This window comes from Ranitomeya imitator, chromosome 2 (genome assembly GCF_032444005.1).
Source record: "Ranitomeya imitator isolate aRanImi1 chromosome 2, aRanImi1.pri, whole genome shotgun sequence".
NCBI lineage: Eukaryota > Metazoa > Chordata > Amphibia > Anura > Dendrobatidae > Ranitomeya > Ranitomeya imitator.
The window spans coordinates 354341765-354447634 of NC_091283.1; the positions used below are offsets into that span (position 1 = coordinate 354341765).

General features: G+C 45.2%; 2 protein-coding genes and 1 long non-coding RNA gene across 3 annotated transcripts in view; all 3 read left to right on the forward strand.

Moving 5' to 3' along the window:
* Window positions 1-21033, forward strand: part of LOC138663775 (zinc finger protein 84-like) — a 78081-nt gene extending 57048 nt beyond the window's left edge. The window contains exon 3 of the mRNA XM_069750111.1: window positions 18894-21033. Within this exon, the coding sequence (XP_069606212.1) occupies window positions 18894-20407 (1514 nt within the window). The 3' untranslated portion in view covers window positions 20408-21033. The remainder of the gene's footprint in view (window positions 1-18893) is intronic.
* A 15159-nt stretch (window positions 21034-36192) lies between these two features.
* On the forward strand, window positions 36193-40742 carry LOC138663776 (uncharacterized). Its single transcript, XR_011318237.1, has 2 exons — window positions 36193-36297; window positions 39564-40742. It is a non-coding gene; the product is annotated as an uncharacterized lncRNA (long non-coding RNA).
* Window positions 40743-50902: 10160 nt separating this feature from the next.
* LOC138666561 (zinc finger protein 182-like) lies at window positions 50903-89774 on the forward strand. The gene is made up of 9 exons (XM_069754766.1): window positions 50903-50960; window positions 62794-62943; window positions 63073-63252; window positions 63336-63459; window positions 63543-63640; window positions 63839-63929; window positions 67999-68946; window positions 89063-89389; window positions 89443-89774. Exons 2-9 carry the CDS (start codon window positions 62866-62868, stop codon window positions 89772-89774), a joined length of 2178 nt encoding a protein of 725 aa, XP_069610867.1. The 5' UTR covers window positions 50903-50960; window positions 62794-62865.
* Window positions 89775-105870: the final 16096 nt, after the last annotated feature.

Here is a 105870-nt window from a genome sequence, read left to right on the forward strand (position 1 = left end):
AAAATAACGCCTTGGTGCTTGGAGCAGCTTCCTGAGCGTTGTTATTTGCTGTACAGGAGTCTGCGCTCTTGTGTTATCCCTTGGCAATGCCCTGTTAGCGCTGCCCATCTTATGACATCATTTCATGTTGGCCGGTGCGGTTAACGATGGCCATAAATCCCAGACCCACAGTGTCTTTTCATAAAGCCACACTGCGGTGCTGGGATTCGTGGCCTTGAGCAGTAAATATTTTGGCCGCTCACACACGTCCTTACACCTGCTTCAGACTGGGCGGCCTCTGCTGATCCCTTCTCGCATGCCGCGGCCATGAGGCTGCACAGTCTGAAGAAGGCTGAAGGAGATGAGTTAAGACAGGCGAAGATATGCACTGCTCGTGCCCATCAATCACACCCTCGCAGTCAAAATAATTAAGACAACGAGGAGCATTTTATTCAGGCAGGGCGGACGAACAGGCGCAAGTAGCCAACCAATGATGTCAGAAGACGGGAAGCGCTACCAAGGGGGGTGCTGCGTATCATTAGAAAGGAAAGTCACACCTCAGGGACAGTGGAATGGTCTCAAAGAGACACATTTTGTACGTGTTGAGTTCCACGTGGGCAAGGAGAAAACATCAGCCACCTTGTACAAATGCAGCAGTACTGCTGTACAAGGTGGCTGTTATACATAGAAACACCTGGGGGTGGGGGCCAGGCTCCCTTCAATTTCAGTTCATGTGCCTGCGTGGCGTTTGCAGGTCACGCATGCACAGCAGGGGAACAGCTGGCGGTGCTGAACCCCACTAACACATTGGCTGGTGTTTTTCTCTGTGCAGCTAGCATTTCCGGGCAAAAACTAGCGGTGTTTGAGCCCAGGGTCAGCAGGAGGAGGAGGAGAGGAGCAAAGTGTAGGCCGAAGCCTGCACTGGTGGCAGCTTTTGGTCGGTTGTGCCAGCGTGGCTTGTGCTGGACACGATGCCGGCTACACAGCGGGGGAACAGCTGGCGTTGCTGAACCCCACTAACACATTGGCTGGTGTTTTTCTCTGTGCAGCTAGCATTTCCGGGCAAAAACTAGCGTTGTTAGAGCCCAGGGGTCAGCAGGAGGTGGAGAGGAAGCAGAGTGTAGGCCGAAGCCTAGTTGAAACCAATTTCAAAGGTTACCTTTAACCCACCCTCAGGTGTTACAAAGAACAAGAGCCACTCCTTCTGCAGCATTAATGCTGCACAAGTAAAAGGTTGCTCTATTAAATTTGTCTACTTGCACAAGCTGAATGCAACACGTAGACTATTTAGCCCAGTTATACTGTTTAACAGTAGTGGAGGCGTGACTTGTCTTTTTAAAGAAAAGCAGCACAAGGTGTCGAAAACAACACCTTTTTGCATGGGCGCAGCTTCCTGAGCGTTGTTAGTTGCTTGTACAGGAGTCTGCGCTCTTGTGATCCTTTGGCCATGCGCTGTGAGCGCTTCCTGTCTTATGACCTCATTTCATGTTGGCCGTTGCGGTTAGCGATGGACATGAATCCCAGACCCACAGTGTGTTTTTAAAAAATCACACTGCGGTGCTGGGATTCGTGCCCTGGTGCAGTAAATATGTTTGCCGCTCACACATGTCCTTACACCTGCTTCAGACTGGACGGCCTCATCTGATCCCTTATCGCCTGCCGAGGCCATGAGGACACCCAGTCTGAAGAAGGCGGAAGGAGATGAGTGAACACAGGCAAACATATGCACTGCACATGCCCATCAATCACACCCTCGCTGTCCAAAAAAATAAGACACCGAGGGCCGTTGTTTCGAGCAGGGGAGATGCACAGGCGCAGCCAGCTAACCAATGATGTCAAAAGACGGGCAGCGCTAACAAGGGTGGTGCTGCGTGTCATTACAAAGGAAAGTCACACCTCAGGGACATTGTAATGGTCTCTAATGAGACACATTTTGTACGTGTTGAGTTCCACGTGGGCAAGGAGAAAAAGTCAGCCACCTCGTACAAATGCAGCAGTACTGCTGTACAAGGTGGCTGTTATACATAGAAACACCTGTGGGTGGGGGGCAGGCTCCCTTCAATTTCAGTTCATGTGCCTGCGTGGCGTTTGCAGGTCACGTTGCAAGCTACACAGCAGGGGAACAGCTGGCGTTGCTGAACCCCACTGACACATTGACTGGTGTTTTTCTCTGTGCAGATTGCATGTCCGGGCAAAAACTAGCGGTGTTAGAGCCCAGGGTCAGCAGGAGGAGGAGGAGAGGAGCAAAGTGTAGGCCGAAGCCTGCACTGGTGGCAGCTTTTGGTCGGTTGTGCCAGCGTGGCTTGTGCTGGACACGATGCCGGCTACACAGCGGGGGAACAGCTGGCGGTGCTGAACCCCACTAACACATTGGCTGGTGTTTTTCTCTGTGCAGCTAGCATTTCCGGGCAAAAACTAGCGTTGTTTGAGCCCAGGGTCAGCAGGAGGAGTAGAGGAGCAGAGTGTAGGCCGAAGCCTAGTTGAACCAATTTCAAAGGTTACCTTTAACCCCCCCCCTCAGGTGTTGCAAGGTACAAGAGCCACACCTTGAACAGCATTAATGATGCACAAGTCAAAGGTTGCTCTATTTAATTTTGCTCCTTGCACACGCTGAATTAAACACGTACACTATTTAGCCCATTATACTGTCAAACAGTTGTGGAGGCGTGACTTGTCTTTTTAACGAGACGCAGCACAGGTGTCAAAATTTGCACCTAGGTACTGGGCGCAGATTCCTGAGCGTTGTTATTTGCTGTACAGGAGTCTGCGCTATTGTGTTATCCCTTGGCAATACCCTGTTAGTGCAGGCCGTCTCATGACCTCATTTCATGTTGGCCGGTGCGGTTAACGATGGCCATAAATCCCAGACCCATAGTGGCTTTTCCTAAAGTCACACTGCGGTGCTGGGATTCGTGGCCTTGTGCAGTAAATATGTTCGCCGCTCACACATGTCCTTACACCTGCTTCAGACTGGGCGGCCTCAGCTGATCCCTTATCGCATGCCGCGGCCATGAGGCCGCACAGTCAGAAGAAGGCGGAAGGAGGGGAGTGAAAACAGGGGAACATATGCACTGCTCGTGCCCATCAATCACACCCTCGCAGTCAAAATATATGAGACAACGGGGGGCGTTGTGTCGGACAGGGGGGACGCACAGGCACAGCCAGCCAACCAATGATGTCAGGAGACGGGCAGCGCTAACAATGGGGGTGCTGCGTGTCATTAAAAAGGAAAGTCACACCTCAGGGACATTGTAATGGTCTGTAATGAGACACATTTTGTACTTGTTGAGTTCCACGTGTGCAAGGAGAAAAAGTCAGCCACCTTGTACAAATGCAGCAGTACTGCTGTACAAGGTGGCTGTTATACATAGAAACACCTGTGGGTGGGGGGCAGGCTCCCTTCAATTTCAGTTCATGTGCCTGCGTGGCGTTTGCAGGTCACGTTGCAAGCTACACAGCAGGGGAACAGCTGGCGTTGCTGAACCCCACTGACACATTGACTGGTGTTTTTCTCTGTGCACATTGCATGTCCGGGCAAAAACTAGCGGTGTTAGAGCCCAGGGTCAGCAGGAGGAGGAGGAGAGGAGCAAAGTGTAGGCCGCAGCCTGCACTGGTGGCAGCTTTTGTTCTGTTGTGCCAGCGTGGCTTGTGCTGGACACGTTGCCGACTACACAGCAGGGGAACAGCTGGCGGTGCTGAACCCCACTAACACATTGGCTGGTGTTTTTCTCTGTGCAGCTAGCATTTCCGGGCAGAAACTGGCGTTGTTTGAGCCCAGGGTCAGCAGGAGGAGTAGAGGAGCAGAGTGTAGGCCGAAGCCTAGTTGAACCAATTTCAAAGGTTACCTTTAACCCCCCCCTCAGGTGTTGCAAGGTACAAGAGCCACACCTTGAACAGCATTAATGATGCACAAGTCAAAGGTTGCTCTATTTAATTTTGCTCCTTGCACACGCTGAATTAAACACGTACACTATTTAGCCCATTATACTGTCAAACAGTTGTGGAGGCGTGACTTGTCTTTTTAACGAGACGCAGCACAGGTGTCAAAATTTGCACCTAGGTACTGGGCGCAGATTCCTGAGCGTTGTTATTTGCTGTACAGGAGTCTGCGCTCTTGTGTTATCCCTTGGCAATACCCTGTTAGTGCAGGCCGTCTCATGACCTCATTTCATGTTGGCCGGTGCGGTTAACGATGGCCATAAATCCCAGACCCACAGTGGCTTTTCCTAAAGTCACACTGCGGTGCTGGGATTCGTGGCCTTGTGCAGTAAATATGATCGCCGCTCACACATGTCCTTACACCTGCTTCAGACTGGGCGGCCTCAGCTGATCCCTTATCGCATGCCGCGGCCATGAGGCCGCACAGTCAGAAGAAGGCGGAAGGAGGGGAGTGAAAACAGGGGAACATATGCACTGCTCGTGCCCATCAATCACACCCTCGCAGTCAAAATATATGAGACAACGGGGGGCGTTGTGTCGGGCAGGGGGGACGCACAGGCACAGCCAGCCAACCAATGATGTCAGGAGACGGGCAGCGCTAACAATGGGGGTGCTGCGTGTCATTACAAAGGAAAGTCACACCTCAGGGACATTGTAATGGTCTCTAATGAGACACATTTTGTACGTGTTGAGTTCCACGTGGGCAAGGAGAAAAAGTCAGCCACCTCGTACAAATGCAGCAGTACTGCTGTACAAGGTGGCTGATATACATAGAAACACCTGTGGGTGGGGGGCAGGCTCCCTTCAATTTCAGTTCATGTGCCTGCGTGGCGTTTGCAGGTCACGTTGCAAGCTACACAGCAGGGGAACAGCTGGCGTTGCTGAACCCCACTAACACATTGGCTGGTGTTTTTCTCTGTGCAGCTAGCATGTCCGGGCAGAAACTGGCGTTGTTTGAGCCCAGGGTCAGCAGGAGGAGGAGAGGAGCAAAGTGTAGGCCGAAGCCTGCACTGGTGGCAGCTTTTGGTCGGTTGTGCCAGCGTGGCTTGTGCTGGACACGTTGCCGACTACACAGCAGGGGAACAGCTGGCGGTGCTGAACCCCACTAACACATTGGCTGGTGTTTTTCTCTGTGCAGCTAGCATTTCCGGGCAAAAACTAGCGGTGTTTGAGCCCAGGGTCAGCAGGAGGAGTAGAGGAGCAGAGTGTAGGCCGAAGCCTAGTTGAACCAATTTCAAAGGTTACCTTTAACCCCCCCCTCAGGTGTTGCAAGGTACAAGAGCCACACCTTGTGCAGCATTAATGCTGCACAAGTAAAAGGTTGCTCTATTTGTTTTGCTCCTTGCACACGCTGACTAAAACACGTACACTATTTAGCCCATTATACTGTCAAACAGTTGTGGAGGCGTGACTTGTCTTTTTAACGAGACGGAGCACAGGTGTCAAAATTTGCACCTAGGTACTGGGCGCAGATTCCTGAGCGTTCTTATTTGCTGTACAGGAGTCTGCGCTATTGTGATCCCTTGGCCATGCGCTGTGAGCGCTTCCTGTCTTCTGACCTCATTTCATGTCGGCCGTTGCGGTTAGCGATGGACATGAATCCCAGACCCACAGTGTGTTTTTAAAAAATCACACTGCGGTGCTGGGATTCGTGCCCTGGTGCACTAAATATGTTTGCCGCTCACACATGTCCTTACACCTGCTTCAGACTGGGCGGCCTCATCTGATCCCTTATCGCCTGCCGCGGCCATGAGGACACCCAGTCTGAAGAAGGCGGAAGGAGATGAGTGAACACAGGCAAACATATGCACTGCACATGCCCATCAATCACACCCTCGCTGTCCAAAAAAATAAGACACCGAGGGCCGTTGTTTCGAGCAGGGGAGATGCACAGGCGCAGCCAGCTAACCAATGATGTCAAAAGACGGGCAGCGCTAACAAGGGTGGTGCTGCGTGTCATTACAAAGGAAAGTCACACCTCAGGGACATTGTAATGGTCTCTAATGAGACACATTTTGTACGTGTTGAGTTCCACGTGGGCAAGGAGAAACAGTCAGCCACCTCGTACAAATGCAGCAGTACTGCTGTACAAGGTGGCTGATATACATAGAAACACCTGTGGGTGGGGGGCAGGCTCCCTTCAATTTCAGTTCATGTGCCTGCGTGGCGTTTGCAGGTCACGTTGCAAGCTACACAGCAGGGGAACAGCTGGCGTTGCTGAACCCCACTGACACATTGACTGGTGTTTTTCTCTGTGCAGATTGCATGTCCGGGCAAAAACTAGCGGTGTTAGAGCCCAGGGTCAGCAGGAGGAGGAGGAGAGGAGCAAAGTGTAGGCCGAAGCCTGCACTGGTGGCAGCTTTTGGTCGGTTGTGCCAGCGTGGCTTGTGCTGGACACGATGCCGGCTACACAGCGGGGGAACAGCAGGCGGTGCTGAACCCCACTAACACATTGGCTGGTGTTTTTCTCTGTGCAGCTAGCATGTCCGGGCAGAAACTGGCGTTGTTTGAGCCCAGGGTCAGCAGGAGGAGGAGAGGAGCAAAGTGTAGGCCGAAGCCTGCACTGGTGGCAGCTTTTGGTCGGTTGTGCCAGCGTGGCTTGTGCTGGACACGTTGCCGACTACACAGCAGGGGAACAGCTGGCGGTGCTGAACCCCACTAACACATTGGCTGGTGTTTTTCTCTGTGCAGCTAGCATTTCCGGGCAAAAACTAGCGGTGTTTGAGCCCAGGGTCAGCAGGAGGAGTAGAGAAGCAGAGTGTAGGCCGAAGCCTAGTTGAACCAATTTCAAAGGTTACCTTTAACCCCCCCCTCAGGTGTTGCAAGGTACAAGAGCCACACCTTGTGCAGCATTAATGCTGCACAAGTAAAAGGTTGCTCTATTTGTTTTGCTCCTTGCACACGCTGACTAAAACACGTACACTATTTAGCCCATTATACTGTCAAACAGTTGTGGAGGCGTGACTTGTCTTTTTAACGAGACGCAGCACAGGTGTAAAAATTTGCACCTAGGTACTGGGCGCAGATTCCTGAGCGTTGTTATTTGCTGTACAGGAGTCTGCGCTATTGTGATCCCTTGGCCATGCGCTGTGAGCGCTTCCTGTCTTCTGACCTCATTTCATGTCGGCCGTTGCGGTTAGCGATGGACATGAATCCCAGACCCACAGTGTGTTTTCAAAAAATCACACTGCGTGGCTGGGATTCGTGGCCTTGTGCAGTAAATAGGTTGGCCGCTTACACATGTCCTTACACCTGCTCCAGACTGGGCGGCCTCAGCTGATCCCTTATCGCCTACCACGGCCAGGAGGCCGCACAGTCTGAAGAAGGCGGAAGGAGATGAGTTAAGACAGGCGAACATATGCACTGCTCGTGCCCATAAACCACACCCTCGCTGACAAAATAAATATGACAACGAGGGGCGTTGTTTCTAGCAGGGCGGATGCACAGGCGCAGCCAGCTAACCATGATGACAAAAGACGGGAAACGCTACCAAGGGGGGTGCTGCGTATCATTACAAAGGAAAGTCACACCTCAGGGACAGTGGAATGGTCTCAATGAGACACATTTTGTACGTGTTGAGTTCCACGTGGGCAAGGAGAAAAAGTCAGCCACCTTGTACAAATGCAGCAGTACTGCTGTACTAGGTGGCTGTTATACATAGAAACACCTGGGGGGGTGGGGCCAGGTTCCCTTTTAATTTCAGTTCCTGTGCCTGCATGGCGTTTGCAGGTCACGTTGCCGGCTACACAGCAGGGGAACAGCTGGCGTTGCTGAACCCCACTAACACATTGGCTGGTGTTTTTCTCTGTGCAGCTAGCACTTCCGGGCAAAAACTAGCGGTGTTTGAGCCCAGGGTCAGCAGGAGGAGGAGAGGAGCAGAGTGTAGGCCGAAGCCTGCACTGGTGGCAGCTTTTGTTCTGTTGTGCCAGCGTGGCTTGTGCTGGACACGTTGCCGACTACACAGCAGGGGAACAGCTGGCGGTGCTGAACCCCACTGACACATCACCTAGTGTTTTTTTCTGTGTAGACAACACTTCCAGGTGGCAACTGACAGTGTTGAAACCCAGGGAATCAAAGAGGAGCAGAGTGTAGGCCGAAGCCTGCAGTGGAGCAAGTTGAAAGGGAACCTTTAACCCCCCCCCCCAGGCATTTGTTGCTGAAAGAGCCATCTTGTACAGCAGTAATACTGCACATGGAAAATGGTGGCTCCGAAAATTATGCTCCTTGCAAACGCTGAAGTACACACTCATATAATGTGTCCCCTCACACCGTCAAACCATCCCGGAAGTGGGACTTTCCTTTGTAATGTGACACAGCACAGCCGTCATTCCAACCCCCTTGGTGCCGGGCACCACCTCCTCAACGTTGTTTGGTTCTGTCACGGAGCCCGCACTGTAATGTTATCCCTTGGCCATGCACAGTTAGCGGTGCCCGTCTTCTGACATCATGTAGGTGTCAGGCTGGCAGTGCCTGTGCGTCCAAGCTGCCCGAGATCCAACCTTGCAGTGTCATCTAATGTAGTCCCACTGCGGGCCAGGGATCCATGGGCATGCGCAGTGCATATCATCGCCTCTCACTCACCTCCTTCCTGCTTCTTCAGACTGTGCGGCGTCACGGCCGTGGCATGCTATTAGGGATCAGCTGACGCCGCCTAGTCTGAAGAAGCGTGAAGAAGGGGAGTGAGAGGCTAGTATATGCACTGCGCATGGCCATGGATACCAGGCCCACTGTGGGATCACATTAGACGACACTGCGAGGTGTGATTTCGGGCAGCGTGGACGCACAGGCGCAGCCAGGACGACAACAAATGATGTCAGAGGACGGGCAGCGCAAACTGTGCATGGCCAAGGGATAACATAACAGCGCAGGGTCCATGACGGAATCAAACAACGCTAAGGAGGCAGCGCACGGTGCCAAGGGGGTAGCAATGACGGCTGTGCTGTGTCACATTACAAAGGAAAGTCCCACCTCCGGGACGGTTGGACGGTGTGAGGGGACACATTACATGAGTGTGTAGTTCAGCGTTTGCAAGGAGCATAATTTCAAGAGCGACCTTTCCCTTGTGCAGTATTAGTGCTGCACATGGTGGCTCTTTCAGTAACAAACGCCTAGGGGGGGGGGGGGGACAGGTCCCCTTACATTTTAGTTGTGCCAGCGTGGCGGTCGCATGACACGTTGCCGGATACACAGCTGGGGATCAGCTGACGTTACTGAACCCCAATAACAGAGGAGCGACTGTTGACTGTGCACACAGCACTTCCAGGCACCAACTGGCGGTGTTAGAGCCCAGGGACAGCAGGAGGAGCAGATTGGAGGTATTGCCGCACACACAGCTGGGGATCAGCTGACGTTACTGAACCCCAATAACAGAGGAGCGACTGTTGACTGTGCACACAGCACTTCCAGGCACCAACTGGCGGTGTTAGAGCCCAGGGACAGCAGGAGGAGCAGAGGAACAGAGTGTAGGCCGAAGCCTGATTGGAGCAAGTTGAAAGGAAACCTTTAACCCCCCCCCCCAAGACGTTTGTAGCTGAAAGAGCCATGTTGTGCAGCACTAAGGATGCAAAAGGAAAAGGTTGCTCTTTTAATTATGCTCCTTGCAAACACCGAAGTAAACACTAAAAATGTGTCCCTTTATACCGTTAAACCGTTCCGGAGGTGCGAATTTCCTTCGTAATGGGACACAGCACAGCTGTCATTCCTATCCCCTTGATGCCGTGCGCTGCCTCCTCAGCGTTGTTTTAAGCTGCCACGGAGCCTGCGCTGTTCTGTTAGCCCTTGGCCATGCCCAATTAGCGCTGCCTGTCTTCTGACATAATTTGGTGTCAGGCTGTCAGTGCCTGTGCGTCCACGCTGCTCCAGATCCCACCTCGCAGTCTCATCTAACGTAATCCCACTGCGGGCCTTGGAACCATGGGCATGCACAGTGCATAACCTCGACTCTCACTCCCCTCCTTCCCTCTTCTTCAGACTGTGCGGTGTCACGGCCGTGGCATGCTAGGGATCAGCTGACGGCGCACAGTCTAAAGAAGGCGGAGGGAAATGAGCGAGAGCCCGAGGGGAAGATATGCACTGCGCATGCCCATGGATCCCAGGCCCGCAGTGTGACTCAATCAGAAGACACTGCGAGGCGGGATCTCGGGCAGCGCGGCCGCACAGGCGCAGCCAGCCTGACACCAAATTATGTCAGAAGACAGGCAGCGCAAATAGGGCATGCCCAAGGGATAACAGAACAGCGCAGGCTCCGTGACAGCTTAAAACAACGCTGAGGAGGCAGCGCATGGCACCAAGGGGGTAGGAATGACGGCTGTGCTGCGTCACATTACGAAGGAAAGTCCCAGCTCCGGGACGGTATAACGGTATCAGTGAACACATTTTATAAGTGTTAAGTTCTGCGTGTGCAAAGAGCTAAAAAAAAAGAGCTACCTTTTCCTTGTGCAGCATTACTGCTGCACAAGATGGCTCTTTCAGTAACAAACGACGGGGGGGGGGGGGACAGGTTCCCTTACATTTAGGTTGTTGTGCCAGCGTGGCGGTCGCAGGACACATTGCCGGCTACACAGCTGGGGATCAGCTGACGTTACTGAAACCCAATAACACTGGGTCGTATGTTTTTACTGTGCAGCCTGCACTTCTGAGCCGCAACTGGCGGTGTTGGAGCCCAGGAATAGCAGTTCAGGTGGTAGAAAGATGAACACAGCAGGAGACCTGGATGACACCCAATTACTTAATCAGGCAGAGGAGTGGCAAATTCCTGCGAGATCCAGGCCTGGTTCATTTTCAGGAAAGTAAGCCGGTCAACGTTATCGGAGGATAGTCGCATGCGACGGTCTGTTAGTACACCACCTGCGGCACTAAAGACACGTTCCGATAAGACACTAGCCGCAGGGCAAGCCAGCACCTCCAATGCATACTGGCTTAGCTCTGGCCATGTATCCAGCTTAGAGACCCAAAACTTGAACGGGGAAGAGCCGTCTGGGAGTACAGTAAGAGGGCAAGCCATGTAGTCTGTCACCATCTGACGGAACCGTTGCCTCCTGCTGACTGGAGCCGCCGGTGATGGTGTAGACATTTGGGGCGGGCACACAAAAGTGTGCCAGAGTTGTGCCATACTGGGCTTGCCTTGGGCAGAGGCACTGCTTCTGCTCCCTCTTTGGGCAGAGCCTCCCCCACTGCCTCGACGCACTGAGCTGCTTTGTAAAGCACTAGCAGCACTCCTCTCAGTTGGACAGGAGAAGATGATGGAATTCACCAGTGTGTCGTGGTACTCCCGCAATTTACGCTCCCGGGTCAACGCAGGGATGAGGTTTTGGACGTTGTCCCGGTAGCGAGGATCGAGGAGGGTGAACACCCAATAATCAGGCATGTTGAGAATGTGGTCGATGCGGCGGTCGTTTCTCAGGCACTGCAGCATGAAATCCACCATGTGCTGCAGAGTGCCAACCGGCCCAGAAACGCTGTCCCCTGCTTGAGACATGATCTCTGCCCGCTCGTCATCACCCCACCCTCGCTGTACACACTGACCACTGGACAATTGTGTCGCTCCCTCCTCTGGACGGAGCTCTTCCTCCTCCATTGACTCCTCCTCATCCTCCTCACAAATTGGCCCCTGCGTACCCCTTTGTGAGGAACCACGTGGCGCTGACTCTCCAGAAGCTGATGGAAAAGGTGACTCCTCATCCTCCACCTCTTCCACCACATCATCCCTTAACCCTTGCAAAGTTTGCTGAAGCAGGCAGATAAGGGGGACAGTCATGCTGACTAGTGCATCATCTGCACTTGCCATCCGCGTGGAATAATCAAAAGGACGCAAAACCTGGCAGACGTCCTTCATAGTGGCCCACTCTGTGGTTGTGAAGTCTGATCGGCGCTGACTGCGACTTCTTTGCGCCTGATGCAGCTGGTACTCCATAACTGCTTGCTGCTGCTCACACAACCGCTCCAACATATGTAACGTGGAATTCCACCGGGTAGGTAGGTCACATATGATGCGGTGTTCCGGAAGGCGGAATCGGCGCTGCAGAGCAGCAATGCGGGATCTGGCCAAGCTGGAACGCCGCAAGTGAGCACACTCTAGGCGGACCTTGTGCAGCAGGGCATCAAGATCCGGATAGTCCCTCAGAAAACTCTGCACAACCAAATTGAGCACATGTGCCAGACATGGGATGTGAGTGAGGTTGCCAAGGGCCAAAGCTGCCACCAGATTTCGGCCATTGTCACACACTACCATGCCTGGCTGGAGATTCGCTGGCAGTAACCACACATCGCTCTCCTGCTTTATGGCATTCCAGAGCTCCTGCGCTGTGTGGCTTCGATGCCCCAATGAAACTAGTTTCAAGACGGCCTGCTGACGTTTGGCCACGGCTGTGCTCATGTCGGTCATAGGTAAACGTTCACGGGTCCATGTGGGGGTGGACTGTGACGGATCCTGCAGAGAGGAATCAGAGGAACTGGTGTAAGAGGAGGAGTCGATGCGTACAGACTGGATTCCTGCAATCCTTGGAGTGGGCAGGACACGTCCTGCGCCACTCGCACGATCTGTACCTGGCTCAACAACATTAACCCAATGGGCAGTGAGGGAAACATATCGCCCCTGTCCATGCTGACTGGTCCACGCATCGGTGGTGAGGTGGACCTTGCTACTGACGGCGTTCAGTAGCGCATGTTTTATGTTTGCCTCAACATGCCTGTGCAGGGCAGGGACAGCCTGCCTGCTGAAGTAAAAGCGGCTGGGCACCTTGTACTGTGGGACTGCCAATGCCATCAAGTCACGGAAGCTGTCAGTCTCCACCAGCCTGAACGAGAGCATTTCCAGGGACAACAGTTTGGCAATGCCTGCATTCAGAGCCTGTGCTCGGGGGTGGTTGGCCGAGAATGCCCGCCTTTTCTCCCATGCCTGTACTACCGATGGCTGTAGAGTAGACTGGGAGTGTGAGGATGACTGGGAAGGTGGTGCTGTGGGTGGAATTACACAAGGTCTCTGGGAGGAAGCCAAACCAGCTGTGCGTGAGCTGGAGGAAGAGGCAACACGAGCTGAAGAGGTGGTAGCTGCCGCTGTTGGTTGGCCTACATCTTCAGTGTGTTTCTGTAACTCCACCGCGTGCCTGGTCCGCACATGTTTCCACATATTTGTGGTATTGAGGTTGCTGACATTTTTCCCTCTTTTTACTTTATGATGACACAGCTTGCATTTGACAAAACAAATGTCATCTGCAACTGTGTCAAAAAAGGACCAGGCACTGCAAGTCTTGGGAGCGCCCTTTTTGGCTTTGGAAAGAGACAGGCTCCTAACGGGTGCCAAAGTGGAGGCTACAGGCTCCGCAGTCTTCCCCCTCCCTCTCCCTCTTTGGCCCGTAAGAGGAAGCTCTTCCTCTGAGCTGCTCCCACCACCTTCCTGTTCCTCACGCCACGATGGGTCAAGGACCTCATCATCTCCACTACCCTCTGCCACCAACTGCTCCTCCTGGGTAGTCTCAGCAGCACAGTACGCACGAGAAAGCGGCACCTGAGTTTCATCATCAGATGCGTACTGCGCTGTGGTCACCGGAGGCACTGGCCCACCTGCCTCTTCAGAGTCAGAGAGATAAAGCTTTTGGGCATCACTGCACACTGCCTCTTCTTCCATTTCTCCAATGCTGCTTGGCTGGCCCCCTGTTTCCAAGCCAAGAGATTCAGAGAACAGAAGTAGAGACGGCTCCTGTCCTGGGCTCTCTGACTGCCTGGCCAATTTGGCAGGTGGTGAAGAGACAGATGGCTGCTCTCCAGTGCTCTGTGCCTGAGAGGATGTGGCACTAACTGAAGTCGATGCCGAGGCGTTAGCTGCCATCCACCCGACAACGGCTTCAATTTGGTCTTCACGCAGCAGCGGTGCACGGCGCTCTCCGACAAAGCTGCGCATGAAGGACTGTTCCCTGCTGAAACTGAGTGACGACGAGTCACCGGCGCCCGCAGCAGGCACAGAATCACCACGTCCTCTCCCTGCTCCTCTCCCTGCTCCGCGCCCACGCCCACGTGCCTTACTCCCTGCCCTCTTCATCTTGGTTGACAGATAAAGATAAGCAGAAAAGTACTAAGGCCTTAGTGTGCTTATTCCTGTAATGCTCCTCCTAACAGGTGTAAGAAACACTAATGTTGTAAATTGTGGACTAAACTTTATTATTTTTCAAATGTGGCCTACACAAGTGTAAGTTGTGTTTGGTGAACTTAACCTTTTTTTTGGTGCAGATCGGGCTACAGAGCTAGTTTAAATCACACGGAGACCGTGCAGACAGCCGTAAACGGCGCTGCAAGGCCAAGAAACCCTCCTCTAGGTTATCCTATATAGTGTTTTTCCACTATTTAGCTGGATACAAGTGGAAAGACACTAATAGGAATTTTTTTTTTCAAATTTTAAACTGGCTGCACTATTTGAAAAAAAGGAAATTGTTTTTCAAGGTATGAGGCAGTAACGCACCCTGAGCTGAATCCAACCGGCTATGGCTGCACACAGACTACAGGGCGAGCTGGGCTCACACGGAGACCGTGCAGACAGCCGTAAACGGCGCTGCAAGGCCAAAAAACCCTCCTCTAGGTTATCCTATATAGTGTTTTTCCACTATTTAGCTGGATACGAGTGGAAAGACACTAATAGGAATTTTTTTTTTCAAATTTTAAACAGGCTGCACTATTTGAAAAAAAGGAAAATTTTTCTCAAGGTATGAGCCAGTAACGAACCCTGAGCTGAATCCAACCGGCTATGGCTGCACACAGACTACAGGGCGAGCTGGGCTCACACGGAGACCGTGCAGACAGCCGTAAACGGCGCTGCAAGGCCAAAAAACCCTCCTCTAGGTTATCCTATATAGTGTTTTTCCACTATTTAGCTGGATACGAGTGGAAAGACACTAATAGGAATTTTTTTTTTCAAATTTTAAACAGGCTGCACTATTTGAAAAAAAGGAAAATTTTTCTCAAGGTATGAGCCAGTAACGAACCCTGAGCTGAATCCAACCGGCTATGGCTGCACACAGACTACAGGGCGAGCTGGGCTCACACGGAGACCGTGCAGACAGCCGTAAACGGCGCTGCAAGGCCAAAAAACCCTCCTCTAGGTTATCCTATATAGTGTTTTTCCACTATTTAGCTGGATACGAGTGGAAAGACACTAATAGGAATTTTTTTTTTCAAATTTTAAACAGGCTGCACTATTTGAAAAAAAGGAAAATTTTTCTCAAGGTATGAGCCAGTAACGAACCCTGAGCTGAATCCAACCGGCTATGGCTGCACACAGACTACAGGGCGAGCTGGGCTCACACGGAGACCGTGCAGACAGCCGTAAACGGCGCTGCAAGGCCCAAAAACCCCCCTCTAGGTTATCCTATGTAGTGTTTTTCCACAATAGAGCTGGAGACTGGTGGAAAAACACTAATAGGAAATTTGAGAAAAAATGTGCAGCAGGCTGCACTAAGAGCAAAAAAGAACAACTGTGTGAGGCAGTGTGAACCCCCCCTGAGCTGAATACAACCGGGTATATGGCTGCACACAGACTACAGAGTGAGCTGCACACACACACACACACAGAGACCTTGCAGAACGCTGTTAAAACAGCGCTGCAAGGCAAGAGCAAGGTGAACAGTGAAGAACACACAGCGTTTTGCTAAATTAGCCTTTGGAAAGGAAAATAAAGCAATTAGCTAGCTCAACTGGCCCTCAGTTAGAACACAGCGTCCTGTCCCTAACTGAAATCACAGCAGAGTGAGCGCAAAATGGCGGCAGCGCTTTTTTATAGTGCAGAGTGACATCATTTCAGCAGCCAATCCAAGCCTTGCCAGTACTTACATGCCCACCATGCTAAACAGGATGTGCCCACACTTTCATTCATTCCTCATTGGCTGCTGCGTTCAATTTGAATTCTGGGAACTTCCGATTCCGGTATCCGATACGCGGGAAGTATCGGAATTCGGTATCGGAATTCCGATACCGCAAATATCGGCCGATACCCGATACTTGCGGTATCGGAATGCTCAACACTAGTCATGGCTCATGTCCGAGAACAAGATTTCTTAATCATCCCTTATCTGGACAATTTCTAGGTGGTAGGAAATTTGGCCCACCAATGTAATAGACACCTAGAGGAAATAATGGTCACCTTAAGATGTCTGGGCTGGTTGTTGAATACTGAAAGAAATAGAGAAATCCAGATTAGTGCACTGAAAAACTCAGCAGTTTCTCTCGGGATTATGCTGGACTCGGTTTCACGGGTATCATCTCCCACTATCTAAAATAGAGAAAATCCAGTGCCTGGTGAAAAAAGCTATTAGTCCCCTCCATGTCTCTTAGGGATGCAATGTCTCTCCTGGGTACTTTGACATCATGCTTCCCATTGGTTTTATGGGCTCAATTCTATTCAAGTGTGCTGCAGTGCAATGTGGTACGTAACAAGTTTTTCCTTTTTAGAGGGCACTTAGAGGGAAAAGTGACAGTACAGTCAAACATGTCCAGGAGGTTCCCTGGACTGATAATATCACTCAGATAGTCACCACGGATGCAAGTCCCCCAGGTTGTGAAGCTCATCTGATCGGGAGGTGGTCTATGGAATCTGGACTGAGAGTGAGAAATGCTTCTCTTCCAATGTTAAAGAGTTACTAGCTATAGAACGGGCTGTAAGCAGGTTCCTTTTATCCCTACATGGCCAGAGTGTCAAGATTCTCTTCGACAATCGAGTATCTGTGGCCTACATAAACCACCAGGGGGAACTCGGTCAAAAACATTGATGAGAATGACAGATTGACTATTTCAGAAAGAGAAGCATCTCCTTTACCTGACGGCACTACATATGAGGGGGAAGGAAAATACCAAGGTGGATTTTCTAAGCCTCAATCCTCTGAGACAAGGGGAATGGGTTCAGGATCAAGATTTTTTTTGCAAAGATAGTTTTTTATGTGGGGCCTCCTGGTGATAGATCTGTTTGCCATAAAACTAAACCTGAAGGTGAGGGAGTTCTGTTCCCTGAGCCCCAGGGAAGATCCCTTAGCTGTAGATGCTTCCCTGATTCTCTGGGATTACAGCCTGGCGTGTACGCCTTCTCTCCAGTTTCACTGATTCTCCTGGTTGTAAGAAAAATCAGGGAAGACAGGGTGAGTATTTTCTTGATTTGCCCCTTCTGACCTAAGAGACCTTGGTTCTCATGTCTGAGAATGATGTCCATGTCAGATCCGTGGGTTTTACCGGAAATCCCGAACCTCCTTGTCCAAAGGCCGATGTTCCATCCGCAACTAACCGGCCTCCAACTGATGGAGTGGAACTTGAAAGGACACTGTTAGAAAAGAAAGGTTTTTCTGCCAATGTCATATGTACTTTGTTTCAGAGTAGGAAACCAGACACGACTCGGATATACACAAGAACTTGGAAAAAGTTTTTATCCTTCTAAAATTCTAGAGTGGAGAAGGTGGCACCAAAAGGAAAGATCTGGACGTTTTTACAGAGGGGCCTTGAATTAGGGTTCTCCACCAGCACCCTAAAGGTGCAGGTGTCAGCTCTCGGAGCCCTGTATAGTTGTGACTTGGCAGGTAACTATTTGGTATCACGATTCATTAATGCATCTTTAAGATCTAGATCCATTTCAAAAGTAAATTTGGCACCATTGGATTTAATTTTGGTCATGACTGCGTTAACTGATACACCGTTTGAACCCATAAAGTCAGCAACCCTTAGGGTTCTTTTTTTCAAATCAGCCCTGCTAATAGCATTAACTTCAGCCCTGGAGAGTTAGTGATATTCAGGACCTTTTCTTAAGCCCCACCATTTACCCAGATTCTAGATGATAGAGTGATTTTTAAACCAGATCCGGCCTACGTTCCTAAGGTGACGAGTCGGTTCCATAGACTACAGGAAGTCGTTCTTCCCTCCTTTTGTCTCAGTCCGAAGAACCAGAGGGAGGAGAGATTGCATACTTTAGATGTTAGGGGATGTGTAGTCAGGTAACTTTAAGCTACTAAGGAATGTAGAAAGGATAGGTCTTTTTTTGTCCTTCCAGGGCTCTAGAATGGGGTGTAGAGCCTCAAAACCTACTTCTGCTAGATGGATTAGGGAAGCCATTTCAGTAGCCTACTCATCAAGTGGCAAAAGTGCTGGAAGGCTTAAAGGCTGATTCCTCTCAGGCTGTGGCAACCTCCTGGGCAGAAAAAGCAGATGTCTCTATAGAAAAGATTTGTAAGGCTGCTACCTTGTCCTCTACGTCTACATTCTATAGACAGTATAGAATAGATATGGGTGCTTCTGCCGATCTCGCCTTTTTTAGAAGAGTGCTACAGGCTGTGTTCCCTCCCTAGATTATTTTTTGATCTCTGTAATCCTTTCATGCTGCTGTCATGAGTGATCGAATAAAGTCTTAGTTATTTAACGGTTATGGGATTTTTCAGAACTCATGACAGCACCCTTTTATTCCTTCTCGTCTCGTGTGGGTGTGCACTGCTTTTTTACAAAAATTCTTAAGATTCCACACTTATGGGTGTTATGTGGTGTCGGTTATGTTCTTGTTGCAACAGCTATTGGAGGTCCTCTCACGCTCTGTAATCCAACTGATGCTGGAGAGGTGCCGCCCTTTTTAGTCTGTAGGTTTCGGGTTCTCGGTAGGCAGATCCCCTCTCTCGTGGTGCAGTGATGGGTTCCCATTAGCAGTAAGTAACTAAGACTTTTCCATTGACAGATGACGGACCTGAGTGGGGCCTTTTTTTCTGGATGAGAAGTTTTTATTGGAATCATTTTAGCCTACATAACATTGTTGTTGGTTTATTATTCCACTATTTGACACTATGCTCTACTGGTTCATGCTCTGAGGTCTTCTATTAGATTGTGAACTGTTTTTCTTTTACTAGATCATTGAATTTTGCCAAATAACTTGCTATTTCTATGGACATTTTATCTAGAAATATTTTAAATTATTATTATTAAGGCTATTCTATTTAAAAATAATAATTTAGTTTTATTTTTGGCAGATGACGGTGACAGGAGATCAGAGGAACAACTGACATCTTCAGTATCTAAATCAGATGATCTTGATATCATACAGAATATCATTGAAGTGAATGTCATTACTCCAGATATACCATCAACCCTTCACAGCAAAAAACTTTCATCTGATCCATTGAAACAGGTCCTATCTTCTAATTCATCACACACGATTATGGACAATAAAAGTAACAAAAAGGACATTAAAAATCAGCATGCTCCAACAGAAAAAAAGCAACTTGCATGTTCAAAATATGAAAAAAGTTATTCCCCCCCAAAATATTTTGTTACACAACAAAATATTCAAACAGAAGATAAAATATTTTCTTGTTCTAAGTGTGGGAAATATTTTAACCAAAAAGCAGATCTTTTTAGGCATGAGTGCATTCACAAAGAGGAGAAGCCGTATTCATGTTCACAATGTGGGAAATGTTTTGCATATAAATCATATCTTCTAAGACATCAAAGAACTCACACAGAAGAGAAGCTATATTCATGTTCAGAATGTGGGAGACATTTTAATCAGAAATCACATCTTCTTAGACATCAAAGAAGTCACACAGGGGAGAAGCCATATTCATGTTCTGAATGCGGGAAATGTTTTGCAGATAAAGCAAATCTTTTTACGCATCAAAGATCTCATGCAGGAGTGAAGCCATATTCATGTTTAGAATGTGGGAAATGTTTTACAGGACCATCAGGTCTTGCTAGACACCGGGGAATTCACACAGCTGAGAAGCCATATTCATGTTCAGAATGTGGGAAATGTTTTTCACAGAAATCAAGTATTGTTGAACATCAAAAAACTCACACAAGCGAGAAGCCATATTCATGTTCAGAATGTGGAAAGTATTTTGGAAAGAAATCGTATCTGTATAAACACCAGAGCATTCACAGAGGGAAGAAACGGCAGAAGACTATTTCATGTTCAGAATGTGGAAAATGTTTCGTAGATAAAGCACATCTAGTTACACATCAGAGAACTCACACAGGGGAAAAGCCATATTTATGTTTAGAGTGTGGAAAATGTTTTGCAGAGAAAGCAAGTCTTCTTAAACACCAAATAATTCACACAGGAGAAAAGCCATATTCATGTTCAGAATGTGGGAAATATTTTGCAAGGAAATCAAATTTTGTTAATCACCAGAAATTTCACCTAGAGGAGAAGCCTTTTTCATGTTTAGAATGTGGGAAGTATTTTGCCATTAAATCACATTTTGATAGACATCAGAGAACTCACACAGGGGAGAAGTTATTTTCATGTTCAGAATGTGGGAAATGTTTTGCAGATAAATCGTATCTTGTTACACATCAGAGAATTCACAAAGGGGTGAAGCCACATTCATGTTCGGAATGTGGAAAATATTTTAACCAGAAATCGCATCTTGTTATACATCACAGAGCTCACACAGGGGAGAAGCCTTTTTCATGTTCAGAATGTGAGAAATGTTTTGCAGATAAATCAAATCTCATGAGACACCAGAGAATTCACACAGGGTAGAGATTTTTCTTTTGTGCAGAATGTGGGAAATTTTATGTAGATAAATCAAGTTGTGTTAAAAGGAATCTGCCAGTAGGATCAAACCTCCTACATTGTCTATATGGGTATGCAGGTTATAGAAAATTGAATAAAATGATACCTTGATATCTGCTATCCAATGTCTTGTTGCAGATAAACCCAGATTTTACTTATACACAAATGAGCTGTTAAGATCTATGGTCCAGACACAGATGTTCCTTAGAATCTGGCTCCAGAACTTATTTAAAAAAAGGAGAGTTGCCACTATGAGACTTGTAACTGACACTTTTCATTCATGATTACACACAACTCTGCAGTGAGATCAGAATTAGCATAGTACAGGAGAGCTGAAACACTACAGCATAAGCTTTGTCTTAATACAAACATTTTCAGAGGCACTGGTCCTCTCATAGTGTTGGCATTGCTGCAGCAGAGTTGTGCTTATGTGATTACACAGTGCAGCAGAGTTAAACCTTGTCTCATTACAAACAAAACAATCAGATTCTATGTCCCCTTCTGAAAGAACTGTAATGTCTTGATGTACTGCCATTCCTGCTGCAAATGTTTGTAATGTAGGAGGAATGTGGAGACCACAAGGAAAACGACCAAACGGAAAAAACTATAAGCAATAAAACAACTCTTTATTAAATACAAATATTAAAATGTACAGGTACACAAAAGAACAGGGATGGTGAAAATGGCACAGGCCACAGGACGAATGCTACCATGTGAAAAAGACGTGCAGGCCACACATAATCTCTCTAAATATAAAAGATGGAAGTATGGGGGATGGACACCATTTACAGCAGAATGGCTATGGTAGGTGTATTAGTGTGACATAAAATCGTACACCCCCTGGACACCTCATACAAAGACATATATCCCTCATATATAACAAGCAGCCGTGTGCATAAGTGTGTGGGATTCTACCAAAGTCATAATAGGGATGTCCGGGGTAAACTCCTGATGTCAAATATCCAGAACCGCCACTACTGCATGTATGTGACAACCCACCAAGGGGAACCAGGAAGGTATGAATGTGGTAAGAGCCGCAAAAACAGCACCCAGCTGTATATTTTACCTGGTCTGAGGTGGTACATGCACCAGTGTCCGATCTGCAGGCCCGCACGTCCAGACCCGACGCTTCGTCCTGACGAAGGAGCCCCTGCTCCGAAACGTGCGTCGGGTCTGGACGTGCGGGCCTGCAGATCGGACACTGGTGCATGTACCACCTCGGACCAGGTAAAATATACAGCTGGGTGCTGTTTTGCGGCTCTTACCACATTCATACCTTCCTGGTTCCCCTTGGTGGGTTGTCACATACATGCAGTAGTGGCGGTTCTGGATATTTGACATCAGGAGTTTACCCCGGACATCCTTATTATGACTTTGGTAGAATCCCACACACTTATGCACACGGCTGCTTGTTATATATGAGGGATATATGTCTTTGTATGAGGTGTCCAGGGGGTGTACGATTTTATGTCACACTAATACGCCTACCATAGCCATTCTGCTGTAAATGGTGTCCATCCCCCATACTTCCATCTTTTATATTTAGGGAGATTGTGTGGCCTGCACGTCTTTTTCACATGGTAGCATTCGTCCTGTGGCCTGTGCCATTTTCACCATCCCTGTTCTTTTGTGTACCTGTACATTTTAATATTTGTATTTAATAAAGAGTTGTTTTATTGCTTATAGTTTTTTCCGTTTGGTCGTTTTCCTTGTGGTCTCCACATTCCTCCTATATTATCTCCATACGACTGGTGTGGTTATAGTCCGGCAAGTGAATAGTAGTAAGTGTTTGCACTATCCATATTCACGGTATGCTGTTTCGTAGTTCCGCCATCTTGAAATGTTTGTAATGAGACAAAGTTCACTTCTGCTGTACTGTTAGCTCTGATCTCACTGCAGAGCTGTGTGTGATTATGACGGTCAGTCATTACTTGGTTCTCACTGTTACTGCCCACCTTTAAAATAAGCTGTTTATGCAGATTATCAGGGAGATCTGTGTTCAGCCCACAGATCTTAACTCATTTACATATTAAGAAAAATGTACATTATCCTGGAATAAGACCTTGAATCGCATATATTATATCAAGGTATAATTTTATTCAACTTTCTATGACCTACATGCCGATAAAAACAGCTTTAAAGGGACACTGTCAACTGAATTTGGAGGGAACAATCTTCAACCATGGAGGCAGGGTTTTGGGGTGTTTGATTCACCCTTTCCTTACCCGCTGGCTGCATGCTGGCTGCAATATTGGATTGAAGTTCATTCTCTGTCCTCCATAGTACACGCCTGCGCAAGGCAAGATTGCCTTGTGCAGGCATGTACTACAGAGGACAGAGAATAAACTTCAATCCAATATTGCAGCCAGCGGGTAAGGAAAGGGTGAATCAAACACCCAAAAACCCCGCCTCCATGGCTGAAGATTGTTCCCTCCAAATTCAGGTGACAGTGTCCCTTTAAGAGGGTTGTTCAAAATTTGTGAAATATTTAATCCACAAATGTCATTTTTTTCCAACATCAAAAATCTCACACAGGAAGAAGCCATTATCATATCTAGAAGGTGAGAAATGTTTTATTGGATAATCATATTTTGTAGATTATTGGGAAAAACTCACAAGGAGAGAAGCTGTTATTGAAAAAAATGCATGACAGTCAAAGTAAAGAAAAATAAGAATGTGAAAAGAAAAAGAATTTAGAACTTACATCGGAATAAAAAATATAAGTAGCTACTAATTTAGGTTTAAAAAAGTAAATAAAAAGCAATATTCTACGTGCATTGAATATTTTGTATTGTTATATTTTTATATACACACTGTATGGACAAAAGATTCCCACACTTGCCCACCCCACCTAAAAAAAAAAAATCTTTGTGAAAAAGTCACTGGTAAAGTGCTGAAGGTGAGATATGTTTCACTACATTTAATGGCGTCAGTGATATAAAACCCAGAGATTTTCCTCCAGCACACTAAGTACAGTGAGGGGTTACAGCTATCTTGTATAATGGTCTGAGTTTTATGTGGACATCCATAGAGTGGGTGGGAGGATGTCCACCTTGTATCCACCACAGGATGTAGTCTGGGGCTAAAGTAGCTGGCCTTCAAAGGCAGCTGGCCTTCCAGGGTTTAGTGTCTGGAGAGGAAACACTCCAGAGAAGTGATTGCGCTTGAATCAACCTGAATCGTGTGTTTTTTTCAGACAAGATTGGGTGCAGAGTGTACATTAATGAGAAAAAAAATAACTTTTTTTAATGTACCAAATGGCTGCAATGAAAAAAAGAGTGAAAAATTTAAAGGGGGTATGAATATGTTAGGTTGAACAATTTAATAAAATGTTCACTTAAGTTGCCTACTCCTGGCCTAATGGATATTGATCAGGTGCGCACCAAAGAAATAAACATATAACAACACACAGTCATATGTAAACTCTCCATGATCAATCTATGGCCCAGCTGCAAGGGAAAAGAGACTTTATTCAGTCAGAACACATGGTTACATATCCCCTGTAAGGGAGCTCGGTTAGCTCTAAAATGGGAGTGATCGGATGCATTCCATTGGTTAGTGGGTTGGGCAATGAGCAAGTCCATGGGTGGATCCATGAGGTCATCAGGGTGGGTTGGTCCATGAGGTCATCAAGGTGGGCGTCACTGTGGGTGGATCCATGAGGTCATCAGGGTGGGCGTCATCTTGGATACCAGCCAGGCAGCCACATGGCTCTCTGATACAGGAAATGGCAGCCATCTTTAGTGTCTTACTTTCATCTAAAAAACTTATGTAAGATCAAACAATACACGTTATGGGTCATTTCTCTCAATCTCTTATGGCTTGGGGTTAATTAAGTATTTGATCTTATGGCTCTCCTCAACAGTCCCCCCTAAATACTTTATTAACCTTTTTTTTACCTTGATCCCACCGTGGTTCCCTAACCCACCAGTGTTAAGTGTCACTATGACATCAGAGGCTTCATGACAATACAGATGCTATAGACACCAGAGAATATGTGACCAATCATGGATATATCAGGAGGTATCTCGGAGCGCGCTACCAGCGTCCTCGGGACTTTTCTACCTGCTGGATCTATTACTCTCCAATCTCCATGGTTACATACAATACATATGTCACTCACCCTGATGTAACACATCCTATATCTGACCGTCTCGCCCGGGAGGGGGGAATTGGAGTTTTCACCAGTTTGAGACAAGTTTTCCCTTGTGGAAAACCTCCCTTTGTAGCTGGACTTTGACAAGCAGGTCAGATCCTACTCTGTCCCTAACTGTCTAACAAGTTTATAATGTGAGAGATGGATTAAATGGCGCTATAACAATTAATAATAATAATAATAATATGAATCCAGAAGACGCTCAGCAATCCTGACTGAAGTAGGAGTAGTCAGGAGCACTTGGTAGGAACCCTCAAATCTCGACTCCAGGGATGTCTTTCTGATGAACTTCTTTACCAGCATGTAGTCACCAGGTTGGAAATCATGGGTACCTTCACTGGAATCTGGATCTGGAATGGATGATAAAACTTGTACATGTGTTACTGACAGTTCTTTTAGTAAGGACAATTACATAATTTACAAGAGTATCACTTCCTAAAGCTAGTTGTTGTGGAAAATATTGACCCAACCTTGGAGGCTCCCCCAAAAAGAATCTCGTGTGGTGTGAGTTTGGTGGGACCCCTTGGGAGTGTTTCTGACTGAGTATAAGGCAATGGGCAAAATGTCTGTCCAAGTCTGACCTCCTAACTGGCTTTCAGTATTTTATTTTTCAAGGTGCCATTCAGTGTTTCTACTTTCGCACTGCTCTGTGGGTGATATGGAGTATGTAAACCCAAATCAGCTCCCACCAATGTCCATAGTTCCTTAGTCAGTGCTGCAGTGAACGCAGGTCCTTGGTCACTCTCAATTACCTCTGGGACCCCATATCTGCATACTACTTCAGTCATCAGTCTCTTAACAGCCACTCTGGCAGTCATGTTTATTACTGGATAGGCTTCGGGCCATCCTAAGAACATGTCAGTCACTACCAGTACATACTCGTACTTCCCTACTTTTGGCATTTGATTGTGATCAATCTGAATCCTCCGAAAGGGATAGAGTGGTTTAGCCAATGTTTCTGAGTAACTTTCTGGGGCGGTGCTGGATTGCATGTTGCACACACAAGGCAGGAATTGCAGTATTTTTGGGTGACAGTAGAGATCCCAAGTGCCATGTAAGTCTTCCAAATCAGGTCAATCATCTGATTCCGGCCTCTGGGCGATACCGTGTGCCCATTCTGTCTCTGAGGAATACAGATTACGGGGTAGACAGAACTTTTTGTTCACCCTCCAGACTCCATCTTCATCCTTTTTTAGCTCCTCCTTCTTGTCATGGCTTCTTTTCATCATCCAATGTCTTGATGTAGATGGATAATCCTCATAAGAGAGCCTTTAGTCCCTTCTTCAGTGTTTTGTGACACGTACACCGCTGCTTTCTCTTTCCCAAATGGATCAGCAGCATAGGTTTTTACTGTTTTGTCAGCAAAGAAGTTCCTCCTTGCTTCTGGAGAATCCAATCTTCCGTGAGCTTTGATCTTGATCACTGCAACCTCCGAACGTAGATCAAGAGCGGCCACAAGTTAGTTAGGTATCCTCTGGCTGCCCAGATACTGCCGAAGTCATGAGCCACTCCGAAAGCATATCTTGAATCCGTGTAGAGGTTGACCACCTTCTCCGTTGCTTCCTGACAAGCCAACGTCAAAGCTTTAAGTTCCGCTTCTTGTGCAGACATGTGCGGTGGTAGTGATCCAGCTGAGATGACCTGGTCATGTGTAACCACGGCATATCCCGTATGGAACCTTCCCGTTTCATCTGCAAATCTGGAACCATCAGTGAGGAACGTCAGGTCAGCATGTGGGAATGGGTCTTCAGACACGTTTTTCTTGGAGGCTACTTCTTTCTGCATTTGTTCAAGATAGTCATGATCCTCCTTTGAGTGTGTAGAGGCATCTTCTCCGAGAGCATGAGCATCATCATCCACATCCCCCCTGGAAAGAGGAAGCAGCATGGACAGTTTGAAGATGCTGCAGCGGACAAGAGTGACATTATCCGGAACCAACAGCGAATATTGTAGTCTCATATGACGCTGCACCAACAGATGTTTAGGGTTGCAGGAATAGCAATTATGTCGTGTGGAGCCATTAAGAGAACTGGATGTCCTCAGATGATATCAGAATTTGGGATTCCAAAAGCTGGTGCAGACTGTATGGCCTGTTTAAGAGCGTAGAAAGCTTCCACGGATTTGGTACATAGTGGAAACGCTGATGTCTTGAGGTCTTCGTACAATGGCTGCATCAGCTTTGAGGCATCTGGAATCCTTTGGCGACAATAAGTGATAGGTCAGCCAGCTCATCCGAGGCCCATGTCTTGGGTTCTTGGCAGAACTCAACACCAGAGTCCCATGTCTTGTCACTGGCAAGTGAGTCATCATTGAACACGATATCCATAACAGGCCAATATGCATCGACTGCTTTAAGATTTGCCAGGGAAATTAGATCTTGCCACGTAGCTGGGTAAGTACTTTGGATTTGAAGCATGCTTCTGTAGAAAGGCATCGGCTGTTTTTCTGGATCTGGAGCTTGGTACAACAGAGTAGCAGCTTGCTGGGGTGTAAACTTGACGTAGAGGGTGGGCTCCTCAGACATGAGCATTGGCACTGTTGGTGGTGACACCTGAGGCGGGAGTAGAGATGGCACCGGAATTGTCAAGGTCTCAATTTGCTCACTAATATTCGCATACTCTAAAATGCGAGTTATTGCTGCATGAAGTTGTTGAGCACTAACGTCTGGATGAATAGGGTCAAAAGTAGGGGTCACAGCGTGTATGATCATTCTACATGGAAGATTGCCAGCTTTAGTCACCACTATGTCCCCAACAGCTATCTGACCATGTGACTCAACAATGATTTGACTGTCAGCTTGAATAGTCGCCCCTCCTGCTTACACTATAGCTCTAGCTACACCTCCATTATGCTCTAACCGAGAATTGGCAGCTTTAACAATAGCGTCTGTTTCCATTGTCGTTATGTCACCCTTTCCCACCACTAACAAGGGTCCCTCAGGAAGTTCTTTTTGAAAACAGGTTGTCAACATTCCCTCCTCTTTGTGCTTCCTGTGCTATTGACATCCCCCTCCCAGATTGAGCCCCCCCCCTTGATACAGTTGCCACCGTCCCATACAGGTGTGCACTTGGCTGCAAGAGAGCCTGTGAGGTACCGGGTATAGGGTTAGGTAGACTGTGTGAGAGTGCTATTGTAGTGGAAGCGTTGGGAGGAGAGGCCATTGCTTGGAGCATCTTGTGTGGGTTGTTGTGAACAGGTAATTCAGAACCACAATGGACATTGAAGTTCAGAGCACACAAAGTGACCTGACAATTACCAAAAACATAGGACGAGCTCTGAGACGTGGGAACTCCGCTGACTGCAATCCCCAATCCTATCACACAACACCAGAGGTAGCCGTGGATTGCGCCTAATGCTCCCTATGCAACTCGGCACAGCCTGAGAAACTAACCAGCCCTGAAGATAGAAAAATAAGCCTACCTTGCTTCAGAGAAACTCCCCAAAGGAAAAGGCAGCCCCCCACATATAATGACTGTGAGTAAAGATGAAAACACAAACACAGAGATGAAATAGATTTAGCAAAGTGAGGCCCGACTTACTGAATAGACCGAGGATAGGAAAGATAGCTTTGCGGTCAACACAAAAACCTACAAACAACCACGCAGAGGGGCAAAAAGACCCTCCGCACCGACTAACGGTACGGAGGTGCTCCCTCTGCGTCTGAGCTTCCAGCAAGCAAGAAAAACCAACAAAGCAAGCTGGACAGAAAAAATAGCAAACAAAAAAAACAAGCAAAACTTAGCTTACGCAGGACAGACTGGCCACAGGAACGATCCAGGAGGAAGCAAGACCAATACTAGAGCATTGACTGGAGGCCAGGATAAAAGCACTAGGTGGAGTTAAATAGAGCAGCACCTAACGACTTAACCTCATCACCTGAGGAAGGAAACTCAGAAGCTGCAGTACCACTCTCATCCACCAAAGGAAGCTCATAGACAGAACCAGCCGAAGTACCACTCACGACCACAGGAGGGAGCTTGGCCACAGAATTCACAACAGTGGGTGTGCGGCTAAATTGGCAGTGGAAGTGACAGTAGAAAGGGTTGGTGCCGAGGACGATCCAGGCGGGAGCATTGCTAGATAGGGGAAAGGTTCGGTGCCCCATTGGAAACCACTGAGACAGGATACATGGGTAAAGCTTGTTCACTTCCCAAAGGAAAATAGTATTGGCCGTTAGTGGTCATTACTGGGTAACAAGGATTTGGTGATGTGGTGTATAAACTTAGTCTAAGATGTTCACCACCAGGAGCAGCACATTTGCCATCCAGAAAATGGCTACCGTCAGAATTACATGTTATCCACAAAATGGCCACCATTAGAATTAACACATTTGCCATCCACAGAATGGCCGCCGCCAGCATGAACACATTTGCCATCCATAAAATGGCTGCTACCAGCATTAACAAATTTACCATCCACAAAATGGATGCTACCAGCATTAACAAATTTACCATCCACAAAATGGATGCTACCAGCATTAGCAAATTTACCATCCATAAAATGGCTGCTACCAGCATTAGCAAATTTACCATCCATAAAATGGCTGCTACCAGCATTAACAAATTTACCATTTACAAAATGGCTACTACCAGCATTAACAAATTTACCATCTACAAAATGGCTACTACCAGCATTAACAAATTTACCATCCATAAAATGGATGCTACCAGCATTAGCAAATTTACCATCCATAAAATGGCTGCTACCAGCATTAGCAAATTTACCATCCATAAAATGGCTGCTACCAGCATTAACAAATTTACCATTTACAAAATGGCTACTACCAGCATTAACAAATTTACCATCCATAAAATGGATGCTACCAGCATTAGCAAATTTACCATCCATAAAATGGCTGCTACCAGGGTTAGCACATGGCTCTGGGCCATTATAAGGTGGTGGCCGCTCACGGGATATATTTTTGTAATACACATAATTCAAAACTCTGCCCTTTTTATTCCTTTCCTCTTCTACCCAATTTTCTCTATACAGACTTTCAGAGACTCTCTCCCATGCCCTAGCAGTAGACAAAAATCCATTATCTTTTAGGATACCCTTTCTTTCTTTCAAGACAATCTTCCACTCCAGGGGCTGTAACCTCCCCCCCTTCTGGCATTCCACACAACTTCATAAGCTTTTTACATTGTTTAAACATGACTCTTCCCTTCACGAGTCGTTACTAATGTGCACGGGTCTAACTTGCCATCTGAATTTGGCTTAGTGCCAATACGGCAGAACTGCATTAATTTCTCCATCTTTCTATAGATATCTATATCCCTATCAAGATAACAAGCACCAAACAAACAATAAGACGGGGGAGATGACTCAACCCTGAGATTCTAAAGGGAACTGAGTCTGCAGTACTCAGTTCCTATTCTTTCTTGTCACGTGGTCCCTGTCTGACTTCCGTATTCTGTACTTTACAAACCAATTATTCCCTACTTAGTCAAATTGCTCCCTAACTTACCAGTCCCCGTGCAGAGTCAACTCACTCGATGCCACGGGGCAAAAAAAAACTATAAATTTATTTATTTGGCTCGAACTGAGTCATCTCACTCCAAGTTTTAATGAGCCGCTACACAATTTATTAGGCGCCGAACTGAGTCATCTCACTCCAAGTTTTACCGGGCCCCCCTAGGCCGAGTCAATCACTCAAGGTCCTAGTCTCTCTTATACAGAACTGAAAATCTTATCACAGGCGACAACCATGTACTGTACCACAGACAAAAATATTTTTTTTTTTTTTTTCTTACACTTGCTTGCTTTTCTTTTCTAAAAACTTGCTTTTCCTGTTCTAACACTTGCTTTTCCTTCACTAAAAAAAAAACAACTTGCTTTTCCTGTTCTAACTACCAGTCATCTCCCCTCCTCACAACACATAACAGGCAGTAGGCAACTAAAACATGTGACGGTTCTTGCAATTAAATGACCAGCAGCGGAGAGACCCTTCTGCCGTCTTACAGATACCACGAAGACCGGACACGGTCAGGCAATCTGCACAGGATACCCCGAAGGACACAGGTAAAGACTACAGATTATAAAAATCAGCAGACTTACCGTGTTCTGATAAGGAGGTGATCAGTCTCCACGTTCGGGGTATTCAGTGCGTTCTGCCATTCCAGTCGCCGGTCCTCAGGGTTCAGGGCTCTTCCTCTGCTGGCCCCAGGCTGGGCAGCCAAATTGTTAGGTTGAACAATTTAATAAAATGTTCACTTAAGTTGCCTACTCCTGGCCTAATGGATATTGATCAGGTGCGCACCAAAGAAATAAACATATAACAACACACAGTCATATGTAAACTCTCCATGATCAATCTATGGCCCAGCTGCAAGGGAAAAGAGACTTTATTCAGTCAGAACACATGGTTACATATCCCCTGTAAGGGGGCTCGGTTAGCTCTAAAATGGGAGTGATCGGATGCATTCCATTGGTTAGTGGGTTGGGCAATGAGCAAGTCCATGGGTGGATCCATGAGGTCATCAGGGTGGGTTGGTCCATGAGGTCATCAAGGTGGGCGTCACTGTGGGTGGATCCATGAGGTCATCAGGGTGGGCGTCATCTTGGATACCAGCCAGGCAGCCACATGGCTCTCTGATACAGGAAATGGCAGCCATCTTTAGTGTCTTACTTTCATCTAAAAAACTTATGTAAGATCAAACAATACACGTTATGGGTCATTTCTCTCAATCTCTTATGGCTTGGGGTTAATTAAGTATTTGATCTTATGGCTCTCCTCAACAAATACTTTCCTTACCCACTGTATGTGGCCCTTACTGTCCATGTATGTACTTATGGATCTGACTTACACCAGGTTGTCAGCACATAAAACTTTCCAAAATAATCTATCAATTACATAATTGCAGAGAGTGAGAGTATAAATCCCTTCCCAAATCCCACATATTGAAGTGTGCTCCAGAAATAGGCCACTCAGGATTGTAAAATGATTTTACAGTATTCAACAAGAACATAGCCCTACCTCCATAGAATAAAAGTTGTGAAATTTTGGAAATCACTGGAACAATATATTGTACATGTTAAATGTGTGCTGAAAAAAATGGATAAAAATTGAAAAAACATCAAACATCCTTATTTATTCAGTATTGTGAATGAGTGGCAAGTTCAGAAATACACGCACTTGGACGCCCCGGTTACTATCATGGAGACTATTAGTGTGAGGTGTATTCTGCCATTCAATGAACTTGGACAAATCATCAAGATCCACTGCTGGCAGCGGCTGGATGTGCTTAATGGAAGACAAATCTGGAGACGCTGCAGATCATGATAGCACGCTTAGGGCGCACTGGCTATTCACAATCAGCCTTTCGCTGCTGTGTTTAAAAGCACCTTCTGATACAGTTTGGAGAAATGGCTGTACCATCTATTCCTTGACTGGACATAACACACCAAGCCTGAGGCACTGAGTGGTGTCTACACAAACCATCAGAAGATCTTTTTAATGACACCTAACTAAGCCAGATACTCCGGTACAGGTGTTCCATTGACCTCACACCACCGCTCTTAAGCTATCATGATGCAGAGCAAGATAGCAATGGAAGTTGGAATAGAGGTGTATCTTCTTCAGTGGATATTACAGACATGCATTGGACTGCAAAGGACTGGGATAAAGTTATTTTCTCTGATGAAGACCTCTTCAGACTGTTTAGGATGTCTGGAAGAATTCTTGTCCAGAGATGAAAAGGTGAGTGCTGCCATGAGTCCTGTGTCTTAGCTACAGTGAAGTGTCCTGAGAGCATACAGATGTAGGGCTTTTCATTCATGGAGAGGGTGCACTCAAAATTTAGCTGAATGGGAACCTGACAGCAGGATTGTGCACAGTAACCTACAGTGTCAGATCGGCGCCGTTATACTGATTAAAATGATACCTTGGTTGATGAAATCCGTCTTGTGGTTGTTATTTAATATTTATTTTCAGATTTGAATTAGGTCGGCGTCACACTCAGCGTATGAAAATACGGTCCGTTATTTACGGCCGTAACACACAGAAAAGTCCCCAAAATAGTGATCCGTATGTCATCCGTAGGCAGGGTGTGTCAGCGTATTTTGCGCATGGTATCCTCTGCATGTAATCCGTATGGCATCCGTACTGCGAGATGGATCCATGGGCTCAAATAATCGTAAAAACATATATACTGTCTATATATATATATATATATATATATATCTATATACAGTTCGGTCCATATATATTTGGACAGAGACAACATTTTTCTAATTTTGGTTATAGACATTACCACAATGAATTATAAACAAAACAATTCAGATGCAGTTGAAGTTCAGACTTTCAGCTTTCATTTGAGGGTATCCACATTAAAATTGAATGAAGGGTTTAGGAGTTTCAGCTCCTTAACATGTGCCACCCTGTTTTTAAAGGGACCAAAAGTAATTGGACAATTGACTCCAAGGCTATTTCATGGACAGGTGTGGGCAATCCCTTCGTTATGTCATTCGCAATTAAGCAGATAAAAGGCCTGGAGTTGATTTGAGGTGTGGTGCTTGCATTTGGAAGGTTTTGCTGTGAAGTAAACATTTGGTCAAAGGAGCTCTCCATGCAGGGGAAACAAGCCATCCTTAAGCTGCGAAAACAGAAAAAACCCATCCGAGAAATTGCTCCAATAATAGGAGTGGCAAAATCTACAGTTTGGTACATCCTGAGAAAGAAAGCACTGGTGAACTCATCAATGCAAAAAGACCTGGGCGCCCACGGAAGACAACAGTGGTGGATGATCGCAGAATAATCTCCATGGTGAAGAGAAACCCCTTCACAACAGCCAACCAAGTGACCAACACTCTCCAGGAGGTAGGCGTATCAAAATCCAAATCTACCATAAAGAGAAGACTGCATGAAAGTAAATACAGAGGGTTCACTGCACGGTGGGTCTGTAAGGTGAAAACTGGAAGTGACATGGGCGAAACAATAATATACACACTGCTCCTGTCTGTACACACGTGGCTCTGCTCCGTACACCTCGTACGCATGCGGCTCCCCTCCATACACCTCGTACACACACGGCTCCGCTCCGTACACCTCGCACACATGCGGCTCCGCTCCGTACACCTCGTACACACACATGCGACTCCGCTCCATACACCTCGTACACATGTGGCTCCGCTCAGTACACCTCGTACACACGTGGCTCCGCTCGGTACACCTCGTACACACGCAACTCCACTCCTTACACCTCGTACACATGCGGCTCCGCTCAGTACACCTCGTACACACTTGCTCCGCTCCATACACACATGGCTCCACTCCGTACACCTCGTACACGCACAGCTCTGCTCCGTACACCTTGTACACACACGGCTCTGCTCCGTACACCTTGTACACACACGGCACCGCTCCGTACATCTTGTACACGCACGGCTCCGCTCCGTACATGCACGACTCCGCTCCGTACACCTCGTACACACATGGCTCCACTCCGAACACTTGGTACACGGACGACTCCGCTCCGTACACCTCGTACACACACGGCTCCGATCCTTACACCTCGTACACCCACGGCTCTGCTCCCTACACCTCGTACACACACGGCTCCGAACCTTACACCTCGTACACACATGGCTCCTCTCTGTACACCTCATACACACACAGCTCTGATCCTTACACCTTGTACACACACGGTTCCTCTTCCTACAACTCGAACATGCATGGCTCCGCTCCGTACACACATGGCTCCAATTCGTACACCTCGTACACACACGGCTCCGCTCCGTACATCTTCGTACACGCACGGCTCCGCTCCGTACATCTCGTACACGCACGGCTCCGCTCCGTACATCTCGTACACACACGGCTCCGCTCCGTACACCTCGTACACGCATGGCTCCGCTCCGTACACATACGGCTCCACTCTGTACACTTGGTACACATACGACTCCGCTCCGTACACCTTGTACACACACGGCTCCTCTCCGTACACCTGGTACATGCACAGCTCTGCTCCGTACACCTCATACACGCATGGCTCTGCTCCGTACACACACGGCTCCTCTCCGTACACCTGGTACACGCATGACTCCGCTCCGTACACCTGGTACATGCACGACTCCGCTCCGTACACCTCGTACACAGTTGGTTCTGCTCCGTGCACCTCAAACACCCTGTACACACATGGCTCCGCTCGGTACACCTGGTACACGCACAGCTCTGCTCCGTACACCTCTTACACACACGGCTCTGCTCCGTACACCTCGTACACATGCGGCTCCGCTCCATACACCTCGTACACACACGGCTCCACTCCGTACACCTCGCACACATGCGGCTCCACTCCGTACACCTCGTACACATGGGGCTCCACACCATACACCTCGTACACATGTGGCTCTGCTCAGTACACCTCGTACACACGTGGCTCCGCTCAGTACACCTCGTACACACGCCGGCTCCGCTCCTTACACCTCGTACACACGCCGGCTCCGCTCCTTACACCTCGTACACACGCTGGCTCCGCTCCTTACACCTCGTACACACGCCGGCTCCGCTCCTTACACCTCGTACACACGCCGGCTCCGCTCCTTACACCTCGTACACACGCCGGCTCCGCTCCTTACACCTCGTACACACGCCGGCTCCGCTCCTTACACCTCGTACACACGCCGGCTCCGCTCCTTACACCTCGTACACACGCCGGCTCCGCTCCTTACACCTCGTACACACGCCGGCTCCGCTCCTTACACCTCATACACACGCGGCTCCGCTCAGTACACCTCGTACACACGCGGCTCCGCTCCGTACACACATGGCTCCACTCCATACACCTCGTACACGCACAGCTCTGCTCCGTACACCTCGTACACACGCCTCTGCACCGTACACCTTATACAAACACGGCTCCGCTCCGTACACGCACGACTCAGCTCCAATCTGTACACCTCGTACATGCACGACTCAGCTCTGTATACCCATGACTCCACTGTGTACACCTGGTATACACACGACTCTGCTCCGTACACCTCGTACACATGCGGCTCCGCTCCGTACACCTCATACACACACAGCTCCGCTCCGTACACCTTGTACACACTCGGCTGTGCTCCATACACCTCGTACACACGTGGCTCCGCTCTGTATACCTCATACACACACACAGCTCTGATCCTTACACCTTGTACACACACGGTTCCTCTTCCTACAACTCGAACACGCATAGCTCCGCTCCGCACACCCCGTACACACACAGCTCCGCTCCATACATCTTCGTACACGCACGGCTCCGCTCTTTACACCTCGTACACGCTTGGCTCCGCTCCGAACACCTTGTACATACACGGCTCCGCTCTGTACATCTCCTACACACACGGCTCCGCTCCGTACATCTCGTACACACACGGCTCCGCTCCATACACCTCGTACACACGCGGCTCCGCTCAGTACACCTCGTACACACGCGGCTCCGCTCCGTACACCTCGTACACACACACGGCACTGCTACATCCACACTGTAAACCCCTCCTGACCCCACACATAAACTTCCCCTCATCCAGCACCATGACAACCAGCACAGCAGAGTCCTGCTGACTCCTCGGTAAATGCTAGAGTGTATGGGCTCCTTCCAGGTGTGACGTCATTTCCGGGGGCGTGTCCTATCGGGAGGGGGCGTGTTTTCAGTCACATCATGAAGGCGGCAAAGCAAAGCAGCATGATTATAGCTTATGGACGCCATCTCACATGGAGGTTAGTGGTTTCAGGGTGAAAAAATGCTACTTGCTGCTCGCTATTGGGGGGAGGCTCTGTGGTGGGCGATCTGCTTGTCTGTGTGGGGGGCACCGCTGCTGCTGTGGGGGACCCCCGTGGTGGGCTTTGTGGGGGGGCACCGCTGCTGCCGGCTGTTGTGGGGGACCCCCGTGGTGGGCTTTGTGGGGGGGGCACCGCTGCTGCTGTGGGGGACCCCTGTGGTGGGCTTTGTGGGGGGGCACCGCTGCTGCTGTGGGGGACCCCCGTGGTGGGCTTTGTGGGGGGGCACCGCTGCTGCTGTGGGGAACCCCCGTGGTGGGCTTTGTGGGGGGGGCACCGCTGCTGCTGTGGGGGACCCCTGTGGTGGGCTTTGTGGGGGGGGGCACCGCTGCTGCTGTGGGGGATCCCCGTGGTGGGCTTTGTGGGGTGGCACTGCTGCTGTTGTGGGGGATGCCCGTGGTGGGCTTTTGGGGGGCACCGCTGCTGTTGTGGGGGACCCCCGTGGTGGGCTTTTTGGGGGGGCACCGCTGCTGTTGTGGGGGACCCCCGTGGTGGGCTTTTTGTGGGGGACCGCTGCTGCTGGCTGTTGTGGGGGACCCCCGTGGTGGGCTTTTAGGGGGGGCACCGCTGCTGCTGGCTGTTGTGGGGGACCCCCGTGGTGGGCTTTGTGGGGGGGCACCGCTGCTGCTCTGGGGGACCCCTGTGGTGGGCTTTGTAGGGGGGGCACCGCTGCTGCCGGCTGTTGTGGGGGACCCCCGTGGTGGGCTTTGTGGGGGGGGCACCGCTGCTGCTGTGGGGGACCCCTGTGGTGGGATTTGTGGGGGGGGCACCGCCGCTGCTGTGGGGGACCCCCGTGGTGGGCTTTATGGGGGGGGCACCGCTGCTGCTGTGGGGGACCCCCGTGGTGGGCTTTATGGGGGGGGGGCACCGCTGCTGCTGTGGGGGACCCCTGTGGTGGGCTTTGTGGGGGGGCACCGCTGCTGCTGTGGGGGACCCCCGTGGTGGGCTTTGTGGGGGGGCACCGCTGCTGCTGTGGGGGACCCCCGTGGTGGGCTTTGTGGGGGGCACCGCTGCTGCTGTGGGGGACCCCCGTGGTGGGCTTTGTGGGGGGGGGCACCGCTGCTGCTGTGGGGGACCCCTGTGGTGGGCTTTGTGGGGGGGGGCACCGCTGCTGCTGTGGGGGATCCCCGTGGTGGGCTTTGTGGGGTGGCACCGCTGCTGCTGGCTGTTGTGGGAGACCCCCATGGTGAGCTTTTTGGGGGGGCACCGCTGCTGCTGGCTGTTGTGGGGAACCCCCGTGGTGGGCTTTTGGGGGGGCACCGCTGCTGCTGGCTGTTGTGGGGGACCCCTGTGGTGGGCTTTTTGGGGGGGACCGCTGCTGCTGGCTGTTGTGGGGGACCCCCGTGGTGGGCTTTGTGGGGTGGCACTGCTGCTGTTGTGGGGGATGCCCGTGGTGGGCTTTTGGGGGGCACCGCTGCTGTTGTGGGGGACCCCCGTGGTGGGCTTTTTGGGGGGGCACCGCTGCTGTTGTGGGGGACCCCCGTGGTGGGCTTTTTGAGGGGGACCGCTGCTGCTGGCTGTTGTGGGGGACCCCCGTGGTGGGCTTTTTGGGGGGGACCGCTGCTGCTGGCTGTTGTGGGGGACCCCTGTGGTGGGCTTTTGGTGGGCACCGCTGCTGCTGTGGGGAACCCCCGTGGTGGGCTTTTTGGGGGGTGGCACCGCTGCTGTTGTGGGGGAACCCCGTGGTGGGCTTTTGGGGGGCACCGCTGCTGCTGGCTGTTGTGCGGGACCCCCGTGGTGGGCTTTTTGGGGGGGCACCGCTGCTGCTGGCTGTTGTGGGGGACCCCTGTGGTGGGCTTTTTGGGGGGGCACCGCTGCTGCTGGCTGTTGTGGGGGACCCCTGTGGTGAGATTTTGGGGGGACCTGCTGCTGGCTATTGTGGGGGACCCCTGTGGTGGGATGTTGTGGGGGGACCCCTGTGGTGAGATTTTGGGGGGGCACCTACTGCTGCTGGCTGTTGTGGGGGACCCCCTGTGGTGGGCTGTTGTGGGGGGCACCTGCTGCTGCTGGCTATTGTGGGATTTTGGGGGGCACCTGCTGGCTGTTGGGGGGGGGGGGGGGGACCCCTGTGGTGGGGTTTGGAGGTGACCTACTGCTTACGGGGTGGACCCCTTTTAGTGGGGGAGACCTGTGGTGGGGTTTGAGGGTGACATGCTTGTGGTTCGGTTTGTGGGGCGTGACCTGTCTATTGGGGGGGACCCCTGTGGTGGGATTTGAGGGCTATCTGCTTGTGGGGGGAGACCTGCTGCAGGCTATTGGGCGACCCCTGTGGTGGGATGTGGTGGTGACCTGCCTGTGGTGGGACGTGGGGAGGCGACCTGCCTGTGGTGGGACGTGGGGAGGCGACCTGCCTGTGGTGGGACGTGGGGAGGCGACCTGCCTGTGGTGGGACGTGGGGAGGCGACCTGCCTGTGGTGGGACGTGGGGAGGCGACCTGCTGCTTACGGAGGGATCCCCTTTATTGGGGGGCGACCTGCTTATGGGTTGGGTTTGGGGGGGCTGATGAGGGCTTAGGCTGGGTGGAGTGGACGTCCGATAAGAGTTTAGGCTGGGTCGGGGGTGGACGTCCGATGGGGGGTTTGTGCTGGGTGGGGTGTCCGCGTCTGATGGGGGGGTGTGCTGGATGGGGGGTCCACGTCCTGTGGGGGTTTGGCCGTCCGGTGGGGGTTTATTATTGGATGGGCGTGGTGTACGATGGGAGTAATGCTTGGAGGAGGGGTGGACGTCCGATGGGGGTTTATGCTGGGGGGTTAAGCTGGGGTGGCATCCGATTGGGGGGGTGTCTGATGGGATTTTTTGGTTGGGGGCAGGGGGCGTCATATGGGGATTTACGCTTGTGGGAGGGAATGTCTGGGCTTTGGGTTTATCCTGTGGGGTCCGCTGGTTAATGTGAGGTGGAGGTTTCTGACTGGGGGAGCGAGGTTATGCTGTGTGGCCGTCTGGTTGATGTGGGGGGGCTAATGCTTCATTGGGGTACACAAAAAAAAAATGGGTGTATGCTGCTTATGCTATGCAAAAAATTTTTTTAGGTATTTCCTGTAGAGGAGGGTACACCACCAACTAGCACGAAGCTAATCCGTTTTAGCTTAATGTCAGTAGGAGGAAGACATGGGTCTGGACCGCCCAGCCCAGTTTAGGCCTTAGGTTTTGGGAGGTTTTTTTATTAACGATTTTTCTTTTTAATTTTTTTTTTTTTTTCTTCCCAGATATGGCTTTTGAGGGCGACAGTGGAATTGTCACTCTAATCTCCCACCTAGAATTGTCACTACCATATCATCTGTGGTCTACGAGGCAAGACCCTAACACATCAAGAGTGTTTGGGGTTCCCCGGAGGACCGTTCATGCCACGAATCGCCCTACCCTCTCGCCTCTCTGCGTCCAGGTTATTCCATGCCCATCTTCATCATCGCTCTGCGAAAAAGGATTTGTGATCTTTAAGGACTGGTATATCCTACGAGGCAGTAAGGGGGCTACTTTAAAAAAAAAACAAAAAAACACAGGACAAATATGTCCTAGTTTTCCCCTGAGCAATGTGGACGTCTCCTGAGGAAACCTTCCTATTCATGCAGCCTCCACGTTTTCCAGAGGCTCCTGTGACCTTGCTCTTAAAATATCCAGGCTTTGGTCTAGGCCTTCTCTGGTGGCCGGTCCACACCGCCAGCGCCCTGAACAATCATGCACGCCAACTTTCTAGTGCGTCCTACTCGGCGCCTATCAGTTTAAGAGTACTTCGCTTCTGCAACAGAGGACTAAAGTCTGCCTCCCAAGAGATCTGTTCAAATTTGGTTGTTTTGGAAATGTTCTGTCCAAAAAAAACAAACGACGGGACAACTCTCTGACCCGCCAGGAAAAGACGAGACTTTCCTTTAGGCCAGCTCCCTCCTGGCATCCATGAACCCACCAGCACTGGTCTGCTAGGCCTGGATCTAGCAGACTCTCTTCGACATGATGGGGCATTCCCACCTTGGATGTTTCTCAGGATCGGCTGCCGTGTCCTTCACAATTCAAGGCCGGTATTATGATCTCTGGTCCGGGACACCGAAACCTCAGACACCGGAGGCAGGCCCGGGAAGGGGGGCTTCAGAGCCGCATACCCTACCGACAGTCCTGCCCGCATGCACCAACAGCATATTACATTTTTACAATACTTTAGAAATGCATAAAATCAAACAAGCAAAGGCATAAAATGAAACAAGGAAAGGCATAAAGTTTTTCAATGCAAAAAAGGCAGTTTTATAAAATTAGAAATATTTGTATATCTAATGTTAAAATGATATTTATCCAGTATTTCTATAAGTAAAAGTCTGAGATTTCTGTGAGAAATGGTAATTGTTTACCTCTTAAACCAGTTCTGAATGTAAATAAAACATTGCTCTGATTAAGTCTCCACATTATATTTGTCTTTCATTTCATGCGTAGGGCAGGACAAGCCCATGATGTATCTGTATAAAGCTAGGTTCACATTGCGTTAATGGGTTAACGCTAACGGACTGCGTTGCACGGCGAAAATGTCGAAATTAACGCCGTGCAACGGGTCCGTTAGCGCACCCATTGACAGCAATGTTACTTTTAGTTGAAGCGCATCACTAGCGCATGCCATTTTCGGCACGCGCTAGCGATGTGCCGTTCTTTTGTGACGGACCTCGGACGCTGCTTGCAGCGTCCGAGGTGCGTCCGAGGCCCGTTCCTCGCTACCGCAGATCGGGGATCTGCGCTAGCAGGGAGGGTGAACGCCGACCCTCTAGAAACATTGCGTTAGTGCAATCCGTTAAGCGCATAGCGCTAGCGGATTGCGCTAACGCAATGTGAACCTAGCGTAAGACGTAAGGTGCTATAATAACAGCCTTGGGCTGGTTTCACACCAGCATTCGGCAGGGCTGCGGATGGCAGCCTTCTTCCTCCGTTAAGCCCCGCCCAATGCCGCACCTCTTCCTTCAGTTCCACCTACGTCTGCATGCGTCCTGCATCTGCATGCGTCCTGCATACCCTATCTTTAACATTGGGTACGCAGGCCAAGTGGATGCCTCTGCATGCGTTGTTTTAACGCTGCGCTGACCGCAACAAAATGCAACATGTTGCGTTCGACGCAGTTCAGCGCATCGTCAAAACGACACGTGCCTGTGTACCCAATGTTAAAGATAGGGGATGCATGCAGACGTAGGCGGAGCTGAAAGAAGAGGTGTAGCAGTGGGTGGGGCGTAACAGAGGAAGAAGGCTGCCAAACGCTGGTGTGAAACCAGTCTTAGACAGGTAAACCACTTTTGAAACAATGTTCACTTGTACAAGCATTTAACCCCTCAGTGACGGGGCCAATTTTTTAAAATCTGACCAGTGTCACTTTATGTAGTAATAACTCTGGAATGCTTCAACATATTCCATTGATTTTGAGGTTGTTTTTTTTCCTGACATATTAGACTTCATGATAATGGTAAACTTGGGCTAATGATAAACTTGGGTTAATATGTTTTGCTTTATTTTGTAAAAATATCAGAAATTTTAAAAAATAGAAATTTTCAAATTTTGAATGATTTTCCCTTTAAGGCCGGAGTCACACTAGAGAGGAATACGGACGAGTGCTATGCGAGAAAAAAAAAATTGCATAGCACTCGGACCAATGTTAATCTGTTGGGCAGCTCCCATCATATTTTTTTTTTTTTTTTCACGGCCGTATTATATGTGCGAGTGAAATTGCACCGTATGTCAGCCGAGAATCCCCAATGAAAGTCTGTTTATGCAAGAAAAACTCATACCACACGGGCCATCAGTGTGACTTGCGAGAAATACGCAACGGTGTCCTTTGAAAGGCTTGCAATTCAGGTGCAGTGTACAGTAAAATCACACTGACAGCTTACAATACTTACAAATAGTTAATTTGTCGGCTTCTGTCAAATCATTGCAGGATAGGAGACATGGTTTACATACAGTAAACCATTGCAGAACGGTTAGATTTATATAGGTCAGTGACTAATACGGTTAGTAGTGTGTGTGTGTGTGTAAAATTTGGGACCTGTATGTATTTAATAAAAATGTTTTCACTGAAAAAACGCGTGGGCTCCCACACAATTTTCTGTGCCACAGAAGGAAAGCCAGTGACTGAGGACAGATAATATAGCCTAGAGAGGGACCATGGTTATTGCCACCCCAGAAAAGGTGCATCTGTAAGATGCGCCAATTCTGGCACTCAGCCTCTGTTCTCACTGCCCAGTAGCGGTGGCATATGGGGTAACAAGGGGTTAATGTCACCTTTGTATTGACAGTAGGCCAGCTTACTAATGGAGAGGTGTCTGATAGATGCCTCTCCATTACTAACCTGTGGGCTTGATGTTACTTGACAATAAAATGGTGACATCAACCCCACAAATATGAGCCCCACTGCTACAGGGCAAGTGGGAAGAGCGAGGCTAAGTGCCAGAATTGGCAGATCTATAAGATGCGCCATTTCTGGGATGGCTGAGAGCTGATGGTTTTTAGCCTCTGGGGCTGCCAATATCCATGGCCTCTTCACAGACTATTAATATCAGCCTACAGCTTTTATAGGGGGACCCCATGTCAATATTTTGTGTCCCACTGTAAAATAGCCAGTAAAGGCTAAGCAAACAGCTGTGAGCTGATATTAATAGCCTGGGAACCTTTATGGTTATTGGCTCCTTTCCAGAATATTAACCTCAGCTGTCAGCTTTCCCTCTGCTGGTTATGAAAATTATGCCGTTCTAGATACAGACACTGACATTCACAGCAGCGCGTCCGCCCCGATGCTCTTTTCTGACTCCTTTCTCAGGCCCCGAAAAAAGTGTTAACTAAGTACCCTTTATTTTCTTGCACTGTAGCCATTCACTTACTACAGGGTATTCAATCATTGTTTCTGTCCCCCCCCCATATAAAGTACGACCACTATCTATATGCCTTTATATACAGCATTCTAGAATGCTGTGTATAGTAGGCCCACTGCCTGTATACCCTTATATACAGCATTTTATAAAGCACAACCACTATCTGTATGCCCTTAAGATAGTGGCATATTAGACTTGCCTAGCCCCATACAATGGGTTTCGCTAGTCTTAATCCGGTGCCTTCTCCTCTTCTATCACCGTCCTTCTTTCTTTGAGTCGATGACACGTCCTATGTCATCCACACGGTGTCTTCCATCGTGATCCTTTGCTAGGCCCTTCTTTCTGCCCGTTGCAGTACTTTGCTTTGTGCTCGGCAGAGAAGTGTTCCTGCACAGAAGCATGATGAGGGAGGTTGTGTGGATGATGTAGAACACATCATCCACGGGAAGGACTGTGCCGGATGAAGACCAGCGCCAAACATAACACCGGACCGCTCCGTAGGCGAGTATAAGAAGTTATTTACATTATGCACATTGGCTTAGGGACATACCATATATACTCGAGTAGAAACCGACCACCCCTCCCCCCCCCCTCATTTTGCCACAAAAAAACTGGGAAAACTTAATGACTCGAGTATAAGCCTTAGGGTGGAAAATGCAACAGCTACTGGTAAATGTCAAAAATAAAAATAGATACCAATAAAAGTAAAATTAATTGAGACATCAGTAGGTTGTGTTTTTGAATATCCATATTGAATGATGAGCCCCATATAATGCTCCATAAAGTTTATGATGGCCCCATAAGGTGCTCCATATTAAAATATGCCCCATATAATGCTGCACAAATGTTAATAATGGCCCCATGAGATGCTCCATAGAAACTTTTGCCCCATACAATGCTGCATAAAGGTTGATGGCCCCATAAGATGCTCCATAGATTTTGTTCCATAGATTATGCCCCATGAGATGCTCCACACATTATGCCCCATTTGCTGTTGCGAATAAAATAAAAAAAATCACATACTCGCCTCTCTTCGCTCAGGCCCCCGGCACTTTCCACTGCTGCACGCTGCTCTGTCTTCCATCCTCTGCACTGACTGTTCAGGCAGAGGGCGGCGCGCACACTAACTACGTCATCGTGCCCTCTGACCTAAACAGTCACAGCCAGAGGACAGAGCGGCCCGCAACGGTGGAAAGGGGAGAGGTGAATATCGCGCAATGCTCACCTCCCCCATCATACTCACCTGCTCCCGACGCGGTCCCTGGCAGCTTCTCACTGTCGATGGTCTCCGGGAGTCGGCAGCGTCTTCCTATGTTCAGCTGTCACGAACAGCTCATTAAGTAATGAATATGCATCCATATTCATTAATGAGCGGTTCCACGTGACTGTTGAACAAAGGAAGAGCTGCCCGGAGACCATCGGACATGCAGGGACTGCGCCGGGAGCAGGTGAGTATGTGACAGCCGCCGCTCCCCCTCCCCCGCCGACAATGACTTGAGTATAACAGCCAAGGGAAGGGCAGCATCCAATAAAGGAAAACATCCAATAATAATTTGCCCTTCATCAGTGTGGAGTAGGAAACTGGTGTCTCCGCGGTGTTGGATGTTTTGGTCTCCACGAGGTCAATCATCCGTGCCTTTATAGACTTTCTACTAGGCACTGCTCCTGATAGCCAGTTTCCTACTCCACACTGATGAGGGGCAAAAACCCCGAAACAGCTGTCTGTGGATGGATACCATGCTTGGCATAGGTGGTTTTCCTTTATTGGATGTTTTCCTTTATTGGATGCTGCCCTTCCCTTGGTTGTTCCTTCCCGGGGAAAGGCCTGGCTATTCACTACCTGCGTTGAGAAACACGTGATGGTGTCTCCGCAGCTCCTCTACTTGCATTTGCATATTTGGGGGCAGTGTTCTGGATCACTGCGTTGAGAAACACGTGATGGTGTCTCCGCGGTGTTGGATGTTTTGGTCTCCACGAGGTCAATCATCCGTGCCTTTATAGTCTTCATAAGTTTAAGGCCGGGGTCACACTAGCGTAGAATACGGACGAGCGCTATGTGAGAAAACATCGTATGGCACTCGGACCAGTGTTAATCTATGGGGCAGATCACATCTGTGATTATTTTTTCATGCCGAATCGGCATACGAGAACAATCGCAGCATATATACCTGACAGGGGCCCATGCATTCTGATATCATCAGTAATATATACCTGACAGGGGCCCATACATTCTGATATCATCAGTAATATATACCTGACAGGGGCCCATACATTCTGATATTATCACTAATATATACCTGACAGGAGCCCATATATTCTGATACCATCATTAATATATACCTGACAGGGGCCCATACATTCTGATACCATCATTAATATATACCTGACAGGAGCCCGTACAGTCTATATCTACAGTAATATATACCTGACAGGGGCCCATACATTCTGATACCATCACTAATATATACCTGACAGGGGCCCATACATTCTGATACCATCATTAATATATACCTGACAGGGGCCCGTACATTCTGATATCATCACTAATATATACCTGACAGGGGCCCATACATTCTGATATCATCACTAATATACAGTGGGGCAAAAAAGTATTTAGTCAGCAATAGTGCAAGTTCCACCACTTAAAAAGATGAGAGGCGTCTGTAATTTACATCATAGGTAGACCTCAACTATGGGAGACAAACTGAGAAAAAAAAATCCAGAAAATCACATTGTCTGTTTTTTTTATTTGCATATTATGGTGGAAAATAAGTATTTGGTCAGAAACAAACAATCAAGATTTCTGGCTCTCACAGACCTGTAACTTCTTAAGAGTCTCCTCTTTCCTCCACTCATTACCTGTAGTAATGGCACCTGTTTAAACTTGTTATCAGTATAAAAAGACACCTGTGCACACCCTCAAACAGTCTGACTCCAAACTCCACTATGGTGAAGACCAAAGAGCTGTCAAAGGACACCAGAAACAAAATTGTAGCCCTGCACCAGGCTGGGAAGACTGAATCTGCAATAGCCAACCAGCTTGGAGTGAAGAAATCAACAGTGGGAGCAATAATTAGAAAATGGAAGACATACAAGACCACTGATAATCTCCCTCGATCTGGGGCTCCACGCAAAATCCCACCCCGTGGGGTCAGAATGATCACAAGAACGGTGAGCAAAGATCCCAGAACCACGCGGGGGGACCTAGTGAATGAACTGCAGAGAGCTGGGACCAATGTAACAAGGCCTACCATAAGTAACACACTACGCCACCATGGACTCAGATCCTGCAGTGCCAAACGTGTCCCACTGCTTAAGCCAGTACATGTCCGGGCCCGTCTGAAGTTTGCTAGAGAGCATTTGGATGATCCAGAGGAGTTTTGGGAGAATGTCCTATGGTCTGATGAAACCAAACTGGAACTGTTTGGTAGAAACACAACTTGTCGTGTTTGGAGGAAAAAGAATACTGAGTTGCATCCATCAAACACCATACCTACTGTAATGCATGGTGGTGGAAACATCATACTTTAGGGCTGTTTCTCTGCAAAGGGGCCAGGACGACTGATCCGGGTACATGAAAGAATGAATGGGGCCATGTATCGTGAGATTTTGAGTGCAAATCTCCTTCCATCAGCAAGGGCATTGAAGATGAAACGTGGCTGGGTCTTTCAACATGACAATGATCCAAAGCACACCGCCAGGGCAACGAAGGAGTGGCTTTGTAAGAAGCATTTCAAGGTCCTGGAGTGGCCTAGCCAGTCTCCAGATCTCAACCCTATAGAAAACCTTTGGAGGGAGTTGAAAGTCCGTGTTGCCAAGCGAAAAGCCAAAAACATCACTGCTCTAGAGGAGATCTGCATGGAGGAATGGGCCAACATACCAACAACAGTGTGTGGCAACCTTGTGAAGACTTACAGAAAACGTTTGACCTCTTTCATTGCCAACAAAGGATATATTACAAAGTATTGAGATGAAATTTTGTTTCTGACCAAATACTTATTTTCCACCATAATATGCAAATAAAATGTTAAAAAAACAGACAATGTGATTTTCTGGATTTTTTTTTCTCAGTTTGTCTCCCATAGTTGAGGTCTACCTATGATGTAAATTACAGACGCCTCTCATCTTTTTAAGTGGTGGAACTTGCACTATTGCTGACTGACTAAATACTTTTTTGCCCCACTGTATACCTGACAGGGGCCCATACATTCTGATACCATCATTAATATATACCTGACAGGGGCCCATACATTCTGATATCACTAATATATACCTGACAGGGGCCCATACATTCTGATACCATCATTAATATATACCTGACAGGAGCCCGTACAGTCTATATCTACAGTAATATATACCTGACAGGGGCCCATACATTCTGATACCATCACTAATATATACCTGACAGGGGCCCATACATTCTGATATCATCACTAATATATACCTGACAGGGGCCCATACATTCTGATACCATCAATATATATACCTGACAGGGGCCCATACATTCTGATATCATCACTAATATATACCTGACAGGGGCCCATACATTCTGATACCATCACTAATATATACCTGACAGGGGCCCGTACATTCTGATATCATCACTAATCTATACCTGACAGGGGCCCATACATTCTGATACCTACAATAATATATACCTGACAGGAGCCCATACAGTCTATATCTACAATAATATATACCTGACAGGAGCCCGTACAGTCTGTATCTACAATAATATACACCTGACAGGAGCCCGTACAGTCTGTATCTACAATATTATACACCTGACAGGAGCCTGTACAGTCTATATCTACAATAATATATACCTGACCGGAGACCGTATAGTCTGTATCTACAATAATATATACCTGACAGGAGCCAGTACAGTCTATATCTACAATAATATATACCTGACAGGAGCCCATACAGTCTATATCTACAATAATATATACCTGACAGGAGCCCGTACAGTCTGTATCTACAATTATACCTGACAGGAGCCCATACAGTCTATATCTACAATAATATATACCTGACAGGAGCCCATACAGTCTGTATCTACAATTATACCTGACAGGAGCCCATACAGTCTATATCTACAATAATATATACCTGACAGGAGACCGTTCAGTCTGGATCTACAATAATATATACCTGACAGGAGCCCATACAGTCTGTATCTACAATAATATATACCTGACAGGAGCCCATACAGTCTGTATCTACAATAATATATACCTGACAGGAGCCAGTACAGTCTATATCTACAATAATATATACCTGACAGGAGCTCGTACAGTCTGTATCTACAATAATATATACCTGACAGGAGCCCGTACAGTCTGTATCTACAATAATATATACCTGACAGGAGCCCGTACAGTCTGTACCTACAATAATATATACCTGACAGGAGCCCGTACAGTCTGTATCTACAATAATATATACCTGACAGGAGCCCATACAGTCTATATCTACAATAATATATACCTGACAGGAACCCGTACAGTCTATATCTACAATAATATATACCTGACAGGAGCCCGTACAGTCTGTATCTACCATACTATATACCTGACAGGAGCCCGTACAGTCTATATCTACAGTAATATATACCTGACAGGGGCCCATACATTCTGATACCATCACTAATATATACCTGACAGGGGCCCGTACATTCTGATATCATCACTAATATATACCTGACAGGGGCCCATACATTCTGATACCATCAATATATATACCTGACAGGGGCCCATACATTCTGATATCATCACTAATATATACCTGACAGGGGCCCATACATTCTGATACCATCACTAATATATACCTGACAGGGGCCCGTACATTCTGATATCATCACTAATCTATACCTGACAGGGGCCCATACATTCTGATACCTACAATAATATATACCTGACAGGAGCCCATACAGTCTATATCTACAATAATATATACCTGACAGGAGCCCGTACAGTCTGTATCTACAATAATATACACCTGACAGGAGCCCGTACAGTCTGTATCTACAATATTATACACCTGACAGGAGCCTGTACAGTCTATATCTACAATAATATACACCTGACAGGAGCCAGTACAGTCTATATCTACAATAATATATACCTGACAGGAGCCCATACAGTCTATATCTACAATAATATATACCTGACAGGAGCCTGTACAGTCTGTATCTACAATTATACCTGACAGGAGCCCATACAGTCTATATCTACAATAATATATACCTGACAGGAGCCCGTACAGTCTGTATCTACAATTATACCTGACAGGAGCCCATACAGTCTGTATCTACAATACTATATACCTGACAGGAGCCCGTACAGTCTGTATCTACAATACTATATACCTGACAGGAGCCCGTACAGTCTGTATCTACAATAATATATACCTGACAGGAGTCCGTACAGTCTATATCTACAATAATATATACCTGACAGGAGCCCATACAGTCTATATCTACAATAATATATACCTGACAGGAGCCCGTACAGTCTGTATCTACAATACTATATACCTGACAGGAGCCCGTACAGTCTGTATCTACAATACTATATACCTGACAGGAGCCCATACAGTCTATATCTACAATAATATATACCTGACAGGAGCCCATACAGTCTGTATCTACAATAATATACACCTGACAGGAGCCCATACAGTCTGTATCTACAATACTATATACCTGACAGGAGCCCATACAGTCTGTATCTACAATAATATATACCTGACAGGAGCCCGTACAGTCTGTATCTACAATAATATATACCTGACAGGAGCCCATACAGTCTATATCTACAATAATATATACCTGACAGGAGCCCGTACAGTCTGTATCTACAATACTATATACCTGACAGGAGCCCATACAGTCTATATCTACAATAATATATACCTGACAGGAGCCCGTACAGTCTGTATCTACAATACTATATACCTGACAGGAGCCCGTACAGTCTGTATCTACAATAATACATACCTGACAGGAGCCCATACAGTCTGTATCTACAATAATATATACCTGACAGGAGCCCGTACAGTCTGTATCTACAATACTATATACCTGACAGGAGCCCGTACAGTCTGTATCTACAATAATACATACCTGACAGGAGCCCGTACAGTCTGTATCTACAATAATATATACCTGACAGGAGCCCATACAGTCTATATCTACAATAATATATACCTGACAGGAGCCCGTACAGTCTGTATCTACAATACTATATACCTGACAGGAGCCCATACAGTCTATATCTACAATAATATATACCTGACAGGAGCCCGTACAGTCTGTATCTACAATACTATATACCTGACAGGAGCCCGTACAGTCTGTATCTACAATAATACATACCTGACAGGAGCCCATACAGTCTAGTGTCTTCACCAGTGAGCTGACTAGACTGTATGGGCTGCAGTCAGGACCTGGCAGGAGCCCATATATTCTGCTGGTTTTAATAATTTATACCTTGAAGGAGCACATACATTCTAGTGTCATGTATTTACTGCAGTCAGGGCCAGGCAGCAGCCCATAAAGTCTGCTATCTTCAAGAATATATACCTGACTGCAGCCCATACACTCTAGCATCTTCAGTACTGAGCCGGCTAGACTGTATGGGCTGCAGTCAGGACCTGGAAGGAGCCCATACACTCTAGGCTCAACCCTGACTCCTCCCCTCCTGTGACCTCATCACAGGTCCTGTGTGCACAGAGCAGCTATATATGTGGTGTGGGGCTCTGCAGGTGGAGGTAGGTGCTGGAGATTCCCCATTACTAGGCAGTAACCCCTTCAGTGCTGACACTACTGTGCCCTCGGCCTCCCTTATCTCTAGTGCTGGGACCTTTCTCCCATTTCTCTATAGTTTGTCGCCATTTGTCTCCATATAATGTACCCGACCGGCTTTTATTCGCACATTTTTGGGGCATATTAGGCTACTTTCACACTAGCGTTAACTGCAAACCGTCACAAAAACGTCTTTTTCCCGAAAAAACGGATGCGTCAAAAAACTGCAAAACGTATGCAACGCATACAGCATTTCGACGGATCCGTCGCAAATCCGATAAACGGTTCTGTTGAAATGCTGGATGCGTTGCATACGTTTTTACCATCCATTGCATCCGTTTTTACGACGGATCCGTTTTTAAAATGGGAGGCACCAAAATTTGATTGGCTACTGGAAACTAAGGGAAATCTATATAATAACTGTATTTACATGCCATCTTTGAGGGTTTTAGTTTAGTGGCAAGGATGGATGGTGTAATTGGGAGGATTTCGAGTTTAGTTACTGAAGTTATATTTGAGACGAATCGCCTGGATATCATAGTGCGGGAGAAGGAGGCGGCAGCAGAAAGACGGAGGATGCAACGGAGAGTGCGACGATTCTGGATACATCCAATCAATGAGCTGCGGATGACCAGGGGTGTCCAGTCCACTCTCTATCTGGAGTTGCAGTGCAACCCACAGAAATTCTACAATTATGTACGGATGAGGATGGAACATTTCGATTATTTGGTTGGAAAACTAGAGGATGTCATCCAAAGGCAGGACACAAGGATGAGGCTTGCCATCACACCGGCGGAGCGGCTCCTGGTGACACTGCGGTAAGCATCTTTTTTTTATGTTATTGCTCATATTGAATGTTATTACATGCTGCAGAGAAAACTGCGCTGACACATTGCGCAGCATTTTCTGCAGCATGCAATTTTATGGTTTGTTTGAGGCCATTCCACTGGTTTTTTTATTCTTGTGTCATTGCTCATATTGAATGTTATTACATGCTGCAGAAAAAACTGCGCTGACACATTGCGCAGCATTTTCTGCAGCATGTAATTTTATGGTTTGTTTGAGGTCATTCCACTGGTTTTTTTTTTGGTTGATGGTCTGTGCAATTTTTTTTTACATTTTTTTTCTGCAGCTTCCTAGCTACGGGTGAGTCTTTGACTTCACTCCATTTCCAATTCAGGCTGGGGATTTCCACTATTGGCGGAATTGTGAAGAACACATGTCGTGCGATTTGGGACACTTTACAGCCTGAGTATATCCCACAACCAACAATGGAAATCTGGTTGAGAAGTTCCGAACAATTTGAGAGAATTTGCAATTTCCCAAATTGTGTTGGTGCCGTGGACGGCAAACACATAAGGATTGCTAAACCGGCAGGAACAGGATCAGAGTACTATAACTATAAAAAATACTTCTCCATTGTACTCATGGCTATTGCTGACGCCAACTGCCGATTCCTTGCTGTGGACATAGGAGCGTATGGCCGGTCCAACGACTCACAAGTGTTTAAAAACTCTCCGATGGGTCGCTGCCTGTATGGAGATACATACAATTTCCCGCCAGCAAGACCGCTCCCAGGAACAAGTGAACCAGCCATGCCATATGTGTGTGTAGGTGATGAAGCCTTTCAACTGTCGCCGCACCTACTGAAACCATACAGCAGCCGTGAATTACACCGTACCAAGCGGGTATTTAATTACCGTCTTACTAGAGCAAGAAGAGTGGTAGAGTGCTCTTTCGGTATATTGACGGCAAAGTGGAGAGTTCTGCTGACGGCAATAAAACTGGAAACAAAAACTGTAGACGATGTTGTCAAGGCATGTGTGGTGCTCCATAATTTTGTTATTTCAAAGGAGCCCGTTACCTTGGATGACGAAGAATTGGAGACATCCTTGTGGGATTACCGCAGTGCCTCTGTTCGCTCCACCAGTTCTGTTACAATGATGAGGGACCAGTTTGCGGATTATTTTTTGTCACCTGTTGGGCGGATTCCATGGCAAGACATCATTGTGTGACATGTTTTCCTTGGTTTTTGTTGTTTGTCAAAATTGTTTTTGTAGCAACCCCAAACAAACAAAAAAAAAAAAAAAACACAAAGTGTGGTTTGCTTGCTAATATAAAACCATTTTGTTATACCTTGAAAACGTCTGGTGTTTCTTTTCACTTAACCTTTAATATTTACCTTAATGAATCAACACACACAGTAGATTGTAAACCAGAAATATTTTTATTTCAAAAAAATAATTTTTTTTGGTAATTTTCCAAAACATTTTTTTTTTTTGGCAAAAAAGAATTTTTTAGTAACAAGAAATTACAGTTTCACAGGTCTTGGTAGTGTCGGGTGGAGTAACTATGGGAGGAGGGGCTGGAAGGTTGGACCACGTCGGTAGGTGGGATTGGGGAAACCCTACCTGTTTGGTCTGCAGTGGAAGGGGGGTGAAAAGCAGGAGGCTGACCGGAGGGGGGTTGTGTTGGGGTAGGTGGAAAACTTACTGGGGAAGGAAAGCTGGGCAAAGACGAAGAAAACACGGGTGAATACATTTGGGTTGTGGGCCGGGTTGGGTATTGGGACTGATGTGGATATTGGGACTGGCGGTGATATTGTGGGGCATGGTGTTGAAATTGGGACTGGGAGGTGTGGGGGTAGATTGTGGTTCATTGATGACCTTCAGAAGAGCGTTATGGCAGCTATTCATTACCGACATCTGCTGATCAAAAGAAAGCTTTTCCATGCTCCTGAGCATGGACTGAAAAAAAAGATTTGCTGGAGCTTGACTTACATCTAAATGCAGCCTATCCAAGCGACTGCTGATTTCATGGTGGTTTTCACTCATGCGCGATTGCACCATGCTGAAACCAGCAGTCACTTGTTCTCCCAAAATTTTAAAAGAATTTTGGAAGCCTGCATTTAGATGCAAGAACTCAGGAGCATAGCTCCTTTCCTGACCCCTCTGACGCTGCCGCCACGAACCTAACGGTGGTGTAGAGGTGGCAGGGTCCGAGGGGTGGGGTAAAGGGAACGCTATCTGTTGACCATCAGATGCGAATAAGGAAGGCTGCGCTCCACTGGTAGAGGTGGATGAAGTGGAGGGGACAGAGGGGTGAGAGGTGTGGGGCCTACCGACATGGTCCCCGGTGGCGGACTCAGGAGGGATCGCTTCAGAGGGCGCAGAGGTAGATGCAGGAGCACGGTGGCTGGAGAAGGTGCTGTGAAAGAAAAAAAAAATTAATATATTGATACGAAAAAGCCCGTACTGAAAGAAAAGTTTTGTGATTAGACAGGTTCTTACTGTGATGTTGAATACTTACACTCTACTCAGCATGGTTTGCCTCAGGAAGGAGAGGGCAGGGCCGTATCTGTACCTCCTCTTCTTCCTTCCTGCTGAGCCACTCGGGGCCTGCATCTCCTCGTTAAATTCTCTTTTAAAACGATCCCTCAGTGACCGCCACCGCTTCCTAACCTTGCAACCTGTGAAGACAGGAATGAAGGAAAAAAAAAAAAAAAAGGTAAATACAATACATTACATTCAGCTCTAAACATCACTGAAAAGTGAATACTTACATAGTTTGCTCTGCTGCTGTGGAAGAAGGTCCTCCCACCTCGGAAAGATGTTCCGGCATACTTCCAACCAGAGCCGACGGGTGACACTGGTGTCAGCATGCCTGCGGTCAGCCATGTTCCACAGCGGCTCCCGCTCTCGGACCTCCTCGATGAGGGCTTCAATCTCTATGTCAGAGTCTTCTGCGGGAGCACGCTGTGAAGCCTGTGAGAAAAAAATATAAGAAAAAAAATAAAAATTAGTACACTGAAAAAAAAAAAAATGACCAATCGACCCCCCCCCCCAAAAAAAAAAACAACTTACTGATGGCCGACCGCGGCGATGAGTCAGCCGACTCTGGGAGTGCCTGGGAGAACCTTCATGGTGTTCAGCCGCAGCAGCAGCAGCAGGAGACTGAAATAAAGGATAAAAAAAATTAGCTTGAATGTATGTATATGTTTTCTTGGTTCCGTTGTATCTGAAAATCTGTTTCATGTATGGTGCTGGTGTATGGTGTGAAGCAAGTGATTCACAACTACTTACACTTGGTTCCTCCTCCACTTGTATATCTCCTCCCGTCTCGGTCCCTTCTGACAGCTCCTCATCTGATTCTGTTTCCTGTGTAAACATAATAAATGCATGTAGTGAATAAAATTTATGAAAATTAAAAAAAAAAAAAAAAAAAAAAAAATTTGGGTTATTTACTTACCGATACACGCTGTTGCTGTGGAGGAGGGCTACCAGAAGAGGACATTGTGTTCCGGTAACCTGTGGACCTGGTGGCTGTGGACCTGGTGGCTGTGGACCTGGTGGGTCTGTAAGTTAAAAGACACTTGCAATCTGCTCTACACATTGAAGTAGCAGATTTGGGGTCTTCAAAACTTACTTTCAATAATTTGACGATGCGGTCCTGGTGGCTGTGGTCTGGTGGCTTTGTCCTGGTGCCTGTGGACCTTGTGGCTGTGGACCTGGTGCCTGTGGTTCCTACTCGATCTGCAATATAATAAGTATAATGGATTTATAGTTAGACCACCCCAGAACTAGGTAATGTTCAGCAATAAACACCCTGTTAAATTGTGTAAAATAGGTGAACACCCAAACCCAAAAACAGGTGCACGTTATACCATTCTTTTCCATGTCCCCAAAAAAACAAAAAAAAATGTGAGACACCTTTAAAAATATTTTTAAGTTTAACTAAAAAAAAAAAAAATTACCTCCCCCAAAAAACCTTTTAAAGGATAACCTTTAGTAAAAAATGAACCCTCAACCAACTCTGTATTGCATGTGTAACCATTGGTACATACACCTGTTTTAAATTTACCTTTATGAAATTATACTACGGACAATTTTTTAATAAACATTTTATTTTATTTTATTTTTTTTTAAATCACAATGGAGCAGAAATGCTCTTTATTTTAAATACACGTACATCAACTGCGAATGGTTTCAACAGTAAATTAATAAAATTAAAACTTTTTTTTAAAAAAAGCACTCACACATTCTAACCAAAAGCTGCAGACCACTAGGCTTTGCAATAATACATCCAATAAAAAAAAAAAAAAACCCACATGCTGCACAAACCACTATACTAAAGGTACCGTCACACTGAACGATATCGCTAGCGATCCGTGACATTGCAGCGTCCTGGCTAGCGATATCGTTCAGTTTGACACACAGCAGCGATCAGAATCCTGCTGTGATGTCGTTGGTCACTGCAGAAAGTCCAGCACTTTATTTCGTCACTGGACTTCCTGCAGACCGCTGAATCGCCGTGTGTGACGCCAATTCAGCGATGTGTTCGCTGGTAACTAGGGTAAACATCGGGTTACTAAGCGCAGGGCCACGCTTAGTAACCCGATGTTTACCCTGGTTACCAGTGTAAAAGAAAAAAAACAAAACAAAACCTTCATGCTTACCTTACGCTGTCTGTCCTCGGCGCTGTGCTTTCCTGCACTCACTGTGAGCACAGCGGCCGGAAAGCAGAGCGTTGACTTCACCGCTCTGCTTTCCGGCCGCTGTGCTCACAGCCAGAGCAGAGAAGCAGAGCGCCGGGGACAGACAGCGGAAGGTAAGTATGAAGCGTTTGTTTTTTTTACATTTAGGATGGTAACCATGGTAAACATCGGGTTACTAAGCGCGGCCCTGCGCTTAGTAACCCGATATTTACCCTGGTTACCCGGGGACTTCGGGATCGTTGGTCGCTGGAGAGCTGTCTGTGTGACAGCTCTCCAGCGACCAAACAGCAACGCTGCAGCGATCCGGATCGTTGTCGGTACCGCTGCAGCATCACTCAGTGTGACGGTACCTTTAGTAAATACATCAAAAATCAACATTAACCAATATGGCATTGACAAATGCACATGCAACCAACAAGACGCACACAAACATACCTGCAAGCAGAGTCATAACACAAGCATAACACATGAACAGGCGTAATATTGACGAAGGCATAATAAGGTGCAGGCACATGAACACATACATACAAAAGCACACAGCAGTACAAAAATACACACACACACACACACACACACACACACACACCCATCATTCCTCCGGCTGGAGCTTGATGTCTTCACAGTGGCAGGCCTCAGGGTGGATCTGGACTGTAGCAGGGCACTGGCTGTTGCAGGACGACGGCAGGCCTCAGGTTGGATTCAGGTTTTAAAAGCTCTTGCTGTAGTCAGTACGGCATACACAAAAAATGCGCGCACACACACACACAAATGGCAATATACTCACACTGTTGGAGTGTGTCTGGTCCTTGCTGCCAGGCTGGGGTCTTGGTGTCCGGCTGGGGTCTTGGTGTCCAGCTGGGGTCTTGGTGTCCAGCTGGGGTCTTGCTGCCAGGCTGGGGTCTTGCTGCCAGGCTGGGCTCTTGGTGTCCGGCTGGGCTCTTGGTGTCCAGGCTGGGCTCTTGGTTTCTGGCTGGGCTCTTGGTGTCCGGCTGGCTGGAGGCTTCTTCTTGTCTCTGGGTCTTGCTGGCATATGTGGGGGTTGAAGGCCCAGACCAGGTTTATATAGATTTGGGGATGTCTGGCCATTTAGATAAAAAATCCTGTTTCTGAGCATGCTCAATAGAAAAAAACGTATTGCAGCGCTGCATTGCGTCGTACGACGTGTCTCGACGCATCCGTCGCTCATAGACTTTCATTCTAGCAAAAGACGCATGCCGACGGATGCGCCGAGACACGTTTTATTGTCGGAGCCAAAAAAGTTACAATCTACGTTTTTCCAGACGACGTGTCACCTCTTTTTGACGCATCCGTCGAAAGACGTATACCGACGAATGCCAATTCGTCGCAATGCGTCGCCAATACAAGTCTATGGGGAAAAAAAAAAAGCAACAAAATATTTTGCTGCATGCGTTTTTTCGGCAAAACGACGCATTTTAACGTATTGCAGTTAACACTAGTGTGAAAGTAGCCTAAGACAGACTGCTCCTCTATTATTTCTGCATATACTGTACATTATTCACAAAAAGTTGGGATATTTTGCTTTGGGCAAAATTTATGGAAAACTTAAAAAAATCACGTTACAGTGATATTTTATCATGAAAGTAGGACATTTAAGTAGAAGAAGCAATGGCGATTTCCTCCTCACAAACAATTTATTGAAACAAAAGTCGAAGACGTCTCCTGCTGTTCACAAGCTGAGGTATTGCCTGCCGAGGCATCCCACTCTTCGGGAAGGTCGCCCCTCAGGTTATTGAGTTTCTGGCATACAGAGTTACGAGCCTCTACATGGCCACTCAGATGATCCCATAGGTTTTCTATGGGATTCAGGTTTGGAGAAAGTGCAGGCTGCTCCATTTGAGGTCCCCAGTGTCCAGCTGCCATTCTCTAGTGATGAGACCTCTGTGTGTGCAGCATTGTCCACCATGAAGATGAAATTAGGCCTGTGCTGACCGGGCAGAGACACAATGACTGTGTTAATGATGTTATCACTGTATCATTCACAAAGTGTAGGGCAGTTCTGTATTGACTAGACACATCTGCCCACACTGTATTACCACCATGACCACAGACTCGTCTGGTGACAATAGTGGCTGATACATAGTTCGTTTCCTCGACTTCTCCAACGTTGTTGGCAGCCATAATTTATGCTCAATGTCAATCAATTTCATCAGTGAACAGCACTGAGTGCTCCCTGGCCCATGCTAGATTCTGACGCCTGTGCCTGGTGGTGTCGTCAAGTGCCCTTGCATGTCGTCTAGCACTCAGACTACGCTGATGCAAATGCTTTCTAATGGTCTGATGTGAAACCTGTGTGCCTCTCACCTCCCTTAAAGGGAACCTGTCACCTGAATTTGACGGGACCGGTTTTCGGTCATATGGGTGGAGTTTTCAGGTGTTTGATTCACCCTTTCCTTACCCGCTGGCTGCATGCTGGCCACAATATTGGATTGAAGTTCATTCTCTGTCCACCGTAGTACACGCAATCTTTCCTTGCGCAGGCGTGTACTACGGAGGACAGAGAATGAACTTCAATCCAATCCCTTTAAGTGGACCTGAAGTTGTGTGGCATTCATTATCTGGATCTGAAGGGCATTGTTCACAATGAAGCAATCATCAGTTTGGGATATGGCCAAAGAACATCCACTTCTCTGCCTTTTTGTGACTATTCCAGTATCTCTGTTGCAACCTGCTGATGACACTGAGCTCTGTGGACCCTTCCTTCTGTGAACATCCTGCTTGAAGCCTTGCATTGGTGAAGTACTATTGATCAATTGTTAGGTGTCATCTTGGTCTCACGATGTCAAAATGTGAACAGCATGATGAGGAGGACTGTTTAATACCAATTCTAATTCAACCCCGAAATTTATGGGTCGATTGATGGATCAAACGCCTGTTGTGAATTTTGCCGTTAAGCTCCAACAAGAACAGCAAGTTGTGCAAAAAGTTCTGAAACATTGAACAGTTGGATAAGTGCACTCAAAAGTTTAGAGAAGGTCACATTAAATTAAGCTCACCTGAAAACGTTAGAGGGCGTTTTACGTTCATCCTGAAGTTTCACCCGAAAGCCAAATATCCCTAACTTTTTGTGAGTAGTGTAAATGTACAATTAAGGCTCATTCAGGCATCAATGATTCTTCTAGTACCCCAAGAAAACGGTCTGTGTTTCATCATTGTTTTTGATAACAGCGTCATCAGAGTTTAGTCAAAGCGACTGAGTAAAAAAAAAATTCCTGATGGAGATTTCTCCAGCTTCTATCTATCAGTCCGTGAAAAACAGACACAGAGATGGCATCCAAGCGCATTTAGTTTAATTTCACAAATCCATAGACTTGCATTGGCGAGTTTCATTCGAAACTCAAATTGATAGCAGACAAGTCTCCTTGCGTTTGTGCAGACCACTGAGTCCAAGGAAAAAAAAGGATGCATGAACTACCCTATAGACTATCATTGGTACGAATTCTGTCCGAAAAAACATGGATAGAACTCATATGAAAAAAACCTAACTTGATGGAACCCTTACTGTGATGACAAATAGGTATAGGGTTTTTCTTTGTTTTATGACTTTATCACAATAAAAGCACATATGCAGGGAAGAAATATGTCATAATTTTGTGCCAGAACTATTATTCCTTTTTACCAGCTCCCATTTCACTAATCGACACCCTGTGATCACATAGCAAGATGCCCTTGTAATGTTTAATTATAAATGTCCTGCAGTTTAAGCAGCTTGCATGAGATCATACAGCTGTGGGTGTGGGGAGCCGGCGGTTAGACACAGCGAAGGTAGAGAAGATTTATTACCGTGTCTGCCTTCCTTGCTTAACAAGCACACTATACAAATTGGGAATCACTGCCAGTGCATCCTCCTCCTGATCCAGTGATCATATGATTACTGGGTGTAAGGAGGGAGCAGTAGCTATTGGGTCCTAGGAGATTCAGTCAACTCTACTATGCAGCCTGGGGCCTATGTACTATCTCCATTTACAAGGAAAATGGCCTGGTCTGAATTAGTTAACAACCTAGATGAGCAGCCTATAAGGAGTTAAATAGTTCCATCACATAGCGTGATAAAGTAGTATGTGTAAGTGTGGAAACTGCCTCTGCTTTTTAAAGAAAACTTTCAGGAACAGATTAAAAGAATTTTTCAGTCATCAATAAACCATAAAGGATCATGCTATATGTTCCCCTGACACAAGTGATCTGTCTGTTGTGAGGCAGTGGCGGGTGTTCTATGTGAGGGTTGCTATGTGTCCCCCAGGATGCGCATATAAGCATATTGAGGCAGCTGGAGTGCATTGCAGTCACAGGCATAGCTGTGATTGCAGTGCAAATTAAAAGTAAGTATGCTCTTGGACAAGCTATTTGCCCTAGGCAGATTTAAGAAAACCTGGCGCATGCGCGGTCGGAAATGGCGGACTTGACGCACAAAAAAAGTTACATGTAACTTTTTTTGTGCCGACGGTACGCCAAAACACGACGCATCCGTCGCACGACAGATGCGACGTGTGGCCATACGTCACAATGCATCGCTAATGCAAGTCTATGGAGAAAAACGCATCCTGCAAGCACATTTGCAGGATGCGTTTTTTCTCCAAAACAACGCATTGCAACGTACAGCAAGCAGCGCTAGTGTGAAAGTAGCCTTGTACAGTATATCACAAAAGTGAGTACACCCTTCACATTTTTGTATATTATATATTTTGTATTACTGTATATCTTTTTATGAGACAACACTGAAAATATAACACTTGTACAAATGTAAAGTAGTCAGTATACAGCTTGTATAAGTGTAAATTTGGTGTGCCCTCTAAATATCTCCACACACCGCTATTAATGTCTAAACCGCTGGCAGCAAAAGTGAGTACACCCTTAAGTGAAAATGTCCAAATTGTGCCCAATTAGTCATTTTCTCTCTCCGGCGCATGTGACTCGTTAGTGTTATAAAGTCTCAGGTGTTAATGGGAAGCAGGTGTGTTAAATTTAGTGTTATTGCTCTCACACTCTCTCACACTGGTCACTGGAAGTTCAATATGATGCCTCATGGCAAATAACTCTTTTAGGATCTGAAAAAAATTTTTTTGCTCTACATAAACTCCAAGCTATAAGAAAATTGCTAAACCCTGAAACTGAGCTGCAGCAGATTGGTCAAGACCATACAGTGATGTAGCAAGACCAGGTACACTCAGAACTGGTTTTGCCATGGTTGACCAATCAAATTTGTCAATTTGTTGAAGACAAGCAGATTAAGGACATAGATTACTGGAACCATGTCCTGTGGCTAAGCATGTCTCCAGACCTAAACCCTATTGAGCATCTGTGGGGCATCCTCAAACAGAAGGTTGAGGAGTGCAAGGTCACTAACATCGACCAGCTCCGTGATATTGTCATGGAGGAGTGGAAGAAAATTCCAGTGGCAACCTGTGATGCGCTAGTGAACTCCATGCACAAGTAAGTTAAAGCAGTGATTGAAAATTATGGTGGCCACACAAAATATTAACTATTTTGGAACAATTTGGCCATTTTCACTGGGTATACCTGCTTTTGTTGCTAGCAGTTTAGACATTAATGGATGTGCGTTGAGTTATTTATAGGGCACACCAAATTTATACTCTAATACAAACTGTACCCTCACTACTTTAGATTGTATCAAAGTGTCATATCTTCAATGTTGTCCCATGAAAACATATATTTCCAGAAATGTGAGGGGGTCTACTGACTTTTGTGATATCCAACATAGTAAGAAAGGATTGCAAATGCACTCACCGACTGCAGTTCAAAGTGTTTATTCCAACAACAAGTGAAACATCTTCACGGCACGGGGGAAAGGAAATTAGCCAGGGAGAGTGCGGCAGACGAGACGACGGCCGTTTCGCGCTGCACAAGAGCGCTTCTACGGGTCCAACTGTAGACCCGTAGAAGCGCTCTTGTGCAGCGCGAAACGGCCGTCGTCTCGTCTGCCGCACTCTCCCTGGCTAATTTCCTTTCCCCCGTGCCGTGAAGATGTTTCACTTGTTGTTGGAATAAACACTTTGAACTGCAGTCGGTGAGTGCATTTGCAATCCTTTCTTACTATGTTGGATTTACACAGACTTTTTTCATGCAAATAGCACCTCCCTCTCTTTCCCAGACTGCTAGATCAAAACAAATGAGCCTATTGTAAGTTTCTCTGTGTGTGGGACGTTGTGCTGCTCTGGTTTTCTTTTGTATTTCTTTTGACTTTTGTGATATGCTGTATCTCCTCATATGTTTGTGCTGGTTATCTCCAGTAATTGCGTTACTACATGAGGTCTTTTATTATATTAAAGGTCCCTACAATATCGGATACTCTCAGTGGATGACTTCTATATAAGAGTATTTTCCAGATTTAACAATCAACAATGGATAGAGACAGGGACAAGATGGCGGAGAGGATATTACACCTCACCTTAGAGATTCTCTTCCGGCTTACTGGAGAGGTGAGAGACTCTGATGACGTCACATTACATTATTCTTATGTATGGGAATAAGAGCTGGACAGAACTTGAAAGGTGAGGACTCTGGAAATGTCTGTAGTTAAGTCTATTAATGTGTCTCTCCATAACCAGGATTACACAGTAGTGAAGAAGACCTCTAGTGAGCGCTGTCAGGACCCTGTGTCTGAGGGATGGGGAAGGACCTTGAGTCCCATCATGGAACCTCCACTTCACTCCCTGATACATGAGGACATCAATGACCAGAAGATCCTAGAACTCACCTACAAGTTGATTGAGCTTCTGACTGGAGAGGTGACACTTCTGGGATTGCTGGGACATTATACAGTAATGCTATGAATGGATCGAGGAGATGACAGTATCATTGTATGTGTCAGGTTCCTATAAGGTGTCAGGATGTCACCATTTATTTCTCCATGGAGGAGTGGGAGTATTTAGAAGGACACAAAGATCTGTACAAGGATGTCATGATGGAGGTTCCCCAGTCCCTCAATTCACCAGGTAATAGACAGGACTAAATACACCCGGTCTATAATTATCTGTATGTAAAAAATGAATTCAGTCCCTGTATATGTTTCCTCCAGTTCTATCCAGTAAGAGAACAACACCAGAGAGATGTCCCCGTCCTCCTCTTCCACAGGACTGTAAAGAAGAAGATCCCAATGTTCCTCAGGATCATCAGGTAGATGGAGAGAAGGTGTTGTGAAATCTCCCTAATGATGTGTAGATGGATGTGAAGGTCTTGTGCTCAGTCTTGTTTTATCCACCAGTATTATATGTTTTATACTTGTGTAATGAGAACAGTGGAGATCACAGGACTACAGATGATCATAGATGTGACTTCTCAATCTGTCTGTGACTTTTACAATATTTGTTTCAGGGTGAAGATCTGACCCATATTAATACTACAGAGACATCTGTGAGGGGCGATAAGCGGTGTAAAGAGGAGATTCCTACATATGACTACCCAGGTGAGTAGTAACCGCTAAATTCAGAGAATTCACAGATTCTTCTCAGTCACCGGCTGTGGCTGCTTTATCAGCAATGTAGTCATGTGATATCACAATCATGTGGTCTCCATTTTGCCCCTAGATCACCATATGCTCCTTTACCCAAAACTGACCCCATTAATTTTGGTATTGGTAGTCCTTCTGTTGGAGTGAGAGCTGTTTCGGCCAGTGCTTGCACCACAGGGGATCAATCCTATACCACTGGAGTTTGAAAATGCTGACCCTTAGCTGCTCAGATCTTTAAACTGCAAAGCAGAATGACATCGTTCGTAGAAAGTGACAACTTCAATAAATATGAAAAATTATATGAAGAAAAATTTTGCGATTCGCCTCTGAAAGTGAAGGGTAATGATGCTGTTAGCTTCCTAGAATCCTGATATTTTATTGGATGAATCTACCTTCTCTCCCTTTTTGTGCTGCTGAATGTGCTCATAGAGTCCCTATAAGACCAGGTCCAGTATTTCTGGCCAAACTTTGCTTTTATAATCAAGACGCTATTCCATTTTCAGTATGAATTTTTGTATAGTTTCCCTTTTATCCTGACTCTTCAATTTCTGTGAACAAACAATCTGCTAACTTCAAAGAAGTTCGCAATAAACTAAATTAAAAAACATTACACCTTTGCCTTGATGTATCTCTAGGCAGTGTGTTGTTGTTGTCTCTAATATACATTTATTTACATTGACATGAGATGTGTTGGCATGGCTTCTAAGCCTGCTTTCATGGCATCATTCCACGAAAAAAATCCATGATTGTTTTAAACAAGAGCCTAAAAGTAGGTAGAGAACCAATGAGTCAAAAATATTAAACTTTCAAATTTTCTAAATGTGGAAAATAATGTATTTTCTGTCTATGTCTCTGAATAGAAAAAGTTTGTGAACCATTGCTCTCAGTATCTGGTGTGAACTCCTTATGCAGCAAAAACATCTGCATCTAAACCTCCCAGTAATTGTTGATTAGTCCTGCACATCAGCTTGGAGGAATTTTTGCCCATTTCTCCCCACAAAACAGCTTCAACTTTTGTTATGCTGGAAGCTTTGCCTCATGCACTCATCGTTTCAGACACTTCCCCAAGAGTTCTATAGGATGAGATGAAGGTCAGAAGTTTGACTTGGCCTTTTCAAAACTTAAACTGTATTCTTTGGTTATGGTCTTGCTATAGGATACAAGTTTCAATTCATGGACAAATGTCCTGACTTTTTTTTTTTTAATATCTGGATTGAGTGATCTTGAATCACTGAAGAAAAACACTTACGTAACCTGCTGGCTTCTTGCATTTTTCTATATGGGACGCACACAAGATTTCATGGCGAAATACATTGAACCATTTTTTACTTTTGTCTTTGTATCTTTAGTAAACTATAGACGGGCAACAATGTTTTTTTTTCTTTTGAGGAGTTGTATTTTTCTTGCAATCTTGACTCTGTTGTTCAGCATTTCCTTATGAAGGATTCACGAAAAATAACATTAGATGATGTAAGAGAGGCCTTTGGATGCCCAGCAATTACCTTGGGTTTTTCGTGTCCTTGCCCACTCTTATTGTATGCCGTGTTTTTGGACTAATACTTTGTTGATTTACCACTTCTGAGAAGGGTAATACGGCCTTGAATTTCCTCCATTTGTACACAACCTATTTGACTTGGAATTGGCAAACTTCAAAAAGAGTCCAAATTCTTTAGGGTATGTGCCCACGATCAGGAATTGCTGTAGTTTTGATGCTGCATATTTATGCAGCGTCAAAACCGCAGTGGCCAGATATTACAGCATAGTGGATGGGATTTCAAGAAATTCCATGTCCACCATGCGTGCATGTGCGCCTGCGGATCACCCTCAGACATTGACATGCGGCGTGTCTTTCAAGAAAGCAGCATGTAAATTTCTCTTGCGGGGATGTTTTAATCAGTAGAATGTATTGAATGTGGTAAATCCACATGGTTCAGTGGACACATGCGGATTTACCTGCTTTAAATAGAACGCAGCATTTTGGATGCAGCGAACATATGCTGCGTCCAAAGCGCTGCTATTTCCGTATCGTGGGCTCATAGCTTATGAGATATTTTAGCAACCTCATGAGCCTCAACAACTCTTCTTCTGAGGTTCATAGAAATCTTGTTCCTGCCTTCTGTTGTGAAGATCACACTTTGACAGATCCCTGTTCTTTAGATTAAAGCTGGTTGCCTACTCATATGTAATTGTCGTTCTATTGATTGAAAACACCAGACTCCAATTTCACCTTCTAATTATCTGCTAATCCTAAAGGTTCAAATACTATCGCAACTTTCAGACATGTGATATTGGATAATTTTACTTATTTAAAAAAATGACAAAGTCTAATATTTTTGACTCATTTGGTTTGTTTGGTTCTACTTATCTAATTTTAGGACTTGTGTAAAAATCTTATGTAGTTTTAAGTCAAATTTATGCAGAAATCTAGAAAATTTCGAATGAGTTCACAAGCTTTTGAGCAGCATTGTAAATGAGTGAGGGCTTGTTTTTTGTTTGTGTGATGATGGTAGGTTCTTATTGGTATAATTTTATACTACATAACATTTTTTGGTCCCTTTTTATGCCAATATCTGGGAGGCAGATTCTTGCTCTGAGGTCTACTTTTGGATTGTGAACTGTTTTTGTATTGGTGAACAATTTCATTTTGCTACATAACTTGCAATTTTTGTGGATATACCTTATATACTCGAGTATAAGCCGACCCGAGTATAAGCCGACCCCCCTAATTTTGCCACAAAAAACTGGGAAAACTTATTGACTCGAGTATAAGCCTAGGGTGGAAATGCAGCATTTACCGGTGAATTTCAAAAATAAAAATAGATCATTCTTGCCCCATAGCTGTGCCATATAGTGCTCTGCACCGTTCATTATTGCCCCATAGCTGTGCCATATAGTGCTCTGCACCGTTCATATTTCCCCATAGCTGTGCCATATAGTGCTCTGCACCGTTCATATTTCCCCATAGCTGTGCCATATAGTGCTCTGCACCGTTCATATTTCCCCATAGCTGTGCCATATAGTGCTCTGCACCGTTCATATTGCCCCATAGCTGTGCCATATAGTGCTCTGCACCATTCATATTTCCCCATAGCTCTGCCATATAGTGCTCTGCACCGTTCATATTGCACCATAGCTCTGCCATATAGTGCTCTGCACCGTTCATATTTCCCCATAGCTGTGCCATATAGTGCTCTGCACCGTTCATATTGCCCCATAGCTGTGCCATATAGTGCTCTGCACCGTTCATATTGCCCAATAGCTGTGCCCCATATAGTGCTCTGCACCGTTCATATTTCCCCATAGATGCTCCACATATATCTGTGCCATTGCTGCTGCTGCTGCTGCTGCAATAAAAAAAAAAAAGCCATACTCACCTTTCTTGCTTGCAGCTCCCAGCGTCCGGTCCCAGCGTCTCTCCGCTCTGACTGATCAGGCAGAGGGCGGCGCGCACACTATATGCGTCATCGCGCCCTCTGACCTGCACAGTCAGAGCGGAGAGACGCCGGGAAGATGGAGCGGCGCCCGGCGGCTGGAACGGGGACAGGTAAATATGCGATACTTACCTGCTCCCGGCGTCCGGCTCCTTCCCCCGTACAGCTGGTCTTCGGTGCCGCAGCTTCCTCCTCTATCAGCGGTCACCGGCACCGCTGATTAGAGAAATGAATATGTCGCTCCACCCCATGGGAGGTGGAGCCGCTTATTCATTTCTCTAATGAGCGGTCCCACGTGACCGCTGAACAGTGGAAGAACTGCAGCACCGAAGACCGTGGGACAGGCGGGGAGCGTCAGGATCGCTGGAAGCAGGTAAGTATGCCTCAGCGCCCTCACCCCCTCACCCGCCGACCCTGCCACCCACTTTGACTCGAGTATAAGCCGAGAGGGGCACTTTCAGCCCAAAAAGTTGGGCTGAAAATCTCGGCTTATACTCGAGTATATACGGTAATATATTAAAATGTTTTCAAAATATAATTGGTAATGATATTTTATTCAAAAATAATACCTTAATTAATTTTATTCTTGGCAGATGACTGTACCAGGGGATCAAATGGACAGATGGCATCTTCAATTTTTACATCAGAAGACTTTGATGTCACACAAAATGTAACTGAAGTGTATGCCACTATTCCAGATATACCATCATCCCTTCATAGCAAAGATCTGTTGTATGATCCTTTTAAAGAGGTTCTACCTTCTTATTCATCGCCGACTATTAAGGAAAATAAAAGTCACAAAAGGGACGCTACGAATCAAAGTGCTTTTACAGAAAATTGGTCATTTTCATGTTCAGAATATGGAAAAAGTTTTTCCCTTCTGACGTCTTTTGTTACACATCAAAAAATTCAAACAGAGGAAAGAAGATTTTGTTGTTCAGATTGTGGGAGATATTTTAACCAGAAATCAGAGCTTGTTAGACATGAGAGAAATCATACAGGGGAGAAGCCATACTCATGTTTAGAATGTGGAAAATCTTTTGTAGACAAATCAACTCTTGTTAAACACCAGAGAACTCACACAGGTGAAAAGCCTGCTTCATGTTTAGAATGTGGAAAATGTTTTGCGGATAAATCACATCTTATAAGACATCAAAGAACTCACACAGAAGAGAAGCTTTATTTATGTTCAGAATGTGGGAAACATTTTAACCAGAAATCACATCTTATTAGACATCAGAGAACTCACACAGGAGAGAAGCCATTTTTCTGTGCAGAATGTGGGAAATGTTTTGCTGATAAATCAAATCTTGGTACTCATCAGAGAACTCACACAGGGGAGAAGCCATTTTCATGTTTAGAATGTGGGAAATGTTTTAAGCAGAAATCATTTTTACTCGTACATCACAGAGTTCACACAGGGGAGAAGCCTTTTTCATGTTTAGAATGTGGGAAATGTTTTGCAACAAAATCAAATCTTGTTACACATCAGAGAAATCACACAGAGAAAAAGTTGTTTCCATGCTCAGAATATGGGAAATGTTTTACCCACAAATTATCTTAAACATCACAAAAGGGAGAAGCCAGTGTCAAATATACAGTGGGGAAAAAAGTATTTAGTCAACCACCGATTGTGCAAGTTCTACCACTTAAAAAGATGAGAGAGGCCTGTAATTGACATCATAGGTAGACCACAACTATGAGAGTCAAAATGAGAAAACAAATCCAGAAAATCAGCTTGTCTGATTTGGCAAGATTTATTTTGCAAATTATGGTGGAAAATAAGTATTTGGTCATCTAAAAACATGCAAGATTTCTGGCTCTCACAAACCTGTAACTTCTTCTTTAACCCCTTCCTGACCTCCGCCGTACTATTACTGCAGAGGTTGGGTCCCCTGCTTTGATGTGGGCTCCGGCGCTAAGCCCACCTCAAAGCCGGGACACGTCAGCAGTTTTGAACAGCTGACATGTGCCTGCAATAGCGGCAGGTGAAATCGCAATTCACCCACCGCTATTAACCAGTTAAATGCCACTGTCAAACGCTGACAGCGTCATTTAACCGGCGCTTCCGGCCGCGTGGCCGGAAATGATCGCATCGCTGACCCCGTCACATGATCGGGGGTCAGCGATGCGTAAGGATAGTAACCATAGAGGTTCTTGAGACCTCTATGGTTACTGATGCCGGCCTGCTGTGAGCGCCACCCTGTGGTCGGCGCTCATAGCAAGCCTGCAATTCCGCTACATAGCAGCGATCTGATGATCACTGCTATGTAGCTGAGCCGATCGAGTTGTGCCAGCTTCTAGCCTCCCATGGAGGCTATTGAAGCATGGCAAAAGTAAAAAAAAATGTTTTAAAAAATATGAAAAATATAAAAGTTTAAATCACCCCCCCCCCCCTTTCGCCCCATTCAAAATAAAACAATAAAAAAAATTCAAACCTACACGTTTGTTATTGCCGAGTTCAGAATTGCTTGATCTATCAATAAAAAAAAGGATTAATCTGATCGCTAAATGGCGTAGCGAGAAAAAAATGTGAAACGCCAGAATTACGTTTTTTGGTCGCCGCGACATTGCATTACAATATAATAACGGGCGATCAAAAGAACGTATCTGCACCAACATGGTATCATTAAAAACGTCAGCTCGGGACGCATAAAATAAGCGCTCACCCGACCCCAGATCACGAAAAATGGAGACACTACGGGTATTGGAAAATTGTGCAATTTTCTTTTTTAGCAAAGTTTGGAATTTTTTTTTTTTACCACTTGGATAAAACGTAACCTAGACATATTTGGTGTCTATGAACTCGTAATGACCTGGAGAATCATAATGGCAGGTCAGTTTTAGCATTTAGTGAACCTAGCAAAAAAGCCAAACAAAAAACAAGTGTGGGATTGCACTTTTTTGCAATTTCACCGCACTTGGAATTTTTTTCCCGTTTTTTAGTACACGACATGCTGAGACCAATGATGTCGTTGAAAAGTGCAACTTGTCCCGCAAAAAACAAGCCCTCACATGGCCATATTGACAGAAAAGTAAAAAAGTTATGGCTCTGTGAAGGAGGGGAGCGGAAAAGGGCAAGGTCGTGAAGGGGTTAAGAGGCTCCTCTGTCCTCCACTCATAACCTGTAGTAATGGCACCTGTTTGAACTTGTTGTCAGTATAAAAGACACCTGTCCAAAACCTCAAAACAGTCACACTCCAAACTCCACTATGGTGAAGACCAAAGAGCTGTGGAAGGACACCAGAAACAAAATTGTAGCCCTGCCCCGGGCTGGGAAGACTGAATCTGCAATAGGCTAGCAGCTTGGTGTGATGAAATCAACTGTGGGAGCAATAATAAGGAAATGGAAGACATACAAGACCACTGATAATTTCCCTCGATCTGGGTCTCCACGTGGGGTCAAAATTATCACAAGAATGGTGGGCAAAAATCCCAGAAGCACGTGGGGGACCTAGTGATCGACCTGCATAGAACTGGGACCACTGTATCTAAGGTTACTATCAGTAATGCACTACACCGCCAGGGACTCAGATCCTGCAGTGCCAGACGTTTCCCTGTGCTTAAGCCAGTACAAGTCCGGGCCCGTCTTAAGTTCGCCAGAGAGCATTTGGATTATCCAGAAGAGTATTGGGAGAATGTCATATGGTCTGATGAAACTATAGTAGAATCGTTTGGTAGAAACAAAATTTGTCGTGTTTGGAGGAGACAGAATGCTGAGTGCATCCAAATAACACCATACATACTGTGAACCATGAGGGTGGCAATATCATGCTTTGGACCTGTTTCTCTGCAAAGGGACCAGGATCACTGATCCATGTACATGAAAGAATGAATGGGGCCATGTATCGTGAGATTTTGAGTGCAAAACTCCTTCCATCACCAAGGGCATTGAAGATGAAATGTGGATGGGTCTTTCAGCATGATAATGATCCCAAGCACACCACCAGGGCAACGAAGGAGTGGCTTCATAAGAAGCATATGAAGGTCCTGGAGTGGCCTAGCCAGTCTCCAGATCTCAACCCCATAGAAAACCGAAATACTTATTTTGCGCCATAATTTGCAAAATAAATCTTACCAAATCAGACAAGGTGATTTTCTGGATTTGTTTTCTCATTTTGACTCTCATACTTTTGGTCTACCTATAATGTCAATTACAGGCCTCTCTCATCTTTTTAAGTGGGAGAACTTGCACAATTGGTGACTGATTAAATACTTTTTTTTCCCACTGTAGATGCTGTGAGAGCAGGATTTACATTTTATCTATCCTGACTTAATGTTAGTTTCTTTTTACATGTATTTATTATTATGATTTATTTATATAGCACCATTAATGGAACCACTCGCTTATGTGGTAGATGGGGTCACCTAGAACTTCAATGGGTCTCTGTTTTGGTGGTGTCACTTTCTTTTTGGCGTCTATTTAATGCTCAAATGTGTTCGACAGATGTATGGACTCCTAAAAAGATTGATACCACCGGTACAGACACCAGAGTCCAAAGTGTCTTCATCTGCCTCTTTATTGTAAGTTGTACTTTTGGAGGTTTCATCTGAACCACATTGCTGTGGGATCTACACAGAAGCCCTGTCATAAATGCTCAGCGTAGAACACATGAATGTGATCCCAGCCTTACACTGAAAACGACACAGCACCAACATCATAGCTCCCCCCTAAATAAAATCCAGGGAAATCTGCCCTCCCAAATCTAAATTACACCCCCATATCAGCCACAGTATGTCTAAGACGCAGTAAGCAACCAGATGTTTGATATTACTGTAGAGGGGAGAGGTCAATTAACAATGTATGGGATGTGTCTCTTCAGAAGCACAATGTATGGGAGCGCTGCTATATATGGGGGCTCTGCACTGTATGGCAGAACAATGTATGGGCACCAAACTGGCAGATTTGCAATTCTCCAGGAAAAGGCTTGGCATGGTTGTTACAATGTGAAAACACATGCCAAAACAGTCACTGTAGTCAAAGATAAATCCAGAGAAGTGCGATCTCAAAAATGAGGTCACTTCTGCAAGTTTTCTGCTGTTCTGGCATCTTATGGGGCTCCGCAAATGTTGCTTACAAACTATTCTAACATAATGTTCTTCAAAAGCCAAAGAGCGCTCCTTCCCACTCAGCCATGACATGCGGCCAAACAGTATTTTCTGGCGACATAATGTGCATCACCGCTTTTGGGAGAAATTGCACAATAAATTGTGGGGTCCACTTTCATCTGTTAACCCTTTGTTTAGCTGAAAGATTTGCAGCTAATAAAAAATATAATTTTTACCCCTAACATGTTATAGAGCGACATGAAGGGGAGGGTGTCCGACATCGGCATATTTTTACGCCCTTTGTCGGAAGAGAGTTAACCCTTCTAACATTTTAGCGAAATAAAAGTATTTTACGAAAATGTATGTTGACATAAAGTAGACATATGGGGAATATAATTTATTCACTATTTTGTGTGGTATGGCTAGGTTAAAGGGAACCTGCCATCAGGAATGTGCACAGTAACCTACAGACAGTAGACATACTAATACCTTGGTTGATAAAATCTGTCTTATGGTTGTTCATTAATGTTTATTTTCAGTTTGTAGTTAATGAGATTCTCGTGCCCTAAGGCAGGCCTGGAGAGGGAGTCTTAATGTGGTGGTCTGATTACATATTCATAATGCAGACTGCTGACAGGTGACTGATCCCTCAGTGACCTGCCTCCTAGTTTGCATAATAAATATCTGTACATACGTAAAAAAAAACCTTCTGCAGGCAGAATCGCATGTTTTATGTGCCAATAATATGTTTTATTCAAGTTATTCAGATGGAGAAGAAAAAAAAACCTCAATTTGAAAATGGCGCCTGCGCAGTAGCTGCTATCGATGTCAAACTGTGACCCGATAGCTGCTATTGCACCTCCAAGATGGCGCCGCATGCTCAGTAGCAGCTCTCCACTATCTCCGAGACCCACTACTGCGCATGAGCCGGCGGCGCCTTCTTACTGGAGAAGAAAAACAATTCCTCCTCCAAGATGGGCGCCGCCTGGGCAGTAGCAGATGTCGGAGATTGATACCCGTTGCTGACCCTGAACTGATGTAACCTTCTGTTTGTCAATTCTGCTTCTGACTCCGTTCTCCTAGTTCTGACATAGCTACCTGACTTAAATTAGTTGATACCCATTGCTGACCATGAACTGACATAACCCTCTGTTAATTCTGATTTTGACTCTGTTCTTCTAGTTCTGGCCGCTCTGATTGTGCACCCAACTTTTCAACTCTCCTTTGCCAGATCACTCCACTGGTTGACAGCCACTTAAGATACCTTCACACTGATCAACTTTCCAACGATCACGACCAGCGATACGACCTGGCTGTGATCGTTGGAAAGTCCTTGTGTGGTCGCTGGGGAGCTGTCACACAGACAGCTCTCCAGCGACCAACAATGCTGAAGTCCCCCGGGTAACCAGGGTAAACATCGGGTTACTAAGCGCAGGGCCGCGCTTAGTAACCCGATGTTTACCCTGGTTACCATTGTAAAAGTAAATAAAAAAAAACAGTACGTACTTACATTCTGGTGTCTGTCACGTCCCTCGCCCTCAGCTTCCCGCACTGACTGTGTGAGCGCCGGCCATAAAGCAGAGCACAGCACAGAGAGAGAGAGAGAGAGAGCTTCCATAGAATTATAGAATGGTAGAGTTTTAAGGGACCCCCCCAGGGTCATCTGGTCCAACCCACTGCTCAATGCAGGATTCACTAAATCATCCCACATGTCACGGATTTACAGCGACAGAGAAAAGCCAGAAGACCACAGAGTCTGATTTCTCCTTCTCCTCCACTGATTGAAGCACTTCACCTTCATATTAAATAATACTGGTTTCATTTAGCAGTGCAGGGGTCAATCTGCTCACTTGATAGCTCTTGGAAGCTTGCCTGTATTAAAGCTCTTAGCTGTTCACTGTTAGCCACTCCCATCTCCTATATAATCTGAGCCCTGGCAAGCACTCATTGCCAGAGTATCTTCGTGCTGTATGATTAGGAGATGATGATTTGTGATTGTTGTTTGTGAAGGAGTTTGGTGGATTTATTGGAGACTTTTGCAAGGTTTTGGGTGTGTGCTATCCCCCCTTTTTGTCCTACTTTGACTTTTCACATTATCCATTCCACTGATTGTGGGAGTTTCTTTGTATGATTGATATTTTCCTTTATCTCTATTTGTATTACCTTGTTAGTCTGGTTGGTGAATTACGGTAAACTACTACTCCCCTTTTCCCTGGGTCCCTGGGTGGGGGAAGGGTACAGACTGAGGGCGGATTTATGAGCTAAGGCAAGGTACGGGGCCCCGGCGTCTTCACCATCAGAAGTAATCCAGGGAACATGGCGAGCTAGGTCACCCCTTGTGTTAGGGACAGGGAAGGCCCCAATGGTCCCGGGACACCCAACAATAGAGTCATGACACCACATATGTCTGTCCAGCCTCTGTTTGAAGACTTCCATTTAAGGAGAACTCGCTACTTTTTGCAGCAGCCTGTTCCGCTCATTGATTACACTCACTGTAAAAATGTTTTTACTAATATGTAATCTGTCTCCTCCCATTCAGTTTCTTCCCATTGCTTCTAGTCTTTCCTTGTGCAAATGAAAAAAAATCTGATCCCTCTACAGTGTGACAGCCCTTGAGATATTTGTAGACACGGATTAAGTCTACTCTCATTCTTCATTTTTGCGAGCTAAAAATTCCCAAATCCTCAAACCGTTCCTCATAGGACATTGTTTGCAGACCGGTAACCATTCTGGTCACTCTTTTCTGTACTTGCTCCATTTTGCTCATATCTTTTTTAAAATGTGATACCCAGAAATGGACACAGTATTCCATATGAAGTCTGACCATAGAGCCCTGTAGTACCCCACTTGAGACATTCTTCCTACTGGATGTGCAACCATTTATGACCACTTTTTGGGTCTTATCCATAAGCCAGTTATGAATCCACCTAACAGTTGCCTTGTCCATTCTATACTTTTTAATTTATTAATTTTTTAATTTATCTCATTTTTTTTTAAGAAGGATCATATGAGATACTTAAGAATCATACAATGTTAGAATTGGAAGGGACCTCCAGGGTCATTGTGTCCAACCCCGTGCTCAATGCATGATTCACGAAACCATCTCAGACAGATGTCTGTTTAGCCTCTGTTTGAAGACTTCCATTGAATGAGAACTCACCTCCTCTTGTGGCAGCCTGATCCACGCATTGATCACCCTCACTGTCAAAATGTTTTTTCTAATATCTAGTCTGTATCTGTCCCTTTCAGTTTCATTCCATTGCTTCTTGTGTTTCCATGTGCAAATGAGAATAATGATGATCCATGTACACTGTGACATTATAATAATAATAATAATAATAATAATTTTATTTATATAGCGCCAACATATTCCGCAGCGCTTTACAAATTATAGAGGGGACTTGTACAGACAATAGACATTACAGCATAACAGAAATACAGTTCAAAACAGATACCAGGAGGAGTGAGGGCCCTGCTCGCAAGCTTACAAACTATGGGGAAAAGGGGAGACACGAGAGGTGGATGGTAACAATTGCTTTAGTTATTCGGACCAGCTATAGTGTAAGGCTCAGGTGTTCATGTAAAGCTGCATGAACCAGTTACCTGCCTAAGTATGTAGCAGTACAGACACAGAGGGCTAATACTGCATAAAGTGTATGAGAACATGATGCGAGGAACCTTTTTTTTTTTTTTTTTTTTTTTTTATTATAAATAGGCCACACAGGGATCGTTAGGTTAATGCATTGAGGCGGTAGGCCAGTCTGAACAAATGAGTTTTTAGGGCACGTTTAAAACTGTGGGGATTGGGGATTAATCGTATTAACCTAGGTAGTGCATTCCAAAGAATCGGCGCAGCACGTGTAAAGTCTTGGAGACGGGAGTGGGAGGTTCTGATTATTGAGGATGCTAACCTGAGGTCATTAGCGGAGCGGAGGGCACGGGTAGGGTGGTAGACTGATACCAGGGAGGAGATGTAGGGTGGTGCTGAGCCATGGAGTGCTTTGTGGATGAGGGTAGTAGTTTTGTACTGGATTCTGGAGTGGACATTCCTTCCTTTGTCAAATGCAAATGATTTGCTGAAGTCAAGATATACTATACTGCATTTCCCTGATACACCCAGTCAGTGATTCTGTCATAGAAGGAAATTAAGTTAGTCTCACATGACTCATTAGTTGCAAACCCATGCTAGCTCTGGTTAATCACTTCATTCACATCCAGGTTCTTGCATACATGTTGTTTAATAATTTGTTCAAAGATCTTACCTGGTATAGAAGTCAGGCTCACAGGCCTATAGTTCCCTGTGTCCACCTTCCCCTTTTTGAAGATAGAGACAAAATTGGTTCTCCTCCAGTCTTCCTGGACTTCTTCTGTTCTCCAAGAATATTCAAAGATTATGGAGAGTGGTTCAAAAATTTCCTCAATCTTTTTCAGTATCCTAGGATGTAATTCATCTGGACCTGGAGACTTGAATTAATTTATGATAGCTAAGTATTACATCACTACCTCTCTGTTTATGGATGGTGTGGATTCTTCTATTCCTTCAATAGTACAGTGAAGATCATTTGATGTTATATTTACTTTCTGGGAGAAAACATATGCAAAATAGGAATTTCAAAGTTTGGTCTTCTCAACATTATGTTTTACCGCTTTTCATCCTGTAAAAATCCTATAGCATCTTTGACTTTTCTTTTACTTTTGACATGTCCCCGAAATCCTTTCTTATTATTGTTTTTGACATGTCTTGCAAGCCTTAATTCCTTATAAGCTTTAGCTAATCTGATTAGTGCGCTGCAGGTTCTGCAAACAGCATTATATTCTTTTTTTTTTTAGATATGCCTCCCTCTTTCCATTTGATAAACATTTATTTCTTCCTTTTTAGAGTGTATTTAAGCTCTCTGTTCATCCATCGTGGTTTCTTTAAATACTTTTTCTTATTCTCTCTTTTAGGGATTGTTAACGATTGTGCTTTGTGAAGCTAATTTTTCAAAATCTTCTATCCTTCTTGGACATTTCTGTCCATAAGGAGATCCAGCCATTGGATCCCTCTTATCCTCTTTCTGAGTCCCTTAAAATCTGCCTTTCTGAAATTGAACCTAAAGGTACCTTCACACATAACGATTTCGTTAACGATGTCGTTGCTTTTTGTGACGTAACAACGATATTGTTAACGAAATCGTTATGCGTGACAGCGACCAACGATCAGGCCCCTGCTGGGAGATCGTTGGTCACTGGGAATGATCAGGACCTTTTTTTGGTCGCTGATCACCCACTGTCATCGCTGAATCGGCGTGTGTGACGCCGATCCAGCGATGTGTTCACTGGTAACCAGGGTAAATATCGGGTTACTAAGCGCAGGGCCGCGCTTAGTAACCTGATATTTACCCTCGTTACCATTGTAAAAGTTAAAAAAAAAAACAGTACATACTCACATTCCGATGTCTGTCCCGTCCCCCGGCGTCAGCTTCCCGCACTGACTGTGTCAGCGTCGGCCGTAAAGCAGAGCACAGCGGTGACGTACTGTTTTTTTTTTTTTTTACTTTTACAATGGTAACCAGGGTAAACATCAGGTTACTAAGTGCGGCCCTGCGCTTAGTAACCCGATATTTACCCTGGTTACCCGGGGACTTCGGCATCGTTGAAGACAGTTTCAACGATGCCGAAGTCTTTCCCCTGATCGTTGGTCGCTGGAGAGAGCGGTCTGTGTGACAGCTCCCCAGCGACCAAACAACGATCACGGCCAGGTCGTATCGCTGGTCGTAATCGTTGGTAAGTCGTTTAGTGTAACGGTACCTTTAAAGTGTGAGTCTTCACAGGTCTTCCACAGAGAATCCATCCCCCGTGGAATTAGAAGACACTGACCCTTAGCTGCACAGATCTCTATACTGAAAAGCCACATGGTAGTGCACCTAGAATGTGCTGACCGCTTAGAAAATCATTCAAAGAAAAATATCTTTATGGTGGATTTAAAAAAAAAAAAAAAGGCAGTGTGATGTTGCTGTTTGTCTTCTAAAATCATAGCATTGACTATAAATGCGAGGATCAATCATGTAAGAATATTACAATATTTAACCCCTTTCTGTCATCCGACGTACTATTCCGCCCATGTGGGGTGGGCCTTAATTCCCATGGACGGAATAGAACGTCCAGGACGATCGGCCGCGCTCACGGGGGGAGTGCGGCCGATCGTGACCGGGTGTCAGCTGCCTATCGCAGCTGACATCCGGCGCTATGTGCCAGGAGCAGTCACGGACCGCCCCCGGCACATTAACCCCCGGCACACCACGATCAAATATGATCGCGGTGTGCCGGCGGTACAGGGAAGCATCGCGCAGGGAGGGGGCTTCCCTGAGACCCCCGCAACAACGCGATGTGATCGCGTTGCTGCGAGGGTCTCCTTACCTCCCTCCCTGTAGCAGGCACGGATCCAAGATGGCCGCGGCATCCGGGTCCTGCAGGGAGGGAGGTGGCTTACCAAGTGCCTGCTCAGAGCAGGCGCTTGGTAAGCCTGCATAGCTCTCAGACAGATCGGTGATCTGACAGAGTGCTGTGCAAACTGTCAGATCAGCCATCTCTGTGATGTCCCCCCTTGGGACAAAGCAAAAAAAAAAAAAAATTCCACATGTGTAAATAAAAAAAAAAATCCTAAATAATGAAAAAAAAAAAATATTATTCCCATAAATACATTTCTTTATCTAAATAAAAAAAACAAACAATAAAAGTACACATATTTAGTATCGCCGCGTCCGTAACGACCCAACCTATAAAACTGTCCCACTAGTTAACCCCTTCAGTAAACACCGTAAGAAAAAAAAACGAGGCAAAAAATAACGCTTTATTATCATACCGCCGAACAAAAAGTGGAATAACACGCTGTTAAGGACTGGCGGAACACACCAAGTACAAGATGAAATGGAACTAGGTGCGTTCATAGTCCGAGGTCCACCGTGCAGGTAAAAACCCTGCTGCTAGTAAGACGGACTATATGGCGGTACTATAAGTATACACGCACGGGTTAACTTCACCCTGCGTGAAGGAAGCGATCCTGTTGCGTCACAGGACCGCGGTACCGCACATAGAGCGCGAGCAAGAAGTCAACGAACTCAACCCCAACTAGGATTGAAGTCAGATTAGACACTTGCTGGCACAACACCGCAACTGGGTGTCTAAGGAAACTAATAATATAAAGGCACAAGAGTGCGTGCGGTGCCGCACTGACGGACGCCACTAACCACCCAGGCTTGGGTCAGGAAAGCGCAGAGCAAGCGCACGGCGCCGTACAGGCGGACACAGCAACTGGTAGCTGTAATGTGTGTTACGTGCTGTTGGATAAGTCGGGCGCTAGATAGCAAACATAAACCTTCCGCGAACAATCATTTAATAGGGAGGGTTATTTAAAGAGCGACTTTCACTCACAACACACACACATATTTACAAGACAATACTAGCGCATGGCCGTGCGGTCATGCGCAGTTTATGTAGCTGCAGCACAGGAAACAGCTACAGAAGTTTTGCCCTTTCAGGACCTGCCAAAAGGACCAATGGGATGTGCTGCAGTACGTGAGCATGTGACCCTCGATCTCCAACGGGAGATCCTGCCCTGGGCATGCTCAGACAGAGAAAAGCAGGACTTAGATCCAGAAACGTCCACTCGCCGCTGCCCAGCACTGGCTTCAATGGCAGAAGCAGGAAAAGCAGCAGTAACTCTTCGCACAGAGTCAGACTGAGCGAGACGCTGGGATCAACGTCCCTGCTGAGCAGACTCCACTGCGGCTGGAGAAGAATGGGAGACCGCAGCGGAGACGGATCGAGATTTCCCCCTGTGCAGCAGAGGAAACTCGACTCCTAACACACGCGATCAAAAAGACAGATATAAATAACCATGGTACCGCTGAAAGCGTCATCTTGTCCCGCAAAAAACGAGCTGCCACACAGCATCATCAGCAAAAAAATAAAAAAGTTATAGTCCTCAGAATAAAGCGATGCAAAAATAATTATTTTTTCTATAAAATAGTTTTTATCGTATAAAAGCGCCAAAACATAAAAAAATAATATAAATGAGGTATCGCTGTAATCGTACTGACCCGAAGAATAAAACTGCTTGATCAATTTTGCCAAATGCGGAACGGTATAAACGCCTCCCCCAAAAGAAATTCATGAATAGCTGGTTTTTGGTCATTCTGCCTCACAAAAATCGGAATAAAAAGCGATCAAAATAGTCATGTGCCCGAAAATGTTACCAATAAAAACATCAACTCGTCCCGCAAAAAACAAGACCTCACATGACTCTGTGGACTCAAATATGGAAAAATTATAGCTCTCAAAATGTGGTAACACAAAAAATATTTTTTGCAATAAAAAGCATCTTTCAGTGTGTGATGGCTGCCAATCATAAAAATCCGCTAAAAAACCCGCTATAAAAGTAAATCAAACCCCCTTTCATCACCCCCTTAGTTAGGGAAAAATTTAAAAATTTAAAAAAATGTATTTCCATTTTCCCATTAGGGTTAGGGTTAGGGTTGGGGCTAGGGTTAAGGCTAACAGGGTTGGGGCTAAAGTTAGGGTTAGGGTTGGGGCTAAAGTTACAGTCAGGGTTTGGATTACATGTACGGTTGGGAATAGGGTTGGGATTAGGCTTAGGGGTGTGTCTGGGTTAGAGGTGTGGTTAGGGTTACCGTTGGGATTAGGGTTAGGGGTGTGTTTGGATTAGGGTTTCAGTTATAATTGGGGGGTTTCCACTGTTTAGGCACATCAGGGGCTCTCCAAACGCGACATGGCGTCTGATCTCAATTCCAGCCAATTCTGCGTTGAAAAAGTAAAACAGTGCTTCTTCCCTTCCGAGCTCTCCCGTGTGCCCAAACAGGGGTTTACCCCAACATATGGGGTGTCAGCGTACTCAGGACAAATTGGACAACTTTTGGGGTCCAATTTCTCCTGTTACCCTTGGGAAAATACAAAACTGGGGGCTAAAAAATAATTTTTGTGGGAAAAAAAATGATTTTTTATTTTCACGGCTCTACATTATAAACTGTAGTGAAACACTTGGAGCTCAAAGTTCTCACAACACATCTAGATAAGTTCCTTGGGGGGTCTAGTTTCCAAAATGGGGTCACTTGTAGGGGGTTTCTACTGTTTAGGTACATTAGGGGCTCTGCAAACGCAATGTGACACCTGCAGACCATTCCATCTAAGTCTGCATTCCAAATGGCGCTCCTTCCCTTCCGAGCCCTCCCATGCGCCTAAACGGTGGTTCCCCCCCCACATATAGGGTACCAGCGCACTCAGGACAAATTGGACAACAACTTTTGCAGTCCAATTTCTCCTGTTACCCTCGGAAAAATAAAAAAAACTTGGGGCTAAAAAATAATTTTTGTGGGAAAAAATTTTTGTTTTCTTTTTACAGCTCAGCATTATAAACTTCTGTGAAGCCCTTGGTGGGTCAAAGTGCTCACCACACCTCTAGATAAGTTCCTTAGGGGGTCTACTTTCCAAAATGGTGTCACTTGTGGGGGGTTTCAATGTTTAGGCACATCAGTGGCACTCCAAACGCAACATAGCGTCCCATCTCAATTCCAGTCAATTTTGCATTGAAAAGTCAAATGGCGCTCCTTCGCTTCCGAGCTCTGTCATGTGCCCAAACAGTGGTTTACCTCCACATATGGGGTATCTGCGTACTCAGGACAAATTGTACAACAACGTTTGGGGTCCATTTTCTCCTCTTACCCTTGGTAAAATAAAACAAATTGGAGCTGAAGTAAATTTTGGGTGAAAAAAAGTTAAATGTTCATTTTTATTTAAACATTCCAAAAATTCCTGTGAAACACCTGAAGGGTTAATAAACTTCTTGAATGTGGTTTTGAGCACCTTGAGGGGTGCAGTTTTTAGAATGGTGTCACACTTGGGTATTTTTTATCATATAGACCCCTCAAAATGACTTCAAATGAGATGTGGTCCCTAAAATAAAATGGTGTTGGAAAAAAGAGAAATTGCTGGTCAACTTTTAACCCTTATAACTCCCTAACAAAAAAAAATTTGGTTCCAAAATTGTACTGATGTAAAGTAGACATGTGGGAAATGTTACTTATTAAGTATTTTGTGTGACATATCTCTGATTTAAGGGCATAAAAATTCAAAGTTGGAAAATTGCAAAATTTTCAAAATTTTCGCCAAATTTCCATTTTTTTTTTCACAAATAAACGCTGGTAATATCAAAGAAATTTTAGCACTATCATGAAGTACAATATGTCACGAGAAAACACTGTCAGAATCACTGGGATCTGTTGAAGCATTCCAGAGTTATAACCTCATAAAGGGACAGTGGTCAGAATTGTAAAAATTGGCCCGGTCATTAACGTGCAAACCACCCTTGGGGGTAAAGGGGTTAAAAACACTGCTACCGAATAACTATTGGGGCAGTACAGTAGGCATCGGGAGTACCATGGGACATTGATTGCAGCTATCCTATGAGGTTCTTTTTAGTAGAGTAATGTATGGCTATGAAATGAGTTCCCTCCCACCCTCACTTCCGAATAGGATTCTCCATTTTGATAGGAACAGCAGAGGGACTAGATCTGGATTCCAGTTTTTGGACATCAATGCAGAAATTTGGTGAGATTGTTCCCATTTATATATTATCTGCTAACCCACAGTTTTAAAGCTATATCTTGTTGTGTATGAGAACACCGTTTTCCCTTTTTCACTCACCAAATCACAATGTTGCTGGTGTATCTTGTATGTCATCGTATGTTTGTATGTTAATTGTTTGTTTTTTGAGCCTGAGGACTCTTTTTTTTAAATTATTATTAAAGGTTACATTTTAATTTGCATACCCCCTACCTTGCTGATCCAACCTAATTTTGATTGGTAGTACTATACATTACCACAACTGCAAACCTGCCAAGACATGGCCATCCACCTGAATTGATACCCCAAGCCAGGAGAGCAGTAATTATAGAATATTTAAAAAAGCAACCAAATCTCTTAGTGTTGCCCTCTCCCTCTCTTATTTCCCTTTCTTCCGGTTGGCTCCATGACCCACAATTAGTCTACAGCTGTAGGTCTATCAGAGACCTATAGCTGCAAAGCATGCAGCTGTCACCTCACAGGCGGCACTATGGGGTCACGCTAGTGGCATGTTGCAGGCGGCCAAACGTAGTGGGCAGCACGGTGGCGCAGTGGATAGCACCGCAGCCTTGCAGCGCTGGAGTCCTGGGTTTAAACCCCACCAAGGACAACATCTGCAAAGAGTTTCTATGTTCTCTCCGTGTTTGCGTGGGTTTCCTCCAGGTTCTCCGGTTTCCTCCCACATTCCAAAGACATACTGATAGGGAATTTAGATTGTGAGCAGTGATGATAATGTGTGCAAACTGTAAAGCGCTGCAGAATATGTTATTGCTATATAAAAATAAAGATTATTATTATTATTAGTGTCATCACTGCACTGTTTGTAACATAACGCTGGAGTTCCGAAAGCCTTTGATTGGGCTGTGGCTGTGAAGTAAGAGCAGGACCATATTTCTGCAATATGTAACTTAAAGGGAACCTGTCACCCCGTTTTTTCAAGAAGTGCTAAAAATAGCGTTAAATAGGGGCAGAGCTGGGCTTTACATTAGTGTATTTTGGAGCCTTTATTCCCCACCTATGCTGCCGAAATACCTTTGTAAAGTCGCCGTTTTGGGCTGTCACTCACGCTGGTCAGGTCATATGGGCGTGGTGACAGCGCTGTTTCTCCCACAGATCTCCGTTGGTGGCGTAGTGGTGTGCGCATGTCCAAGTGGCGAATCCACTGCGCAGCTTCAAGGAAAATAGCGCGATCTGCGCTATTCAGCCGTTTATCGGTGGGCGTGGCCATCTTTGTGAGGCCACGCGTGCGCAGATGGTTCTTCTCGGCTTCCCGGGGCTTCAGGAAATGGCCACGGGATGCCGCGCGTGCGCAGATGGCGATCTCGACGGCCATTTTCCTGAAGCCGAGTTCGCATCTCGGCTGCAGGAAAATGGCCGCCGCGATCTCCAGCCATTTTCCTGAAGCCCCGGGAAGCCGAGAAGAACCATCTGCGCACGCGCCAGCCCCTCACATGGCGCCAATGTGTGGACCTGTACACATGCTCGCCCTCCAGGACAGCCATGTAGATGTTAGCATACGTAGGGGCCACATTGAACCCCATGGCTGTCCCGCGCGGCTGGCGATGTTACATTGACAACATTTTTCTTGTAAAAACCACGGGGAGTTGGAGTCATTTTTCTGTTCCTTAATAGGATTTATCCAGAGCTCAAATTTAGCATGGATTGCTCACAGGAGAGGATGCAATTCTTGGACATGATGGTGCTCAAGATTGGGGATGCCTTGCATACCGATCTGTTTGTGAAGGCCACAGATAGAAACAACATGTTGCACTTCTCCAGTGAGCATCCTAGAAGAATGATTGAATCATTACCTATTGCGCATGCGCCGGCATTTTCCATGACGTTCTGTGCCCCGGAAGTCTTGCCATACAAGGGGCATAGAACGTAATGAAAAATGCGGGCCATGCGCAATAGTGATTTTATGCTTTGACCACAGCTGGGCAAAGCATACTGCGCAGGCGCTAGAGGCCAATTCAATGTGCACGCGCAAGAAACTGTACGGGATCTGTTCTACTCACAGATCTTGTTACGTCAAGCACGCCGAGGAAAGGAGGGAGAGAGGGTGAATAGGCCCCGTCCATCGGACCGGGGTAATATACATACGAAAACGGAGAGATTACAAAGGTATTTTATAAACAAAGGTTGGGAATCGGGGGATATGAAAGGTACTGCTGTAATTCAGAGCTAATGCACAATTGAACCATATTTTTATCTCAAATCGAAAAAAAGGGGTGGCAGGTTCCCTTTAAGGGCAATCAATTCTTTCATCCCCAATCAGGGAAATGGTATAACATTTATAAACGATATACTTGCACGAGTAGCTATGTGATATATGTGGTAAGCTGTCCATGTGGTCTTCTTTATGTGGGGGAGACCACTATTCAAATTAAGGCTAGGATCAGTAAGCATAAAAGTACAATAAGGTGCTTTGAAAGTTCTGCTGCAGCTCTGAGGTGTTCTATGTGTCCTCATTTAGAGTTTTTTTATTCCTTTTTTTTTTAATTTGTTTGATGTTGTATTAGATTACTTACTTATGGTCTATGGGCGGAGCTTATGTTATCAAAAGGATTGGGCTTTTTCACCTATTATATATGCTTATCTATTAGTTTATTATATATGCACAGAATTTAAAAAATATTATAGTGAAGTAATACTGCTGGTAGTCTCTTCAATTTTCTGCCCCCTCCCCCCCTTTTTTTATATTATTTACAGGGCATTGAGGAAATATTCATGTGGGACTATATTGTTCTGCACTTATGATGTTGGATGTACTGGTGAGGGAACACTGGGATACCCCTGTGAACCCACCGACACCCATAACATATATGTGAGTCTATTAGATTATGGAGGATGATTGATATTGGGTTAGTATGGGGTCTCTACATTGAGTTGGGGTCTCCCACTGTGCTCTGGCCATTTGCTACGATATTGTATTTAAGAAAATTGTATCTTTGTTGAAATTATGCTAAGTGTAATATTGTGATTTATTTTGCAATATTAGGGCAGGCTATTGGGGTTTAATCGATTTATTTGGTAATAGTGGCATTTGATAACTCTATAGTAGAATATGCATAAATGTTATTGCTATTTTTGACATCATATTATATTTATTAAGTATGCTATTAACCATTGTTTGCCCCTATATTGATCCAACCTTGTGTTGCGCTGAGCGCCTTATATGTGCGGTGAGATATAGTATTTCACTTAACATGCATGCAATTTTGTTTCTATGTTTCGGTGAAACCTTGGGATGACTTGCAGACATGCGCAGTAATGATGTAATTGGATTGGTTGGATGATCAATGCTATGGACGCTGTGATTTGCGCAACGCTGATATGGAGAGAGCGCATACCTGGTTGGATAAGGATCCCTAACCATACTTACAGCTGCGACGAAGCACCGCTCTTTATGACTGTCATGGGGTCCTTCTCTGATACCGCACAATCAACAGAGCCAGGGAAGAGTGAACAATCCCAAGACCTTTATTTAGGCAAAAATACGAAAGGTCCATATATATAATCCACCACACAAAGCATAAAATAGTCCAGAACATGAATGCAGTTCAGTAACAGGATAAAAGTCCAACAATCCAGCAGACAGAGGATAGCATAGTCCATATACTCTTCTTTCTCTCTGAGATGCTGTGAACACATCATCTTTCCACACAGGACTGATCTGTGTCTCACCTCCCTCCTCATTCACAGGTCAGGAGGGGGAAGGTCTCAGGGGCTCATTGTTTCAACAAGCTAGGTCAACATGTCATTAGCATATTAGCAAACAATACAGTGCTGTGGGGGCTGATATTAGATGGCAGCAACAGCCATTCATCATTTAGCAAATAACTCCTTCTACAAGAGAACACCATGAAAATAAGTAAAATAGAAATATACACAAAAATGATACCCACATAGAATATCACACCATCACAATGACCTGTGAGACAAGGAAACTGGATCATGCGCAGACTTACAGTGATTGGCCCTGGGCATTTGGAGGTGTGGCCTTGTGACACTGAAGAGCAAGCATCACCATTACAACAGGAATGCGGCACTGATTGGTGGAGGGATTGTTTACATCAGGAATGGACGATAGAGAGTTTTTGCATATAATAGTATAGATTTTAAGTAGATGAGCGATCAGGGGATGAGTTTTGTGTCAGCTAAAGGTACTTTTTCAGCCCATAACCATGTGAAGTTTTTTTTAGATCTGATAAATGTTTTTTCTTTCTATAATTGATTGTATATGTTTTTGTATGTATTGATTGGAGGTTGTTAATGAGGGGGCGTTGTTTACACTATTTAAGTGGGATTAAGGCAATTTTGTACTGTGCTTGATAAAGATCTTTGGGATCGAAACGCCGCCACAAAAGGAAGAATAAAATGTGATTTATTTCACCAACGTGTGTGGCGCTGTCTTTTAATATTTCTACAATAGTCTTCAACTGGACGCTTGTTCGAAGACACACCTGTAATTGAAAATAATGCTGGCCCCAATAGGCTTCCTTCTTCCAGAGGCCTGGTTGTGGTTGCATCCTCTACATCTACAATCATTGTGTCCCTGTTTAGACTAGATACAGGAAATATATATATCTTGGTACCGTGTTAGCCAGTAGATAGAAAAATATTTAGAATTGAGAGTCCTCAGTGGTTGATACCTTTTAATGGCTAACTGAAAAGATGGTAACAAATTGCAAGCTTTCGAGACTACACAGGTCTCTTCATGAGGTATAGATCTGAGTAGTCTCGAAAGCTTGCAATTTGTTACTATCTTTTCAGTTAGCCATTAAAAGGTATCAACCACTGAGGACTCTCAATTCTAAATATTTTTTCTGGTTAGACTAAAATATTTTGAAATAGTTTTCAAATGTTAAGTGAAATTTAAAAAAAAAGTATATTTTTGAGGAACAAATCACTTTTGAAGTGACTTTGAGGGACGTATATGTAAGAAAATTGCACTGCTCAAAGTATCCAAAACCATATTCGGAAAGTTTAGTAACCTTTCAGCTGCTTCACACGAAATAACACAATGTGCAATGCAGAAATGACAAATTCTGTTTTACCTTACAATTTTGTTGTAGACCAATTTCTTTACATTTTCACAAAATGTAATAGGGGGAAACTGATGCCACAATTAATTGTGCAACTCCAGAATGTACACATCAGGGCATAGCCATTTTGCTGTTGAAACGCAGATTTTGCTGGAATAGTCTGACGTCGCTATTTTCAGCCTCTTTACAATGGCAGAAAACCTATTAATTCACCTATAGGTACAGAGGCTATTTTGTCTCCACAGGCACCTTCTGGTACTTACCACGAAGTGGACGTTACTGAGTGAAAATTGCAGCTATGCCATCCATATTAGTGCCCAATACATAGCGCTCAAATTGTGTTCCAGGAGACACGCACACTGTAAATAGTTAAGTGGGTTCTTCTCACTGCAACAATACCAAATACATGGATGCTAAATGTGGTTTAGGTTCACTGCATAGCTCAGAAGAAGGGGAGATATTTGGCTTTGGGAGATTATATTTAGTTAGATTGGTTTATGGAAGCCATGTTGCATTTCAAGCGTTTTTCAGCTACTAGCAATGTAGAAACCTTTTTTTCCAATGACAGGCAATGGGCCTGAGTGGGGGATTATTTTTTTCCGGGATGAGTAGAATGTTTTATTGGCATCAATTTTGGCTACATGTTTGTTGCCTTTTTTGTCTCCATCTTTCAGAGAAAGAACGAACAAAGAGTCAAACAATCACGCTTTACTGATTCATACTCTGTGGTCTACTGTTAGATTGTGAACTGCTTTTTGTATTTCTGAATAATTGAATTTTGCTGCATAATTTACAATTTCTATGGACATTTTATATATAAATGTTGTAAAAATATATTTTTAAGGACATTTTAATCAAAAGTAATCATTTGTTTTATTCTTGGGAGATGACTGTACCATGAGATCAGAGGGACATCTGACATTTTCAATTTTTAAAGCAGATGAACTTGAGATCACACAGGATACAACTGAAGTGTATCCCATTATCTCAGATATACCATCATCCCTTCACAGCAAAGATTTATCATCTGATACTACTGAAAAGTTTCTATCTTTAGATTCATCACAAACTATTCAGAAAAATAAAAGACACATTAAAAATCAAAGTGCTCTTACAGCAGAGAAGCCGTTTACTTGTTCAGAATATGAACAAGCTTTTTCCCTTAAAACATCTTTCATTATTCATCAAAAAATTCACACAGAGGATAAAAGATTTTCTTGTTCAGAGTGTGGGAGATATTTTAACAAGAAATCAGAGCTAGTTAAACATGAAAAAACTCACGTGGGAAATGTTTTGTAGATAAATCACATCTTGTTATACATTGGAGAATTCACACAGGGGAGAAGCCATTTTCCTGTTCAGAATATGGGAAATGTTTTGCAGATAAATCGGATCTTGTGAGACACCAGAGAATGCACCCAGGGGAGAAGCCATATTCATGTTCACAATGTGGGAAATGTTTTATTATCAAATCACATCTTCTTATACATCAAAGAACGGACACATGGGAGAAATCAGATCTTGAGAAACATAAACTAATTCAATTAGGGAAGAAGCCATATTCATGTTCAGAATATGGAAAATTCTTTACCTTCAAATCACATCATCTTCAACATCAAAGAACTCATAGGAAACGCTATTCTCATATCTAGAAGATGAGAATTGATTTTTATCTGAAAATCATATTTTATAACCGTGCTTAAAACAAATTATATCTGCGCTGTAAAACACTCCTTTGCTTTGTTGTATGGGCCAAGAAAAAAACTACAAAGCCGCTCTTAAATAAAAGAAAAAAAGTGAAGAGACGGGGGAATGCTTCCGCAGTGGGAAATGCACAAGCGATGCCCCTTGGTGTGTTATATGCTATAGGAAAAACCTTAAAGTTGACAGGTATGCGTCATAGGACAACAGCTAAAGGTGCAGATAAATAGGTAGAGTTTACCTGATGTGCTCATTCATATCGCATGGTGGGATGCTGTTGAAAGCTGTTTGTCCGTGAAGATTATCCTGTATTTGAAGAGGTCCAGTGTCGATCCTTCAGAAAATGGCACTACCATCCCTGAGGAAGGAACACGGTTGTTCTGAAACGCGTAGGAATAGAATTGGTATGCCTCGCTTCTCTTAGCCAGTCACGTGATCAATCACGTGACCGTGACGTCACGTAAGGTCCTGTATGCACAGTGTACCGAGCGGCTACAGAGCGCAACGCGCACCCTTACATGCGGACATAGCTTCAGCGGCACTCTGCCACCGGCCGGGGCAGTGATTTAGTGCCATTTTCTGAAGGATCGAGACCGGACCTCTTCAAATACAGGATAATCTTCACGGACAAACAGCTTTCAACAGCATCCCACCATGCGATATGAATGAGCACATCAGGTAAACTCTACCCATTTATCTGCACCTTTAGCTGTTGTCCTATGACGCATACCTGTCAACTTTAAGGTTTTTACCTATAGCATATAACACACCAAGGGGCATCGCTTGTGCATTTCCCACTGCGGAAGCATTCCCCCCTCTTTTCACTTTTTTCTTTTATTTAAGAGCGGCTTTGTAGTTTTTTCTTGGCCCATACAACAAAGCAAAGGAGTGTTTTACAGCACAGATATAATTTGTTTTAAGCACATATATATCCACATGCAGTAGAGTGGTATTGCGTTATCTGCTGCAGCAACGCCGGTGTTGTGAGCGCCACTGGAATATTATACCTCATATTTTATAACCATTTAAAAAAAAAAAACCTCACACAAAGGGAAGGCATGTATTGCATTTTCAAAATTGTACAAGAAAATATATAACAGAGAAATTCAATGTAAAGTCAAATAAGTAATCAAGCAAGGGAAAGCTTAAAGGGGGTATAGTCAAATAAATATCGTTGACCTATCTACATGATAAGGAAACTATCAAATTAGTGGGGGACTGCCACAAATCAGCCAGTATAACCTCCAGTGTTAGCTGGATGTAGATACATAAAATGGAGCTGGAAATCACAGCTCCATTCAATGTGTAATGGCTGTTGCCAGTTTCTAAGAATAGCTCCTATTAAAAAGTGTAGCAGCTGTTCTTCAGTACACAGGAGCTGCCACTATATGTTGAATTGAGCTGCAAATTGTAGTTCTAATATATGTTGTTAGAAAAATTATCTCCTGAGGCACGGTCATCTGGAACAAGGCAGTGTTATTTTTGTCTTGCAGCAAGGGACAAGGCATGGTCATAAGCATTGTCTGACCTTTGAGACACAAGTCATATCTTTAATGCTTTCAGAATACCATGAACAATTCAAACATACTTGTCTATTCCTTATTGGTCTAAAATCTATATGCGTGAGCAACTTTCTTAGAATTTAATAAACATAAAGAATTATTTATACTGAAAATGTGCTCTATATTTCTGCCTTTATCTAACAGGTGTAGCTAGTTACAAACTAGAGAAAATTCAAGGGCATGGTAACATTTATATCTCTATCTCACAGGTGTAGATAAGCCCATGTCTTGTACAAGGTCACAAAACATTATTTTGTCCTTGATATGAGAACATCTGTTGGAAACACATTTTGCTATATCAACTCTTGATTTCCCTAACAAATGTGTTTAAATGCTGCCAGCCTCTGGAGTTTATCAGAGCTGATTGATGAGATTCCAGGTGTCGGACCCCACCGATATAATATTCATAGAATGGTAGAGTTGGAAGGGACCTCCTGGGTCATCTGGTCCAACCCCCAGCTCAAAGCAGGATTCACTGAATCATCCCAGTCAGATGTCTGTCGAGCCTCGGTTTGAAGACTTCTATGGAAGGAGAACCCGCCACCTCTCGTGGCAGCCTTTTCCACTCAATGGTCATCCTAAGTGTCAAAAAGTTTTTTCTAATATCTAATCTATGTCTCCTCCCATTCAGTTTCATCCAATTGCTTCTAGTCTTTCCTTGTGCAAATGAGAATAAAGATGATCCTTCAATAATGTGACAGCCCTTGAGATATTTGTAGACAGCTATTAAGTCTCCTGTCAGTCTTCTTTTTTGCAAGCTAAACATTCCCAAATCCTGTAACTGTTCCGCATAGGACATAAGAGCACCATTCTGGTCGCTATTATCTGAACTTGCTCCAGTTTGTTGATGTCTTTTTTAAAATGTGATGGCCAAAACTGGACACAGTATTCCATATGAGGTCTGATTAAAGAGGAGTAGAGGGCAATAATGACTTCATGTGATCTATAATGTATGCTTCTGTTAATACATCCCAGAATTGCGTTTGCCTTTTTTGCTGCTACATCACACTGTTGACTAATGTTCAGTTTATGATTAGTGATGAGCGAATATACTCGTTACTCGAGATTTCCCGAGCACGCTCGGGTGTCCTCCGTGTATTTTTTAGTGCTCGAAAATTTAGTTTATATTGCCGCAGCTGAATGATTTACATCTGTTAGCCAGCATAAGTACAGGTGGGGATTCCCTAACAACCAGGCAACTCCCACATGTACTTATGCTGGCTAACAGATGTAAATCATTCAGGTGTGGCAATAAAAACTAAATTTCCGAGCAAAATACTCGGAGGACACCCGAGCGTGCTCGGGAAATCTCGATTAACGAGTATATTCGCTCATCACTATTTATGATCTACTACTATACCTAAGTCTTTTTCGCTTGTGCAGTTGCTTAGCCCTATTCCTCCCATTCTGTATATGCTTTTTTTATTTCTATTGCCCAGATGTAGTACTTTGCATTTTTCCCTGTTAAAAACCATTCTGTTAGTTGCTGCCCACTGTTCCAGTTTATTTATATCTTTTTGAATCGTCTCGCTCTCTTCTCTAGTATTAGCTATCCTCCTAGCTTTGTGTAATCTGCAAACTTAATCAGTGTACCCTCAATTTATTCATCTAAATCTATATATATAATTGTCTAAGGGGTACTTCCGTCTTTCTGTCTGCAACTTCCGTAATGGAAATCCCGCGTCACTGATTGGTCTCGCCAGCTGCCTGTAATGGCTGCCGGGATCAATCAGCGACGGGCACAGTCCGATTAGTCCCTCCTAACTCCCCTGCAGTCAGTGCCCGGCTCCCGCATACTCCTCCACTCACTGCTCACACAGGGTTAAGGCCAGCGGTAACGGGCCGTGGGTACTGCACTCCGTTAACGCTGCTATTAACCCTGTGTGTCCCAAAATTTTTACTATTGATGCTGCCTATGCAGCATCAATAGCAAAAAGATGTAATGTTAAAAATAATAATAATAAAAAAAAACCTGCTATGCTTACCTTCAGTAGCCCGACAATGCGCTCGCGGCTGCCGCCAGCTTCCGTTCCCAGAGATGCTTTGCAAAATTACCCAGAAGACTTAGCAATAATGTTTTCATATTGTCATAAGTATGTATCGTCCTCATGGGAAATCGGGGGTTAGAAAATCAACACGTATTGCAAATCACAGATCTTCCATTCAGCCTGTGTGTTTGTGTTTCATATTAAATGGATTTTGTTTCATTTGGTGCTGAAGAGGTTAACAACCCTTTCTATGCTGGTTAGAAACTTTCAGCTCCAGCTTACATCTGTTACTGACCTGGTCATTTCCTCTGCCTATAAAATCTGGTAAGATCTTCTTTTCCTTGCCAGTGAAAGCTTTTCTTCCTAGCTCCTTCTAGACACTGTGCTGAACTGGAGATTGTTGTTGCTACTGGAGATTTTTGAGTGTTGTTTTTGAGTGTGTGCTTTCCTGATTGTCCTATTCCCATTTAGTTGGTGCTATCTTTCCCTATATAACTCTCTACCTTTGCTGAGTGTTTGTATGTTTGTCGCTTTCTGTTATCCCTGTCTGCCTTAAATGTTGACCACTGTCCCATGCCTCCTGGGGGTTTGGGAGAGGACAGCTTAGGGAATAACAGGAGAACACTTAGGCTGGTGGCCCAAACCTCCTTACCTTTTAGAGGTACCTTTAGGAGCAGGGACAGTTAGAGCCGCAGTCCTAGGGACGGTTCAGGGCACCGTGCCCTTATCACAAACAGTCACTGCGGGAATTGTTATGTAATTGTATCTACACTTTATGTAGATATAAATATTGGGACACAATTTTTAGTTAATGAATTCGGGTTTTTCATTCAGTACCATTGTACAAGGTATAATTCCGATCTTCTTATTCATCAGGCCTATTAAGAAAAAATAAGTCACACAAGGGGTGTTAGAGATCAAATGGCATTTACAAGAAAGTAGGCATATTCACGTTCAAAATGTGGAAGAATTGTTTTCCCTCCAAATGTCTTGTTACACATCAAAAAAATAACAAAAGAGGAAGTAAGCTACAATTTATTTGCCTGAAATTTTCATTTTCTTGGTCTCTAGGTAGCACAAAATGGGTTAATACTCCATCTCTAGGTGAAGCAGAAGATATGTTAATGAGCAATGAAAGCAGTAATCGATTAACTAGACCTTCCCCCTATCCTGTACCTGGGAACTTTCCAGTAATTCAGTATATCTTCCCAATCCAAGTAAAATGTCCCCCATCCTCAGCCCATTTCAGTAATATATGTCCGCAACCTGGTATAATATCTCTCATCCTAGCCTTCTACAAGTAATAATGTACCTGTTCTGCGGCACTTCTCCAACAAATGTAAAAAAATAAATTATTCTACTCACCTTGCCCCACTCCCACGACATGTGGCATCCTCTTCTATAGGCGGCACAGAAGCTGGCAGCTGACTTCAGCATGTAAGCATTGGAAAGTGCATGACATCACTTCCATGCGCTACCATTGCAAGCTGATGTCAGCTGCTGGGCTCTAATAATCTGGCAGTGTGTATTGCAGTCCAGGGACCCGGCTGTTCTCTGATCCCCAATAGATTTCAGCTTAGTATGCATCCTTGAACACACAGTTGAAATAGCTGCTGACATCGTTGGACCCCCCCGTTGCATTGATACACCCCTGTTTGTCACGGGTGTGACAGTCATCCTGGATCCGGCTGTAGAAGGCCTTTGCATTTAGCTCAAGCACCTTCTTGATTTTAGCATCTCTGTTATGGAGCAATATCCTCAATCTAGAACCCAATAGTTACCTTCACCTTCTGTTGCTAATCATACACCTGTGCTTAAATACATTTAATTGCTGCAGTATGGTGTGGGTGTTAGCTCATACTTGACCCAGTCTTGTTGGAAGTTCTAGCAGTCAATTAGTGTCTTCCCAGAGGACCTTTGGAGGATTGCTGGTGTGATATCTCAGTGGTCTTCTCAAATCTAAATTCCCCCCATCCATCTACCCTCTCTGTCTTTAGTTTTAGTGGAGACTATTTTTTCACCTCATTCCCTCCCTATCTAGGGCCTATTGCTAGGGTCAGGCAGGGATTAGGTTCCTGCTTGGCGATTGGTGCAGAACCTATATAGGGGCATTTAGGGCAGAGTGGGTGATTTTAGATCTGCCTAGGGGTCGCCACCCCCCTCTTCGCTAGTGTTTGTGCTCCACTTCCCTTTGTTGTGCACTTACTTATCCTTCACCCACTGTAACACTGCTTTTGACAAAGGCTGAACCATCTGTAAGTGTCTAGGTAGTAATGCTTCACGATACTGATGACCAGGTAGCTGCCATGCAGATATGTTCTAGTGGCACGTGTGCTACCTCATCCCAGAATATGGAGGCTGCTGGAGGGAATCAGCTCTAATAATAAGCATCGGATCTTAATAATTCATCAGATATCACAGATTACATTCATGATCCACCTTGCTAAAGTACTTTTGCTAGCTTTCAACTAAGCTCAAAAACAGAACTGACACGTTTCTAGGCTCAGGGGCCCCTTTTTCAAGTGGCACAGATATAAACATAAAAGTCTGTCTGCAATTTATATAAAGACATGAACACCAAGGAAGTACAGTGGCATGTAAAAGTTTGGACATCTCTGGTCAAAATTACTGTTATTGTGAACAGTTAAACAAGTTGAAGATGAAATTATCTCTGAAAGGGCTAAAGTTAAAGATGACACATTTCCTTTGTATTTTAGGGGAAAAAATATAGCAAATTTTTACATTTTAAAAATTGGAAATGGGTTGATGCAAAAGTTTGGGCACCCTGCATGGTTAATACCTAGTAGCACCCCCTTTTGCAAGTATCAATAATTGTAAGCGCTTTTTGTAGCTAGACAAGAGTTTCTTTTAAAAAGCAAGGAAAAAGACAATGCACTCACCGGTCCTTGAATTTCATGTGCCTTTAATCAGAACATGTGCAGGAACTTACAGGAGAACGTGGAAAGGCGGACGACGGCCGTTTCATGCGACTACACTTCTACGGGACCCGTAGAAGTGCAGTCGCACATAACGGCCGTCGTCCGCCTTTCCACGTTCTCCTGTAAGTTCCTGCACATGTTCTGATTAAAGGCACATGAAATTCAAGGACCGGTGAGTGCATTGTCTTTTTCCTTGCTTTTTGGATTTTGTATGCTCTGATACAGTGCACCCGGTGTCCGTGCAACACTCCAGACCAGCAGCGGCACATAGCAGTGTGTTACAAGAGACTTATTAGGTGTACACAATAGGGAGCAGTGCCGTGTTTTTTTCTTTTGTTTATTGCTTGTTACAAGAGTTTCTTTTAATTTCTTGTTTGAGGAATTTTCATCTACTCTTTCTTTGAAAATTCTTGCAGTTATATTTTGAGGTCTAGCCACAGATTTTCAATGATGCTCAAATCAGGGGACTGTGAGGGCCATTGTAAAGCCTTCAGCTTGCACCTTTTGAGGTAGTCTATTGCTGATTTTGACATGTGTTTGGGATCATCATTCATTTGTAGAAGCCATCCTCTTTTCAACTTCACCTTTTTACAGATGATGTTATGTTTATGTTTGCATAAAGAATGTTGAAATTTCATTGAATCTGTTCTTCCCTCTACCCTTGAAATGTTCCCCGTGCCATTGGCTGCAACACAACCCCAAAGCATGATTGATCCACCCCATGGTTAATGGTTGTTGAGATGTCATTTTCCTGAAATTCTGTGCTCTTTTTTTCTCCACACATACCTTTGATCATTGTGGCCAAAGAGTTCTGTTTTAACTCTTTTTAACTGTTTTAACTGGATACACATGATGAGAGCATTATACTGCCTCTGTACAAATCCCTAGTTAGACCGCACATGGAGTACTGTGTCCAGTTTTGGGCACCGGTGCTCAGGAAGGATATAATGGAACTAGAGAGAGTACAAAGGAGAGCAACAAAATTAATAAAGGGGATGGGAGAACTACAATACCCAGATAGATTAGCGAAATTAGGATTATTTAGTCTAGAAAAAAGACGACTGAGGGGCGATCTAATAACCATGTATAAGTATATAAGGGGACAATACAAATATCTCGCTGAGGATCTGTTTATACCAAGGAAGGTGACGGGCACGAGGGGGCATTCTTTGCGTCTGGAGGAGAGAAGGTTTTTCCACCAACATAGAAGAGGATTCTTTACTGTTAGGGCAGTGAGAATCTGGAATTGCTTGCCTGAGGAGGTGGTGATGGCGAACTCAGTCGAGGGGTTCAAGAGAGGCCTGGATGTCTTCCTGGAGCAGAACAATATTGTATCATACAATTAGGTTCTGTAGAAGGACGTAGATCTGGGGATTTATTATGATGGAATATAGGCTGAACTGGATGGACAAATGTCTTTTTTCGGCCTTACTAACTATGTTACTATGTTACTATGTAACTCATCTGTGCTCAGGACTTGTTTCCAAAATGCATCAGGCTTGTTTAGATGCTCTTTTGCATACTTCTGACTCCGAATTTTATGGTGAGGACACAGGAGGGATTTTATTCTAATGACTCTTCCATGAAGGCCATATTTGTGCAGGTGTCTCTGAACAGTAGAACAATGTACCACAACTCCAGAGTCTGCTAGATCTTTATGGAGGTGTTTTGCAGTCAAGCGGGAGTTCTGATTTGCCTCTCTAACAATCCTACAAGCAGCTCTCACTGAAATTTTGCTTGGTCTTCCAGACCTTGTCTTGATCTCCACTGTTCTGTTAACTGCCATTACTTAATTACATTTTGAAATGAGGAAAGGGCAACTTGAAAACACTTTGCTATCTTCTCATAGTCTTCTCCTGTTTTGTGGGCCTCCATCATTTTCAGTGTCCAAGGCAGCTGCTTAGTAGAACCCATGGCTGACGTTTTTCTGGCAGATGGTTAGAGGAGGCTGGGTGTTTATAAAGCTGAGAAATTTGCATCACCCAGCCTTTAATAACAATGATAGAGAACAAGCCATAACTCTAACAGGCTAATTAAGGTCTGAAACCTTGGTCAAAGTTATCTGAGCACACAAATCTCCAAGGCTGTCCAAACTTGTGCATTGGACCATTTTTCGTTTTGTAAATTTTTAAATGTAAAATATGACTAGCTTGTGTCATTTTTAACATTGGGCCTTTTAGAGATCATTTAACGTTCAACTTTCTTTATTGTTCACAATAACACTAAAACTTTTACATGCCACTGTAGATACAGTCGATAGTCATAATACATTAATTGGATCAAATCATCAACATTTAGATTTACATGATAACTAAAATACATTCTTGCAACACCTTACAGGATTAACGAATTGATCCCATGCTGTCGAGTGGCTGAAAGAACAACTTATCGCAGTCCCCTGTGAAAATGTACAGTATATGCTACGCATGCGTGAATGAAGCCTCCAGTTCCCATAGTGATGTTACTCATCAGCGATCAACATCATGACGTGTTCAGCGCCTGCATGGGATAGCGATATCGCATCTGGTGTGCTCCTTGGTTTTCCTGATGCTGTTTGGTCCCTAAAGTTCACAAACAAACCTCCGGGGCCTTCCCAGAACAGCTGTAGTTATACTGAGAATAAATTACACACAGGTAGACTCAATTTACTAATTATGGGACTTGTGGAGGCTATTGGTCACTCAGGATTTTATTTAGGGGGCTGAGTACAAATGCACATCACAATTTTCAGATTTATAATTTTGAAAATAATTAGAAAACCATGTATCCTTTCCTTTACACTTCACAAATACTTGCCACTTTGTTTAGGTATATCACATAATATCCCAAATGAAGCACATTTAATCTGTGAGTGTAACTTGAATAAATGTAATGTTCACGAGTATGAATACTTTTTAAAGGCAATATATTAATAATAATAAAAGGAACAAGAGAAGCATGAAAAGTCAAACTGCTCTTACAGAAAAGAAGCCATTTATACTTAGCCACACAAATTGCCACTTAGCCACACAAATACTGACTATAGAAAAAGTTTTTCCCTCCAAAACATCTTTTGTCTCGTGTAAAAAAAATCACAAATAAATGAAAAGATTATCTTCTTCACAGTGAGGCAATTTTTTGAACCAGAGAGCTTATTAGACACTAGATGGTGGCCCGATTCTAGAATATGTATAGTAGTATTAGCACAGCCCACGTAGTATATAACACAGCAACGTAGTATATAACTCAGCCACGTAGTATATTGCACAGCCACGTAGTATATAGCACAGCCCACGCAGTATATAGCAATGTGGGCACCATATCCCTGTTAAAAAAATAATTAAAATAAAAAATAGTTATATACTCACCTTCCGGCGGCCCCCGGATCCAGCTCAGGCGCTTAGCGATGCTCCTTGCGATGCTCCGTTTCCAGTAATGCCTTGCGGCAATATGCCGTGATGATGATCTAGCGGTCTCGCAAGACCGCTACGTCATCATCTCGCGAGACCACTACGTCATCACGGGTCGTTGCCGCAGTGTATTCTTGGGACCGGAGCGTCGTGAGGAGCGGGAAAGGCGCCGGAAGGTGAGAATATAATGATTTTTTATTTTTTTAATTATTTTTAACATTAGATCTTTTTACTATTGATGCTGCAGAGGCAGCATCAATAGTAAAAACTTGGTCACACAGGGTTAATAGCAGCGTTAACGGACTGCTACAACGCTGTGGGGGCGCTGACTGGAGGAGAGTATGGAGGGGCACTGACTGGAGGGGAGTAGGGAAGGGCGAATTCGTGGCCGGACTGTGCCCATCGCCGATTGGTCATGGCTGGCCACGATTGTTCAGCAATGCGGGATTTCCGTGACAGACAAACAGACAGAAGTGGACCTTAGACGATTATATAGATAGATGAGAGAGTTCATTCAGGGAAGAAACTATACTCATGTTCAGACTGTGGAAATTGTTTTGCAGATAAATCAAATCTTGTTAAACACCAGAAATTACACAAAGGAGGAGTAGTTTTTAAACTTCAGATTTAAAGGGAACCTGTCACCCCCAAAATCGAAGATGAGCTAAGCCCACTGGCATCAGGGGCTTATCTACAGCATTCTATAATGCTGTAGATAAGCCCCCGATGTATCCTGAAGGATGAGAAAAAGAGGTTAGATTATACTCACCTGGGGGGTGGTCCGGTCCGATGTGCGGTCCGGTCCGATGGGTGTCGCGGTCTGGTCCGGGGCCTCCCATCTTCTTACGATGACGTCCTCTTCTTCTATTCATGCTGCGGCTCCGGCACAGGCGTACCTTGTCTGCCCTGTTGAGGGCAGAGCAAAGTAATGCAGTGCACAGGCGTCGGGAAAGGTCAGAGAGGCCCGGCACCTGCGCACTGCAGTACTTTGCTCTGCCCTCAACAAGGCAGACAAAGTACGCCTGCGCCGGAGCCGCAGCATGAAGACAAGAAGAGGATGTCATCCTATGAAGAATGGAGGCGCCGGACCTGGACCACGACGCCCATTGCACCGGACCGCAGCGGGACCGCCCCTGGGTGAGTATAATCTTACCTCTTTTTCTCATCTTTCAGGATACATTGGGGGCTTATCTGCAGCATTCCAGAATGCTGTAGATAAGCCCCTGATGCTGGTGGGCTTAGCTCATCTTTGATTTTGGAGGTGACGGGTTCCCTTTAAGAAAATGTTTTACCCACAAACAGCATCTTTTATCAGAAATGTCACACAGGGAGAAGACTTTATCATATCTGGAAGGTGAGAACTGTTTTACTTGAAAATCATATTTTATTGACCACCAAGAAAATCTCAAACTAAGGGCTCATTCCCACTTGCAATCAAATCAGACGAATGCAATCCAATAAAAAATCTGATTGAATTTGGGCCTAAGTTAGTCTATGATTTTGTCTTCATCTGCCTTTTTTTTCCAGCTCGGATCAGATCATGATCGGACTGGAAAAAAGTCGCAGCATGCTGCAATTGTAATCAGAGTTCGGATCGCATCCTGCAAAAGAAGCCTATGGGTGCGAGAAAAAAAAAAATCGCACAGAACTCGGACCATGCGAGTGCTGTCTGATTTTTACACACAGATCACAGATAGAAGAAAAGCTGGTAATTCAGCACCCACGGTAGTGTAAAATCACAGCAGGAGTCGACAGGATAATAGGATAGAAGAGATTGATTACATACAGTAAATACATATAGAATAGGTAGATATATAGATGTCTGCCTCAAATACAATTAGTACTGTATGTGTGCAAAATCTTGTACATGTATTTAATTAATAAAAAAACAAAATTCCGGAAAAAATGGTGTGGGCTCCTGCGCAATTTTCAAAACCAGCAGAAGGAAAGCCAGCGACTGGGGGCAGATGTTTCTAGCCTGGGAAGGGTTAATACCCATGGAGCTTCCCAGACTATTAATATCAGCTCACAACTGTATACTTAGCCTTTACTGGCTATTAATATGGGGATACCCCCCAAAAATGACGTGGGGTTCCTCCATAATTAATAACCAGCAAAGGCTATGCAGACAGCTGCTGGCTGATATTAATAGCCTAGGAAGGGGCCATGGATACTAGCCTCCTCGGCTAAAAACATCAGCTCTCAGCTGCCCCAGAAAAGGCCCATCTCTAAGATGCACCGATTCTGGCACTTAGCCTCGCTTTTCCCACTTGCCCTGTAGCGGTGGCAAGTGGGATGATAGTTAGTAACACTAAGGCTGGAGTCACACTAGCGATTTTAAAATCAGCCCGATTTTGATACAAGAGAGTCGGACGAGTGAAATGCGAATGTCACTCGTTTTTTCTATGCGTGTACAATCCGATTTTTCACACCTAGCATCCAATTTACATCCAAATGCAGGGTAATTGCTATCCGATTGCAATGCAATTTTAGCATGAGCTTTTACATACAGCAATTCTCTATGTCATTTACACATAGTTTTCAAAAGAAATATTCGTCAAAACACACACACAGATAGAAGAAAAGCCGGCAATTCATGTGCGCGTACAGTAAAATCACACTGACAGGATAGAATATATACACATACAGTTAGGGCCAGAAATATTTGGACAGTGACACAAGTTTTGTTATTTTAGCTGTTTACAAAAACATGTTCAGAAATACAATTATATATATAATATGGGCTGAAAGTGCACACTCCCAGCTGCAATATGATAGTTTCCACATCCAAATCGGAGAAAGGGTTTAGGAATCATAGCTCTGTAATGCATAGCGTCCTCTTTTTCAAGGGACCAAAAGTAATTGGACAATGGACTATAAGGGCTGCAATTAACTCTGAAGGCGTCTCCCTCGTTAACCTGTAATCAATGAAGTAGTTAAAAGGTCAGGGGTGGATTCCAGGTGTGTGGTTTTGCATTTGGAAGCTGTTGCTGTGAGCTGACAACATGCGGTCAAAGGAACTCTCAATTGAGGTGAAGCAGAACATCCTGAGGCTGAAAAAAAGAAAAAATCCATCAGAGAGATAGCAGACATGCTTGGAGTAGCAAAATCAACAGTTGGGTACATTCTGAGAAAAAAGGAATTGACTGGTGAGCTTGGGAACTCAAAAAGGCCTGGGCGTCCACGGATGACAACAGTGGTGGATGATCGCCACATACTTAATTTGGTGAAGAAGAACCCGTTCACAACATCAACTGAAGTCCAGAACACTCTCAGTGAAGTAGGTGTATCTGTCTCTAAGTCAACAGTAAAGAGAAGACTCCATGACAGTAAATACAAAGGGTTCACATCTAGATGCAAACCATTCATCAATACCAAAAATAGACAGGCCAGAGTTAAATTTGCAGAAAAACACCTCAAGAAGCCAGCTCAGTTCTGGAAAAGTATTCTATGGACAGATGAGACAAAGATCAACCTGTACCAGAATGATGGGAAGAAAAAAGTTTGGAGAAGAAAGGGAACGGCACATGATCCAAGGCACACCACATCCTCTGTAAAACATGGTGGAGGCAACGTGATGGCATGGGCATGCATGGCTTTCAATGGCACTGGGTCACTTGTGTTTATTGATGACATAAGAGCAGACAAGAGTAGCCGGATGAATTCTGAAGTGTACCGGGATATACTTTCAGCCCAGATTCAGCCAAATGCTGCAAAGTTGATTGGACGGCGCTTCATAGTACAGATGGACAATGACCCCAAGCATACAGCCAAAGCTACCCAGGAGTTCATGAGTGCCAAAAAGTGGAACATTCTGCAATGGCCAAGTCAATCTCCAGATCTAAACCCAATTGAGCATGCATTTCACTTGCTCAAATCCAGACTTAAGACGGAAAGACCCACAAACAAGCAAGACCTGAAGGCTGCGGCTGTAAAGGCCTGGCAAAGCATTAAGAAGGAGGAAACCCAGCGTTTGGTGATGTCCATGGGTTCCAGACTTAAGGCAGTGATTGCCTCCAAAGGATTTGCAACAAAATATTGAAAATAAAAATATTTTGTTTGGGTTATGTTTATTTGTCCAATTACTTTTGACCTCCTAAAATGTGGAGTGTATGTAAAGAAATGTGTACAATTCCTACATTTTCTATCAGATATTTTTGTTCAACCCTTCAAATTAAACGTTACAATCTGCACTTGAATTCTGTTGTAGAGGTTTCATTTCAAATCCAATGTGGTGGCATGCAGAGCCCAAATCGTGAAAATTGTGTCACTGTCCAAATATTTCTGGCCCTAACTGTATAATACAAAGATATATAGATGTCAGTGACACACACATATGCAGTATATATATATATATATATATATATATATATATATATATATATATTACATAGATACATAGATTACATAGATACATAGGTGCTCCCACCTCTCATCTAACTCTCTCCTTCACAACCTCCAATCTGGCTTCCGCCCCCACCACTCCACCGAAACTGCCCTGACAAAGATTACTAATGACTTACAGCCAAAGCTAACAGACAGTTCTCCATCTTCCTCCTTCTTGACCTGTCCTCTGCTTTTGACACAGTCGATCACTGCCTACTGCTAGATTCTTTCTTCCCTTGGCATCAAAGACCTTGCCCTGTCCTGGATTGCCTCATACCTTTCCGACCGCAAATTTAGCGTTTCCCACTCCCACACCACCTCCTCATCCTGCCCTCTCTCTGTTGGAGTCCCTCAGGGCTCTGTCCTAGGGCCCCTACTTTTTTCCATCTATACTCTTGGCCTAGGACAACTCATAAAGTCCCACGGCTTCCAGTACCACCTGTATGCGGACGACACTCAGATCTACCTCTCTGGCCCAGATGCCACCTCTCTGCTGTCCAGAATCCCGAAGTGTCTGTCAGCCATATCCTCCTTCTTCTCTCGCTTCCTAAAACTCAATGTAGGCAAAACCGAACTCATCATCTTTCCCCCATCTCGCGTATCCCCCTACCTGACCTATCTATTATGGTAAACGGCATCACACTCTCTCCCGCACCTGAAATCCGCTGCCTCAGGGTAACTCTCGACTCTGCCCTGTCCTTCAAACCGCACGTCCAAACTCTTGCCACCTCCTGTCACCTCAAACTCAAAAATATTGCCAGAATCCATTCCTTCCTCAGCCCACAATCTACCAAAACTCTTGTGCATGCCCTCATCATCTCCCGCCTCGACTACTGCAACACCCTCCTCTGTGGCCTCCCCGCTAACTCTCTTGCACCACTCCAGTCTGTCCTCAACTCTGCTGCCCAGCTAATCCACCTCTCTCCTTGCTACTCCCCTGCTTCTCCCCTCGGCAAATCCCTCCACTGGCTCCCTATTCCCCAACGAATCCAGTTCAAACTACTAACACTGATCTACAAAGCCATCCACAACCTGTCCCCTCCCTATATCTCTGAACTAATCTCCCAATATCTTCCCTCACGTAATCTCCGATCCTCCCAAGACCTCCTACTCTCCTCCACACTTATTTGTTCCTCACACAACCGCCTCCAAGATTTCTCCCGAATATCCCCCATCCTCTGGAATTCCATTCCTCAACACGTCCGACTATCCACCACCCTCGGCTCCTTCAGACGGAACCTGAAAACCCTCTTCAAGAAAGCCTACAGCCTGCAATAACCATTCTGCCGCCTCGCCATCGCCAGAGCCGCCGCCTCGCCCCTACCTTCCGTCTCTTCCCCACTATCCCATAGAATGTAAGTCTGCAAGGACAGGGTCCTCTCCCCTCTGTACCAGTCTGTCACTGTAAAGTTGTTTACTGTAAACGATATCTATAACGCTATATGTAACCCCTTTCTCATGTACAGCACCATGGAATTAATGGTGCTATATAAATAAATAATAATAAGAAGAATAAAGAAAAGCCAGTAATTCTTCTGTCGTGTTCTGTAAAATCACTGCAGGAGCCGACAGGATAGAATAGATGGATTACAAACAGTAAATACAAATGGAATATGTAGATATATAGATGTCAGTGACAAATACAGTTAGTACAGTGTGTGTGTGTGTGTGTGTGTGTGTGTGTGTGTGTGTGTGAATTATTGGACATGTATTTCATTAATAAAAGAATATTTTTTGAGAAAAAAATGGCGTGGGCTCCCATGCAATTTTCGTAACCAGCAGA

Coding starts and splice junctions, on each gene's coding strand:
- LOC138666561 (XM_069754766.1), top strand. CDS start 62,866: ATGGATAGAGACAGGGACAAGATGGCGGAGAGGATATTACACCTCACC. Junction 63,253..63,335: donor TTGAGCTTCTGACTGGAGAG/GTGACACTTCTG, acceptor TGTATGTGTCAG/GTTCCTATAAGGTGTCAGGA. Junction 68,947..89,062: donor ATGCTCAGAATATGGGAAAT/GTTTTACCCACA, acceptor TTTTTAAAGCAG/ATGAACTTGAGATCACACAG.